At 39.1% G+C, this 115,507-nt stretch overlaps 8 protein-coding genes, 1 non-coding gene and 1 pseudogene across 20 annotated transcripts; 5 read left to right on the top strand and 5 right to left on the bottom strand.

The window, feature by feature from the left end:
* Nucleotides 1-27,178: 27,178 nt before the first annotated feature.
* On the bottom strand, nucleotides 27,179-27,285 carry LOC130741514 (small nucleolar RNA R71). Its single transcript, XR_009020409.1, has one exon. It is a non-coding gene; the product is annotated as a small nucleolar RNA R71 (small nucleolar RNA).
* A 6,098-nt stretch (nucleotides 27,286-33,383) lies between these two features.
* Nucleotides 33,384-33,716, bottom strand: LOC130736526 (uncharacterized). Its single transcript, XM_057588348.1, has one exon. It carries the CDS (start codon nucleotides 33,714-33,716, stop codon nucleotides 33,384-33,386), a length of 333 nt encoding a protein of 110 aa, XP_057444331.1.
* Nucleotides 33,717-50,418: 16,702 nt separating this feature from the next.
* On the top strand, nucleotides 50,419-52,064 carry LOC130738148 (uncharacterized). Its single transcript, XM_057590065.1, has 3 exons — nucleotides 50,419-50,768; nucleotides 50,900-51,032; nucleotides 51,945-52,064. Exons 1-3 carry the CDS (start codon nucleotides 50,668-50,670, stop codon nucleotides 52,041-52,043), a joined length of 333 nt encoding a protein of 110 aa, XP_057446048.1. The 5' UTR covers nucleotides 50,419-50,667; the 3' UTR covers nucleotides 52,044-52,064.
* Nucleotides 52,065-52,141: 77 nt separating this feature from the next.
* Nucleotides 52,142-53,141, bottom strand: LOC130738147 (chlorophyll a-b binding protein of LHCII type 1-like). Its single transcript, XM_057590064.1, has one exon. The coding sequence runs from the start codon at nucleotides 53,047-53,049 to the stop codon at nucleotides 52,255-52,257; it is 795 nt and encodes a 264-aa protein (XP_057446047.1). The 5' UTR covers nucleotides 53,050-53,141; the 3' UTR covers nucleotides 52,142-52,254.
* Nucleotides 53,142-55,486: 2,345 nt separating this feature from the next.
* On the top strand, nucleotides 55,487-61,835 carry LOC130738146 (uncharacterized). The gene is made up of 10 exons (XM_057590063.1): nucleotides 55,487-55,681; nucleotides 55,849-55,999; nucleotides 56,118-56,780; nucleotides 56,899-57,231; nucleotides 57,353-58,024; nucleotides 58,167-58,670; nucleotides 58,821-59,504; nucleotides 59,626-60,360; nucleotides 60,682-61,173; nucleotides 61,404-61,835. The coding sequence occupies exons 1-10, from the start codon at nucleotides 55,559-55,561 to the stop codon at nucleotides 61,631-61,633; spliced, it is 4,587 nt and encodes a 1,528-aa protein (XP_057446046.1). The 5' UTR covers nucleotides 55,487-55,558; the 3' UTR covers nucleotides 61,634-61,835.
* Nucleotides 61,836-63,515: 1,680 nt separating this feature from the next.
* LOC130738145 (chlorophyll a-b binding protein of LHCII type 1-like) lies at nucleotides 63,516-64,524 on the top strand. Its single transcript, XM_057590062.1, has one exon. It carries the CDS (start codon nucleotides 63,606-63,608, stop codon nucleotides 64,398-64,400), a length of 795 nt encoding a protein of 264 aa, XP_057446045.1. The 5' UTR covers nucleotides 63,516-63,605; the 3' UTR covers nucleotides 64,401-64,524.
* A 7,411-nt stretch (nucleotides 64,525-71,935) lies between these two features.
* LOC130736525 (abscisic acid 8'-hydroxylase 1-like) lies at nucleotides 71,936-74,735 on the bottom strand (annotated as a pseudogene).
* A 10,185-nt stretch (nucleotides 74,736-84,920) lies between these two features.
* On the top strand, nucleotides 84,921-113,517 carry LOC130738142 (polypyrimidine tract-binding protein homolog 3). Its single transcript, XM_057590054.1, has 15 exons — nucleotides 84,921-85,097; nucleotides 85,417-85,483; nucleotides 87,134-87,205; nucleotides 87,311-87,387; nucleotides 87,556-87,634; nucleotides 87,866-87,989; nucleotides 88,377-88,441; nucleotides 88,537-88,586; nucleotides 88,700-88,741; nucleotides 88,857-88,908; nucleotides 88,998-89,019; nucleotides 89,142-89,155; nucleotides 89,731-89,838; nucleotides 89,935-90,076; nucleotides 113,126-113,517. The coding sequence occupies exons 2-15, from the start codon at nucleotides 85,427-85,429 to the stop codon at nucleotides 113,515-113,517; spliced, it is 1,296 nt and encodes a 431-aa protein (XP_057446037.1). The 5' UTR covers nucleotides 84,921-85,097; nucleotides 85,417-85,426.
* Nucleotides 90,111-103,976, top strand: LOC130738144 (transcription factor SPATULA-like). 12 transcript variants are annotated; one of them, XR_009019234.1, is made up of 10 exons: nucleotides 90,111-90,930; nucleotides 91,128-91,267; nucleotides 91,364-91,429; nucleotides 91,521-91,586; nucleotides 97,213-97,259; nucleotides 97,986-100,208; nucleotides 100,973-101,076; nucleotides 101,927-102,010; nucleotides 102,239-102,311; nucleotides 103,457-103,976. XR_009019234.1 is itself a non-coding variant. In XM_057590061.1 (7 exons), exons 1-6 carry the CDS (start codon nucleotides 91,154-91,156, stop codon nucleotides 97,250-97,252), a joined length of 432 nt encoding a protein of 143 aa, XP_057446044.1. In that variant the 5' UTR covers nucleotides 90,111-91,153; the 3' UTR covers nucleotides 97,253-97,259; nucleotides 97,986-98,126. The 12 variants fall into 12 exon arrangements, 5 of the variants coding, with proteins under 5 accessions (XP_057446044.1, XP_057446042.1, XP_057446040.1 ...); XR_009019237.1 differs by having other exon boundaries at nucleotides 90,111-91,267; nucleotides 97,986-98,413; nucleotides 99,873-100,208; XR_009019236.1 differs by adding an exon at nucleotides 101,261-101,340 and having other exon boundaries at nucleotides 90,111-91,267.
* LOC130738143 (protein ALP1-like) lies at nucleotides 108,996-110,056 on the bottom strand. The gene is made up of 3 exons (XM_057590055.1): nucleotides 109,488-110,056; nucleotides 109,183-109,408; nucleotides 108,996-109,098 (listed from the first exon to the last, which is right to left on the bottom strand). Exons 1-3 carry the CDS (start codon nucleotides 110,028-110,030, stop codon nucleotides 109,037-109,039), a joined length of 831 nt encoding a protein of 276 aa, XP_057446038.1. The 5' UTR covers nucleotides 110,031-110,056; the 3' UTR covers nucleotides 108,996-109,036.
* Nucleotides 113,518-115,507: the final 1,990 nt, after the last annotated feature.

Genomic DNA, 115,507 nt, shown 5'->3' with positions numbered 1-115,507 from the left:
TCAATGTCTTTAAGTAAAACTTAGAGGAAAAAAACTTTCACACGCGACTTTGGGCGTTCGCCCAGCCCATATATATATATATATATATATATATATATATATATATATATATATATATATATATATATATATATACTACCTATAGAATTTTATTGACAATTGGTTGCAATTGCTGAAAGAATTTTTCAAAATTAAAAATTCTACAATCATATCTAAGGCCAACAATGTTACAAGATACTAATAGATTGAATGAATTAGCAATTTCATCTGCTGGAAGTGAAATGTTAGAATTGTTTGACTATAAAACTCGGAAAAATGATTTTGCGGCTCAAAAAGCTAGAAGATTACTGTAAACAATTAAAAATTTATATTTTATATAATATATTAAGTTTTTTTTAGGCCCTCAAATGTCTATACACGGCCCTGCTAGATGAACAAATAAAACAAACCAGTCCAAGTGAGGTAATCAAACAGATCCCACACCCACACAAAACCAGTAGACTCAATTCCCTCTGAATAATCTTCCAACCCCCATCGCCTCAATCCCAATATACCTGCATATCAAATATGGGAGAGGCAAGCACACCGATATTCCTTGGCAGCAATCCAGCACCACGACCTCCATTGGACAAGTTCCATAGCCTGCTCCAAGTCACTACTACCTTCCCTAAATACAATGTTGTTTCGAGTTAACCATATGGTCCAAGCCATAGTGCCCCATATCGACCTCCAACAGCGTTTCTCTTTCTTATTCCATGGACCATGAAAATGCTCATAAAGTGCATACAACTATTGATGGGTAGCACTGACTCATACCCCAACCAGCTATAACATCTACTCCAAAGAGAGGAAGCAAATTTACAAGAAAAAAAATTAAATGAGCACCTGATTCCTCTGATTCCCTACATAATGGGCCCAAACTATCCTCTTCATCCAGCAAGACTCTCCTCTTGAATAAATTCACCTTACCGTCCCTTGAGTCATTTGCTTCCTTTTTCACCGTGTGAGAATGTGGCTAGAAGAAGTATTGTGGAAGTCAATTGATTTTCTTCTTCAATAAGGCCAATTGGGGCCATTAGTGAAAAGGTTGTTGGAACAACATAAAAGAAAGTTGGAAAGGGGGATGGGAGCACAAATCCCAATCCACCTACCCCCTAGTGGGATCTCCACCCCTAAAAAGTAAGTAAATCCTTCTCTTGAACCCACCGCCCATGCGATGGCCAAGCAAGGCTTTCGCTTCAAGCAAGGTGTTAGTTTTCTAGAGACTAAGCTCTGATGCCAATTGAGATGCAAATAAGTATCACAAGAAAGGGGGTGTTTGAATTGTGTACTTGAAATTTACGTTTTAAAACTTTGTTTTATGAAAAGAATATAAGTTCTTTTGTGAAAACGTTTAAGTATGAATTTTCGTAAACTGTTCAGTGCAGCGGAAGTAAAACAGTAAATGAGACAGAACGATCAGCACACAGAGATTTATACCGGTTCACCCTAAACGATTGGGCTACGTCCAGTACTGGGCCACCACCAAGATTTTCACTAGCAAGTATCAAGGACTTCTCCAATACAAGTATTTGACAGGACTTCTCCAAGTATTATCACATACTTCTCCAAGTATTCTACAGGACTCCTCCTATAAGTATTGTTCAGGACTTCTCCAAAATCTTACAAAGATTTGAATCACTCTACAGGACTTCTCTTCTTTCAAGAGTAGTGGTAGAGAATTTATGGCACTGGAACTCTAAGTGTTTTGGGTTCAGATTTGACTTTGGATCACTTATGAGTTCTAACAAAAGTGTAAAGAGAATAAAGAGATATGACTCTTTTAAGGTACGAGGTTTTCTCTTTCACTTGCAGAATTTAATTGCTTGTGTTTGACACTTAGGAATTTCTGCTTGAGCTTTAAATGTTGTTGAGAAGTTTTGAATGAATGTTGAATGCTTGTTTTTCTTTGAAATTGATTCTCTTATCTTCAGATCTTCAAGAGTGTCTTAAATACTTGCTTGCTAGTGTTGTAGCCGTTGTGAGACAATATCCAACCGTTGAGACAGCCGTTGTAAAATGAGATTGAGTCGTTGATTCAAAATGCTTGGTTGGTAGCTTCATTAAATGTTGCTTCAGAAGCAAGTCTATCCTTTAGCTAAAAAGATAACATTTGCCAGCTAGTAGGTGGTGATAGACTTTGGGCTACTTTTCAGACATGAGACAATTTGGCAATTTGATGTTGACGGCTTGTACTTTTCCTTGTTGGTCAGCGTGCCTTTTGCTGAAGCAAACTTGTCTTCATGTGATCTAGTTTGAATGCAAAACAAATAGTTGTCATTTGATTTGAATGTGGGACAACTGGTTGTAATCAAACTAAAACATTGGCGCTCAAAAATTGTCTTTGATAAATCTAACTGACGACGTGTCATTGGACGGTCAGAGACTTGATGCTGGATAAAAGTTAGTTCTCCTTTGCAGAACTGTTTTGTAAAAACAAGACTCTTCTTCTATCTGATATCTCTTTCCTTTTTGAAGTGATAGAACGTTGAAACGTATAACATTCTTTTGAGTTTCTCCTGAAATCAGAAACGTTAACAAGAGTTTAATTTCCAGCGAAACTTATGGTATAAAATTGTTATGATCAAAATAAGATTTTAAAACGTTATGATGCGTTTGAACTTAACAGTTTCTTCCTCATCAAACGGTTCCTTAGCTTGGACAGCCTTGGAACTTTTGGCCTTGAACGCAACGTTCTTCAGCTTTTTTACTCCTTCATCCCGAGCAAGTTCTATTTCATGAACTTTCAGAGATCCAAGGAGATCTTCAATCTTCAAGGTGCTAAGTGTAACACCCCGGTTTCTCAACTGAGGAGTCACATTAGTTACCTAACAAAATCTAAGGACTATTTCGTAATCCTAAGAAAACACAATATATTTTTTCCCTTTTCGAAACAACTGAACATAATTGAATATATAACATAGACTTTATTCAACAACTCATTCCCGACATAATAATAATAGTGTCTTACATCATCATGAACAAGTTTCCAAAATAAGTACGCACACTTTAACAGTGGCGAAATAAGGTTTAAACAACAGAGTTTTCATAAGGAAAAAGAAACTCAAACATAGTCCACCAAAAAGGGAGAAGCAACTGCTTCATCCACCTCTACTCGACCGCCCACGATCACGGTCTCCGACTCGAACAGCTAAGCTTCAGCGGAAGGCTCACCATCGCCTAATAGCGTTAAGCGCCCAAACAACAAATAGCAAATAGAAAAGGGTTAACTCCATACAATTATCATGTATGAAAGAGAAAATCATGCTATTCAAATTTAACTACCTATCATGGTAAATAAACCAGCAACATAACTAAACTCATATATCAACAACCTAATCATATAACATCAATTCGGATATCGACAACCTAACATATAACATCAATTCAAATATCAAAAACTTCAACAGTATAATATCAATTCAGATATCAATAAACCAATAACTAAAATCCAACAACATAGGGTCAGGTGTTAGTTCCCTATAATGCAACTATATGCTTCTACCAAAATGGATCGATCAGCAACGTCTCTCAAGACGGGACAATCACGCGGGACCACACCCACCTCATTGCCACTTTACGCCACTCCGGACGGGACAATCGCATGGGACCACACCCACCTCATCGCCACTTTAGAGCATCTCGAAAGATGGGACAATCCCGCGGGACCACACCCACCTCATTGCCACTTTATAACGCCTCGAAAGATGGGACAATCACGTGGGACCACACCCACCTCATCGCCACTTAAGAACCAAAGCCTATATGCCAAGTCAGTCAACAACAATCCCCAAACCAATGATTAATTCGGAGTAACCACATGTTATTCCTATTATCAACGAACATAACTCAATTCAATTGCATACCAACTCAGTTCAATGACAGAAACCAGTAAACGGCCGAAGCCTCTCAGAAAACGGAGACACACGTCTCAATAAGTTTACTCGGCCGAAGCCTTCAGAAAACATTTGGCACAAGCCTCAGAAACAGTCAATATAAGCAAACATACAACATTGCAAGCATAATAATCATAATCCAATGCCAATCAATATAAACATCTTCATCTCAAACGCAGGCAGTGCGATAAAAGCAGGCAAGACTCAAAGACACTCTAAAACCGAGTTACCCTTACCTTCGTGAGTAGAAGTTGGGCATGGAAGTTGTGAACCTAGAACAAGGAAACACAATCATCAACACAAGCCCTACTAGAAGTAACACTATCTAATAACGCTAATCGAAACCGGAAAGAAAGCTTTTAAAGCTTCAGAGTTCCTCTTAAGGCACGAATTGACAACGGAACTTCGTTCGCTAAAACGAGCATAACTCGAGCTACAGAACTCGGAATGACATGAAACCAGCGCCAAAATTTCGACAATCAAAAGAGCTACGCAATGGCTCAGGTCATAGAGACTCAAAAATTATTTTTGGACACGGTACCCTAAGCAATAGGTTTCGGCCACTATGTAAAATAGGGTTTCCGAACTTTTTCTTCGGTCTAAATCGATTCCTAGGTATTCCTAGGCGATATCTAGGCCAGGGAAACTCTCAGAAAAATTATCGGGTCGAAAACTGTCGCAGGGGTATTTTGGTCAATATTTTTAGCTCAGAAATTCAAAACTGAAATTTCGAAAAACAAATTAGATGGGGTCGACACCAACGACGATTATGACGACTAATCCTACTAACGCTAAGCTCAGTCGAGAGTTTTAAGCCCAAAGGACGGAACTTTAGCCAAAAAATGGGTATTTCCTACATAAATGAATTCCGGCGGCATTTCGGCGACATTCGGCAAAATGTAATCCGCTAAACATGCTCAGGGGCACGCAGGGAATAAGTTTAGACACTAAAATCAAGTTATTTGGACAGTTTTACAAAAAGCTCAAAACTTTGAGCACAGAAAGACATAGAGAAAAGCGACAAAATTTAAGATCTGAAGAAAGAAATAACATCAATACCTTGAGGCCTACGCGTAGCAACGAACAGAGCGACGATCAGGCAAGAACCGGAAAAAATCAAATCTCTTCCTTTCCTCCAAGAAGTTCACGGCCGTGTGTGTGTGTGTTGTGTGATTTTTTTTTTATTTTTTTCATTTTTTGAAGTCCTATTTATAGGAAATTGAAAACGTGAGAAAATGATTATTTCGCGATTCCGATTTTTCCTACTGATTCCAACGTATTTTAGACACGATATTCTTCCCGCTGAATCTTCTAATTCTTCAAAGAAATATCAGTATGATTTTTGGTTTTCGAGGCTTGTTTTTTAATGTTTACCGGCTTAAAATGCACTTTATGCACTTTTTGATTTTGACCTCGGATGCAGAAACTTCCTTCTGAAGAAAGATTTGGAACGTCGATTAGAGTGGGCGTACGCGTGTGGAATCTTCGTTTGAAGCTCCGAATAGAAAAAGTCTACATCGTAGGTTAATTTAATAGCTCTAGAAAAACCAGGGATTCAGTTTCGGCAAACCTCCCGGTATCGGAAATGAGTGTTCGTAAATTCCAGGGTTTCGTATCGAAACGCTTATTATGGAAGGATTAAGAGAAGTTCTAACATTTCTCTGAAGATTTTTGGAATTAGTTTCCCATCGTGTCTTTAAGTGCAAATTAGTCGTTTACTAACGGTTTTGCCGTAAGGCAGAAATGAATGAAACTCGTGCCGTAGGCTATAACGACTATGTTACTATTCTTAGTCATTTCCTGAACTTTCCTCTTCTTAATATTAATCCAAACATTAAACACGAGTCAAGTTCCTCTCACGCTTACACAGAATCCTATGCGTGAGCTGGAAATCATTTATCTATTTAATTCTAAAATTTTGGGTCTTACAATACTACCCCCCAAAAAGAAAGTTTCGTCCTCGAAATTTAAGGCTCAGTGAAGAGTTCCGGATACTGTTCCTTCATCTTCTCTTCTAGTTCCCAAGTAGCATCGCCCGTGACTTGGTTCCAAATCACTTTTACCAGAGGAACCTGCTTGTTCCTCAACTGCTTGATCCTACGTTCCTCAATCCTCATTGGTGCCACTTCAAAAGACAAGTTGTCTCTAAGTTGGATGTCATCTTCCTTGATGATGTGAGAGGGATCAGGAATATATTTCCTTAATTGTGACACGTGTAGCACATCATGAATCTTGGACAGAAATGGTGGCAACGCAATCCGATACGCTACTTTACCGACTCGCTCGATAATCTGATACGGTCCAATGAACTTCGGTGTCAGCTTCCTCGACTTTATCGCCCTTCCCACTCCGGTAGTTGGTGTCACGCGAAGAAACACATGGTCTCCCGCCTCGAACTCCAGTTCTCTCCGACGTGTGTCAGCATAACTCTTTTGTCGACTCTGTGACATCCTCATCTTCTCTTGTATTTGTTTTACTTTCTCAGTAGTCTGTTGTACTAATTCATATCCAACGAGAAGATGTTCGCCATCTTGAAACCAACATAAAGGAGTTCTACATCTCCTCCCATACAAAGCCTCATAAGGTGCCATTCCAATACTAGCATGAAAACTGTTGTTATAAGTAAATTCGATCAACGGCAACAGCTCATCCCAGCTTTCTTGACTATCCAGTACACAGGCTCGCAGCAAGTCTTCCAATGACTGTATCGTCCTCTCTGTCTGCCCATCCGTCTGAGGGTGATAGGCAGAGCTCAACCTCAACTTCATGCCAAGCGCCTCGTGCAAGGCCTTCCAGAAATGCGAAGTAAACTTCGGATCTCTGTCAGAAACAATACTCGAGGGTACTCCATGAAGTCGTACAATCTCAGCGACATACACTTTTGCAAGTGCCTCCACATTGAACGTGGTCTTCACCGGTATGAAATGTGCTGACTTCGTCAGACGGTCCACAATGACCCAAATGGAATCAAATCTCTTCCTCGTAGCTGGCAAAGCTACCACGAAATCCATAGAGATACTGTCCCACTTCCACTCCGGCACATCAAGTGACTGTAACATACCCGCAGGCTTTTGATGTTCTATCTTCGCCTTCTGACATGTCAGACATGCTGCCACATACTCTGCTACATTCTTCTTCATTCCTGGCCACCAGAAATTCAACTTTAGATCTTGGTACATCTTTGTCGATCCCGGATGAATACTCAATCTACTCTTGTGACCTTCGTCAAGGATCATCCTTCTCAACTCCATGTCCAATGGCACGCAGACACGTCCTTTGCAACGCAGAATGTTGTCGGTTCCTACCTCGAAATCCGGCGCTTTTCCCAAAATGATCAAGTTCCGTTTCTCGATCAGCTCCTCATCTAACAGTTGCTTCACCTTGATCTCGTTCAGAAAATCACTAGTGATCGTCACCATCCCAAAGCTCAATTTTCCAGGTGTCACTTGCATACCCAAACTGAGGTCGCGAAAAGTCTCGATAAGTTCCAATTCCTTAATCATCAGCGATGAAACATGAATTGTCTGGCGACTCAGTGCGTCTGCTACAACATTTGCTTTTCCTGGGTGGTACAACAAAGTGAAATCATAGTCCTTGATAAATTCCATCCAACGCCTTTGTCTCATATTCAGATCCTTCTGATCGAACAGGTACTTCAGGCTCTTGTGATCACTAAAAACAGTGAAAGTGCTCCCATAAAGATAGTGCCTCCAAATCTTGAGTGCAAATACCACAGCCGCTAACTCCAAATCATGCGTAGGATAGTTCCGCTCATGTATCTTCAACTGCCTTGAAGAATAAGCCACAGCCTTTCGGTGTTACATCAACACACAACCCAAACCTTCGTACGAAGCATCGCAGTAAACCTCGTAGGGTTCCTCCTCTTGTGGTAAAGTCAGAACTGGCGCGGTCGTCAAGCGCTCCTTCATATCCTGGAAACTCTGTTCACAATCCTCTGTCCAAGCGAAAGGTTGGTTCTTCCGAGTAAGCTTCGTTAATGGTCCTGCAATCTTAGCGAAACCTTCGATGAATCGTCGGTAATATCCAGCTAAACCGATGAAACTCCTAATATCCGTCACAGTCTTAGGACGGTCCCATGCAAGTACCGCTTCTACTTTACTAGGATCCACAGCAATGCCCTCCTTTGAGATGACATGTCCTAGAAACTTTACTTCTTCCAACCAAAATTCACACTTTGCCGCGTTAGCATACAGTACCTTCTCCCGAAGAACTTGCAATACTTGACGCAGATGTTCCTCGTGTTCTTCAAGATTTCTCGAGTAGATCAAGATGTCGTCGATGAAAACCACAACGAAGCGATCCAAGAATGGATGAAAGATCCTATTCATGTAATCTATGAATACAGCTGGTGCATTCGTAACTCCAAACGGCATCACTAAGTACTCGTAGTGCCCATAGCGTGTCCTAAACGCCGTCTTTTGGATATCCTCGTCTTTGACTCTAATCTGGTGATATCCCGATCTCAGGTCAATCTTCGAGAAAATAGCAGCACCCTTCAATTGATCCATCAAGTCGTCAATCCTCGGCAACGGATAACAGTTCTTTATCGTGACTTTGTTCAACTGTCGATAGTCCACGCAAAGTCGTGATCTTCCGTCTTTCTTCTTCACAAGTAGCACTGGCGCTCCCCATGGAGAAACGCTAGGTCGGATAAACCCCTTCTTGGTTAAATCCTCAAGTTGACTCTTCAGCTCCGTCAGTTCTGCCGGTGCCATACGATAAGGTGCGATCGATATAGGTCCAGTGCCTGGGACTATATCAATGGTGAACTCCATATCTCTAACTGGAGGTATTCCGGGTACGTCTTCGGGGAACACATCCTCGAACTCTTGCACAACAGCTATTCCTTGTATTCCATTCTCCTTAGCTTCCATTACGGTTGTAGACATGAGAGAACTCAAAGCTCCTTTCCTCAAAGAGAGCTTCGAAAAGTACGAGTTCAGAAACTCGGCGAGTCCAGCATCGGGAAAGATAACTACCTTATTGGCGCAATCAAGAAGAACATGATGGTGGGACAACCAATCCATGCCTATGATCACATCCAATCCCTTGAGAGGTAAACAGATTAAGTTTGCTATAAACTTCTTATCTAGGTACATCCAAGGACATTCCAAACATGCAGTGTTAGTTACTAAGCTCTTAGATGCAGGGGTAGACACTGTTAAGTCAAACGGTAACTTCGACACTTCTAGCTTTAACCTTGTCGCACAAGCTATATCTATAAATGAATGCGTAGCACCAGAATCAAATAGCGCGATAAGGGAATTACCCGCAATCTCGCAGGTACTGCGGATTAGACCATCGTCTTCCTCAGCTTCAGTTCCACTGATTGAGTAGACCCTTCCACCAGCAGTAGGCCTCCTAGCCCCAACAACATTTGCAGCATCCTCAACCTTAGGAATCCTGCAATCCCTAGCGAGATGGCCTGGCTTGTTGCAGTTCCAACACATCAGAGGACCCTCGGGACAGTGACTGGCGTAATGTCCCTTTTGGTTACACTTGAAGCAAGTCACACCGTCCAAACTCACTCCTAGAGGTCTCGGTGCAATAGCATTCCCACCCGTGGGATAAAAAGAACCAGAAGCTGTCCCCCTACCCTGGGGACGAACATACGGCTTCTTCTGGAAATACCTACCCTTGTCACCTCTTCCTTGGTTAGTCCTAGCCGGACCTCCACTTCCTTGGTTAAGCTTGTTCTGACCTTGGAATTTGCCCCTTGCATTATCAATGGCCTCAATTCCCTTGGTCTTTTCCACCAGCACTTGGTAGCGATTCAATCCTAGGGGTTGCACCGCCCTCTGTAGCTCATAACTCAGCCCATCAATGAAGCGCTCGCACATATAGCCTTCATCTATCTGTCCTCGAAAGTAGCGGAAATGTTTCGCCAACGACTCCAACTTAGAAGCATACTCAGCTACGGTCATGCCTCCTTGACGGAGTCTCAGAAATTGTGCTTCCTTGGCGGCTCTAGCACTCTTAGGAAAGTACTTGTCCAGGAAAGCTCCCCGGAAGCACTCCCAAGTGATAGCTTGATGGTCGGCTTCCATCATAGCTCTAGCCCCGCGCCACCAATACTCAGCTTCACCAGTCAGCAGGTAAGTCGCATAATCCACTTTCATCTCTGCAGTGGTACGCAGAAAGGTGAAGATCTTCTCCAACTCCTGGAGCCATAAGTCAGCTTCCTCCGGATCGAAGCCCCCAGAGAACTTCGGCGGATCCTGACGCTTGAAATCGTTCAGACCTCTGGTCTGAGCAGCAGCTTGTTCACGCTCCTCACGCTGAACACGGCGAGCATTTTCTTCAGCATGGTTTTGTGCAGCCACCAAAACAGCAGTAGCAGCACGTTGAGCTTCAGCTTCCTCCCTTGCAGCGGAGTTGGTAACTTGTTGTGCCATAAGGGCAGTCAGGTTAGCAATAGCTTGCTCCATCGGATTCATGTTGTCTGAACCTTGAGTCTCGTCCAGCTGTGGAAACCTCCTGTTCCTGTTTTCATGAACAGTCAAAGACCACAACAGAAACTCAGGTCAGAACAACACAAAGTTCTATAATAACTAACTATGTATATACTTATATCAAATGTATAATTAACGATAACTAGCATAAGGTTATTCACCTATAAACAACCTTCAAGAATAATTTATATGAACAGTAATCAAGCACACTCTTCCTCCGATTGACACCCCATCAATCGGTCTCAGAGTTCAAACATCTTAAGAAGACACTCTACCCAAAAGCTCTGGTTTTCTCAACCAAAGCTCTGATACCACAATTGTAACACCCCGGTTTCTCAACTGAGGAGTCACATTAGTTACCTAACAAAATCTAAGGACTATTTCGTAATCCTAAGAAAACACAATATATTTTTTCCCTTTTCAAAACAACTGAACATAATTGAATATATAACATAGACTTTATTCAACAACCCGTTCCCGACATAATAATAATAGTGTCTTACATCATCATGAACAAGTTTCCAAAATAAGTACGCACACTTTAACAGTGGCGAAATAAGGTTTAAACAACAGAGTTTTCATAAGGAAAAAGAAACTCAAACATAGTCCACCAAAAAGGGAGAAGCAACTGCTTCATCCACCTCTACTCGACCGCCCACGATCACGGTCTCCGACTCGAACAGCTAAGCTTCAGCGGAAGGCTCACCATCACCTAATAGCGTTAAGCGCCCAAACAACAAATAGCAAATAGAAAAGGGTTAACTCCATACAATTATCATGTATGAAAGAGAAAATCATGCTATTCAAATTTAACTACCTATCATGGTAAATAAACCAGCAACATAACTAAACTCATATATCAACAACCTAATCATATAACATCAATTCGGATATCGACAACCTAACATATAACATCAATTCAAATATCAAAAACTTCAACAGTATAATATCAATTCAGATATCAATAAACCAATAACTAAAATCCAACAACATAGGGTCAGGTGTTAGTTCCCTATAATGCAACTATATGCTTCTACCAAAATGGATCGATCAGCAACGTCTCTCAAGACGGGACAATCACGCGGGACCACACCCACCTCATTGCCACTTTACGCCACTCCGGACGGGACAATCGCGTGGGACCACACCCACCTCATCGCCACTTTAGAACATCTCGAAAGATGGGACAATCCCGCGGGACCACACCCACCTCATTGCCACTTTATAACGCCTCGAAAGACGGGACAATCACGTGGGACCACACCCACCTCATCGCCACTTAAGAACCAAAGCCTATATGCCAAGTCAGTCAACAACAATCCCCAAACCAATGATTAATTCGGAGTAACCACATGTTATTCCTATTATCAACGAACATAACTCAATTCAATTGCATACCAACTCAGTTCAATGACAGAAACCAGTAAACGGCCGAAGCCTCTCAGAAAACGGAGACACACGTCTCAATAAGTTTACTCGGCCGAAGCCTTCAGAAAACATTTGGCACAAGCCTCAGAAACAGTCAATATAAGCAAACATACAACATTGCAAGCATAATAATCATAATCCAATGCCAATCAATATAAACATCTTCATCTCAAACGCAGGCAGTGCGATAAAAGCAGGCAAGACTCAAAGACACTCTAAAACCGAGTTACCCTTACCTTCGTGAGTAGAAGTTGGGCATGGAAGTTGTGAACCTAGAACAAGGAAACACAATCATCAACACAAGCCCTACTAGAAGTAACACTATCTAATAACGCTAATCGAAACCGGAAAGAAAGCTTTTAAAGCTTCAGAGTTCCTCTTAAGGCACGAATTGACAACGGAACTTCGTTCGCTAAAACGAGCATAACTCGAGCTACAGAACTCGGAATGACATGAAACCAGCGCCAAAATTTCGACAATCAAAAGAGCTACGCAATGGCTCAGGTCATAGAGACTCAAAAATTATTTTTGGACACGGTACCCTAAGCAATAGGTTTCGGCCACTATGTAAAATAGGGTTTCCGAACTTTTTCTTCGGTCTAAATCGATTCCTAGGTATTCCTAGGCGATATCTAGGCCAGGGAAACTCTCAGAAAAATTATCGGGTCGAAAACTGTCGCAGGGGTATTTTGGTCAATATTTTTAGCTCAGAAATTCAAAACTGAAATTTCGAAAAACAAATTAGATGGGGTCGACACCAACGACGATTATGACGACTAATCCTACTAACGCTAAGCTCAGTCGAGAGTTTTAAGCCCAAAGGACGGAACTTTAGCCAAAAAATGGGTATTTCCTACATAAATGAATTCCGGCGGCATTTCGGCGACATTCGGCAAAATGTAATCCGCTAAACATGCTCAGGGGCACGCAGGGAATAAGTTTAGACACTAAAATCAAGTTATTTGGACAGTTTTACAAAAAGCTCAAAACTTTGAGCACAGAAAGACATAGAGAAAAGCGACAAAATTTAAGATCTGAAGAAAGAAATAACATCAGTACCTTGAGGCCTACGCGTAGCAACGAACAGAGCGACGATTAGGCAAGAACCGGAAAAAATCAAATCTCTTCCTTTCCTCCAAGAAGTTCACGGCCGTGTGTGTGTGTGTTGTGTGATTTTTTTTTGATTTTTTTCATTTTTTGAAGTCCTATTTATAGGAAATTGAAAACGTGAGAAAATGATTATTTCGCGATTCCGATTTTTCCTACTGATTCCAACGTATTTTAGACACGATATTCTTCCCGCTGAATCTTCTAATTCTTCAAAGAAATATCAGTATGATTTTTGGTTTTCGAGGCTTGTTTTTTAATGTTTACCGGCTTAAAATGCACTTTATGCACTTTTTGATTTTGACCTCGGATGCAGAAACTTCCTTCTGAAGAAAGATTTGGAACGACGATTAGAGTGGGCGTACGCGTGTGGAATCTTCGTTTGAAGCTCCGAATAGAAAAAGTCTTCATCGTAGGTTAATTTAATAGCTCTTGAAAAACCAGGGATTCAGTTTCGGCAAACCTCCCGGTATCGGAAATGAGTGTTCGTAAATTCCAGGGTTTCGTATCGAAACGCTTATTATGGAAGGATTAAGAGAAGTTCTAACATTTCTCTGAAGATTTTTGGAATTAGTTTCCCATCGTGTCTTTAAGTGCAAATTAGTCGTTTACTAACGGTTTTTCCCTAAGGCAGAAATGAATGAAACTCGTGCCGTAGCCTATAACGACTATGTTACTATTCTTAGTCATTTCCTGAACTTTCCTCTTCTTAATATTAATCCAAACATTAAACACGAGTCAAGTTCCTCTCACGCTTACACAGAATCCTATGCGTGAGCTGGAAATCATTTATCTATTTAATTCTAAAATTTTGGGTCTTACACTAAGATCCTTAGCCTCTTGAATAGCAGTGACTTTGGGTCTCCATTTCTTGGGAAGGCATCTTAGAATCTTTGTGATCTGATCAATATTTTCATATTTGCGATCGTGATTCCTAAGACCATTTACAACGATTTGGAACCTTCCAAACATGTCATCTGTAACGCCTCAATTTCTCAACTGATGAGTCACATTAGTTACCTAACAAAATCTAAGGACTATTTCGTAATCCTAAGAAAACACGATATATTTTTTTTTTCGAAACAACTAAACATAGTTGAATACATAACATAGTCTTAATTAAACAACCCGTTCCCGACATATAATAATAGTTAACATAACATAGAGTAGTTCACAACACCATAAATGGGGTTCCAAAATAAGTACGCTCACTTAGACAAGTGGCGAAGATAAGGTTTAAACAACAGAGTTTTCAGATGGAGAAAGAAACTCAGACATAGTCCACCAAAAAGGGAGAAGCAACTGCTTCATCCACCTTTACTCGACCGCCCACGGTCACGGTCTCCAACTCGAACAGCTAAGCTTCAGCGGAAGGCTCTCCATCGCCTAATAGCGTTAAGCGCCCAAACAACAAGTAGCAAATAGAAAGGGTTAACTCCATGCAATTACCATGTATAAAAGAGAAAATCATGCTATTCAAATTTAATTACCTAGCATGGTAAATAAACTAGCAACATAACTCAACTCATATATCAACAACTTCACATAGATTAACTCAGATAATAATAACCTCAACAATGTAACATCAAATCAGATATCAATAAACCAATAATTAAAATCCAACAACATAGGGTCAGGTGTTAGTTCCCTATAATGCAACTATATGCTACTACCAAAATGGATCGATCAGCAACGTCTCTCAAGACGGGACGATCACGTGGGACAATCACCACCACACCGCCACTTAACGCCACTATGGACGGGACAATCACGTGGGACAATCACCACCACAGTGCCACTTTAGGCCATCTCGAAAGATGGGACGATCACGTGGGACAATCACCACCACACCGCCACTTTATAACGCCTTAAAAGACGGGACAATCACGTGGGACAATCACCACCACATTGTCACTTCAAGACCAAGCCCTATATGCCAAGTCAATCAACAACAATGCCCAAACCAATGTTTTATTCGGAGTAACCACATGTTATTCCTATTATCCACGAACATAACTCAATTCAATTGCATACCAACTCAGTTCAATGACAGAAACTAGTAAACGGCCGAAGCCTCTCAGAAAATGGAGACACACATCTCAATAAGTTTACTCGGCCGAAGCCTTCAGAAAACATTTGGCACAAGCCTCAGAAACAGACAACATTGCAAGCATAATAATCCTAATCCAATGCCAATCAATATAAACATCTTCATCTCAAACGCAGGCAGTGCGATAAAAACATGCAAGACTCAAAGACACTCTAAAACTAAGTTACCCTTACCTTCGGGAGTAGAAGTTGGGCATGGAAGTTGTGAACCTAGAACAAGGAAACACAATCATCAACACAAGCCCCACTAGAAACAACAATATCTAATAACAATGATCGAAACTGGAAAGAAAGCTTTTAAAGCTTCAGAGTTCCTATTTAAGCACAAATTGACAACGGAGACTTCGTTCGCTAAAACGAGCATAACTCGAGCAACAGAACTTGGAATGACACGAAACCAAAGCCAAAATTTCGGCAATCGAAAGAGCTACGCTATAGCTCAGGTCATAGAGACTCAAAAATTATTCTTGGACACGGTACCCTAACAAATAGGTTTCGGCCACTCTCAAAAATAGGGTTTCCGAACTTTTTCTTCGATCTAATTCAATTCCTAGGTATTCTTAGGCGATATCTAGGCCAGGGAAACTCTCAGAAAAATTATCGGATCGAAAACTAGAACAGGGGTATTTTGGTCAAGATTTTTAGCTCGGAAACTCAAAATCAGAATTTCGAAAAACAAATTAGATGGGGTCGACACCAACGACGATTATGACGACTAATCCTACTAACGCTAAGCTCAGTCGAGAGTTTTAAGTCTAAAGGGCGAAGCTTTGGCCAAAAATGGGTTTTTCAAGCAGAATTGAAACTCCGCGGCAATTCGGCGAGATTCGGCGAAATGTAATCCGCTATACATGCTCTTGGGCACTCAGGGAAGAAGTTTAGATAGAAAGATGAAGTTATTTGGACAGTTTTACGAAAAGCTCAAAACTTTGAGCACAGAAAGACAAAGAGAAAAGCGACAGAATTTACGATCAGAGGTAAGGAAAAGCATCAGTACCTTGAGGCCTACGAGTAGCAACGAACTGTGCGACGATCAGGCAAGAATCGGCGAAAAGCTCTCCTCCTCCTTCTCCTCTCCAAGCCGCGGGTTGTGTGTGTGTTGGTGGTGATGTTTTCTTTTGATTTTTTTCAAGCTATTTATAGGAAATGGAAAATGCGGAAAAATGAAAATTCCGCGATTCCGATTTTTCCTGTACATTCCTCCGTGAATCTTAAAATAGGTTATGGCGACCAAATTCCAGAACTCAAAACAGGTTTCTCAGAATTAAAGCAAACGATCTATAGTCGGTGTAAATCTATTTTACCCGAAAACTACTTTTTGCAGTTGATGTCGGATGAGAAAACTTCTTTCTGAAGAAAGATTAGAAACATCGAAGGAAATGGGAGTACGCGTGTGGAATCTTCGTTTGAAGCTCTGAATAGAAAAAGTCTTCATCAACCGTTTATTTTAGGTTTCTTGAGCTATCAGGGTTTTAGTTTCGGCAAACCTCCGAGAACTAGAATCAGACGTTTGTACATTCCAGGGTTTTGTATCAAAACGCTTGTCATGGAAGGATTAAGAGAAGTTATAACATTTCTCTGAAGATTTTTGGAATTAGTTTCCATCGTGTCTTTAAGTGCAAATTAGTCGTTTGCTGACGCTCTCGTCCTAGGTATAAGCGAATACTACTTGTGCTATAACTATAGCGACTACATACTATTCTTAGTCATTTCCTGAACTTTCCTCTTCATAATATTAATCCAACCATCAAACGAAAGTCAAGTTCCTCTCACGCTTACACAGAATCCTATGCGTGAGCTGGAAATTATTTATTTTTTTAATTCTAAAATCTTGGGTCTTACAATACTACCCCCCAAAAAGAAAGTTTCGTCCTCGAAACTTAAGGCTCAGTGAAGAGTTCCGGATACTGTTCCTTCATCCTCTCTTCTAGTTCCAAAGTAGCATCGCCCGTGACTTGGTTCCAAATCACTTTTACCGGAGGAACCTGCTTGTTCCTCAACTGCTTGATCCTACGTTCCTCAATCCTCATTTGTGCCACTTCAAAAGACAAGTTGTCTCTAAGTTGGATGTCATCTTCCTTGATGATGTGAGAGGGATCAGGAATATACTTCCTCAATTGTGACACGTGTAGCACATCATGAATCTTGGACAGAAATGGTGGCAACGCAATCCGATAAGCTACTTTACCGACTCGCTCGATAATCTGATACGGTCCAATGAACTTCGGTGTCAGCTTCCTCGACTTTATCGCCCTTCCCACTCCGGTAGTTGGTGTCACGCGAAGAAACACATGGTCTCCCGCCTCGAACTCCAGTTCTCTCCGGCGTGTGTCAGCATAACTCTTCTGCCTACTCTGTGACGTCCTCATCTTCTCTTGTATTTGTTTCACCTTCTCAGTAGTTTGTTGCACTAATTCAGGTCCAACAAGAAGATGTTCGCCATCTTGAAACCAACATAGAGGAGTTCTACATCTTCTCCCATACAAAGCCTCATAAGGTGTCATTCCAATACTAGCATGAAAAATGTTGTTATAAGTAAACTCGATCAATGGCAACAGCTCATCCCAGCTTTCTTGACTATCCATAACGCAGGCTCGCAGCAAGTCTTCCAATGACTGTATTGTCCTCTCGGTCTGTCCATCCGTCTGAGGGTGATAGGCAGACCTCAACCTCAACTTCGTCCCAAGCGCCTCGTGCAAGGCCTTCCAGAAATGTGAAGTAAACTTCGGATCTCTGTCAGAAACAATACTCGAAGGTACTCCATGAAGTCGTACAATCTCAGTGACATACACTTTTGCAAGTGCCTCCACATTGAACGTGGTCTTCACCGGTATGAAATGTGCTGATTTCGTCAAACAGTCCACAATGACCGAAATGGAATCAAATCTCTTCCTTGTAGCTGGTAAAGCTACCACGAAATCCATAGAGATACTTTCCCACTTCCACTCCGGCACATCAAATGACTGTAACATACCCGCGGGCTTTTGATGTTCTATCTTCGCCTTCTGACATGTCAGACATGCCGCCACAAACTCTGCTACATTCTTCTTCATTCCTGGCCACCAGAAATTCAACTTTAGATCTTGGTACATTTTTGTCGATCCCGGATGGATACTCAATCTGCTCTTGTGACCTTCGTCAAGAATCATCCTTCTCAACTCCATGTCACATGGCACGCAGACACGTCATTTGCAACGTAGAATGCCATCGGTTCCTACTTCGAAATCCGGCGCTTTTCCCAAAATGATCAAGTTCCGTTTTTCGATCAGCTCCTCATCTAACAGTTGCTTCACCTTGATCTCGTTCAGAAAATCACTAGTGATCGTCACCATCCCAAAGCTCAATTTTCCAGGTGTCACTTGCATACCCAAACTGAGGTCGCGAAAAGTCTCGATAAGTTCCAATTCCTTAATCATCAGCGATGAAACATGAATTGTCTGGCGACTCAGTGCGTCTGCTACAACATTTGCTTTTCCTGGGTGGTACAGCAAATTGAAATCATAGTCCTTGATAAATTCCATCCAACGCCTTTGTCCCATATTCAGATCCTTCTGCTCGAACAGATACTTCAGGCTCTTGTGATCACTAAAAACAGTGAAAGTGCTCCCATAAAGATAGTGCCTCCAAATCTTGAGCGCAAATACCACAACCGCTAACTCCAAATCATTCGTAGGATAGTTCCGTTCATGTATCTTCAATTGCCTTGAAGAATAAGCCACAGCCTTTCGGTGTTGCATCAACACACAACCCAACTCGTTGTACGAAGCATCGCAGTAAACCTCGTAAGGTTCATCCTCTTGTGGTAATGTCAGAACTGGTGCGGTCGTCAAACGCTCCTTCATATCTTGGAAACTCTGTTCACAATCCTCTGTCCATGCGAAAGGTTGGTTCTTTCGAGTGAGTTTCGTCAATGGTCCTGCAATCTTAGCAAAACCTTCGATGAATCATCGGTAATATCCAGCTAAACCGACGAAACTCATTATATCTGTCACAGTCTTAGGACGCTCCCATGCAAGTACCGCTTCCACTTTACTAGGATCCACAACAATGCCCTCCTTTGAGATGACATGTCCTAGAAACTTTACTTCTTCCAACCAAAATTCACACTTCGCCACGTTAGCATACAATACCTTCTCCCAAAGAACTTGCAATACTTGACGTAGATGTTCCTCGTGTTCTTCATGATTCCTCGAGTAGATCAAGATGTCGTCGATGAACACCACAACGAAGCGATCCAAGAATGGATGAAAGAACCTATTCATGTAGTCCATGAATACAACCGGTGCATTCGTAACTCCAAACGGCATCACTAAGTACTCGTAGTGCCCATAGCGTGTCCTAAACGCAGTCTTCTGGATATCCTCGTCTTTGACTCTAATCTGGTGATATCCCGATCTCAGGTCAATCTTCGGGAAAATAGCAGCACCCTTCAATTTTCAAATCGTCAATCATCGGCAACGGATAACGGTTCTTTATCGTGACTTTGTTCAAATGTCGATAGTCCAAGCAAAGTCGCGATCTTCCGTGTTTCTTCTTCACAAGCAGCACTGGCGCTCCCCACGGAGAGACGCTAGGTCGAATAAACCCCTTCTTGGTTAAATCCTCAAGTTGACTCTTCAGCTCCGTCAGTTCTGTCGGTGCCATACGATAAGGCGCGATCGATATAGGTCAAGTGCCTGGGACTATATCAATGGTGAACTCCATATCTCTGACTGGAGGTATTCTAGGTACGTTTTCGGGAAATACATCCTCGAATTCTTGCACAACAGTTATTCCTTGTATTCCATTCTCATTAGCTCCCATCACGGTTGTAGACATGAGAGAACTCAAAGCTCCTTTCCTCAGAGAGAGCTTCGAAAAGTACGAGTTCAGAAACTCGGCGAGTCCAGCATCGGGAAAGATAACTACCTTATTGGCGCAATCAAGAAGAACATGATGGTGAGACAACCAATACATGCCTATGATCACATCCAATCCCTTGAGAGGTAAACAGATTAAGTTTGCTACAAACTTCTTATCTAGGTACATCCAAGGACATTCCAAACATGCTGTGTTAGTTACTAGACTCTTAGATGCAGGGGTAGACACTGTCAAGTCAAACGGTAACTTTGACACTTCTAGCTTTAACCTCGTCGCCCAAGCTAAGTCTATGAATGAATGTGTAGCACCAGAATCAAATAGCGCGATAAGGGAATTACCCGCAATCCCACAGGTACTGCGGATTAAACCATCGTCTTCATCAGCTTCAGTTCCAGTAATCGAGTAGACTCTTCCACCAGCAGTAAGCCTCCTCGCCCCAGCAACATTCACAGCAGCCTCAACTTTAGGAGTCCTACACTCTACAGCAGTGTGACCAGGCTTCTTGCAGTTCCAACAGGTCTTCATGCTCTCAGGACAACGATTTGCAAAATGCCCCGCTTTGTTGCACTTGAAGCAAGTCACATCCTCTAAACTCACTGCTAGAGGTCTCGGTGCAATAGCATTCCCACCCGTAGGATAAAAGGAACCAGAAGCTGTTCCCCTACCCTGGGAACGAACATACAGCTTCTTCTGGAAATGCCTACCCTTGTCACCTCTTCCTTGGTTAGTCCTAGCTGGACCTCCACTTCCTTGGTGAGGCTTGTTCAGACCTTGGAATTTGCCCCTTGCATTATCAATGGCCTCAATCCCCTTGGTCTTCTCCACCAGCACTTGGTAACGATTCAGTCCTAGCGGTTGCACCGCCCTCTGTAGCTTATAACTCAGCCCATCAATGAAGCGCTCGCACATATAGCCTTCATCTATCTGTCCTCGAAAGTAGCGGAAATGTTTCGCCAACGACTCCAACTTAGAAGCATACTCAGCTACGGTCATGCCTCCTTGACGGAGTCTCAGAAATTGTGCTTCCTTAGCGGCTCTAGCACTAGCAGGAAAGTACTTGTCCAGGAAAGCTCCCCAGAAACACTCCCAAGTGATAGCTTGATGGTCGGCTTCCATCATAGCTCTAGCCCTGCGCCACCAATACTCAGCTTCACCAGTTAGCAGATAGGTCGCATAATCCACTTTCATCTCTGCAGTGGTATGCAGAAAGGTGAAGATCTTCTCCAACTCCTAGAGCCATAAGTCAGCTTCTTCCGGGTCGAAGCCTCCAGAGAACTTCGGTGGGTCCTGACGCTTGAAATCATTCAGACCCCTGGTCTGAGCAGCAGCTAGTTCACGCTCATCACGCTGAACACGACGAGCATTCTCTTCAGCATGGTTTTGTGCAGCCACCAAAGCAGCAGTAGCAACACGTTGAGCTTCAGCTTCTTCCCTTGTGACAGTGTTAGTAACTTGTTGTGCCATAAGGGCAGTTAGATTAGCAATAGCTTGCTCCATCGGATTCATGTTGTCCGAACCTTGAGTCTCGCTCAGTTGTGGAAACCTCCTGTTCCTGTTTACATGAACAGTCAAAGACCACAACAGATACTCAGGTCAGAACAACACAAAGTTCTATACTAACTAACTATGTATATACTTATATCAAATTTATAATTAACAATAACTAGCATAAGGTTATTCACCTACGAACAACCTTCAAGAATAATTTATATAAACAGTAATCAAGCACATTCTTCCTCCGATTGACACCCCATCAATCGGTCTCAGAGTTCAAACATATTAAGCAGACACTCTACCCAAAAGCTCTGGTTTTCTAGACCAAAGCTCTGATACCACAATTGTAACGCCCCAATTTCTCAACTGAGGAATAACATTAGTTACCTAACAAAATCTAAGGACTATTTCGTAATCCTAAGAAAACACGATATATTTTTTTTTCTTTTCGAAACAACTAAACATAGTTGAATACATAACATAGTCTTAATTAAACAACTCGTTCCCGACATATAATAATAGTGTACATAACATATAGTAGTTCACAACACCATAAACGGGGTTCCAAAATAAGTATGCTCACTTAGACAAGTGGCGAAGATAAGGTTTAAACAACAGAGTTTTCAGATGGAGAAAGAAACTCAGACATAGTCCACCAAAAAGGGAGAAGCAACTGCTTCATCCACCTTTACTCGACCGCCCACGGTCACGGTCTCCAACTCGAACAGCTAAGCTTCAGCGGAAGGCTCTCCATCGCCTAATAGCGTTAAGCGCCCAAACAACAAGTAGCAAATAGAAAGGGTTAACTCCATGCAATTACCATGTATAAAAGAGAAAATCATGCTATTCAAATTTAATTACCTAGCATGGTAAATAAACTAGCAACATAACTCAACTCATATATCAACAACTTAACATAGATTAACTCAGATAATAATAACCTCAACAATGTAACATCAAATCAGATATCAATAAACCAATAATTAAAATCCAACAACATAGGGTCAGGTGTTAGTTCCCTATAATGCAACTATATGCTACTACCAAAATGGATCGATCAGCAACGTCTCTCAAGACGGGACGATTACGTGGGACAATCACCACCACATCGCCACTTAACGCCACTATGGACGGGACAATCACGTGGGACAATCACCACCACATTGCCACTTTAGGCCATCTCGAAAGATGGGACGATCACGTGGGACAATCACCACCACACCGGCACTTTATAACGCCTTAAAAGACGGGACAATCACGTGGGACAATCACCACCACATTGCCACTTCAAGACCAAGCCCTATATGCCAAGTCAATCAACAACAATGCCCAAACCAATGTTTTATTCGGAGTAACCACATGTATTCCTATTATCCACGAACATAACTCAATTCATTTGCATACCAACTCAGTTCAATGACAGAAACCAGTAAACGGCCGAAGCCTCTCAGAAAACGGAGACACACGTCTCAATAAGTTTACTCGGCCGAAGCCTTCAGACAACATTTGGCACAAGCCTCAGAAACAGTCAACATAAGCAAGCATACAACATTGCAAGCATAATAATCCTAATCCAATGCCAATCAATATAAACATCTTCATCTCAAACGCAGGCAGTGCAATAAAAACATGCAAGACTCAAAGACACTCTAAAACTGAGTTACCCTTACCTTCGGGAGTAGAAGTTGGGCATGGAAGTTGTGAACCTAGAACAAGGAAACACAATCATCAACACAAGCCCCACTAGAAACAACAATATCTAATAACAATGATCGAAACTGGAAAGAAAGCTTTTAAAGCTTCAGAGTTCCTATTTAAGCACAAATTGACAACGGAGACTTCGTTCGCTAAAACGAGCATAACTCGAGCAACAGAACTTGGAATGACACGAAACCAAAGCCAAAATTTCGGCAATCGAAAGAGCTACGCTATAGCTCAGGTCATAGAGACTCAAAAATTATTCTTGGACACGGTACCCTAACAAATAGGTTTCGGCCACTCTCAAAAATAGGGTTTCCGAACTTTTTCTTCGATCTAATTCAATTCCTAGGTATTCTTAGGCGATATCTAGGCCAGGGAAACTCTCAGAAAAATTATCGGATCGAAAACTAGAACAGGGGTATTTTGGTCAAGATTTTTAGCTCGGAAACTCAAAATCAGAATTTCGAAAAACAAATTAGATGGGGTCGACACCAACGACGATTATGACGACTAATCCTACTAACGCTAAGCTCAGTCGAGAGTTTTAAGTCTAAAGGGCGAAGCTTTGGCCAAAAATGGGTTTTTCAAGCAGAATTGAAACTCCGCGGCAATTCGGCGAGATTCGGCGAAATGTAATCCGCTAAACATGCTCTTGGGCACGCAGGGAAGAAGTTTAGATAGAAAGATGAAGTTATTTGGACAGTTTTACAAAAAGCTCAAAACTTTGAGCACAGAAAGACATTGAGAAAAGCGACAGAATTTACGATCAGAGGTAAGGAAAAGCATCAGTACCTTGAGGCCTACGCGTAGCAACGAACTGTGCGACGATCAGGCAAGAATCGGCGAAAAGCTCTCCTCCTCCTTCTCCTCTCCAAGCCGCGGGTTGTGTGTGTGTGTTGGTGGTGATGTCTTCTTTTGATTTTTTTCAAGCTATTTATAGGAAATGGAAAATGTGGAAAAATGAAAATTCTGCGATTCCGATTTTTCCCGCACATTCCTCCGTGAATCTTAAAATAGGTTCTGGCGACAGAATTCCAGAACTCAAAACAGGTTTCTCAGAATTAAAGCAAACGATCTAAAGTCGGTGTAAATCTATTTTACCCAAAAACTACTTTTTGCAGTTGATGTCGGATGAGCAAACTTCTTTCTGAAGAAAGATTAGAAACATCGAAGGAAATGGGAGTATGCGTGTGGAATCTTCGTTTGAAGCTCCGAATAGAAAAAGTCTTCATCAACCGTTTATTTTAGGTTTCTTGAGCTATCAGGGTTTTAGTTTCGACAAACCTACGAGAACTAGAATCGGACGTTTGTACATTCCAGGGTTTCGTATCGAAACGCTTGTCATGGAAGGATTAAGAGAAGTTCTAACATTTCTCTGAAGATTTTTGGAATTAGTTTCCATCGTGTCTTTAAGTGCAAATTAGTCGTTTACTGACGCTCTCGTCCTAGGTATAAGCGAATACTACTTGTGCTATAACTATAGCGACTATATACTATTCTTAGTCATTTCCTGAACTTTCCTCTTCATAATATTAATCCAACCATCAAACGAAAGTCAAGTTCCTCTCACGCTTACACAGAATCCTATGTGTGAGCTGGAAATTATTTATTTATTTAATTCTAAAATCTTGGGTCTTACATCATCAATGCTTTCATTCTCTTTCATCTTGAAAGTTTCATACTCAGCCACAAGCAGACTAACTTTGGCTTGTCTTACATTTGTTGTGTCATCATATGCAACTCCTAGAACATCTCATTCTTATTTAACTGTATTAAGCCCATCAACTTTGTCTAGTGGAGCTTTACTCAATGCACATAGAAGAAATAGTTTTGCTTTGACATTGAGTTGGTAGTCTTTGCGTTGTGCTTTCGTTAGCCGATCTTTCTTGATAGGTTCTCCAGCATAGTCTCTGTTGACAATACTGTCTATTTCAATGATGTCCCACAACTTATAGTTTGAGGACTCAATGAATAGTTGCATATGAGTTTTCCAGTAAGGACACTCAGTTCCATCAAAGAAGGGAGGTTTATTGGTGGATGAACCCGTAGCGATAGTGATGACCCTAGTTTAGTAGTGTTTTTAGGGTCATTTCTTAGTTTGTTTTGAGTCTTTTTGTTGAGTCTCATGTAGTGTTTCATGCATTCTCATGCATTTTTATCTTTATTTGTGTTTCTACTTTGTTTTGGTAATTTCATAGTTTTATAGGGACCTTTCTTGCATTTTAAGTAAGTTTAGGACTTGCATATCTTTTCTACTTGAATTGAGGGTCTTTTGTGCTAATAAACTCTTGGAAATCCTAGATATTTTCCTTACTTTGTTCCCAAGCAGCTAGGTCTGAAAACTGATGAAGAAAGAAGGTCAAAAGGCTTGGAAAATTGAAGGGAGGCTTAAAGGGGAGTTAAGAAGAAGGTCAAGAGGCTTCCTAGCATGTAGAGAGCGCTCAGGCGCTCGTGTTGAACGCCTGAGCGCCAATTGGATCGATGTTTACATGATGCTAGAAAGGAATTGGCGCCTGAGCGCTCCTGTTGAGCGCTTGAGTGCCAATTGCCTTCCAGAGAGCATGTTTTCAGCTTGGAATTGGCGCTCAGGCGTGCTTAATTGGCGCCTGAGCGCCCAGACTCGACCTGTTTGCCTATAAATAGGCTTTTTGTCATTTCTTTTGAACCTTTTGTCATTTTATCATATTTTCATAAGTTAGAAGAGAGGATTTGAGTTATGGAGCTTGAGGAGCTTTCTCTAAGCCCTATGTTTCAGGTTTCATCTTTTTCTTCTTGTATGGGTTTCATAGCCATGTTTGGCTAAACCCCTTTTGCTTTGGGTTCTTTGTAAGACTTATGATGTTTTAATCTTAATTCCTATTTCTATTCATGAATCCTCTGAGTAAACCCTTGAATCCCATATCCATGCTTTATGTTTCAAGTTAGAACATGTGCTAGCTTTATGCTTTTCTATAATAGAACGGAAGTTTGTTATAGATTAGGGACTTGTTGTGGGATTACCTCTTCTATACTTGCTACTAGGAATAGAGGAAGGGTTGGGGTTTGTTGGCCTGAATTGCATGCTTAATGCCTTTAGCAAATGTTTAGGTTATCAAGGAATTGTGCCTATCTTTTGGCTTGAGAGGATTGTCTATGCGAGGCATCAATAGATGATTGATTAGGCTAGAACATCAAGGAGAGACTCAGAGTTTTGTGGATAGAATAGGTTGATTAGAACTGAATTAGTCAAGCAAGAACCCAAGGCATTCTCACCATTGATTATCACACACTTTTCTTTGTTAGCTTTCTAATTAAGTATCACAACAATCAATCAACATTTAAAACTGAATTTTACTCGCTTTTTAACCTTGAACTTGACTCTTAAACTGAATTGCCACACAAATTCCCTGTGGTTCGATAATTTAAAACCCGGAGATATCTGTGCACTTGCAGATTGACCAACAAGTTTTTGGCGCCGTTGCCGGGGAATTGTTTGTGGATTTTGGTTTAAGTTTTTAGTTTCTGGTTTTATTTTTTGTTTTTATCTTTGTCTAGAATTGGTGCTACTAATCTTTCTTTGTTTTAGTGTCACACTTTCAGGTTGCTCTCGAGAGAGACACCGTCATGGGTGGCCATATGACGGAGGAGGAGATGCAAGCCCATATCGAGGCAAGAATTCAAGAGGGGATCACCCTCCGATTATGTGAACAAGAAGTTGAGAATGCCAACCGGTCTCTTCGGGAACTCACTTCGGCTACCATGAGTTATGACTATCCCGGGAGCATTGTTTTTCCCGAGGGAGTGGGAAGCTTTAAGTTGAGACCGGCATTCATCAACTTGGTGAGCCAAAACCAATATGGTGGAGGTACTTTGGAAGATCCACATGCTCACATGGAGAGGTTCATCCGGAATTGCAACACTTATCGGGTGAACAATGTTCCGGCGGATGCAATTCGGTTGAGCTTGTTTCCATTTTCTTTGAAGGACACCGCTGAGGAATGGCTGAATTCTCAACCTCAAGGGAGCTTCACTACTTGGGAAGACTTAGCGGAAAAGTTCACAACAAGGTTCTTCCCAAGAGCCCTTTTGAGGAAATTGAAAAAAGACATCATGAATTTTGTGCAACCCACTGAAGAAAATCTCTATGAAGCTTGGGAGCGCTTCAAGAAGCTCTTGAGGAAATGTCCTCAACACAATCTCACCCAAGCTGAATTGGTTGCAACATTTTATGATGGTCTACAATACTCTTGGAGGTTTGGCCTAGATGCGGCTTCAAATGGCGAGTTCGATGCTCTTCCCCCACGAGCGGGGTATGACTTGATAGAAAAGATGGCAGCGAGAGCCATGAACTCTGAAAATGATCGCCAAACCCGAAGGAGTAAGTTTGAAGTGGAAGCTTATGACAAGCTCTTGGCCTCCAACAAGCAACTCACCGAACAAGTGGCAGAGATTCGAATGCATATTAAGGAGACCAAGGCTGTTGGTGCAAGAATGACTTGTGTGGAGTGCAAGTCTTGTGGTGGACCTCATGTTAGTAACTTGTGTACTGTCAATGCTGAGAGCAATGAAGCCAAAGCTATAGCTCAAGGAAGCATAGTTCCATCCTCAAATCATGAACCTCTTGTCCAAACACAAGTTGTTGGAGAGGTGAATTGCAAGAGGAGTTTAGAGGAGCTATTGGAGAGTTGCATCAACCGCATGAACAACAACCATAAGAACCAAGAGGCGGCTATCAAGAACTTGGAGAACCAACTTGGCCAGCTAGCCAAGCAAATTGCCGAAAGGCCTCAAGGTAAATTTCCTTCCGATACTATCCCCAATCCCGAACAAGAAAATTCTGCTGTTGTTACCACTAGGAGTGGGAGAGTGTTACATGAGTTAAAAAAGAAAGTAGAGGGAGAAAAAAGTGAGAAGATAGTTGAGAAGGAAAGGAGTGTTCCTATTAAAACTAGATTGATGAATGATCCTATTCCTGAGCTTAGCAAAGTTCCATTTCCTAAAGCATTGGCTAAAAAGAATTTGGATAAAAAGTTTTCAAAATTTATGGATGTTTTTAAGAAACTCCATATTGATATCCCTTTTTCCGATGCTTTAGAACAAATGCCTATCTATGCTAAGTTCATGAAGGACATTTTAAATAAGAGAAGGAAGTTGAGTGAGGTTGATGAAACTATCATGATGACCGAGGAATGTAGTGCCATTTTGCAAAGAAAAATGCCTAAGAAGAGAAGGGATCCCGGGAGTTTTACTATCCCAGTGGAGATTGAGGGGTTGACTGTTGTTGAAGCCTTGTGTGATTTGGGAGCGAGCATCAACTTGATGCCGCTTAGCATGTTTAGAAGGTTGAATTTAGGAGAGGTCACCCCGACCATGCTCTCCTTACAAATGGCGGACCGATCCCTAAAAACACCTTATGGGATCATTGAAGATGTGATGGTTAAGGTTGATAAGTATGTGTTCCCAGTTGATTTTGTGGTGCTGGACATGGAAGAGGATGCAAAGATTCCTCTCATTCTAGGCCGACCCTTCTTAGCCACTGGTAGGGCTAAAATTGATGTTGATAAGGGTCAGCTCATTCTCAGAGTTGGTGAGGACAAGGTAAGATTTTCGGTTTTCAATCCTAATTTGCAAACTAACATTAATGATGGTTTTGTTTGTGATATGATCAAAAGCTTGTCCAGGTCTTCAAAGGAGACCCCCAAGGTAAGTGAAAAAGATGTTGAGCTTAATAAAGCTCTCATCAAGCTTGTTAGTGAAAACAAGTATGGGGGGTCTAAAGATGAGAATTTTCAAGCCCACATCGCCCGGTTCACACAAGCTAGTCACCTTGTTAAGATGGAAGGTGTGACTAGTGATGAGCTCAAGATTAAGCTCTTCCCTCACTCCTTGAAGGGGGGGGAGCAAGGATTTGGTACGATGGTTTAGATGAAACCCTCTATTGGGAGGAATTGTTCCAAAGGTTTTGTGCAAGGTTCCTACCTTGCACATGTGGAAGAAAGATTGATGGTAAGGAATTTCCTTCCTAACACCAAAGGAAGGAGAGTCCACCTAGGACTATAACTTAGGGCTGCTTGGGAGACAACCCAAGTCTTGTTTTCTTTTGCTTGTTTGTTTGTTGCATTTTGCAGGGAATGAAAGCATGGATTTTGGAGTCAGAGGTGTGTCTAAGGCCTCCATGGTAATTTGTAAAAGAAGGTCGACTCTTTCCCTTAGTTAAGCTCATGCATTTTTGCATATTTTTCCTTTGTAGTACTTTTTTTTTCTTTTATTCATGCATTGTTTTGTTAGAGTCATTTTTTGGTCGTTACTTCCCTATACTCACATGTTTTTGCCCGTAGTTTTGCTCTCTAACATGTTGCTAGTTTTGAAAATGTTTTTGTGAATACTTGTGTTGTCTTTTGGGGATGAGTGATTGCATGCTTTGGGGAAGAGAGGAGGAGACTTCGGTCTTCCAAGTGTTTCTTGAGGATAGAGTTGGTGTGAGTCCATAAGGGTCCATCTTTGACCCTTCACCATAAAATTTCCCTGGAGGATCCTGACTCACTTGTACTTCTAGGTTCTGTATTGATTTCACTCTTTGCATGCTTTGTGATACTTGCACAATTTTTTAGACTTGTAGGTTTTTGAGCTTCAGAGTTGTTGGTTTGAACATTTGTCCCTAGTTGTCCCATTTGAGCCTATTGAAGATTTCTTTGTTAGCTAAATGATTGGGATGGATGATAAGTTGGATTTTGGGGAGTGATGGTCTTTAAATTGTTTTGGAGCAAAATAAAGTTTGAAATGTCTCTTGCCCCAAGTTTAAAAAAAAAGAAAAAGAAAAAGAAAAAAGAACTCCTTATCAAAGTTGGAGTGTCAAAAAAAAGAGAAAAGAAGAAGAAAAGAAACTTGAAAAAGGGGTCAAGAGATTTGTGCTAATGATGTTTGATGTTGAAGCTCCGGGGTTACTAATTTGACCACACTCAATGTGCTTTAAAGCCTTAGTTTTCTTTAGGGACCAACCACCTTGTACTTCACCAAGCCAACATTTCAATCCTTTGAAGTCTCATTGAATTTGTGCATGTTTGATCTTTGTTGCTCTTGAGTGAATGATATCCAGAACCTATGAACTACTTGTGTGCTCAGTGCACTAAATATGTATCTCGTCCTAGGAATTTTAGATCTATATGCTTCTCATGATGGACTCTACACTCTCCTTTATCTAAAAGTTGCATGAAGTGGATTGTTGTGTCTTTCTTTTGGAACCAGTTGTGGTTGCTAAATCCCCCGGTTTTGTGATAAGTAGTCCCTGTTGAGCACTTGTGTTGGGAGCATTTCTTGCGCTTGAGGGCAGGCGAGTGTTTTTTACGCTCGAGGGCGAGCTGTCGTTGAGTATAGTGGTGTGATGACCCTAGTTTAGTAGTGTTTTTAGGGTCATTTCTTAGTTTGTTTTGAGTATTTTTGTTGAGTCTCATGTAGTGTTTCATGCATTCTCATGCATTTTTATCTTTATTTGTGTTTCTACTTTGTTTTGGTAATTTCATAGTTTTATAGGGACCTTTCTTGCATTTTAAGTAAGTTTAGGACTTGCATATCTTTTCTACTTGAATTGAGGGTCTTTTGTGCTAATAAACTCTTGGAAATCCTAGATATTTTCCTTACTTTGTTCCCAAGCAGCTAGGTCTGAAAATTGATGAAGAAAGAAGGTCAAAAGGCTTGGAAAATTGAAGGGAGGCTTAAAGGGGAGTTAAGAAGAAGGTCAAGAGGCTTCCTAGCATGTAGAGAGCGCTCAGGCGCTCGTGTTGAGCGCCTGAGCGCCAATTGGATCGATGTTTACATGATGCTAGAAAGGAATTGGCGCCTGAGCGCTCCTGTTGAGCGCTTGAGCGCCAATTGCCTTCCAGAGAGCATGTTTTCAGCTTGGAATTGGCGCTCAGGCGTGCTTAATTGGCGCCTGAGCGCCCAGACTCGACCTGTTTGCCTATAAATAGGCTTTTTGTCATTTCTTTTGAACCTTTTGTCATTTTATCATATTTTCATAAGTTAGAAGAGAGGGTTTGAGTTCTGGAGCTTGAGGAGCTTTCTCTAAGCCCTATGTTTCAGGTTTCATCTTTTTCTTCTTGTATGGGTTTCATAGCCATGTTTGGCTAAACCCCTTTTGCTTTGGGTTCTTTGTAAGCCTTATGATGTTTTAATCTTAATTCCTATTTCTATTCATGAATCCTCTGAGTAAACCCTTGAATCTCATATCCATGCTTTATGTTTCAAGTTAGAACATGTGCTAGCTTTATGCTTTTCTATAATAGAACGAAAGTTTGTTATAGATTAGGGACTTGTTGTGGGATTACCTCTTCTATACTTGCTACTAGGAATAGAGGAAGGGTTGGGGTTTGTTGGCCTGAATTTCATGCTTAATGCCTTTAGCAAATGTTTAGGTTATCAAGGAATTGTGCCTATCTTTTGGCTTGAGAGGATTGTCTATGCGAGGCATCGATAGATGATTGATTAGGCTAGAACATCAAGGAGAGACTCAGAGTTTTGTGGATAGAATAGGTTGATTAGAACTGAATTAGTCAAGCAAGAACCCAAGGCATTCTCACCATTGATTATCACACACTTTTCTTTGTTAGCTTTCTAATTAAGTATCACAACAATCAATCAACATTTAAAACTGAATTTTACTCGCTTTTTAACCTTGAACTTGACTCTTAAACTGAATTGCCACACCAATTCCCTGTGGTTCGATGATTTAAAACCTGGAGATATCTGTGCACTTGCAGATTGACCAACAGATAGCTAGATCTTCTGCCATGGATCTTTACTCTACACATGTTAAGATGTTAGTTCTAGAGACTAAGCTCTGATGTCAATTGAGATGCAAGTAAATAACACAAGAAAGGGAGGGTTTGAATTGTGTACTTTTAAATCACTTTTAAAACTTTGGTTTTCGAAAAGAATATTAGTTCTTAAAAGTTTTTCGTAAACGGTTTAGTGTAGCGGAATAATAAACAGAGTTTAGCAGACGATCAGCACACACAGATTTATACTGGTTCACCCTACACGATTGGGCTACGTTCAGTACTTGGTCACTCCCAAGATTTCCACTAGCAAGTTTCAAGGACTTCTCCAATACAAGTATTCTCAAGGACTTCTCCCACAAGTATTCTCACGGACTTCTCCAAGTATTGTACAGGACTCCTCCTACAAGTATTGTACAGGACTTCTCCTACAATCTTTTCAAGATCGATTAACTCTACAAGGTTTCTCTTCGTACAAGAGTAATGGTAGAGAATTTATGGCACTGGAACTCTAAGTGTTTTGAAACAGATTTGACTTTGGATCACTCAAGAGTTCTAAAACTAAGAGAGAATTTAATGAAGAGATTCAACTCTTTAAGGTTGTTGGTTCTCTCTTTTACTTTGCGGAAATGGTAAGTAAGTTTGACACTTGAGTAAGTTTCTGCCTTGAGCTTTTGAAGCTTTAAATGCTTTGAAGAATGTAGTACTTAATGCTTTGAACTCTTGTTCTTTCAATGTTGATTCTCTTATTCATCAATCTTCAGCTTTTGCCTTATATACTCTCTTGCTAGGGTTGTAGCCGTTGTGAGATAAATCCAACCGTTGTTCTAGCCGTTGAGAGATGAAATATGTTCATTGATTCAAATGGCTTTGGTTGGTAGATGCATTAAATGCATGCTACTGTACAAGTCTATCTTTTAGCTGAAAAGGAGATGTTTGTCAGCTAATAGGTGGCAATAGACTTGAGCTACACTTCAGAAAAGAGACAATAAGGAAATTTGATGTTGACGCTTGTCCTTTTCCTCCATTGGTCAACACACCTTAAGGAGAGAGAAGATCTTCACGTGATCTCTTTTTGAATCCTTAACAAATGGTTGCGTTCTGATTAGGTCTTTTGGCGCCTAGAATTTTGTCTTCAATCTTTCTGAAGGATGAGCTGGCATTGGACGGCCAGGAGCAAATGTGCCTTGACTTGTAATATAAGCGTGCTAGACGGTCTTACGAAATGTGAATCTTTTTCCTTTATAAATGATTTTTCGTTGAAGTACTTTGTTCAAATAGATATACCCCGGAGTTCAGATTAAATAAGAAGCTTAATTTTCATTAAAGAGCTTCTAGATAATAATTGTTATTCATCAAAATTAGATTTTAAAATGATTTGATGCATTTGAACTTAACAATATTTTCGTTGTAAAAAAAATTAAAAAGATAACTAATATAATCACATTATTTCTTCAAAATTAACTAATATTTAATTCTAACTCATTTGCAACTTCATCCAAATATTAAAGGACATCATCTAATCAAGCACCTCTCAACTTATTTGATATGACAAGAATAATTGAGATAACATCCTCCATAACTCCACCATATTTTGGAAGCGGGGAGGGATCAGGAAAACGCTCACCCAGATTCTCTCCTGAAATACAATCATCAACTTTATGTAAAAAAGCACTCGCAGCGAAACTCATACTAGCGTAATCTCCCTTCTTCAAATCTTGTTGAGTGTCATCAATATCACCGATAGCACCGTCTTCATAATCAAAATTTTCCAAGCAATCATTGTAATGGGCTTTTGCCTTTGGATCACCACTTTTTGCAATCAAAGGTTTGACTAAAGTAATTGTGTTGGTCATGTTGGCACGAACCACGTTAATTGTGTACTGACCAAGGCTAACAAGGTTGAACAAAATGAAGGATTTCTAGTTGTCTTGCAAAGCTCACTGATATCCACCACGTTGTTGGCAGCTTCGAAAGATGCAACAAATAGAATAAAAGCTACCACAAAGGATGAGAGGATCTTAGACATTGTATTCGATTTTTTGGTTTCGCTTCTTGGTTAATTTGATAATTTCAAGTTCAACAAGAGTGAATTTATAGTAGTTCTCAATCAGAATAAAGGTAACAGCTCGATTCTTAAGGCATTTACTTTTAGATATTTTTTATATTAATTTTGATCAAACTTTCCAAATCCCATGTCACTAAAAAACTTACCAAATCCTTGAGATAAGAATTCAAACTTTTAACTAATGAATTTGATCACATTTAATATTAGTTTATTTAAAGTAATGAGTAAATAGAATTAGATCAAAATAATTTTCTGATGCACAAAAAAAGAATTAAATCAAAATAATTTTGTTATCTAATATTATCAAAGATCATTAAATGAATGAATTCTATTTAACTTTATTGATTCAATCATTAACCCCTAATGGATGTTTGGATGCATGTGTAAATTAATTATTTTATAAATCTATGTTTTAATTTTATAATTTTTTGGTCACAATAATAAGTGCAATATTATATTTTTAATTAATTCCATTTAATCATTAAAATAAATAAATTATTTGGTCGTATCCATATAAATTTTAATATATTCAATCTCATATGATATAATTAAATGAGTTAATATTTTTACCTTATCTCATAACTAATTCTATGACCAATTAAATTGATAATATTTTTCGAAAAAGCAAAATATAAATTGATTGATAAGGAAATGTCAAGGATATACAACCTCCTCAAAAGGGACCAAAAAATAGTCAAGCCCGCAACAACCCCACCCGCCCAAAGCACCAACCAAACCTGTAAAAGCAACCAAGACCAACAAAAAAGCCTAAAAACCAGGGACAACCAAAAAACCAAAACCAACTCCCAAAAGCTCTCCATGTACAGACCTAAGAAGGCTAACGCGCGCGCGCACGGATCCGAGCTGCAATCTGGTACTCGGCAACACCATCCGTGCAATCGAACGTCATACCTAGGCGCTTACCCATCAAGACTGCGCTCCGCGCCCTAGTCAAGATGCCGTAAGGCTCTGACAGCTCTGGCGGCAACACCATAAGCTCCTTCCCAAACGGTTCTGCAACTTCAGCCGCATCTTCTGCTCTCGTAGTCCCGCTTGTCCAATTCTTCAGCTGCATCTTCTCCTTCTTCTTGATTCCTCCTTTCTCAACTTTCCTAGGTCTTCCCCTGGGCTTAGGAAATTTCACTTGATCCTGGGCTAAAGGAAAGCAACCAGAACCGTGGGAAACCCCCATATCAGAAGAATCAACACAGATACGGCTTGAGGCTCTCAAATCTTCATGGCTTGGATCGTCGCAAGACAGCGCCATACCCTCTTCAAGCTCCAGAACATCATCAACCCTGCAAGAAGAAATTTCAGGGAAGAGCACAAAGGGATGGAAGCAACAAGACGGTGAGCCATCCCTAGGTAGCCCAACAAGCATGTTGTCTTCATCCTCAGAGAAAGTTCTGCAATCCTTGGCTTCCCTGGTGGTCTTAGAGATCCCATCGAGCACTGCCGCTCCCTGAACTCTCTTCGCATCCTCACCCAAACCAGAAGCAGCAACCCGCGGAAATTTCGCCACCGCCACCAACAGAGTTGACCCACCCAAACGGAAACCATTGAGAAAGGTAATCGCCTGAGTCGCAACTTCCATCGAGGTAAACCTCACAAACCCAAACCGGAAAAATCTCCTAAGCTTCCTTTGCCTCTGAACGAAAACGTTGAGCACCCTTCCAAATTGAGTGAAGAGCCCTCGGATTTGGTGATAATCCACAGAGTCAAAGATTCCATTAAATTGATAATATATATATATATATATATATATATATATATATATTTAGAACAAATAGTCTATATTAATGAAAAAGAAAAATCATGAAAACAATCATCTCATGTAGATTAGATGACAAAAGGTACAACAAGAAATTACAGTCATCCCAAGCCCAGGCAAAAAGCAATAAGCCTTGCCAACCCTTAAATTGATAATATATATAATCAGGTATGTTTCAAATATATAAATATATTTAACCCAAATATATATATATAGGTTAAATATATTTGTTTCGTAACTTATACATCTGAATCTAAAATAGTCTCTGAAACAAAAAACACATATTTTTTGGTTGCTGAAAATTTTAATTTGATTTAAATCAAACAAATTTTCTAAGGGACCAAAATCTATGCGTTGTTTTAGAGATCATTTTAAATTCAAGTGTATAAATCAATAACCAAAAGCATTTTTATTGTTTTCCGATGTAATAAAAAAGTTTTTTTTTAAATACTTTTATAAAAATAAAAAATGGCTCCAATGATGTTACCTAAATAATATAGAAAAATTAATCTCCTTAGAAAGCAATATGTTTTTTTAAAATATAAATATATCACCTTTAATTATTCAATATATTATATTTTATAAAAATTTAATCTTAATAGTAATTTAATTAATAAAAATTATGACCATAATACTATATACTTACAATAATGATTTGACCACAATATTTTATAATCACTATTGTTGTCTTTATGGAAACACAAGAGGAAATCCCATAATGACTCATCGCTCCTTTGCTTCACGTGATGAGTTGTGTTTCTTCTGGTTTTGACTAGTGTAAGACCTGAATTTTCAGAACAAGCTAGTTTCCGACTCACGCGTAGGATCAGTGTAAGCGTGACAGGAGTTTGATATTTGAGGAAGATTAATGAAGAAGAAAGTTCAGGAATTGCTTGAGGGATGTTGCGTAGTTGTTTTCGGAGTTAGTGCGAGTCGTCTGCACACCTGCCTTATGGCGAGCGTGTCCAGAATAGGCTATTTCGCTCTTAAAGCAACGTTTTGAGTGAGATTTCGAACTCTCGGAAAATTTAAAGATTCTCTTTATTTTTCCATCGACCAGCGTTTCATTTCGGAACTCTGGACTGTACGCACGATAGGTTTCACTTTTCGGATGTCCGCCGATGCTAATTTCCTTGCTTCGAAACCCTATTTTCGAGCAATGGATGAAGACTTTTTCTATTCGGGACTTCTAACGAAGATTCCGTCCGCGTTGCCAGACTTGTTTCGACATTTCCAATCTTTCTTCTGTTGGAAGTTTTGTCGTCTGAGCATCACAGCAAAAAGTAGTTTTTCGGGGCAGATTAACCGACACCGCTTTTGAGTTTTTCGATATCGTTTTTCCCAAATCTTAGATGTTTGTTTTGAGTTCTGGATTTCTGACGCCAGAATCTCTCTTAGAATTTCTCGGTGATCGTGCTGCAAAAATCGGAATCGCGAAATTTTCATTTTCCCGCGATTTCGCCCGCCTATAAATAGGCGAAAAAGCTAATATCCTCTTCATTTTCACCATTTTGGCCGAGATTGTGGAGAGCTTGGGGGGAGAAGGAGATTTCGCGAAACCTTGACCAATCTTCGTGCAGTTCGTCCCTACTTATAGGTATCGAGGTAACTATCATGAATCCTGCCTCTGATTGTTGTTTCTGTTGCGTTTCTGAAGCCGTTTCTGTGCTCTAAGTTTTGAGCTTTTTCTAAAATTGTCCGATTTCTCTGATTTCTCGCTTGGGTTATGTTCCTTATGTTTCCCTGAGTCTAAAACCTCTGTCAGTAAACTCTGATTGCGATTCATTTGTCCAGGATCTGAAAAATTGACTCAAAACTCTTTTTGTCTCACATTTCGAAACTTTATTGTCGTAAAGACTTAATCTGACTTCGTGCCTTTAGGATTTGTTGTCACGGATGTCATGAGGATCGTTGCTGTCAAATTTGTTTTCAGAACTGATAACTTTGAAGTTTTGAGCCTTTATTTTGGACCAAAATGCCCCTGCGTAGTCGTATTTCGGCCCGATTGTCCGAAAATTGTTCTGACAGTTTCTTTGCTTTAGTTTTACTCTAAAACTACCTTGTAAACTGATTTGATCGAAGAAAAAGAGCCGAAGCCCTTTTCTCCTTATGGCCGTGGGTTTTCCTAAGGGGAGGGGAGTTTTTCGTTTTCGAAAACTTGTCTTTTCGTACACGTTTGTCGTATTCTGAAGCTTTGATGCTTTGTCTATCGTTTATGTATTGTTTTGCGATCGAACTAATCGATTTTGTTTGAATTCTGCTTTGTTTTTCTCCGAGGTTCAGTTGAAGGAACTTTGGAATATTCAGAGCAACTGTTTGAGGACAACCTTGATTTCGAAGCTGGAACAGCTCGAGGTTAGGGCAACTTACATATATATTAGCTATGAATGCATGATAGGCGTCGATCAATTCGACTTATGCTTTACTTTGATGTTGATTATGTTGATGAACTGATGTTGTGATGTTGTGCTTTGTTGGATTGAGCGTTTTGACGCAATTTCGGAGTGGAGATTCATTGATCTGGTGATCTTTGATATTTCGGGTTGGATGAACAACCCTAGGCAAGTCCAAATGTGGGGTTTGAGACTTAGCCATATGTTGGAATTCTTAGACTTTCCCCGGGAGATGTATTTTGGGTGATTGATCTTTGAAAACTTAGAATGATAGAGCTTTGAAAAACTAAAGACTTGGGAAACCTAGATTTTGAGAAATAAACTCATAACCTGACTAATCTGAATTGAAATCATTTTTATTAATGTTTAAGTATAGGAAAACTGAAGGGGAAAATATTTACGAAAGACGGGGAAAAGTCGACCTTTGCTGAGAGTTATCGGAATTGGGGAAAGCCACTAAGGTGAGCTATGGTGATGATTGAAGTCACCGAGTACTTTAGTACTCTTGGGGAGTGTTGTGGAGCCGTGTTGTATTGACCGACACCTAGTGCTCTTGTTGTTTGGGCTGTGTTGTATTGACCGACACTAGACCCTTGTGTTTTCTTGTTGAAGTTGTGTTGTATTGACCGACACTTACTCCGAGTTGTGTTGTATTGACCGACACTAACTCATTGGGTTTGGTTGAGATTGGGTTGTGAGCTAGACACTTTCGTGGTAAGGGCGATTCGTTGTTTGGCTAACCACGTTGCATTCAATCGGGTGAATAACGGGAATGGTTCACCTGTGCATATCATGGTGAATAACGGGAATGGTTCACCTTGCATTAATGATGAATAACGGGAATGGTTCATCATTCGGTGAATAACGGGAATGGTTCACCAAGGATGAATAACGGGAATGGTTCATCCAGGATGGATTTCATCCAGGATGGATAACGGGAATGGTCCATCCATAGTGAAAATGCTTCACTTGTGGCGAACGGGAACGCGTCACAAATCCGGATTCATATTGTGCATTTCACGCATACATTCATGCTGACTGAGACTGTGTGCTGTTTGTTTATTGAAGCAATGTTAGAGCCATAACATGCTAGGATTACTTATATGCTTATATAACAACTTATATATATATATATATATACCCTGTCACATGTTGTGTGTATATGTACTTATTGCTGTGAGTTGACCCTAGCGCCTTGGCTTTGTTTGTATGTTTGTCTTTGGGCGGTCGGCCTGCTGCCAGATGTCGATGGCCGACTGGTTCTCGACGGTCTCTCCCTCGGGGGGGATCAGATATGAGTTGCTGGATAGGGATGCCCCCACCGCTTGGGTGATCGATGTGGCTGGTCACCGGGCGACGTATAGGGGAAGGGTCATGGAGGACCGGACGGATGAGCGAGGACGCCTGACGAGCGGAGTGTTACGGCGTATGGAGCTGAGTTTTGACTTGCCGCCCTCAGTTCATTGTGGACCAGGCACTGGACATGCACCACCTGCACCACCTCCGACTTCACCTTCTGTTGAGGAGGACCCAGAGGAGATCGAGCCTGCTGCTGCTTCTACACCTGTTGTGCCACCTCCGGCTACTGCCATCGCTTCTACCGACGTGGCGTCGTCCTCTAGGCTCGTACAGCCGAGGAGGGAGTCTGTTGTCCCATCTGTCTCACGTCTCTTATCTTTCTCTTCACCGCACGGCTACCGTGTGGACCCCTTGATGAGGGTGGAGGAGGAGGATGTTCTCACAGGAGAGGTGGATGTGGAGACCGGCTCGACTAGGGCGGTGCGCAGGACAGTGAGGAGGGAGGTTATGGATTTGGACACCGAGATGATTACGGTGGATTCCGACTCTGACTCCGAGAGCAGTGGGGAGAGCTACTCGCCGAGCAGCGATGAGGAGGAGGATGATTGGTGAGCTGAGCTGGGAGGGTAGGTTAGGATTAGCGACATTTTTGTGTAGAGCTCTGATCGTCAGTTTCTTTTTGGGACAGGGTAGGTTCCGATGTGTGGCTTTTTGTGTGGTTCTTTTGAGGAGGATCACAGAGAGTCTGTCGGAGTATAGGGGTCTTCCTTTCAGGCCATTTTTGAGTGCCGACTTTCTCTTGGATAACTGTATTTTTGATACTTTTTCTCACAGTTCTGGTTTGTATATTTGCCTGCGGGCGTACTACTTTGGAGTCACTGCGGCTTCGCGTGACATGGAGTGCAGCCGAGGCTGTACAGATGTATATATATTTGTATATCGGTTAGTTTAGTTGTTGGGTATTGTCTCTACTTCTTTATCGCTTTGATTTAAAGGAAAGAAAAAAAAAATTAAAATTACCTGTTTTTCCGCGTAAAGTTTATTTTTGGTTACTAAAGTGACACCTGGAAATCGGGGTGTTACATTGTGGTATCAGAGCTTAGTCGAGTCTTTTGGGAGTCTTTGGGGAATAGGTCTTCTGTGCTAGGTTGTGTGACTCTGCAAAGAGTGAAAATTGATTGTCTGCAGGACGATTTTTCGTTCTAATTGATTGCATGGTTGTTTAACCATATGTTATAGTTTGGTGCTATTCTACGAGTAGGACTAATAGTTTTCTTGGGGGTAACAGACGATGGTGAACACGAATCAGCTAGCAGAGATGATGGCCACTATGGCCCAGGCAATGACTAACCAAGCGAATGACAATGCTTTGAGACGTGCTGCGGAGGAAGCGCGTGATCAACACCAGCGTCAGAGGGAGGCGACCCTGGATCAGAACAGAGGGTTGAATGACTTCAGGAGACAGGATCCGCCTAAGTTTTCGGGAGGTACTGACCCGGACAAAGCGGAACTCTGGATAGAGGAGATTGAGAAGATCTTTGGAGTGTTACAGACTGCTGAGGGAGCCAAGGTGGGGCTGGCAACCTATCTGTTGATTGGAGATGCTGAATACTGGTGGAGAGGCGCCAGAGGAATGATGGAGGCCAATCATGTGGAGGTGAACTGGAATTCTTTTCGAACTGCTTTTCTCGAGAAGTATTTCCCAGACAGTGCTCGTGACGAGCGTGAATCACAGTTTCTGACTCTGAAACAAGGAAGCATGACCATTCCGGAGTATGCTGCCAAGTTAGAGTCTCTGGCAAAGTACTTTCGGTTTTTCCGTGATCAAGTTGATGAACCCTACATGTGCAAGAGATTTGTGAGGGGATTGAGGCCCGATATTGAAGATTCGGTGAGACCGTTGGGGATCATGAGATTCCAGGCATTGGTTGAGAAGGCAACTGAGGTGGAATTGATGAAGAATCGGAGATACAACAGGGCTGGAACAGGAGGACCGGTGAGGTCGACACCACAGAGTTTTCAGGGAAAAGGGAGGTTTCAGGCGAGGAAGCCATATCAACGTCCTGCGGGGAGAGGGTTTACCCCGGGATCTTACAAGCCGATGACTGGTGCTGCTACTTCTGGAGGGTCGGGAAGCCGTCCCCAAAATCGTGAAGTGACTTGTTTCCGTTGTGGAGGAACGGGACACTATGCAAACAATTGCACGAGGCCACCAAGATGCTACAATTGCAACAAATCTGGGCATCTGGCTACGGAATGCAAGGCACCGAAGGTTGAACCGTCTGTGAATGCTGTTAGTGGGAAGCGCCCAGTGGCTAAGGGAAGAGTGTATACAATGGATGGAGAAGAAGCTGAAGGAGCTGATGGGTTGATCAGAGGGGAATGTGAAATTGACGGTAATCTTCTAACTGTACTCTTTGATTCTGGTGCAACTCATTCATTTATCTCTAAGGATTGCGTATCAAGACTACATCTGCCTATTACTACTTTGAGTTTTGATCTTATGGTAACTACACCTGCTAGGACTCTAATTGCTAATGCCGCATGCATGCACTGTTCAGTAGTATATAAAGATAGAACTTTTCATGCCAACCTAGTATGTCTACCCCTTAAAAACCTAGATGTAATCCTAGGGATGGATTGGTTATCCCACTACCATTGTCTTTTGGACTGTAGTCGAAAGAAAGTGGTGTTCCCAGACTCGGATCTTTTCGAGTACCTTTCTATTAACCACATTAGTGCGTCGTTGAGCGAGGGCACTCAGAAGTACTTTTCATTGCTAAGTCGGGAGGGGAAGAAGGAATCGGATATTCAAGGTATTCCGGTGGTTCGAGATTTTGCGGATGTTTTTCCTGGAGATGTACCTGGACTGACGCCTGTACGCGATGTGGAGTTTGTGATCGACATTGTACCCGGAACTGGACCGATTTCGATTGCACCTTACCGTATGGCACCTGCGGAGTTAGCGGAGTTGAAATCTCAGTTGGAGGATCTTTCGGCAAAAGGATTCATTCGACCAAGTGTTTCACCGTGGGGAGCGCCGGTGTTGTTAGTTAAGAAGAAAGACGGAAGGTCGAGGTTGTGTGTGGACTATCGACAACTGAACAAGGCGACGATCAAGAACAGATACCCGTTGCCGAGGATAGATGATTTGATGGATCAATTACGAGGGGCTGCTGTATTTTCGAAGATAGATTTGAAATCAGGCTATCATCAGATCAGAGTGAAGACTGAGGATATACCGAAGACTGCATTCAGAACACGCTACGGACACTACGAGTACCTAGTGATGCCGTTTGGAGTGACAAATGCACCTGCTGTCTTCATGGATTACATGAACCGCATCTTTCATGAATTCCTAGATCGGTTTGTGGTGGTGTTTATTGATGATATACTGATATACTCGAAGGATGCAACGGAACATGAAGGACATTTGCGCCAAGTTCTACAAGTGTTGAGAGAAAAGAAGCTGTATGCGAACCCTTCCAAGTGTGAATTCTGGCTGAAGGAAGTCAATTTCTTAGGCCACGTTATCTCAAAGGAAGGCATAGCTGTGGATCCGGCGAAAGTAGAGACTGTTTTGGCTTGGGAGCAACCGAAGACAGTGACGGAGATCAGAAGTTTTGTGGGTTTGGCTGGATACTATAGACGCTTCATTGAGGGATTTGCTAAGATTGTTGGACCTTTGACTCAACTGACGAGGAAGGATCAACCTTTTGCATGGACAGAGGCGTGTGAAGCAAGTTTTCAGACTCTGAAGGAATGTTTGACGACGGCACCTGTGCTTATTTTGCCGCAACCGGAGGAACCTTATGAGGTTTATTGTGATGCTTCGTATCAAGGCTTGGGATGTGTGTTGATGCAACATCGAAAAGTGGTGGCTTATGCTTCGAGACAGTTGAAGACTCATGAGAAGAACTATCCGACTCATGATTTGGAGTTAGCTGCCATTGTGTTTTCGCTGAAAATCTGGAGACATTACCTCTATGGTTGTACTTTCACGATATTTAGCGATCACAAGAGCCTTAAATACTTGTTTGATCAGAAGGAGTTGAACATGAGGCAACGAAGATGGATGGAGTTCATCAAAGACTATGAGTTTACGTTGCAATATCATCCTGGGAAGGCGAATGTAGTTGCTGATGCTTTGAGCAGAAAGATGCATGTTTCGTCAATGATGGTTAAAGAGCTGGAGTTACTGGAACAATTTCGAGATATGAGTTTAGGGGTGACACCGTCTGAGGGAAAGTTGAAGTTCGGTATGATCAGAATTGCCAGTGGACTGATGGAAGAGATTAGAGAGCAACAACTGCAAGATGAGTTTCTGCTGGAGAAGAGGAACTTAGTGATTCAAGGGAAAGACCCGGAATTCAAGATCGGAACGGATGATATTTTAAGATGCAAAGACAGAGTTTGTGTACCCAACAATCCAGAATTGAGAAGGCTGATCATGGATGAAGGGCACAAGAGCAAATGGAGTATTCATCCGGGAATGACCAAGATGTATCAAGATTTGAAGCTGAATTTCTGGTGGCCAGGAATGAAGAAACAAGTGGCCGAGTATGTAGCTGCATGTTTGACTTGTCAGAAGGCCAAGGTAGAGCATCAAAGACCTGCTGGTATGCTACAGAGCTTAGACGTGCCAGAATGGAAATGGGATAGTATATCCATGGATTTTGTGGTGGCTTTGCCAAGAACACAGAAGAGACACGATTCGATTTGGGTGATTGTGGATCGTTTGACCAAGTCAGCGCATTTTCTACCAGTGAGAACTACCTACAATGTGGAGAAGTTGGCTGAGATCTATGTGGCGGAGATTGTGAGACTACATGGAGTTCCGACAAGTATTGTGTCTGATCGGGATCCAAAGTTTACTTCGCACTTTTGGGGAGCTCTTCATGATGCGTTAGGAACCAAGCTGAGGTTGAGTTCGGCGTATCATCCACAAACGGATGGGCAAACAGAGAGAACTATTCAGTCGCTAGAGGATCTACTACGGGCTTGTGTGCTAGATAACAGAGGAAGCTGGGATGATCTTCTGCCATTGGTTGAATTCACCTACAACAATAGTTTCCATGCGAGCATTGGGATGGCACCGTATGAAGCTTTGTATGGTCGGAAGTGTAGGACACCTTTGTGTTGGTATCAAGATGGGGAGAGTTTGTTGATTGGGCCAGAAATGCTGCAACAGACGACTGAGAAGGTTAAGCAGATCAGAGAACAGATGAGAGCTTCACAGAGCAGACAGAAGAGCTATGCTGATCAGAGACGTAGAACCCTAGAGTTTGAGGAAGGTGACCATGTGTTTCTACGAGTTACTCAGACTACGGGAGTTGGACGAGCTATTAAGTCAAGGAAGCTTGCGCCAAAGTTTATTGGGCCTTATCAAATCACTCGACGTGTTGGACCAGTTGCATATCAGATTGCACTACCGCCATTTCTTTCCAACATTCATGATGTATTTCATGTGTCACAGTTGAGGAAGTACATTCCAGACCCGACTCATGTGATCGTGCCAGACAACGTTGAACTGAAGGATGATTTGACCTTTGAGGCACCGCCAGTGAGTATTGGGGATAGGAGAGTGAAACAGCTGAGGGGAAAGCAGATTTCGTTGGTAAAAGTGATATGGAACAAGGATACGGGAGATGCTACATGGGAATTGGAAGATAAGATTAAGGAATTGTACCCCGGACTTTTTGCTGAACTCTGAGTTTCGAGGTCGAAACTTTCTTTTTGGAGGGGAGTATTGTAAGACCTGAATTTTCAGAACAAGCTAGTTTCCGACTCACGCGTAGGATCAGTGTAAGCGTGACAGGAGTTTGATATTTGAGGAAGATTAATGAAGAAGAAAGTTCAGGAATTGCTTGAGGGATGTTGCGTAGTTGTTTTCGGAGTTAGTGCGAGTCGTCTGCACACCTGCCTTATGGCGAGCGTGTCCAGAATAGGCTATTTCGCTCTTAAAGCAACGTTTTGAGTGAGATTTCGAACTCTCGGAAAATTTAAAGATTCTCTTTATTTTTCCATCGACCAGCGTTTCATTTCGGAACTCTGGACTGTACGCACGATAGGTTTCACTTTTCGGATGTCCGCCGATGCTAATTTCCTTGCTTCGAAACCCTATTTTCGAGCAATGGATGAAGACTTTTTCTATTCGGGACTTCTAACGAAGATTCCGTCCGCGTTGCCAGACTTGTTTCGACATTTCCAATCTTTCTTCTGTTGGAAGTTTTGTCGTCTGAGCATCACAGCAAAAAGTAGTTTTTCGGGGCAGATTAACCGACACCGCTTTTGAGTTTTTCGATATCGTTTTTCCCAAATCTTAGATGTTTGTTTTGAGTTCTGGATTTCTGACGCCAGAATCTCTCTTAGAATTTCTCGGTGATCGTGCTGCAAAAATCGGAATCGCGAAATTTTCATTTTCCCGCGATTTCGCCCGCCTATAAATAGGCGAAAAAGCTAATATCCTCTTCATTTTCACCATTTTGGCCGAGATTGTGGAGAGCTTGGGGGGAGAAGGAGATTTCGCGAAACCTTGACCAATCTTCGTGCAGTTCGTCCCTACTTATAGGTATCGAGGTAACTATCATGAATCCTGCCTCTGATTGTTGTTTCTGTTGCGTTTCTGAAGCCGTTTCTGTGCTCTAAGTTTTGAGCTTTTTCTAAAATTGTCCGATTTCTCTGATTTCTCGCTTGGGTTATGTTCCTTATGTTTCCCTGAGTCTAAAACCTCTGTCAGTAAACTCTGATTGCGATTCATTTGTCCAGGATCTGAAAAATTGACTCAAAACTCTTTTTGTCTCACATTTCGAAACTTTATTGTCGTAAAGACTTAATCTGACTTCGTGCCTTTAGGATTTGTTGTCACGGATGTCATGAGGATCGTTGCTGTCAAATTTGTTTTCAGAACTGATAACTTTGAAGTTTTGAGCCTTTATTTTGGACCAAAATGCCCCTGCGTAGTCGTATTTCGGCCCGATTGTCCGAAAATTGTTCTGACAGTTTCTTTGCTTTAGTTTTACTCTAAAACTACCTTGTAAACTGATTTGATCGAAGAAAAAGAGCCGAAGCCCTTTTCTCCTTATGGCCGTGGGTTTTCCTAAGGGGAGGGGAGTTTTTCGTTTTCGAAAACTTGTCTTTTCGTACACGTTTGTCGTATTCTGAAGCTTTGATGCTTTGTCTATCGTTTATGTATTGTTTTGCGATCGAACTAATCGATTTTGTTTGAATTCTGCTTTGTTTTTCTCCGAGGTTCAGTTGAAGGAACTTTGGAATATTCAGAGCAACTGTTTGAGGACAACCTTGATTTCGAAGCTGGAACAGCTCGAGGTTAGGGCAACTTACATATATATTAGCTATGAATGCATGATAGGCGTCGATCAATTCGACTTATGCTTTACTTTGATGTTGATTATGTTGATGAACTGATGTTGTGATGTTGTGCTTTGTTGGATTGAGCGTTTTGACGCAATTTCGGAGTGGAGATTCATTGATCTGGTGATCTTTGATATTTCGGGTTGGATGAACAACCCTAGGCAAGTCCAAATGTGGGGTTTGAGACTTAGCCATATGTTGGAATTCTTAGACTTTCCCCGGGAGATGTATTTTGGGTGATTGATCTTTGAAAACTTAGAATGATAGAGCTTTGAAAAACTAAAGACTTGGGAAACCTAGATTTTGAGAAATAAACTCATAACCTGACTAATCTGAATTGAAATCATTTTTATTAATGTTTAAGTATAGGAAAACTGAAGGGGAAAATATTTACGAAAGACGGGGAAAAGTCGACCTTTGCTGAGAGTTATCGGAATTGGGGAAAGCCACTAAGGTGAGCTATGGTGATGATTGAAGTCACCGAGTACTTTAGTACTCTTGGGGAGTGTTGTGGAGCCGTGTTGTATTGACCGACACCTAGTGCTCTTGTTGTTTGGGCTGTGTTGTATTGACCGACACTAGACCCTTGTGTTTTCTTGTTGAAGTTGTGTTGTATTGACCGACACTTACTCCGAGTTGTGTTGTATTGACCGACACTAACTCATTGGGTTTGGTTGAGATTGGGTTGTGAGCTAGACACTTTCGTGGTAAGGGCGATTCGTTGTTTGGCTAACCACGTTGCATTCAATCGGGTGAATAACGGGAATGGTTCACCTGTGCATATCATGGTGAATAACGGGAATGGTTCACCTTGCATTAATGATGAATAACGGGAATGGTTCATCATTCGGTGAATAACGGGAATGGTTCACCAAGGATGAATAACGGGAATGGTTCATCCAGGATGGATTTCATCCAGGATGGATAACGGGAATGGTCCATCCATAGTGAAAATGCTTCACTTGTGGCGAACGGGAACGCGTCACAAATCCGGATTCATATTGTGCATTTCACGCATACATTCATGCTGACTGAGACTGTGTGCTGTTTGTTTATTGAAGCAATGTTAGAGCCATAACATGCTAGGATTACTTATATGCTTATATAACAACTTATATATATATATATATATACCCTGTCACATGTTGTGTGTATATGTACTTATTGCTGTGAGTTGACCCTAGCGCCTTGGCTTTGTTTGTATGTTTGTCTTTGGGCGGTCGGCCTGCTGCCAGATGTCGATGGCCGACTGGTTCTCGACGGTCTCTCCCTCGGGGGGGATCAGATATGAGTTGCTGGATAGGGATGCCCCCACCGCTTGGGTGATCGATGTGGCTGGTCACCGGGCGACGTATAGGGGAAGGGTCATGGAGGACCGGACGGATGAGCGAGGACGCCTGACGAGCGGAGTGTTACGGCGTATGGAGCTGAGTTTTGACTTGCCGCCCTCAGTTCATTGTGGACCAGGCACTGGACATGCACCACCTGCACCACCTCCGACTTCACCTTCTGTTGAGGAGGACCCAGAGGAGATCGAGCCTGCTGCTGCTTCTACACCTGTTGTGCCACCTCCGGCTACTGCCATCGCTTCTACCGACGTGGCGTCGTCCTCTAGGCTCGTACAGCCGAGGAGGGAGTCTGTTGTCCCATCTGTCTCACGTCTCTTATCTTTCTCTTCACCGCACGGCTACCGTGTGGACCCCTTGATGAGGGTGGAGGAGGAGGATGTTCTCACAGGAGAGGTGGATGTGGAGACCGGCTCGACTAGGGCGGTGCGCAGGACAGTGAGGAGGGAGGTTATGGATTTGGACACCGAGATGATTACGGTGGATTCCGACTCTGACTCCGAGAGCAGTGGGGAGAGCTACTCGCCGAGCAGCGATGAGGAGGAGGATGATTGGTGAGCTGAGCTGGGAGGGTAGGTTAGGATTAGCGACATTTTTGTGTAGAGCTCTGATCGTCAGTTTCTTTTTGGGACAGGGTAGGTTCCGATGTGTGGCTTTTTGTGTGGTTCTTTTGAGGAGGATCACAGAGAGTCTGTCGGAGTATAGGGGTCTTCCTTTCAGGCCATTTTTGAGTGCCGACTTTCTCTTGGATAACTGTATTTTTGATACTTTTTCTCACAGTTCTGGTTTGTATATTTGCCTGCGGGCGTACTACTTTGGAGTCACTGCGGCTTCGCGTGACATGGAGTGCAGCCGAGGCTGTACAGATGTATATATATTTGTATATCGGTTAGTTTAGTTGTTGGGTATTGTCTCTACTTCTTTATCGCTTTGATTTAAAGGAAAGAAAAAAAAAATTAAAATTACCTGTTTTTCCGCGTAAAGTTTATTTTTGGTTACTAAAGTGACACCTGGAAATCGGGGTGTTACAACTAGATCCTAATTTTCTTTCCTTTGCACAACTTTTAGAACTAATCTAGAAAAAGTTTTATGAAATTAGTCAATTCTCAATTATTAAATCTAGAAGAGATTTGAACCACTGTTGTGCTTCTCCCTTCAGGGTCGAGAGAAAGAACCAACGAGTTATCGTGTCTGCTTCTTCTGCTAAAGGCCTAAAGTTATTTGCATTGAGTCTATATGTTACTCAAATTTTTGTAGATGCTTCTTTAGAGTCGCCTTCTCTATGAAAGACTTGAGGTCAAATTGTTCTAAGACTCCTCTTGGAATTCCTAGAGATTGAATTCTCCTGGTGAAGGGCTTGTAACTTCAGCTGAGCCTTTCAATGGAAAATGCCTTCGAGCTTTCCTCTCTTTAGGCTCGGTTTGGAAGTTGTACTTCTCCTTTTGAATTGTGTCCTTGGATTCATCTTTGTACGTTGAGGAATACACATATGAATGTGTAACGTCCTATTGTTTTCGATTTCCCCATAGACCGCGCCTAAATGTTCTTCATGGATTCTAGACTGTTCCTCTTAGTGATGCTATTAGTGGAGCTTGACCTTGGATAAGTTGCGAAAGTGGTGGTGATGGCCTCTCAAGTCACTCTGATGTTTAAGTCAGTGTATGAGTAAAGAGAGAATCCATGAGTTAAGAAGAACTCAGGAAATGCTAAGTAATGAATAGTATGTTATGCAAATGAATGATAAAACATATATTTATAGGCTTGTGAATTGAACCAATGTCTCTACAAGTAATGAATAGTATGTTATGTAAATGAATGATAAAACATATATTTATAGGCTTGTGAATTGAACCAATGTCTCTACAAGTATGAGGGATGCCCTTAAGTGGATCTTCTTATCGCACGGTCGGCTAAGTGTTGTGGTGCTTTAGTGTTTCTGCTCATCACGTGACTCTTAAAGGCTCAAATGGTCATCTCCCTCCTCCATCGTCTTCTTCACCATGGAACCCTTTAGAGTCACGTGAGAAGCATGTGACTTGTCCAGTCACAAACTCTCTGAAGAAAGTCGCGTGAGACACGCGTGAGGGAGCCACATCAGCTTCTCACGGAATGCAAACAACAGACCAAAAGTGCAACGACATGTATAGTTGGATTACGTTTTTTGCTAATTTTTAAGTTTGGGGACGATTTTCGCAGGAAGGCAATAGTTGGGGGACTAAAAGTGCAATTTAGCCTAAATATTTTATTTGCCAAATCTCCATCGCAACCCTTAATTGCGGTTCTTATATGCATTGTCGTGCATTTTGACGGAGTCTTCAATTGAATCACCGAGTGCCCTTTTTCTCGAAGCAAAGGTTAGGTCCAGGCATCTTAATTCTACATCCTATGTCCCATAAACCCATATACTGATTTATTGTAGCTGCGGGATTTTGCTTCGACTAACATTGCTTCAATTCACCAGCGTACTAGTTAATCTCTCCTTTTGATAATCTTGATTTAGGATCTTCAATCATTCCCTATTTTGTTGTTGTTGCTAACTATAGTGGCTTACATGTAATGTCCACTTATTCTTCTTCCTGTCTTCCTTTATATTATTCTTTTCTCCTTTTGATTTTTCTTCATCTTCTAAAGAGCTTGCTATTAATATACTTATCCTGGTAATTAATTATGTCTTCTGTCTCAGTTTAAGAGCTTTCTAAGAATTTGTTATGTGGGTTCCTTTTGCTTAGTGTTGTAATGTAACAGTGGCTGAAACATGCTGGACTATTGTTCCTTTTTCTTTGAGCAGTTCACTTCAATCTGCCTGTGACTCAATTTTGCAAGAAGAGAGAGAATGTTTAGTTCAAAGAAATCTCCTTTGGAAGTTGCTAAGCCTAGCTAGTGCTGACAGGAACCGGTATAAGAATGATTTCGATGAAGTAGTATGTATTCTTGACTAAATTTTTACTCTTATAAGAATAATGTTGTTGTTGTTTAAAGGCAGCAAGACATGACAAACCGGTAGCTTCATACTAATTTTTATGTGATTAATATGTGTTGGTGGCTTTCTACTAGAGTTTTAGCTCTAATGACTAGATCACTTCATACTATTTTCATTTGTGATTTTCCTCTTTGCCTTGCTGGAAATTGTATTTATTGTTATTATTGAATTGAGGCATTAAAGAAAAATGTCCTGAAAACAGTTTGAAAAGGGGAAGCAAGGTGATGCACTTTTTCAGATTATGTGTTTAGATTTTGATGTGGAATTGGAATGTCATAATGTGTGTGACAGATTTTAAGTTGGGAAAGAGAGAGCATGTCCAATTGTTTTGGCAGAGGGCTTCAAGATAAGTCTTGCATTTCTCCCATTTGGTCTACTTGTCACTTAGTAATTGTGCTAAAGGGAACAATTATATTGGTTTCTACTATTTATTCTATCTCGGTTGTATGTTAAAAACTTATCAACAAAAAATTATTACACTTTCTAGTCACTTGGGAGTTTGCAATACATAGGAAAAGGAAGAGACTTTATGGACTCTCTCAAGAATCAAGATGTTAGCTTGAACTATGCTAAATTCTGGTAACATGCTTGTCTATAGCAGAAAATAGTATCTACTATAGGTCATATCTTGTTCTATATTTCTTTGTTCACTTCTTACTGATCCTCCCCACTAATTAGAGCTATTGTATAGAGACTCGTAGCGAAAGCCTATAGGATGAGGAAATCTTTGATAGCTTCCAACTTATGTAATAAAGTTGATTGAGGCTTTGGAATTTTATGAATCAAGAATGTGGTAGTTATATAGCGCTGAATCTAATTTCCTAATAATTGTTTTTGTTCATAATTTGTTCAGTCATTCATAACTTCTTTACTTGGATTAGCTGAACGCATTATAGTCTTGGTTGGGATGCAAGGAAAATGTTGGGAGGCCAAAATTAAGGTATGTGTGTAGTAGTCTATCTTTAAATTCTCAGCTCTCTCTATGTGTAGAGTAGGCCAAAATTATTGTGCTTGGTGAATGAGGTTCATACACAATACAAACCAGAAAAGGAAATCTAAATAGACCAAACATATATTTATAATTCACATTCTTTGCAAAGGCACAATTAAGACATACATTTTACCAAATGACAAATGAGATTCTGTTTTGGTGTATCTTTTCCTTACTTTCCAGGGACAAAGTTTGTGGCAAAGGCCCAAGCATTGTTGTTGACTGGGTCAGCAAGGTGGTCTGCAAGGTTCTCCAAAGGTCCCTTTCCAGTAACAATAGCTTGAACAAAGAAACCAAACATGGAGAACATGGCTAACCTACCATTTTTTAGTTCTTTCACCTTCAATTCTGCAAAAGCTTCTGGGTCGTCAGCAAGGCCCAATGGGTCAAAGCTGCCACCTGGGTACAGTGGGTCAGTCACCTCACCAAGTGGCCCACCAGCAATACGGTAACCTTCAACGGCACCCATCAAGATAACTTGGGTGGCCCAGATTGCGAGAATGCTTTGTGCATGGACTAGGCTCGGGTTACCCAAGTAGTCAAGTCCACCTTCACTGAAAATTTGGGACCCGGCCTTGAACCACACAGCCTCACCAAACTTCACACCGTTGCGGGCCAAGAGCTCGGGGAAGACACAGCCTAGGGCTCCCAACATGGCCCATCTACTGTGAATGACCTCAAGTTCACGGTTTTTCGCAAATGTCTCTGGGTCAGCAGAAAGTCCGGCAGTGTCCCAACCATAGTCGCCTGGGAATTCACCAGTGAGGTAGGATGGGGACTCACCTGAGAATGGGCCCAAGTATTTGACACGGTCTGGGCCGTACCATGGACTTCCAGAAGAAACGGGTTTGGATTTGGTGGTTGTTTTTCTCATGGTGATCCTTCCAGTGTCCTGAATGGAGGGGGCAAGCTTGATTGCCTGACCAGCCAATGATGGAGAAGAGACAGCCATTGTTGAAGTAGCCATTGTATAATGCTAGTGCCAATTAACTTAGCTGAAAACTATATATATAATTGAATGTGAAGAGAATGGTTATTGTTGATGCTGGATAGTTGAGTTATGGGTATTATATATGGCTTCACTGATGAAAAATGTCCTTATCTTATGAAATCTATATCCAAATTTCTATTGGTTTGAAGCATTGCTTTTGTCCTCTTGTTTAATTATCAGTTATCATTTTAGATTTGCTTTCCTTTATCAACAGGTCAAATATCCATAAAATATCATTGAATATTTCTTCAATCCAATAAGAAATTGCCACTTATGATTCTGGATAGTAAAGTCTAACGTGTAGATGTATGAAGTCAGACATTATGGTAAAATTGTCTGGGATACAGAAGAAGGACCCCCGGTGCATTGTTTCCATTGCTAATTTACTTAAATCACACCATCAAATTACAGTCTCTGAATCATTCACCATACATCAATCACAAACCAAGACCTTATAGCTCCTGCATAATTCAATTATATATTTCTATGTGTTGCATCAAGTTAACTAATAAAGCTAACTAGTTAAATATTTGCACTTTATTATATTGTTGCTCTTGGTTGTCATTAAAGATATTTGGTTAAGTTGAAAAGGGGGTCAATATGAAAATCTTTCCAAATCCAATGTTTCGGGAAAGCTGGTTTAAATTTTCATATAATCCCACTGTTTAGTAAACTACAAAAGTAGAACTGACCAAAGAAACAGTTGTGCAGAAAATTGTAGCAAGGTGTTTTTATTAAAATGGAAGATTAGACAAATGATAAGTTTTAACTTGCTGTCTATAATTGCAATTGTAGTGGCAATTTTATGAGGAGGGAAACTCTGCCCTAATTAGGATTAATTTTATATTAAAGAGAGATGACTCAACCCAAAAGTTAGCTCAAGAGTTGAAGGTTGTTCTACCATTTATAAACACTTGTTTGACCATATCTCTAGCCAATGTGAGACTTCTAACACACTCCCTCACACTCAGGGTTGGACATTTGGAGCGTAGAATGAACATCAACGGGTGGCCCAACAAATATTTGATTCCAATCTCTAATCCCATGTTCTAACACACTCCCTCACATCCTACTCCGCGTGTTCTACGGAACCATGCAGTTTGCAAGCACGACAGGTCCAGTCATATGTACGGGCTTGCCTCTCAGCCTTAAGAAAGCACCCCTCTGATGGTTCCAATCTCTAACCCCATGGTCTATACATTGTTGGAACGACATAGCCCCACGATTCGTCCGATAGTTTGCATCTAGCAAAGATTTGCCTCGATCGTTCATGACATTATCCCGAATCAAGCAAGAGAGGAACGAGTCACTTAGAAACTTCCTAAAGAGATTCAATCATGAGACTGGGTAGATCCATGACTTGCTGCTCGAGGTCAAGCTCGTCCTCCTCCTAGAGGCTTTGTAGCTCGGCCCACTCATTCGATCCCTAGCCAAAAACTCTAGACGAGTTTGAAATGTAGGCGGAGAAGCAAGATTAAACAAGTTAAAAGCCAACATTTCACTTATTATTATTATTTTTAGAATAATAATAATAATAATAATAATAATATTAGGGTCTTACAGTTATTTTTCAAAATCTCTTGTGTTGTTTTTGCTTACTGTTTGTCTTTATCGGTTAAAATCGTTTAAGACAATCCACTGCACAAAAATCTTTCAAAACGATTTGAGAACTTATATTTTTATAAGCAAAACTTTTGAAAAGATCGTTTTCTTTAAGACACAATTCAAATCCTCTTTTTTGTGTCACTCCTATTTTTTTAAATTTATAATACAATCCATATGTGATAAAATTAATTTACAGAGAAATCCTAATATCAAATGTGAATGTTACGTCTAATCAGCCGTTGTTTCTAGTGCTACATACTTAATTCACCTTAAGTAAGCAGTTTTGAATCTTGTGAATGAAAAAGACTACACCAAAAGTGTTAACCGGCCATAATGTGAATATTATCGGCTAAAAAATATTATATTTCGTAGAAGATACATGTAAAGTGGAAAAAAAAAATTACCGGTCAAATTTGAAACTCAAACAAGTGAATAGTTTTATTTTGATGGGAGTTAGGAAGCTTCTAGAATTTAGGGAAATAACTTTTTTGAAACTGGAAAAGGCTAATTGAGATTTTGGATTGGATTTTGAGCCGGAAAATTCACCCATTTAATTAACACACTGAAATCTGAATTGATTTGAGAAATTTTGGAAAGACACGAGGGAGAGGAGAAACCGCATTGAAAATTGAAAAAGAAACAGATAAAGATGAAAATTTTGGATAAAAAAGAAGAAGATTGACACGTGGAGTAATTATTTAATTTAATATTTATAGAAGCGGGAAAAACCTTCCCCATTTTTAAACTTAGAAACCAATCACCAAATCCCAATTTTTCATATATAAATGCTGTTGATACTACATTGCAATTATTTTCCATTGAAAACTCTTGTGCTTCCAAATTTTCACAACTCATTGGTGTTTGTTTTGTTCAAAAACTGATGGAAAACATGGATTTTTATGCCATGAAGAGGAAGAAACTGCAGTCTCTGTGCAAGAAACATGGCATCCCTGCTAATTTGAAGAATGTAGTGATGGCGGAGAAGCTTTCCTTGATTTTTAAGGTTACCCTTTTCTTCAAGTTTGTTTCTTTTCTTGGTTTTGATTTCAGAAACAGAAATCTCAGTGGAAAAAAATGGAACTTTTGGTTTTACTGATTTATTTATATTTTTTTTTTGACTTTTTGAAGAAGAATGTTATGAACTGTTTTGGTTTCTAACTTTGCATTCAGGGAAAAGAAAATTCTGGGTTAGGTTCTGATAATGCTGGAACACCAAAAGGTGGAACCTTTGGTGGTGTTAGTGGTAAAGACATTCAAAATGTGATAATTTTGGACTCAGGCTCCAGCATTGATACTAGTAATATTAAAATGGTTGCTTCAGGTATGGTAAAGTTTTGTGCTTTCTATTTAAGGGTTTTCTTTTTTCTGTTTGTTTTGTTCTATGTTTGATTTGATTTTATATGTATTATATTGTAATTTAAAAATTATGATATTTCTAGACATTGTTGCTGCTGGGGATGTAGTAGGTTCAGGGGAAGAAATGTTTGTTTCGTCGGGGAAGATTAGTCCAGGACCAGATTTAGGGCAGAAAAGTTTAGAAGAGATTGGAAGGTTTGAAGAGTCTGAAACGATTCTGTTTCAAGAAAGAGTTATTGAAAATGGACTCAGTAAGGAGGAGCAAGTTGTTGATAGTACTACTCAGGAATATTTGCATTCAGAACCTGATGTCGTTGTCATGGATGATGCTGAAAAACAAGCTGATGCTGCTTACAGTCATCAAGGATTGAATATTTTACAAGTTCACAATACGGATGGCAGTGCTTGTGTTGATGATGCTCTCAACAGTGGTAGAAATGAAAGATCTGAATCTGATGCCACGTGTTTTGATACTTCCGTAGGTGTCGAGGATACTGGTGGATTCTTTTATGTGGAGGAAAACATGCAAACATGTGCCAATAAGGAGCAAGGTGACATTATGGAATTGCATCCTGCAGCACCAAGTGTTGCTTTAGAGGAATATGGTGACGGTTTGATGGAGGAAATAGTTGAGAAGATGGGTGAAAAAACTGATGTGAATGAAGATGTTAATGGAACTAGAGAGGTTGCAGCTGAAGCTGAAAATCAGGATCTTGATACTAGTTATATTCAAATGGTTACTTCAGGTATGGTAAAGTTTTGTGCTTTCTATTTAAGGGTTTTCTTTTCTATTTAAGTTTTGTTCTATGTTTGATTTGATTTTATATGGATTATATTGTAATTTAAAAACCTTGATATTTCTAGACATTGTTGCTGCTGGGGATGTAGTAGATTCAGGGGAAGAAATGTTTGTTTCGTCGGGGACGATTAATCCAGGACCAGATTTAGGGCAGAAAAATTTAGAGATTGGAAGCCTTGAAGAGTCTGATGACATTATGAAATTGCATCCTGCAGCATCAAGTGTTGCTTTAGAGGAATATGGGGACTGTTTGATGGAGGAAATAGTTGAGAAGCTGGATGAAAAAACTGATGTGAATGAAGATGTTAATGGAACTAGAAAGGTTGCAGCTGAAGCTGAAAAGCAGGATCTGATCAACATCAGTCAAGAATCAAACAATATATGTGAATCTGTTATAGGTATATTTTTCTTTTAAGTATTGATAATTATAGTTTAAACACATATTCGCAAGATTTCTTAATCTTCCAACTGTTGATTTTAAAGGAATGCGTTTGTAATCTCTCTATCTTGATCTTTTAGGCACTGCAGTCAGAACTGAAGATACATGTGAAGCAAAGTTTGTATCTTCACAGAAGTTAATTATAAGCCCAGCTGAAGTGAAGATGATTGAGTTTTCTCCCAAGCAGATGCATGATTTAGAGCCACCAATAGAAGATGATATTGCAATGTTTGATGTGGAGGAAAACATGCCGGTTGGTGTCAATACGGAACTAGTGGATAACAGCCAAGAGGTTTTTCATGCAGAACCTTGTGCAGTGGTCATGAACGAAAAGGATCTTATCCAGGTTACTCCAGAGGAATTTGGCAAACATTTGGAGGAGGGAGAAGTTGAGAAATTGGGTGATAAATTTGATCTTCTTGATGATGTTTGTGGAACCGGAGAGGGTGGAGATGAAGCTGTAGAACAAGGCCGCATCAATAGCCCTCAAGGATCAAACATAAATGATATGAATCTGTTCCATGTTTCTCCAGAGGAATCTGAACAAGTTCATAAATCAGGTGACAATATGCGCATTATAGGTGCCAAGAATACTGATGGGAACACCAATGTGACAGCTGACAAATTTCTAGAGGAAGTTCATTCATTTAGTTTAAAATACTCAGATGGGACACCAAATCAATTTTTGCTGACAAGTCCATCGAGTGAAGTGAAGTCCTGTGATCTTAATGTTCATAAAATAGTTGCTTCAGGTATACTGAAGTTTCTCAATATTTTAACTTGTTAGCTTGAACACATACATATACTTGTTAACTTTAACACTTTGATATGAGTAAGTCATGTGATTGATTTTATAGGATTGAATTCATAATATGTCAAACCTTGATATTTCAGGCACTGCTGCTAGAAATGCGGATGTCTGTGAAGCGAAGTCTGTATCTTCGCAAAAGATAAGTTCAAGCCAAGAAGAAAGGATTGATTCCTCTTCCATTCTTTTGGACAACTCACAGATTAAAAGGTTGGATTCTAAAGAAAATTTGTCCCCAGAAAATAGAAATGAACTTGGACTCTTTCATGTGGAGGAACATATGCAAACAAATGTCAATAAGGAGCAAGGTGGAGACATTAAGGAATTTCATCCTGCAGCACCAAGTGTTACTTCAGAGGAATTTGGAGACTGTTTGGTGGCGGAAAAAGTTGAAAAGTTGGATAACAAACCTGATGTTCATGGAGATGTTTGTGTGCCTAGAATGGTTGCAGCTGAAACTGAAAATCAAGATCTGCCCTATAACCCTCAAGGATCAAACATAAATCATGAGAATCTTTTACAGGTTTCTCCAGAAAAATTCAGTGGGAGTTTGCTTGAAGAAGGAGAAGTTCATAAAATAGTTGCTTCTGGTATACCGAAGTTTCTCGAAATTTCTTGATATTAACTTGTTCGCTTGAACACATACATATACTTGTTTACTTTAACACTTTGATATGAGTAACCTATGTGGTTGATTTTATAGGAATGAATTCATAATATCTCAAACCTTGATATTTCAGGCACTGCTGCTGGAAATGCGGATGCCTGTGAAGCGAAGTTTGTATCTTCGCAAAAGATAAGTTCAAGCCAAGAAGAAAGGATTGATTCCTCTCCCATTCTTTTGGACAACCTACAGATTAAAAGGTTGGATTCTAAAGAAAATTTGTCCCCAGAAAATAGAAATGAACTTGGACTCTTTCATGTGGAGGAACATATGCAAACAAATGTCAATAAGGAGCAAGGTGGAGACATTACGGAATTGCATCCTGCATCACCAAGTGTTACTTCAGAGGAATTTGGAGACTGTTTGGCAGAGGAAAAAGTTGAAAAGTTGGATAACAAAACTCATGTTCATGGAGATGTTTGTGGAACTGGAATGGGTGCAGCTGAAGCTGAAAAGCAAGATCTGGCCTATATCCCTCAAGGATCAAACTTAAATCATGGGAATCTTTTACATTTTACTCCAGAAAAATCCAGTGGGAGTTTGGTTGAAGAAGAATTACACAAATTGGACGACAATATTTGTGTTCATGTTGCTGTCTCCAATGATAAAAACAATATATCTGAAGCTGTTACTATGTGCCTTGATGCATTCATAGGTGCCAAGGATAATGTGTCTGTCGAACAAATTCTAGAGGAGGCTCATTCATCTAGTTTACAAGATTCAGAAGGGACACCAGTTCAGTTTCCGCCAACTTATCCGGGTATATTTTTTCAAGTATTGATAATTATAGTTTAAACACATACATTAGCATGTTTTCTTAATCTTTTAACTGTTGATTTTATAGCAATGAGTTTGTAATCTCTCTGACCTTGATATTTTAGGCACTGCTATTAGAACTGAAGATACTTGTGAATCAAAGCTTGTATCTTCACAGAAGATGATCAAAAGCCCAGCTTCAGGGAAAATGATTGGTTTTTGTCCCAAGCAGATACATAATTTAGAGACACCAATAGAAGATGATATTGCAATGCTTGATTTGGAGGAAAACATGGCAGTTGGTGTCAATAAGGATCTAGTGGATAACTGCCAAGAGGTTTTGCATGCAGAACCTAGTGTAGTGGTCATGAATGAAAAGGATCTTGTCCAGGTTACTCCAGAAGAATTTGGGAAACATTTGGAGGAGGGAGAAATTGAGGAATTGAATGATAATATTGATCTTCTTGATGCTGTTTGTGGAACTGGGCAGGGTGGAGACGAAGCTGTAGAACAAGGTTGCGTCAATGGCCCTCAAGGATCAAACATAAATGCTATGAATCTGTTCCATGTTTCTCCAGAGGAATCTGGTCACCCTTTGGTAGAGCAAGTTCAGAAATCAGATGACAATGATGTTCATGGTGGTTTCTACAATCTTGGAAACACTCAATCTGAAGTGGATATATTGCGCCTCCTTGATGCAACCTTTGCTACTATTGATACTGATGGGAAGACCAATGTGACTGCAGAACGTTTTCCAGATGAGGTACATTCAGATGGCACAACAGATCAATTTTTGAAAACTCATCCACAAGGTGAAGTGATGTCTAATGATCTCAATATTCATCAAATGGTTAGTTCAGGTAAAATGCAGTAATGTCTTGTTTTTTTTTTTAAATTACATTGGTGGCCACATTTATATATACAAGTAAGATTCTAGAATTCTTATAGAAGGATTTGGCTCCTAAAAATTGAGGAAGTCACTTTAGAAGATAAAGTAAGTCAACATCAAGAAATCAGCAGTTATGATTATGATCATATGGTTGAACATGTCTAAAAGTCTATGGTGTTCTTTAAACCTCAATTGTTAATTTCTCAATCAACGGCTGTGAGTGATAACTTACTTTACTCTTTAAAGTTACTCTTACTAGAATGCTTTCTGAGCCTTTCATCTTAACATGCAGATACTTGTGAAGAAATGATGAAATCGTCACAAATGAAAGCTATAATTGCAGATCTAGAGGAATGCGTTTGGTTTTCTCCTAATAATGTTGAAGCTTCAGCTACTAAAGGCTTTGAGGCTGAAACACATTTTGAGCCAAGTACACTTGGAGGTGTTGTGGGAGCTTGTAACATGGAAGAAAGCATGCAGAGTGACAACATGGAGAAAGAAAGTTGTCAAAAGGAATGCAGTTTGGTTCAGGGAGAATTTACCAGGATGTTTGACAACTCTGATGTTCATGATGATAATGGTGGAACTGGAAAAGAGGAATGTCAACCTTATACGCTTAGTCGAAAAAGGAAAAGGAGTGACATGAATTCGAATGAGTCTCAACCTGTTGATAATGCTAGTGGTCAAAATTCAAATGAGAAACCTGATGAGTTTGTTCCAACTAAGTCCCAACCTGGTGAAATGAAGTTACACACTTCTAACACTCATCAATCTTTTGCTTCAGGTAAAGTCCAAGTTTTGGCTAAGCAATGCAATGCCTATTCAAGAGTTTATTTATACATCTTCCTGTTTATATATATAGGAAATAGTGCATGTTTGAAATTTCTTTTATATTTGATTCTAAAGCCAGAATCAATTATGCGAAGAAGCTTGTGTTACAAAATTTATTATAAGGAAAGAAAAGCCAATTCAAATTTGTAATTAATTGATAATCTTCTTAATTTTGATTTCTAGACACTGCTTCTGGAGATGAAGTTACTTATCAAGAGAAGATGGAATCACCACCAAAGGTTACACCAATTGCGAGGTCAGCAGAAAGAACCTTTTTTTCTCCTAAGCTCCTTGAATCATCAATGATGAATAAAGAAAACATTAACATAGACAAGAAAGAGGAAGTTGGCACGATCACATCAAAAAACAAATTTCTGAAGAGGCAACCTCTACAGGATCTTCAACAGAACTGAACTCTCTACTGAGCCTGAAGTGTTTGTATCTGTTTGCAATTTGGTAAATGAACCTGTAGTGTTTATTTGATGATTACTTTTATAAACAGATATATTAACATGCTTTGCAGTATTCATGTTTAAGAGACATGATATTTTGTGATAACTATTAGTGTTAACCGTGCTTTTTAAATGCTTGATTGCCTTTTATTTGCGCAAGAATATTATGTTTACCAAAACCCTTTGTCTATCAGGTTGAAATTTTAAATGGCGCTTGTGGAATTGTCATTTTGAAATTTACATGACTGTTTTGACCTGTAATGCAAACTAGGAAGGTCAATGTCTTTAGAAAAAAAAAATCTTAAATGTTATATTTCTTGACTTCTAGTTTCTTATTCAACCAAACCTTGGTCATTCAACTATTTTAAAGCTGTTTCAAAACTTGGTATACTTTCACTGACCTATACTCCTAGTAGAATAAGTGTATATTTAAAAATCCTTTTACAATTTATTCTAAAAGCCCATTTATTTTCTTTGATTGCACTTGTTCTGAGGCGCAACAACTGAAAAGCACGTCTCACCCGATTTCGAAAACTTCAGTTTAGGGGCAGTTTCACTGAAAAACAAACAGGCAAAAACAAACTAGAATCAATTATGAGGAGAATTGGAGAAGCTTTTTAGTTTCTAACTTTCATAATTGATTCTGAAAAGAGATAAATTGATCCAAATATGCTTTAAGTGTGTGCTTGACTACATGGTGCACCTAATGTTTAGTTCAATCCACACAATCAGTTGCTTGTGCATAACTGCTGCTATGTTGGACCTTGAAAGATGATTATAATTATTTTGAAACTGGAAACCTTGTTCGATGTGCTCAATAAACGTCCAATGGAAATTATTTGTCGTGATCATTATTTGCAGGATCTAATAATTTAGAAGTCATATAGTCACTGTTGCTTAAAATACTTGGCAGGCAAGAATGTCTGTTACTTTGTATGAATTTACAGTGTCATTAGCAACTAATTGAGAGAAAACTCTCCATATTGTTTACCAATTCACAATCAAATAAATCAATTTTCTCATTATGCAATTACTATGAAACACAAAAAGAGGCTTACAGCAGAGATTAGAGATTTCACATATACTGCTTCATGCAACTTCATAAATCAAATATAAAATTGAATAGTGTTCTGTCATGTGACTATATCTGTGAAAATTTGATTGTCCTCGCTAAGATTAACATTTAGGACCGTTTGTTGTGGACCCAAAAATTGGGGTCAGTTTAATGCAGAAACAAGTACAACCACGTAACAAAATGTGTGGATGTTGTGTAACCAATGCTCATTGGTCTGAGCTGCCTTTGGTAATTTAAAAGAAAATTGTGACTACTATTGTATTTATTTTTCTTGTTCAGCTATACTTTTGTACTTTGCAAACAGTGGCATTATGTTAAAATTTATCAATTTCAGTTCTCACCAGACAATAGACCAAATTTATTAATTTCAGTTTTCACTTTGAATGATAAAGAAACAGTAATTTGATGGTAACTTATTTTAATGAACTAGCAATGGGTCCAATGCAGTGTACTGTGGTCCCTCTTCTGTAACACTACTTGGTATTTTTATCAAAGTGCCGGAAATGGCAATTTCTATATTCATTATACATAGCCTATCCAGAATCATAAATGGAAACTTTTTATTGGATAGAACTTAGAAGAGCTGTGGCTGTGGATATTTGATCTGTGGGTAAAGGAAGGAAAACAATTCCACGGTGTTAAGTGATTAGAGAAAGAAGCAAGTGGACAAAAGCAATGCTCCGAACCAATAGAAGTTTAGTTTTAGATTTCATAAGATGAAGACATTTTTCCTCATGAAGGCAATATATAATGACCCTAACCCAACCACAGATTCATCAATATTCAGTACCCGTTCTCTGCACCTTTTGTACAAAGCTTTTCATTTGGTTTTAAGTTAATTGCAACTACCATTCTACCATGGCTGCTTCGACAATGGCTCTCTCTTCACCATCAGTGGCCGGGAAGGCAATCAAGCTTTCCCCCTCCACCCAGGATAGTGGAAGGATCACCATGAGGAAAACAGGCGCCAAATCCAAACCTGTTTCTTCTGGAAGCCCATGGTACGGTCCAGACCGTGTCAAGTACTTGGGCCCATTCTCTGGTGAGTCTCCATCCTACCTTACTGGTGAGTTCCCAGGTGACTATGGCTGGGACACTGCTGGGCTTTCTGCTGACCCAGAGACATTTGCCAAGAACCGTGAACTTGAGGTCATCCACAGTAGATGGGCCATGTTGGGAGCCTTGGGCTGTGTTTTCCCTGAGCTCTTGGCCCGTAACGGTGTCAAATTCGGTGAGGCTGTGTGGTTCAAGGTCGGGTCTCAAATATTCAGCGAGGGCGGACTTGACTACTTGGGCAACCCAAGTCTAGTCCATGCACAAAGCATTCTCGCAATCTGGGCCACCCAAGTTATCTTGATGGGTGCTGTTGAAGGTTACCGTATTGCAGGTGGGCCACTTGGTGAGGTGACTGACCCACTCTACCCAGGAGGAAGCTTTGATCCATTGGGCCTTGCTGATGACCCAGAGGCTTTTGCAGAGTTGAAGGTGAAAGAGCTCAAGAATGGTAGATTAGCGATGTTCTCTATGTTTGGATTCTTTGTTCAAGCTATTGTAACCGGAAAGGGGCCTTTAGAGAACCTTGCTGACCACCTTGTTGACCCAGTCAACAACAATGCTTGGGCCTATGCCACCAACTTTGTCCCTGTAAAGTGAGAAATATACACCAAAACAAATTTCATTTATTGACCAAAAAAAAAAAATTTCATTTCTCATTTGGTAAAACATGTTGGATTGAGCTTTTGCAAAGAATGTGAATTATGAATATTTGTTTGGTCTATTTAGATTTTTTTTCTTGTTTGTATTGTTTATGAACGTCATTTACCAAGCTAAAGAAGCACATAATAAATCTAGTAAAAAGAGGAACGTGTTAACTATAAGAATCCCAGGGTCATATGCAAGCATTTAAGAGTAACTGGAAAGCAATTAAATAAAAGAAATAGTGCACTCAAAGGGAATAAAGTCTACTCACTTATATAATTTTGATGCAGAAATTAAAATGAGAGGAAAGAATAAGAGAGGCAAGAATATAAAAAAGGAGGTAAATTTCAAATTGTTTTGATCCGGAGGGTGCATCCTTACCTTAGTGCAAGGTGGGATGCTCCGCTAGATGGTGCCTCTTCTATCTTAAGAGCGGATTCGTTTGGGGCCCATTTCTTAAGGTGTTAGTCCTTTGTTGTTTTTTCTTTTCTTTCGCCTTTGATATTAAAAAGAAAGCAACTGATTTGCTACAGTAAAAATGAGCAAATCATCAAAAAGACCAAGACAAAAAAACATCAAAAGCCAAAAGAAAACAACTAGAAAGCCCATATATAACCCACCCTAACATACAACAAAGCCCAAGAAGAAAGAAAAAACCTAGGTCAAAAACCAAAAACCACAAATATGATTGAACCAATGAACCAATCACCGAAGACCTGCATTGAAGCCACTATGAACCTCCATATCAACAAAAGGACCCTGGGAAGAAACCAAGATAGGCACCGACTCCTTAAAAAGAGGATTAAGATGTGATCGGATCACCCCGTTAGGAGACTAACCAGAAAAAGGAATGATCTCTGAACTAAAAGACCACCCGCAACATCATCCCTAGAGGCATCAAGAGGTTGTAAGGAGAAGTTCTCGCCATCAACCGAAGAAACCCCATCCTTTCCATCTGCTTCCCTAGTACCCCCCCCCCCTCCCCAAACCACAACTTGATGACAATATTTCCGGAACAGAGCAGCAACAGAGACCCATCCGCCATCGAAGCAGGAACCGATGAAGAAGCCAAGACTATCCTCGCCTCATCCTCTAAGAAGGGTACTGGTTGAAGATCCTTCCTCATCCCCATAATACTCACATAATTATAATTATTGATGGGGCATTAGTTTTAATACCCCCTCAATTAATCCCCCACCCTCCTTTATGCACCAAAATGTCTCAAATATCCTTAAAATTTAATTTCATTCTAAACATATCCCTTTTCCTACCTTATCACTACCATCATCTTTGTTTCTCACACCACCATTCACTTTTACTCTCATCTCATAGTTTTCTTCGTTGCCAAATTTCACACTTAATATATGTGAAAACATTTCATACTTTGTAAGTGTGAACCGAGGTATGTTGATTCTCTCTTCACCTTCTTTCTTTCGTATTAAGTGTTTCACATGTAAGATCAAGTTTTGATCATGTAGTACAACTCTATGTTTTGATGATTACATGTTAACTATTGTGTATGAACAATTATGGTACTCTAACGTTGTTTTCTGAGTGTTTTAATGACAGGCTCTGACTCTAATCTAATTACACATAAATCAGAAGCACTATGCTCAAAGAGTAACCTACGCAACGCTTTTGCACTCACTATGTTCAATCTGAACAGTAGAATAAGCTTCAGAAGATCTGAAGATAGTAAATCTCTGATATGGATTCAGTTCACTTGAAGTTCTGAAGACCAGAAGCTCTGAAGGATCAGAAGCTCTGAAGGTCCAGAAGCTCTGAAGGTCCAGAAGCTGAGTAGTGAAGATTCTGAAGTCCAAGAGTAAGCTGGCTCTGAAGACCAAGTACTTCTCCTCTGAGTCCAGAAGCAGAAGGTACAAAGGTCAAAGGATCCAAGTGTCCCTCTGACTCTGATCACCAAGCTTCACAAGTTTCAACATGAAGCGTCGCTCTGATCAGAAGTCAACTAGGATAAATGTCATGTCACTATCCAAAGTACAAAAAGCAATTGTACTATTCCTAACGACCTTACCTAACTTATTCAGCCACAGCAGAACCTGGAAAACCCAGATCTGCCCTCCAACGGTAGCATTCCATGCAAACTTCCAAACCCTAATCCTTGGAGTATATAAAGAGGCTGAAGATGAAAGATACCGCCTAAGAAACTTTGTTCAAGCTCACACGATATTAAAATATTCTCTTAAGCAATATTTCTTCAATTTGTACTTATTGTGTTTACTATTAGCTTTCTGAGAAGCAATTCTTTGTAAACCCAAACTTTCAAACAATTGTTTGTTTTTCCTTAGGGAGACCAAGGTTGGTCGGATCCTTGAGAAGACTAAGAGAGTGAATCTTAGTGATAGCTAAGTCATTGTATTGTTAGTCACTTTGCAGGTTGCAAGTGCAGTTGTAACAAACTCTGATTAGTGGATTGCCTTCATTCTAAGAAGGAAGAAATCACCTTAACGGGTGGACTGGATTAGCTTGAGGGATTTATCAAGTGAATCAGGATAAAATCATTGTGTGCTTTCCTCAACTCTTATCTTAGCACTTTTATCTTCTGTGTTTGAAGAGATTAGTTAAAATCTCAAGTGGGAAAAGTTTTAGATTGAAAACGCTATTCAAACCCCCCTTCTATCGTTTTTCATACCTTCATCACACTCAGTTAGTAAGTGTGAAAATTGTATTTTATCACTGTTGTTCGTATTTCACACTTTAGAGTGTGAATTTGGTTTGTAGTTTACACTTTGGAGTGGGAAATAGTTGTTCCGTTCACACTCAAAAGTGTGAAATTTACTTGTTTGCGAATTTTTCTTTTTGATTCTTACTCTTTTCCATTTTAGGATAGCTAATTGTAACATCCCACACTCTAACCAAACAGGCGATGACCGTTAGATGACGAATTAACCCTAGAACTAGGAATGGAGGAATGGACTAGGATTAGGACTCTAACAAAGCTTGAGGTAGTATGAATATATATATATATATATATATATATATATATATGATACGTGTATGTGTGTGCTTGTGTGTATATATATATGCCTATTTTATACACGATTTACGATGCGATGATAGAACGTCAGTGTGACGATTAGATCAAACCGACAATCAAAGGTACCAAAGATATGGTCGTCATAACTCCCATTTATATGAATGACTCGAGTAGATGAGGATAGGAAGCTATTCTAATCGAATATCTTGACGGTAGTAACACACTGTCTCAGATCGATCGATAGTCGAACCGACGAGCCAAACCCTAGCATACATTATGTGTTAGTATTAGGCATTCAGAGGGGAAATACACTACTAGAAAACCCTTAGTATTCACAAATGACGAAGCATAGTAGCCAATTTGTCTCGACTTGAAGGCAGAATAAAATAATTGACCAACCGGTGCCCAAAGTTACTATTCACCCATGATGACACACTACTATTCATCAATAGTAAGCACCATGATGGCTTCTAGTTCCCATAAACCCCTCCTGAATGATGCCTGGACGAGTACAGACCTGCAACAGCACCTAGAACCTTGTGATAATCAGCTTGCATGCAATTCCATAGGTGGTGCAACTTGGATTAGAGCTTAAGCTTGGTTGGCCTTAATTACTAGACTTCAGCCTATAAAACGAGCCATTCTGAAGTCCCTGAGTCCCCAACAATTCATTCCAAGTCCCAGAGCGAGCTGGGAGTGAAGAGAGAGCCATGAGAGTGAGAGAGATCGAGAAGAGCTTCACAAGCTTCTTCTCTTTGATTCTCATAATTGGTTGAGTGTTAGAGTGTAATTTTCATTCCATTAAGTTCTTGAGAGAGTAAGGATTCGATCTGGGTCAATTTCATGAAGCTTTGAGCCCAGAAAACCCAAACCCGCGAGCACCCTGCAACTCCGGCGAGCATTTTCCAGAATCCGGTGAGTGCTCCGACCTGTAACTCGACTTTTCTCACGTTCCAGACCTCCATAGCAACACCCATTAGCACCAAATTCATCCCCATAACCTGTAGATCAAGTCCCAGTGCCTAGAACAGCACGACGGTGACAATTTCAGCACCTCCGATCATCTTCTCCAGCAAACCTCGTCTTCTCCGGCGAGTGAGTTTCTGCAACTCTCTCATTTTCGCGTTGTTTTCGATCCAAAACTTACCCTTAAGCATGTTAGGACATTTTTAGGAAGCTTTAGACTAGTTTTGAGCCTCGAATCACCACAAATTAGCAGAACCAATATTTGAATTTTCAAGCTCGAATGAGCTATCGGGTTGAGCTTCTGGCCTCGAGTTAGAGTGCCAAATCAATCATTTTATGCTTCTGGAACATGGTAGAGCCTTTTAGGATAGATAGAATCGATGATAAATCTCTGAGGTGAAAAACCCCAATTTCACCTCACGGCCGATTCAAAAACTGGTAAATTGAGGTAGTTACAGTGCTTAAATGCTTCTAATAATGGTTTAGATGAACTCAGAAGGTTGGAAACTGTAGGAAAAGAGTATCAGAAGTTAGTTTTAGCCTAGTTTGTGAATTTCTTAATTTGCAAGTAAACTTAGGATTAATTTGAACTTAAGCTAGATTAATCAGCTTAATTAAGTGATTCTGAACTTGATTATGAGTTAGGAATACTAGGAATAGAGTAATGAAAGACCAGAAGTCAGAAGTCAGTAGGCTAGCATGATGAATTAGGAAGTTAAGTTAGTAAGCTAATGAATAAGTGATTTTGACAAAATGGCTTAAGGAATAAGTTAAATAATCTAGAAGTGATTATGAGCTTAAGGACTGAGTTTAGTAACAGAATCAGGTCAGTAAAGAAAATTGGTTAAGTCTAAGAGTAGAAGGGTAATAAAAAGAAAATAAAATTAGTACCACATGAAGTAGTTTATATTTTTAGCTTCATAGATCTATAACCCAACCATAATCCATGATGCAGTGCGTGAAGGATCAGGCTCTCGAGTTTCAAAAGAAATCATTGAGTCACAGGTTAGGGGAGTTAGACAAGACCTTGTCTTGGTACATGACAATTAAGTAATCGTTAAAGCGGTAGTAGACATATTATTATTTACTCGCTTGTTTACAATAACTGTGGATTTTATGAAGTGATGCTGAATGTTTGCTTGTGATTCATATGTGAATTGCTTGTGGATGTTGTATTGCTGCATTGTTAGAAAGAAGGTAAAGTATACCATGGGATATGGTGATACTTAGGAAATCGGCTTAAAAGCCCGGATAAAAGAATTTGTCTTATGACAATATATAAATCTAAAAACATCTGAGGTAGGAGGGTACAGGGAAATAATTCACCGGCTTAATGTGTTATTGATACTTGGATTCGAAAACTTGACCTACCTGTCACATGTTAGGAATCACCTTAGGAAGATAGATAATAATAATTATAAAATGGAATGAGTGAACGAATAGGTGATACCCTTTTATTTAAATCAATTAAGGAAAGTACATAACCATTACCGGGACGAATAACTATTTCCTGCCCTAAAACCCGACTACTTGATCCCTTCGGATCTCGCCTTCAAATACAATGAGGCGTACTTACTTGAAGAGTAAGGTACGAAAGTTTGTTTCTAGTTCGCTAGAAATTCTAGAGAAGAATAAGGGGGCGATGGATGATGTTTGTAAACAACCTTTCGGAGCGATAAGGAGTAGGAAAGTGCTGTCACTACCACTAAAGAGAGTGGGAATACAGAGACGTCAATGGTGGTCTTGTTCAGAGATGAATAGACCCGGGACTTACACAATGACTCTACCTCTGCATCAGCTACCGGAAGGGTCCGAAGTGCCGGCCTGATGCAACGTACCAGGAGTCGCGAAGTTGTGTATTTCTGTCGGAGAGCTTCTAAGCGATCATGTCCGGTAAAGAGTGGACTGTAAGGAGTGTCCATGTTCCCGAGACGACTTTCCGAAGATTAAAAGAAGCTAAGGCTTCGGACCCCATAAAATATACTCATCACATGATAAATACAATTAAAAAGGGTTGGCGATGAACTCACCATTTCGTAAAGAAGTAGTGAGAGAAGTCAATTCGAAGGACGAAGATATAAGGCGGTAAAACCTCATACTCTGTGTGATCTCTATGTGCTTGTTAACATGCTTGTTTTTAATAGTATGTTATCTTGAACTTTATCGTTTATTTTATTTGACATGTGGCTTGTGCAAAGTCGTGTTTGACTCACCCTTGCATTATTTTTACCATAAAGCAGATCACAAGTTAGAAGATGAGCCTCCCTCCAGTACTCACCATTCATGCTGACTTCCCGTCCCGCACTGGCTGGCACCTTGACCCCGCTACCGGTTTCTGTTTTTATTCTGGACTGACCATGTTGTGGTGCAGGGTACCCGGATCAGATGAGCTTGGCTACCCAGTGACCATACCCCTCATGTTCTCATTCTATATGCTGAGGCATACCCGGAGGTTCCGTCCGCCCGTTCCCGATGCGCCACCACAGCCTCAGCCGAAGGTGGATCCAGCGCCCCAGGCCGGATTGTGTCCTGATCCGCAGGTTGGTGTGGACCCTATGCCCCAGGATGAGCCATTCCGACCCGTACCGATCCGAGTCAGGAGCCCACAGGAGCTCTTTGCGCCTACTCAAGCACCTCAGGAGCCATTAGGTTCTCCGCCCCGGAGGACTGCGCCTCGTCTCAGGTCGATAGCAAGGAAGAGGGTGCGGTCACCAAGCTTTTCCAGAGATGCCCGAATCTACAGACAGCGGTTCGTGAAACCCGGTGGATTGGGGAGAGAGTGCCTATGCTAGTGCCGGAGGAGGGGAGCAGTGGTGACATGGAGGAGGATCCGGAAGAGGAGGAGGTTGGGGAGTGAAGTCGTATGGTCCGATGATAGTTCTCACCAATTTTCTTAATTAATTAAGTTTATGTTTGATGATGCCTTGAGGGGATGTGTATACCCTCACTTGAACGCTTTCTTGCTTCTGTCATTCAAACTTTATAGTGGCCTTGGCCACGTATGCTATGTGTTTAATGTTTCATTGTGTGCTAATTTGCTTGCCTTTAGGTGTACGGTCATCCATCTGAAAAGGTTAGAGGGGAACTCTGCGATTGTGAGAAGTCGTAAGTGGTCTCTGAATCGATGCACCATTAGAAAGGTAACGCTAACACTTACACTAATGCGACAACAACAAAAAAACCGGCTCACTCATTCATAAGTGATAGGAGTTGGATGAATATGTCACTTGTGGAAGAGGGACGCCACACTAATCATGTCTCATGTGCTCATTGAGAAAGTCGATAATGTGGCTAAAGGGGATCATATCAAGGTGGATCATGTGAAAGAAGTAGACAATGAAATGGATGATATGAAAGAATGAGGTCACATATTGAAGGAGGGTCCCTATTTGTACAATAATCTCAAGACCCCCTTCGGGTGTCTCTTGGCCAAAAAGTAAAGGGAAGGAGTGATCTTTCCCTATAAGGTTTTTTTTGTTCTACACTTTTTTGAACAAAGTTTAAACAAATTCTTGAAGTTATATATTTAGAAAGTTTCTTCCATGCCATAGTTAGTCTTTTTGTTGAGGCGATATTCATTTGCGGTAAATGCGATTGGCAAGCCACTTTGGGGAAGAGCAAAAGGACCATACTGAATCCCACTTTTTGGACCTATTACAGACCACCTGCAGAATAATTCATAATAACTACATTCAGAATCATTCTAAAGTATAAAAATTACTATACAATTTTGAAATATCCCCACCAAATTGGTTGCAATGAGACTGAATGCATTGTTAGAAACTTATTTAAAAATTGCACTGAAAATGGTGGAGAAAAAAAAAAGTTAAAGAAGCTATTATTACTCATTGTGATTTTAATTTTCACCATGGTTTTCAAATGAGTTTATAAACATTCATTGAAATTGGTAATGATTCAGTTTACCAACCTGTACTTTGTGGTCAGATGATGAATAAGCACCAAAATCTCTAACTTTGCCAATTCATTGCCTGGACATGCATGGATCCCAGTGCCAAATGGCATAAAAGTGTTGGATTTCGGAGCAACCTGGCAAAACAATCGACATAACACGTCAAGACTGGACTCAAAATCACATGAATAGTACTTAGTGCTCAATTGGAAGTGTGTTGGAGGCTTCCGTGTGTTAGCACACTCTGAAATTCCTAGGTGTAATTTAAAAAAAAATATTGGTTCACACTCTTTCACCTACACCTAATAGAAAGATATGAAAATAAGAGAGAGAATGAATGAATAATAAATGATGTGTTAAGAAATGTAAAGAGAAATAAAAAGAGACAATATGTGAAAATGTAACAGAAAAGAAAATGAAATGTGAACATGTTATTGCTTTAATTTCATGTGATTTTGAGATCTAAGGCAATTTTAAACCTGAAACCAAACATGTACAAAACAAACAAAAAGTAAGGTGGGGAATGCACAAGTTCTGTGCAATAATTACCTCAAATCTTGAAGGATCAAATTTCTCAGGATCTGTATAATTATCTGGACTGTGATGTATGTTTTTGAAAAGAGGTAATACTTTCCACCCTTTTGGTATGAGTTTCTGAAAAGAGGTAATACTTTCCACCCTTTTGGTATGAGACACTCTGAAGAAAAATTGACCCCGACACAAAACATGTGAGCAAACAAACAAGGAAAAAGAGAGGAATTCATGGGCTATAAAGGAAAAGATATCACATCAGATTTGGTTAGGACCTTCATATTCAACATCCTCTATTGCTTCTCTGAATGTGAAAGACAAAATAGAGGCAACTCTTAGAGTCTCCTGTATCACCCTTGAAGTCAATGGCATGTTTTTTGTGTCTCCCCAATTCAAACCAATATATTCACCTCTTTCTTCCTTGCCTTTCAATATAGCCTCTTGCTCTTCCTGTAAAATTCACACCAAAAAATGTTCATAAGGTCTAAAATTAAACTCAACTCTAGTACACTCTACAAGTAAAAATCTATTTTTTATCATTATATTGAAAATTTTCAATAGAAGCCAATGATTAGATAAGAATAAAAGGTAACGGCAGTGACGAGAGGATTACTCACTATTGTCGGGATAAAAGGTTGGTCCGAGATACTTACGGTGACGACTTCTAAGACATTGGGATTCTCATCAAGGTACTTGATGATCCATGTAAGAGCGCTGGCAGTGGTGTCACGAGCAGCAAAAATGACACCAATCATGTTATCTGCGATTTGGTCATCGGTGAGGCCTGATTTCTCTTCCATGAAAGATCCCCACAAGTCATTGTAATCTCGGTTCTTGCTCCTCCTTATGGCAATAATATCTGCTACAATCTGCGCGAGCTCTATCCTCTCCTTCATTGCCTTATGGAAAAGTGTGCCTGGAAGATTTATGGGCATTGAATTGTACCCTTTCTCAAGGGTGTAGTAGCATCGTTTCAGATCCTCTCTGTACTGAGTTTCATCATTTCCAAAAATTGAAAGCAGGGCATTATTGAAGGTATACTGCAAAAGATAAGAATAACAGAAGAAAAACCCATCAATTATTTGGTCAATGCACAATAGAAATTAATGAAAAATTGTAACTTGATGTTTGTTTCTTATTTTCTTTCTTTTTTGAACAGAGAAACAATGGATTGCACTCTGTTTTGCTCTGTTTTTTGTGCTCTGTTGAGTACTTACTGTTTTCATTTCAAGGAAAGTGGTGATTGACTTTCCTTCCCAGGATTTGAGGCTACTTTGGGCAATGGATTCAATGTTTGAGACGATGTTCTTGATGGCCTCAGGCATGACGGTGCGAAGGACAAGCCTCCTCAGGTTAGCATGGTATGCTCCTTGGTGAAAGAAAATTGCTTGCTTCCCCCAACATCCTCTCTTTGCTAGCAGGAAATGTTGGTTTGAAGAGTTGAGCTTTGTTCAGCACAAACTTCGTAGCATCTGGGCTTGAAATCATCACACAAGGACAACCCAGAATGTGAGACTTGAATATCCATCCATACCTATAGAAGAAAAGAAATTAATGATCAATCAATTCAAGTACAAAGTAGTAGCGCACACACTCCAACTCGAAACCTCTGCTTAAGTTAGAACAGAACAATCCTGTGCCAGTTGATCTACTCCCTTGGGGGTACGACCGGTACAAGTACCAAGTAATGTATATGCATATGATAACACAATTGAGAACTAATTTCCATGAACAAGTTTGAAAGGTTTGATGAGAGAGCCAAAATTAAAGAATGGACACAAATGACAAACCTCTTGATTTTTGAGGTAAAGAAGACACTAGGGTCTTGAGAATACGTTTGGAAGGTCTCTCCAATATAAGGCCAACCCATGGAACCATGAGGGAGTGGCAATCCTTTTTTTGGAAGGGAAGAAGAAGGGCTTGGACTAATTTAAGGTTTTTGGACTAATTTAATTCTGGAAGGCAGGAAGGATAGAAACAAGAGAGGAGTGGAAATCATCTGTCCTTGGCCTCTGTCTTTTTCTCTGTCCCTCAAATCACAATTTGACACGTCATTAAAGTTTGACATTCATTATTTCATCTCAATTAAAAGTGACTTTTAAGTCAAAAATAAGTTGGGTCAAACACTACCTAAGCCACCACAAAAATGACTGGATAACCGGAAGAATAGTAATAAAAAATTCGTTATTTAGTGACCAAAATTAACGAAAATATGAAAGAGGACCAAATTCAATATTAGTATTTTGGGGTACCAAAACATATTTACCCCTGAAATCAATGTCCTAAATTTAACGGGTGCATCTAATATGCACAAAAATTATTTCGTGTAACTTTACACAACTAAGGGCTAAGCAGGTACCAAGTATTTTCTATTTTTTAAAAAATCAAATTTTATTTTCTTTTTATTTTCTGAAAAATAATTTTTTTTACCACCTCTCTCTTCTCCACCTCCTCTCTGTAGATCTGGGTGATGATACCATCCAGATCTTCTTCATTCCCTCACATTTTCCATGATTTTGTGTCCACAACAACCTCAATGGTTCTTTCATGTACGAGAATCTATAAGACCTCGTTCCTTCTTGTGTTTGTTCAAACTCCTTGTAGCTATGGTGGTAGCTTTTGAGTGAGAGTGAGTGATTTTGATTGTTTCCCTTTCTAGGTCTCAAAAGAAAAACTTGGTTGGTGAGGGAAAGTTGTTAAAGATGGAAACTTTAAGCAACGAGGATGAAAATTTACAGAAGAAAAGAGATGGGTATCGTTCTCCTCGTTCTGCTGCAAAGGGAGCTATGACGGAGGGAGGAGAGAAGAAGAAGGAGCTTAAGGTAATTGGGGTTTGCGGTGGCAGTGGGCGTGGGTTGCAGTGAGAGAGAGAGAGAGAGTTTTTTGAGTTTTTTTTTTTTAAATTGGGAAATATTATTTTGAGTATTTTGAAATTAAAATAAAAAACCGATAAACCTGCCACAGCAGCAGGTTACACACCCCTTGTGTAAGACCAAGTGCAATGAATGTTGAAATTTTTTGTTGAGAGTTGTTTAAATGGTGCAATGGTTGTTGAAGGATGTTGAGAGTGATGTGGAGGAGAGAGGGAGGGTATAAATGTTGAGGAAGCTCAACATTGTTGAGAGTTGTCCCGGACGCCACGTGGCAGCTCTTGATTGGCCTCCGTCAGGCGCGTAGCATGCACGGCCAGACAAGGCGCGTGACGCGCCTGGGAGGAGAGAGGAAAAGTCATAATCTGCAGGGACCGCCACGTGTCTGACTCTGATTGGCTCGCCGGATTTCTTTTATCCTTATCTTTTGAACTCAATTATTTCATCAAAAAAAATTTTCTGAAAAAAAAAATTATACCAAAATTCATGATTTTTTTTTTCTCTATAAATAGAGACTTGGTTCGTTTGATTTGGACACAGAAAAAAAAAACCAAGTTTTTTCACTCTCTTATTATCTCTCTCACCATCTTACTATCTTTCTATTAGCTTTTCTTTTGAAATGGATCACAACAATCATCATTTCAACACCCAGAATTCATCTAACTACTCATATAACAACCAAAATCCCAACAATTATCCAGATCCAAATCATTTTCCCAACCAACGTCATCAAAATCCCAACAATTATCAAGATCCAAATCAGTATTTCAACCAACGTCCTCAGCATCCCAACAATTATGAAGATCCAAATCAATTTTCCTACCCACGTCCTCAAAATCGCAACAATTATGAAGATCCAAATCAATTTTCCTACCCACGTCCTCAAAATCCCAACAATTATAAAGATTCAAATCAATTTTCCTACCCATGTCCTCAAAATCCCAACAATTTTGCACCAAATTCCAACCAGTCATCCTTTCATCCCTCTATGAGATATCCATCTCAAACACCCCCGTCTAGTGGTCATATGCCAATGGTGAATGAAAATTTTCCAAGTGTTGATGCACCTGAATTTCCCGAATTTTCAACACAAATGACTCTTGGTGGCATGACAGCTGCAAATCAATTCACTCCAAATCTAGAGGATACAACTCCTAAGAGCAAGAAAACCCAGTCACCAGCATGGAACACTGCACAAAATTTGGTGCTAATTAGTGGGTGGATTAACTGTGGAACAAGTAGTGTTGTGGGGAAAAACCAGAGAGGAGAAACATTTTGGAGAGATATTGCTGAGTATTGTAATGAGCATTGCTCATTCGATCCTCCGCGTGATGGAAATGCATGCCGAAACCGCTGGAATTATATGAACAAAATACTGGGTAAATCGATTGGCGCTTATGATGCCGCTAAGCGTCAGCAAGCAAGCGGTTGGTCGGATAATTGTAAGACCCAAGTTTTAAGCTTATGTTAAGTGAATAAATTTCTTATTCACGGTTAGGGTTGATGTATTGAGAAGGGAAGCCTGAATAAGAGTTTATTTAATGAAATAAATTTATGAAGGAGAAAGTTCAGGAAAAGACTAATCTTCCACCCTTGGAACACTATAGGAATAAAATTTCCAAAAATCTTCCACCCTTGGAACACTGTAGGAATTTAGTCCAAAAATCTTCAGAGAAATGTTAGAACTTCTCTTATTCCATATATAACAATCTTTTCGAGGCGAAACTCTAGGATCTACGATCGTCCGATTCCAATCATCGGAAGTTTGCCGAAACCGAAACCCTGGTATTTCAAAACCCTAGAATCAACCGACAATGAAGACTTTTTCTATTCGGAGCTTCAAATGAAGATTCTACACGAGTACACCCATTTCTCTTGATGATTTCAATCTTTCTTCAGAAGGAAGTTTTCTATTCCGACATTCGATGCAAAAAGTAACTTATCGGGTAAAATAGTTTTACACCGACTTTGCATTAGTCACTTAAAATACTGGGGAACCTCTTTTGAGTTTTGGATTTATGTCGCCAAAACCTATCTTAGAATTCACGGAGAATGAAGCCGGAAAAATCAGATTCGCGAAACTTTCATTTTCCCGCGTTTTGCCAACCTCTATATATAGCCAAGAAAATGAGAAAATATCACAATTCTCCACCATTTTCTCTCCAAAACCCGCGAGCACACCAAGAGGAAGAGGAAAAAGAATTTTCTTCATTTCTTGCTTGATGATCGATTAAACAGTTGCTACTTCAAGGTTTCGAGGTATAGTCGCTAATCCTTACCTCTGATCGCTTTTTCCATAGCTTTTCTCTATGTCTTTCTGTGCTCATAGTTTTGAGGTTTTTGCAAAATTATCCTGAATATCTCATTTTTGATTCTAAACATCTTCCCTACGTTCTCCTGAGTATGTTTAGCTAATAATACTGCGCCGATTCTCGAAAAACTACCGTCGAGTTTCAATTCTGGTGAAAATACCCATTTTGGGGCAAAGCTTCGTCCTTTGGGCTGAAAACTATCGCCTTAGCTTAGTGCTAGTAGGATTAGTTGTCATAAACGTCGTTGGTGACGTCCCCATCCAATTTGTTTTTCGAAATTTCAGTTTTGAAATTCTGAGCTAAAAATATTGACCAAAATACCCCTGCGACAGTTTTCGATCCGATAATTTTTCCGAGTTTAGAATACCCTTAGTTACGGCTAATGATAGCATAGGAACCAAGTTTGATCGAAGAAAAATCGAACCCCACAATTACCAATAGTGGCCGAGCACTCTAAGGGGGGAGGAGGAAAATCCCTTTTTCGAAAACTTGTCCTTTCGCGCTAGATTATCGTACCTCGGAGTATATACTACTTCGTGTAACCTTAGTGAGTATTGATATCTTAGTTTCCGATAGATTTTGATTGATTTTTGTGGTTTTGCTCTAAAGGTGCTTTTGAGGAATTTCCAGAGGAGCAAGGTCTTGATTGTGAAGGAACGCTAGACGGGAACCCTGGAGAATCTTCAGGTGAGGGCTACTCACTGAATCTTTAGTTAATGCTTAGGGTCGATGCTTTCGACATTGATTTACTGTTTATGCACTTGTTTGTGGTTGATTGGAAAAATGTTTTCTGAGGCTTCGGCTGACAATGTAGATGATTTATCTACTGACTGTTTTTGAGATTGACTTACATGCTATGTGCTATGTGGTTAATCTAGGATGTGTGGTGCATGCTTTATATGCTAAGTGCTACGTGTTTATTCTGAGGTGTATTGATATATGACATGTTTGTGGACTGTGATGATTTAATTATGTCTTTCGCTGATATCTGTGTTTCTGAGTAGTGAGAATAGCGGGCAGGTCATGCCGATTTTATTTTGAGAGTTTTGAGAAAGTTTGATAGGACGAATGAGATTCGGGCCTTGTTATGGTGTTTCATGGATCGAGACATTCTCTGGTGTCATTTGGGGATTAGGAGATCCCGAGAACTTATAGGATTTGCGATAAGACTAAAAGGATATTATTTTGTAAAGAAAACTCATAAGACATTAAACAACCTCTAAATCTTCAAATAATGATAATAAACTCGAAAGGAAGCTTAGGATGCAAATCTTAGTTTTGGAAAGCGAGAAGTGTCGTCGGATCCCAAGTTATGAGAATGTTGAGAAGTTTTGAGTATGTTGTTACTCTTGTGCTGTTGGAGCAGTTATGTTGTTGGGCTATCTGAGGGATAAGCCGGGAAATTGATAGTTTCCGAGTATGTTGATACTCCACTGAGGCGTGAGACCTTGTGGAAAGCATGGATCTTCACTGAGGCGTGAGACCTCGTGAACAGCATGAAGCTTCACTGAGGCGTGAGACCTTGTGAATGCGGGATACTCCATTGAGGCGTGAGACCTTGTGGAAAGCATGGATCTTTACTGAGGCGTGAGACCTCGTGAATAGCATGGAACTTCACTGAAGCGTGAGACTTCGTGCAAGTGTGTAAATTCACTATGGCGTGAGACCCCGTGAAAGCATAAAACTTCACCGAAGCGTGAGACTCTGTGAATGTGTGAGACTCCACTGAAGCGTGAGACTTCGTGAGAGTATGGGTGACTCGAAGAGTTATCGTGAGTGTTTGCACTCATTTTATGATTATTGTATTTTGTCGCAGAATCGAGATTTACCTTAGGGTATGCTTTTTAGAGACATTAAGTTAGCTAGAACACGTGGCGACGTGTCGAGTGAGGTCGGAGACGTTGTTTGGCTAATCGCATTGCATTCATGCATACATAGGAGGTTAATACACGGCGTGATACCGGACCTCGGTGGATTCCAAAATGTCGTCGGATTCCAAAATGGTCATAAGACCCGGATTTCCGTGTAAGAGCGTTTGTAGACGACTCTTGTAGCAGACCGAAATGGCAGACCTACGGGTTACGGCTGATCTGACTACCATTGTTGTTGGAGTAAGAGGCACGCCGGCAGAAATGGTCCCACCGTTGTTGGTGCTAGGATTGATCCGTTTGATGCCCATCCGTTTCCGGAATGCATTTGGTTAACTGGGTTAACCGTCATATCATTTCATGCAACATGCATACTGACTTAGTTGCTGAGTGTGATTGATAATTGATAATCCTATTTGATGCATGCTATTTGTTATTGCTGTTGTTTACATTCATTGTGGAATATGCAACCCTAGGATGTTATCCCTAGCTATAAGCCTAAGTGGCTATTCTATTATCTGTACCTATTGGGTTTAATATTTACATAATTTTTTGGAGTTGACCCTCGCGTCTTCTGTGTGTGCTTTGGCGGACTACGCCCTTTGTCAGATGTCTTTGGCGGGCTGGTTCACGACGGTTCACCCTTCGGGGGGAACTAGGGATGGGATGCTGGAACAGGAGCGCATCGCGGTCGCGAGAGGAGGACAGATGGTGTACATAGACTAGGTCGTTCTGGATTTCGAATTCGGACGACGATCATGCTAGCATGTAGGTTTTAGTGCTGGTGTGAGCTCCTCGAGATGGGATTAGTGTAGGAGTAAAGTCTTAGCTCTGACCGTCATTGTTTTCTTTGGGGACATGGTAGTTTCCCGCCGATAGCTTTTTGTGTGATTTCTCTACGGAAATCACAGAGAGTTGGTTGGACTAGGGGGTCTTGTTTTAGGCCGTTTGGGCTGACTTATTCTTATTTTGAGGGACAGTGTTGCAGACACTTGACCTTTCTTTTGGATTGTACCTTTTGCTTTCGGGGTGTTACATTGTGGTATCAGAGCACGGTCGAGTCTTTCGGGAGTTGTTGGGGAATAGGTCTTCTGTGCTAGGTTGTGTGACTCTGCAAAGAGTGAGAATTGATTGTCTGCAAGCGATTTTTCGCTTAGAATTGATTGAAGTTATTGCTTAATCATATTGTATAGTTATACTAGATGCTATCTTATGATGAGTACTAACTGTTTGTTTAACTTAACAGAACATGGTGAACACTAACCAGTTAGCTGAGATGATGGCCACTATGGCCCAAGCTGTGACGGCACAAGCGAATGATAATGCTATGAGGCGTGTTGTTGAAGAAGCACGTGAACAGCATCAGCGTCAGAGAGAGGTAACTCTCGACCAAAACAAAGGCCTGAATGATTTCAGGAGGCAAAATCCACCAAAGTTCTCTGGTGGTACTGACCCAGACAAAGCGGATCTCTGGATCCAGGAAGTTGAGAAGATATTCGGCGTTTTACAAACTGTTGATGGTGCCAAGTTGGGTATGGCAACTTATCTGCTGCTCGGTGATGCTGAGTACTGGTGGAAGGGCACCAGGGGGATTATGGAAGACAACCACGAGGAGATCAACTGGAACTCCTTTCGAATTGCGTTCTTGGAAAAGTATTTTCCAACAAGTGCTCGGGATGAGCGGGAGACACAGTTTCTGACACTCCGACAAGGAGGTATGTCTGTACCAGAATTTGCTTCCAAGTTGGAATCTCTAGCGAAGCATTTTCAGTTTTTCAACGATCATGTGGATGAGCGCTACATGTGTAAGCGTTTTGTTAATGGACTGAGGCCTGATATTGAGGACTCAGTGAGGCCGCTAGGAATCATGCGTTTCCAGTCGTTGGTGGAGAAAGCCACAGAAGTGGAGCTGATGAAGAATAGGAGGTTGAACCGTGCTGGAACTGGAGGGCCGATGAGATCAGGTTCTCAAAATTTTCAAGACAAAGGGAAATTTCAGAGCGGGAGGCCATATCAGCGTCCTGCTGAAAAAGGGTTTACTTTAGGATCTTACAGACCCATGACGGGTACTGCTGGTGGTTCTGGAGATCGGACTTTGAACAGGGAGATGACCTGTTTCAGATGTGGGAAGCCGGGGCACTATGCTAACGCTTGTCCCGACACGAGGCCCAAATGCTTTAATTGTAACAAAATGGGGCATAATGCCGGTCAGTGCAGAGCACCCAAGACGGAGCCAACCGTGAACAAGTATGTAGTGTTTGGCTTTAATGTATGGATTATTGTGTTTGAATATGTTCCACTCAATTCGAATCTTGTCCTTTTCCGATTATTAACTCTAGTTGATAACTTATTTCGAATCCGCCAGTGGTGTCAAGTCTGTAGCGCTTGGCTTTAATGTATGAGTTATTGTGTTTGAATATGTTCCACTCAATTCGAATCTTGTCATTTTCCGATTATTAACTCTAGTTGATAACTTATTTCGAATCCGCCAGTGGTATCAAGTCTGTAGTGCTTGGCTTTAATGTATGGGTTATTGTGTTTGAATATGTTCCACTCAATTCGAATCTTGTCCTTTTCCGATTATTAACTCTAGTTGATAACTTATTTCGAATCCGCCAGTGGTGTCAAGTCTGTAGTGCTTGGCTTTATGTATGGGTTATTGTGTTTGAATATGTTCCACTCAATTCGAATCTTGTCCTTTTCCGATTATTAACTCTAGTTGATAACTTATTTCGATTCCGCCAGTGTTCACCATTCAATGTACTTATATATATGGATTCATAGATCTATTGATGTACCAATATCCCAAATCTCTTCCAGTCTACTTCGAATTCTTGTGAAAATCACAACAATCAATATCCCAAATCTCTTCCAATTTCAAAACAAATGGATCCTTTTGAAAATCCAGTTCAAAATCCTTTTGATATGGCAACATACCTTCAAAATTCTGAACTTGAAGAAGCTTTTATACTCAACCAAGTTAGGGAGCGTCGAAACAAAATATTGGAAGATAGGGCACCTCGTAGCAGAAAATATGTCAGTAGAGATCATGCAGTGGCAAACCGAAGGCTAATTGAGGACTACTTTGCCAATGAGCCTACATATGACGATGCAATGTTTCGTCGTCGGTATTGGATGCAAAAACATGTTTTCCTTCGAATCGTTGCGGACCTTTCAAGTAGTGATAACTACTTCACCCAGCGAGTTGATGCAGCCTATAAAGAAGGAATATCACCCTTGTCAAAATGTACCACAACAATGCGAATGTTAGCATATGGTGTGGCAGCAGATGCAGTCGATGGGTACATCAAAATCGGAGGTACTACAACACTGGAGTGTTTACGTAGATTCTGTAAAGGAATCATACGATTGTATGAGCACGAGTACCTTAGAGCACCAACCGAAGATGACATGCAAAAAATACTACATGTTAGTGAAATGCGGGGGTTCCCAGGCATGATCGGGAGTATTGACTGCATGCACTGGGAGTGGAAAAATTGTCCTAAAGCATGAGAATGTCAATTTACTAGAGGGGATAAGGGAACCACAACGGTTATTTTTGAAGCAGTTGCATCTCATGATCTATGGATCTGGCATGTCTTTTTTGGTTGTCCGGGAACGTTGAACGACATAAACGTTCTAGATCGGTCACCAGTGTTTGATGACGTGCAACAGGGAAATGCTCCAAATGTGAATTTCTTTGTGAATCAACATCCCTATAATATGACATACTATCTAACTGATGGTATCTACCCTTCTTATCCAACTTTCGTCAAATCGATTAGACTTCCTCAAAGTGAACCCGATAAGTTGTTTGCACAAGTTCAGGAGGGATGTCGGAAGGACATCGAACGTGCATTTGGAGTGCTTCAAGCTCGTTTTAAAATCATCCGTGAACCAGCTCGTTTGTGGGACATAGCTGATTTGGGTATCATTATGAGGTCATGCATCATATTATATAATATGATTGTTGAGGATGAACGAGATTCATATGCTCAACGTTGGACCGATTTTGAGCAATCTGGGGAAGGTAGATCTAGTACACCGCAACCATACTCGACCGAGGTGTTACCCGCTTTTACAAATCATGTGCGTGTTAGATCCGAGTTGCGTGATTCGAACGTTCATTACGAACTGCAAGCAGATCTAGTGAAGCACATATGGACAAAGTTTGCAAATGCTTTGTGATGGAAGATGATTTGTATCGTACTAATTACGTTATTTGTGTGTTGTGTGCTTAGTTTGTTGTCTTGCATTTTAAGTTAAGAAAATAAAATAAATTATTGTGTGCTTAGTTTGTCATCTTTCATTTTTAAGTTAAGGAAATAAAATAAATTATTGTCTATATTAAAAAAAAATTAATTTGTTAAGTGTTTATTGTTTAATTTAATTTAAAACAATAATTGTAATTTTATGTAAATAATAAAAACAAAAATATAAAATTAAATAAAAATATGAAATAAAAAAGTGGTGGGGTAGGGTGTTGAGAGAGAAAACCATTGGAGTGAGTAATTGTTGAGAGTGTGTTAAATTGGAGAGAGAAGATGATGTGTAGTGTTGAGAAGAGAAAAAATGAGGTTGAGAAAAGGTAAACAATATTTTTTCAACAACCATTGCTCATGGTCTAAGGTTACACAAAGAATATTTTGTGCATATTAGATTAGATTTTCCCAAATTTAACTCCTAAACTGAAGTGTATCTCGATTACTTTTTGGCCATGTCAGCAGTTTTGGGCTTCAAGATCACATTATTCACATCACATAGGGCAACAAATTCACATGAAGCGAGGCCTCAATGGAGATCTCTTTGGTAGCTGGGCCTTCAATTCCCCACAGGAGCTTCAAAGAGCTTTAAATCATGATAAATTCGTCCAGCAACCTTGATTGTAGGGGTACTTATATTTATTGCGTTTTATTATTAGGAAACCGCCCCACACTCCAAGGCTCTGACAAGCTTCACGTGCTTTCGGTGTTTTTTTCTTCCTAGCTTAGTCAGTGCTTGTGTTGTCTTGTCCTAGGCTTGGTTTTTTTCTCCCATAGCTTTAATATTGATGAGTAGGGCCATATGTCTTCTGTTTTTGACCTTGACCGGTCTATCTTTCCCTGCAGTGTCATCAATTGTACTTTCTGGCCTCTGGCCTTCATGAATGAAATTGCATTCTCTCTCTGCGCGTCCCTCACTTGCTCTCTTCAGCCAGGTTCTCTCTTTCTCTCTTCATATCTGCTTCTCAGTGTTAGCATCTCATTGGCAATTGTTTTTTCACCTCTTTGTTTGAGAACGCCCCACGATTTATCTCGAATGCTGATATATTGTGAACTGGGTTTTGTAAAGAAATTGGAATGGGTGCATATTGTATAGCTATCCTTTTTTGTATTAATTTTTTTAGGGTTGTTGTTGAGTTTCAGAGTGAGCATTTTCATGCATATGCCTAAACGTGACTAGGGAACTGTTGGAGTTTGATCATTGAAGCTACCCTATATGTTGACTATTGAGTGTTTTGTGTTCTGTTGCTATAGGTAATTTGCGATGGCTGAACCTTCTAAGGTCATTCACGTTCGAAATGTGGGGCATGAGATATCTGAAGTAAACTCTCTCTCTCTCTCTCTCTCTCTCTCTGCTTTGCTCTATGATCATGTCGTTTATACTTGTTATTTGATTTTGCAATAAGATGCTGCCATGGCTTTACCTTTTTACCATCGGCTTGTATGCATTTTCTCTAGCTCTGTTATGACTAGAATGGTGATTTTTGTGATATTTAATTATTCACTCTTGTCGGGGAAAGTAGCTGTTCTGGACTTATGGAATCAGTTCTGTATTTCGTATTTCTTATATTGATTGTAACTGTTTTTGTAGCTCTAATGTGGATCCCTAAATATCAGTGTTGTAAAGTATAGGCTATGGCGGAATCCCAGCAAGCCGCCATGGCGCATATATCGTCATAATCAGCCATCATTATTTGTCAATCATGGCGCGTTTATGGTTTTCCGCCATCCGCCTTTAGCAACACTGTAAATGTGGACTTTTCATCACCACCCCCCGTTTCTGAATTTGCCTTACCTCCCTTCGAACTGTAAACTGAGACACATCCCAGTTGGCAGTGCTGTTTGTTGTGGAAACACTGGTCTAAGCCATCGTTGAGTAATCCAAGGGAAAAGGGGAAGGGGAGAGGCTATGCCATAAGGAATAGTGGAAAGGGTGGAGAAGAATGTAAGGGGAAGAGGGAGAGATCTGTGATACCTAAAGAAGGGAAATTAAGGGGGGAGGTTTTATGAGATAGTAGGAGAGAAAACATCTAAAAATGTTTGGTTAGTATAGGAAGATGCAGTTTTTAGTTTCTCGGCCTATTGGGAGAAGAAAGATAAATTGCCAGTAAATGTGAACATGTAATTAATATATAAAAAGGTATATCTTGTGCAGTTTTTAAAAATAATTTATCTTAAAGTGTACTGATTAATATTATAAAATATATTACAAACTTAAATACGGTAGAAACAAGTAAACCCCACTTACCCTAGCTTTGGCTCGGTAACGTACCACATGTCTCCACCTGTCAGGGGCAGAGCTTCTCCATGACTAGGCTACCCCCAATTTTTTGAAAAAATTTACATACACCGCACACATTATTATAACTAATCTATTTAAATATTTATCTTGTATTTATCTTGTAGTTAAAGTCATTGTGAAACATTGCTTAATCCACTTTACAGTTACATTCCTACTTTGATATGTTAATTGTCTCCCCTTAATAGCACCATTTTTCTTGTTAATTAATGATATCATCAATTAACTACTAGTCTATAGTTATCTTGTTTAATTGTTTTTTTGTTAACTTATTTCCTTTTCACATATACTAAGACTACAAAAATGATAAATATTGAACACAATGTATAAGAATTTAAGTATCATAGTCCAAATGAAGCAGGTATCAACAATTACTGCACATGTGCAAATCACTTCTATCTCTCATAATAAGAAAAATCCATGAAGGATGGAAAAACATGATAGAGGATGGGTAATTTTGTGAAGCAATGAAAGAAAACTTGCAAAAAATAAAGCTTTCATGGAATTCTACAGCATTAGAAAATCTAACTAAGAGATCTTAATGGGGTGCTTGCTTAAGTCAAAGAAGACATTGGCTGAACACCAAAGATGAGCTGGATCGGCTTTCCTGTTCCGACTTTAAGTTGAGTTTTTATCTTCAATGGTTTATGAGTTGTAGTTATCTGGTTGCAGAATGATTTGCTTCAGCTATTTCAGCCTTTTGGAGTCATAACAAAGCTTGTAATGTTGCGTGCCAAAAATCAGGTTTTCTTCATGCCTTCATGCGAAACATTGCGTTCCTAATATTCTTAGAATTTGAGAATGAATCATTTTATCATTTATTTCCTGTACACTCTGTCATCCTTGCAGGCACTTCTCCAAATGCAAGATGTTCCTTCCGCAGTTAGTGCTTTACAATTTTATGCAAATGTTCAGCCAAGCATAAGGTATATATATTGTATATTTTTCTTTTAAATCCGTATGTGAGTCCCTTGAATGTACTGTTTCTGAAACTTGATCCCGTCATATTTTTGAAATTTGGAAAGCACTATTCATTCCTATTGATGTTAAGAAATCACCATTGTTTACATAATCATCATTTTGTTTTGCTATAGGGGGAGAAATGTTTATGTCCAGTTTTCCTCACATCAAGAACTAACTACAATGGATCAGACTCAAGCACGAGAAGATGAGGTTGGCATTTTTTGTTTTTTAGTTGAAAAATATATACCTGAACTCCGTTGGTTATGTTTTTGCCGTATATTATCTTAGACTTTTCAATATGATGAGTTTAATTAAAATGTTAGGTTTTGTAGTCTTCTCTTACTCTTTATCATGAGCTTCTCTATTGGTCTATTTATTCTCCGCTCTCTCTCTCTTCTCCTTCTAATGCTGTCTACTGTTGGCAACTCTCTGGATGCATAGCCAAATCGAATTCTCTTGGTTACAGTTCATCACATGCTGTATCCTATAACAGTGGATGTACTACATCAAGTGTTTTCTCCCAATGGATATGTGGAAAAGATTGTAACGTTTCAGAAGTCAGCTGGTCAGATTCTCTCAAATTTCTTCCTTTCTCTTTCTTTCTTTTTCCTATGAAGCGTTTTTTGTCTTGAGGCTATATGGGATGAATTGCGGACATATTTGGTTCATGCAAATATTTACTTTGAAATATATCAATTTTTTATATAAATAGGAAATGATAGAAAAAGTTTCTTTGGTTTTAATGGAATTATATTTCTGGTTTTTCTAATGAGTCATGGAATGGATGCTTTTATTCAACGCAATATACATATGCCCTGTAATTAGATATGAGGAGTGAGGACTGTCACTGCATTTATTGTTGCGGATGAAGATTATCTTTATATTTGGTTTTTGCATGTTTTGTGTATGTGTTCTACTATTTGTTTCATTCTGTGTTTGAAATGTTGTGTAGGCTTTCAGGCTCTCATCCAATTTCAATCCTGTCAAAGTGCTATTACTGCCAGAAGTACACTTCAGGTTTTTAACATTCACATTGAGCTTGGTGCTCTCCTTGGGTTGTTAATTATGATATCTTTCTTCTGAATGATTAATGTACTTCTGGCAATTTCTAGGGACGCAATATTTATGATGGTTGCTGTCAGCTGGACATTCAATTCTCAAAGTAGGTTAAATTTATCACAGCAATTTCATGTATATTGGTTTCAGGGTTTAGAAAATTATGCTATGGTCCTGTTTCCCTTACTTTGTTGGCCATTAAATTGTTGTTTATTGCAGCCTTGATGAGTTACAAGTGAACTTCAATAATGATCGGTCAAGGTGATTTAGTCAGTTCTTTTGTTTTGTTTTTTGCTTTTTTCAAACAAATTGTACTTCCTAATCTCTTATTTAACATTGTATTTATTGTTACCGAGTTTATTCCTCATTTCGACAGGGACTTCACAAACCCAAATCTGCCTACAGAGCAGAAAGGCCGATCTTCACAAGTATGTTCTGCGATATTCTTTTCTTTATTTTCTTGTTGATCTTTGTTAAGTTCATTCTAACATTTTTTCCTACATGTTCTGGTAAATAGCCTGGATATGGTGATGCAGGAGGCATGTACGGGGCTGGACCCAGGGGAGGTGCTAAATATTTTAAATTGCTTTGGTTGGTTTGCTTTCATTTTCTTCTTATGCTATTTTCAAAAGTACTAATATTTATCTTTTTTTTTTTACAGTTGGATTCTCACAGGTAGGTGGTACTTTCAGACCAAGTTGAAGGTCTCATTTGCGACTATTGATGCACAGTTGAATATTTAAGCAAGTTATTATCAGGTTGCATCTTATGAAAAGTAGCATTAGAAATGTGTTATTGATGCACAGTTGAATAGGTTGGAAGTTATTATCAATTTGCATCTCATGAAAACTAGCATCAGAAATGTATGACGGTTGATGTCTCTTAAAAAAAGGGGCAACTTGGTGATTGAAAGATCCCGCCTCGCTGGGCACAGCGCCATTATGCATCTATTGCTAGCAATCTTTGACCTTCATTTACCCATAGATATATTAATAATTAATAAATCTGAATATGCTAAAGAACTTGTTTGCCCGAGTGTGACAACTAATTTGGAATTTGGAGTTTGAGTTTATTGAATTTGGTTGTAAGTTGACTGTAGACATGTATGTAAATAAACTTTGAAAAATATATACTTAATGCATGTTTGGTTTAGCATAATTTTGGATTTTTTTTTTCAAAACCTCTTTTTGATTATTAGTTGTTTGGAATACAATAACCCTCCACATATGTATTTTGGTTTTGAATTATAGATGACAAATGCTGCTGCAATTGCAACTGCCTTTGGAGGAGGTTTGCCTCCTGGAATAACTGGAACAAATGACAGATGCAGAGTTCTTGTGGCAAATCTCAACCCTGATGTAAGTACATTGTCTTTAAGGGAGGTTTGCCTCTTTGGCTTTTTTTTTTTTCCTAAACATTTCTTTCATATTTGACTTGAAATTCGTTTATTTCAGAGAATTGACGAGGACAAACTGTTCAACTTGTTCTCCATTTATGGGAACATTGTCAGAATTAAACTTCTCCGAAATAAACCAGATCATGCACTTGTCCAGATGGGGGATGGTTTCCAAGCTGAGTTGGCAGTACACTTGATAAGAACCTTTGGAGAACCACACCACAAAAGCTAGCTGTTGTAGTTGGAGAGCCCAATGCCTTATAAACCCCACATTAGAATCCCATACTTCCAATGTGGGACTCAAGTCCCATACCTTGGCAATGGGGTCCTAACAACACTTTTTGAAGGTTTGTTTTGTTTATGGCGAACACTTAGGGGCCACACCCGTTTTAGGAGGCAGCAATGCCACCCGTATGTGGCACCATAGGAAACTGACCTGTGTCATCTCATGCCTTGTCAGCGTTTGACCAGGGAAGATTTTCACTTCTCACACTTTAGTCCCTGTACTTTGCTTTATTTATAAAATTGTATTTAATTATTTATCGAAAATAATTATGAAATTCTAATAAACGTAAAATCAATCTGAAATACATCTTTTCTTTGTCCTTCGTCTTCTTCCTTCATCCACCGCACCCAACCGGTGGTGGTTCCAACACGGTCCTCAACCACAAATCTATTCTAAACCCTAACTCGTCATGCATCTTCTGTTTTGATAAAATCCTTTTTTTCTCTTTTTACATTCAGATTTAATTTATAATGGGTTCTTGTACATAAACCCTAACACACACAACAATCTTCAGCAATGGCCGAGGAAGATAGCTACAACCTCTCTTCTTCCTCACAAGACGAAATCTCCCTTTTCCTCCGTCAGATTCTTCTCTGTTCATCCTCTTCTTCCAACCCCAATATGCCTCCATCCTCCAACTCACCCCTTCATTCCACCGCCGGAGCCTTTCTCTCCGCTCCGCCTCACCCACTGCTTGCTGCAAATGTGTCCTCCTCCTCTCTAGGTATCAGTGAGAACGAGGCTGATGAATATGACTGTGAAAGTGAGGTATTGCTTCCTTCTCTTCAAACTTTCCTTTCCCTTTCCTCTGCATCTTTGTGAAACTGGTGGCCTAAAAAATTGTTACTTGGATTCTGGGTATGTTACTGGTTGGGATCTTTGTGAAATTGGTGCTAAGAAGGGAGGATTTTGTTGCTTTTTTTTTGGGATTTGATTTTAAGTGAAAAACTATGTTCATTTTTTAGGTACATTTGTTTGATGATTTCTCTGAATGAAGGAGGGCATTGAAGCATTGGGTGAAGAGGTTAGGACAAAGTCTGTTCCTTCTTCTAGGAGCTCATCTAAAAGGACTAGAGCAGCAGAGGTTCTTAATTTGTCTGGAAAGGTTTGTGATTTTTTTGTTGATGGCTATTTGTTGACTTGTGTTTGGTTTTACACATGCTGATGTGATTTTCCTTGTGTGCCTGGGCTTGTTTGGCAGAGGAGAAGGAGCAGGATCAATGAGAATATGAAGGCTTTGCAAAATCTAATTCCAAACTCTAACAAGGTACATGAGTTTCTTCAACCTTGGTGAGAATGGGTGTGTTTTGTGATTCATAGTTAGTCTTATTGTGGTGTGTTGTGTTTTTGTGTGGCAGACTGATAAGGCTTTCATGCTTGATGAAGCTATTGATTACCTTAAACAGCTTCAGCTCCAAGTACAGGTCTGGATTTCTTTTCTATGCTACATTTTTGTCCTGTTTGGGGGAGGCTGTGAGATTCATTTTCTCCTGTTCATCCCAAATTAAATTGAAATCTCCATGAAGTTCCTAGTTCATGAGTTTTGATGTTCTGACTTGTATCCTTCTTGTCTCCTATTATTTTTCTGTGAGCAGTGTATGTATGGGAAACTGAACAATATAGGAAAATTTGAGAAAAAGCCTTTTTGGAACTGTTTGTCTTCAGGCAAAACATAACTGATATTCTTTTTTTTTTTGTATAATCTGCTACCATTTATGCTGAAGCCTGTAGCACAATAATCAATGTCGATTCTGCTCATAGCTGCAAGTTTTAGTTTCCAAAGCATTACAAACATTTGAAGTGCCATTGTTTATCTTTGCTGATTTACATACCCAGATAATTCTCTAGTAGTTTCTTTTTATTGCTATTTGCTTATATATGTAAGCCTCAAGTGCTGTTGGAATTGACTTCTATGTTGAATTTTGATGAAGATATCTTGAATGAACTATAAGTAGCAACGGACATGGAAAGTTTGTGCGATAAAAACCATGTGTGAAGATTAATTTTTGTTACTCAAAGTAAAAGGAAACCTTCACTGAAGGTAGCACTACAACTAATTAGTTCTCTTTTAAAGAATTAACCTAAATCTTGTGATAAATATTTCAGATGCTGTCATTGAGAAATGGATTGAGTTTGCATCCTATTTGCCTCAAGTTCTTATATAAATTCGATGGAAAGTACTTAAAAGATGTTTTGGAAAGGAATATACGTATTTAGTATTTACATTATCTTTTCTCGTCATATGAGTTCATTGCTATGGGATTTTCATCCGCATTTGCTTTCAATTGTTTGTCTGCATCTGGGCTTCAACATTGATCATTGTTGTGCTTGTGTGTTGAATTTATATGGAAATTATTAAGGCTTTAAACCTGGAATATGATGAATATTTTAAAATATTAGAAGTGAAGATATGATTAGTCATGACTCACGTATTTAGGAACACTAACTTTATTTTTCTGGACTAGTGCTAATAAGTATGCTTAATTTATGCCAGTCTAAATGATTTTATCATAACCCTAATGGCAGGTCTACTCTCTAGTTAACACATTGTGTATTTTTGTGTGTTTGAGTGATAGAAGCTCATATCTATAGTTGGAATCTCATTGAAAGTTATGTAATCAAAATCCTATATCTGTTACTCCACAACTAAAATAAACCACGCATCCATGTAAAAAATGACCATTCAAACATTTATGTACTCATGATAATGTCAACACAAACAACTCATAAACACAATACACATAACACACATAGCATATATATATAGATAATGTCAACACAAACGACTCATGATAACAACATAGTACAAATGACATCACAATCATAAAATTAATAGTAATTAGAGTAAAATCATCAAACTGTAATAGTACAATCCTTCACCTTCTTCTCATGCTCTCGGGTCTTGCTGGGTCTACAATTGCTTGTCCCTGCAAATATGGTACAAATAAAACAATGACATGTATAATATAATATATTTACAAAAGCATATAAAACCTGCAGAATTAACAATAATAAAATAAAAAGTATAGTCCATAATGCAGAATGATAGAATCATACAAAAAAGATCTGGCATATTCAAGCCGCCGGCCATGGTCTTTCACAGAGAGAAAGCTTCTCATTTCTTTGTTGGTAAGGACACCAATGACCTGAGATACACGGAGACTAGACATCCCGATCTCCATCAAAGTATCCCGACAAGCTCTTTGAAGGTTTAAACTCACCTTACCACGGGCATGACCAGAACTTCTACTATTGTCAATTTCACTGCTACTGATTTCATGGGCGAATATGAGAATAACCAGGCCATGGTCCAACAATCGCCTTATTAGATCATGCTGAGGCCATTCCTCAACGTTGCCCCTAGCGTTTCTAGCCTGTAAGAATAAAACAAAAAATACTATATCACCTCTAGAATGTACTAAAAGTAAAGAAATAGAAACCGACATTCACAAGTCGGTGGAACAAAGCCTATAAATAGGCATGTAATTCAAAATTTAGAAGTGTGGAGAACACTAATCACCTCTCCACAATGTACTACTAGCTAGCCTTGTATACCATTGGAACTATACGTTTCCAACCAGTGCTACACTTTTCAAGTGTTTATAAACATTTTCTATATATTTTAAATTCTAACAAATTTCAATCTCAAATGTTTCAGTCGGTTCCCCAAGGCTTGACAAGTTTTCCCTTCATTTCGATGAATGTCATCGTTGAAGAGTGTGACCATTACTTCCCAGACCCCTATGTTTTTCAATGGGTCAGACTCTCTCATTTCTATTCCTCGGAACTCTCTATCTTCTTTTTGGCCTTAAGTGCCAGCTTCAAGAGTTTATTGTCCAATCTATCGTTCTATCCTTGTTGTCTGATTGTGCTCGGAAACCCATTCTGCAAATGATCATGTAGTAAGTTAGATTTTATTCACATAAATATTACAAATTTTCTAAAAATAAGATATTAACCCTACCAGATTGTGATTCATTCTTTGAAATATTGGAATGGAGTAAGGGAAGAAGAGTGAGGAGGTGATGTGGGCTAAGAGAGTGAGTGAGGCGGGTGTTAGTGTGTGAGGTAGTTAGAGTGAAACAGAGAGTGAGTATGTGTTTGTTTGGATTAAATGGTTTTAGTAATAAGAAGAGGTTTTTAGATTCACAACCGTAGGGTGCTTATGTATTCTAAGGATAGTAATAAAGAGAATAACCAGAACTTCTACTATTGTCAATTTCACTGCTACTGATTTCATGGGCGAATATGAGAATAACCAGGCCATGGTCCAACAATCGCCTTATTAGATCATGCTGAGGCCATTCCTCAACGTTGCCCCTAGCGTTTCTAGCCTGTAAGAATAAAACAAAAAATACTATATCACCTCTAGAATGTACTAAAAGTAAAGAAATAGAAACCGACATTCACAAGTCGGTGGAACAAAGCCTATAAATAGGCATGTAATTCAAAATTTAGAGGTGTGGAGAACACTAATCACCTCTCCACAATGTACTACTAGCTAGCCTTGTATACCATTGGAACTATACGTTTCCAACCGAGAGTGTTAGTGTGTGAGGTAGTTAGAGTGAAACAGAGAGTGAGTATGTGTTTGTTTGGATTAAATGGTTTTAGTAATAAGAAGAGGTTTTTAGATTCACAACCGTAGGGTGCTTATGTATTCTAAGGATAGTAATAAAGATTATTAAAAAGTGACTTCCCAAGTGTACCTTATCGAAGGTACACTTGGAAGTCACTTTTTAATAATCTTTATTACTATCCTTAGAATACATAAACACCCTACGGTTGTGAATCTAAAAACCTCTTCTTATCACCAAAATCATTCATTCCAAACAAACACATACTCACTCTCTGTCTCACTATCTCTCACTACATCACACACTCTTTGTCTCACTCTCTCACTACCTCACACACTAACACCCGCCTCACTCACTCTCTTAACCCACATCACCGCCTCACTCTTCTTCCCTTACTCCATTCCAATATTTCAAAGAATGAATCACAATCTGGTAGGGTTAATATCTTATTTTTGGAAAATTTGTAATATTTATGTGAATAAAATCTAACTTACTACATGATCATTTGCAGAATGGGTTTCCGAGTACAATCAGACAACAAGGATGGAACGATAGATTGGACAATAAACTCTTGAAGCTGGCACTTAGGGCCAAAAAGAAGATAGGAGAGTTCCGTGGAATAGAAATGAGAGAGTCTGACCCATTGAAAAACATAGGGGTCTGGGAAGTAATGGTCACACTCTTCAACGATGACATTCATCGAAATGAAGGGAAAACTTGTCAAGCCTTGGGGAACCGACTGAAACATTTGAGATTGAAATTTGTTAGAATTTAAAATATATAGAAAATGTTTATAAACACTTGAAAAGTGTAGCACTGGTTGGAAACGTATAGTTCCAATGGTATACAAGGCTAGCTAGTAGTACATTGTGGAGAGGTGATTAGTGTTCTCCACACCTCTAAATTTTGAATTACATGCCTATTTATAGGCTTTGTTCCACCGACTTGTGAATGTCGGTTTTTATTTCATTAATTTTAGTACATTCTAGAGGTGATATAGTATTTTTTGTTTTATTCTTACAGGCTAGAAACGCTAGGGGCAATGTTGAGGAATGGCCTCAGCATGATCTAATAAGGCGATTGTTGGACCATGGCCTGGTTATTCCCATATTCGCCCATGAAATCAGTAGCAGTGAAATTGACAATAGTAGAAGTTCTGGTCATGCCCGTGGTAAGGTGAGTTTAAACCTTCAAAGAGCTTGTCGGGATACTTTGATGGAGATCGGGATGTCTAGTTTCCGTGTATCTCAGGTCATTGGTGTCCTTACCAACAAAGAAATGAGAAGCTTTCTCTCTGTGAAAGACCATGGCCGGCGGCTTGAATATGCCAGATCTTTTTTGTATGATTTTATCATTCTGCATTATGGACTATACTTTTTATTTTATTATTGTTAATTCTGCAGGTTTTATATGCTTTTGTAAATATATTATATTATACATGTCATTGTTTTATTTGTACCATATTTGCAGGGACAAGCAATTGTAGACCCAGCAAGACCCGAGAGCATGAGAAGAAGGTGAAGGATTGTACTATTACAGTTTGATGATTTTACTTTAATTACTATTATTTTTATGATTGTGATGTCATTTGTACTATGTTGTTATCATGAGTCGTTTGTGTTGACATTATCTATATATATGCTATGTGTATTGTGTTTATGAGTTGTTTGTGTTGACATTATCCTGAGTACATAAATGTTTGAATGGTCATTTTTTACATGGATGCGTGGTTTATTTTAGTTGTGGAGTAACAGATATAGGATTTTGATTACATAACTTTCAATGAGATTCCAACTATAGATATGAGCTTCTATCACTCAAACACACAAAAATTCACAATGTGTTAACTAGAGAGTAGACCCTGCCATTAGGGTTATGATAAAATCATTTAGACTTTAGACCGATAAAGGAAACATAAATAAAAATGCAAATGAATGAAAATTGTTGAACAGAGTATGGAAAAGGCTACTCTGAAATGAGCTTGTTTATCTACTTTTAAATTTGTATGGGTTAAGATTACATTGTATTTTAAATCAAATTAACCGTGGATATCCACATCATAATGAATCTAACATAAATCAGTAAGGAAATCATTATTGCTTTAAAAGAGGGAGGGGAGTTAGCTATTATTCTTGTATTGATTTAGAAATAGGAAATGTAAACAAAATGAGAATTTAAGCAAAAAAATCAGAATAGAGTTTCTATTATGATGGGTCTAGCAATTAGCATGTGAAAAATATAATTTTTGCTTCGACGGGGAATCCAATAACTATAATGATGTTGTTGAAAAAAAATCTGGTAAAAGTTGCTTGTGCATCATGCAGTGTTCCATTGGTGACATATTAACATGCAGTTATGAACATGGAGTTTTTCTTTGCAAAAAGCTCTTGTATTCGTTTGATAAGTATATAATGGAAATCTCCTGCTTGAACTTAAAGAAAAGTGTGTTATCCATCCACAATTTGTTTTGCAGGATGCAGGAGACCCGGAATCAGCAAATTTGCTTCAATTAGACATGATGTAAATTAACCACTTTAACCACTATTAGCTAGTAGTACTTGTTATTTAAGCTTTTCGTAGTTCTATCCTATCCTATTCGTGGACCTATAACCCAAAGTTGGACTTGGTTGGTCCCATCCTCTATCTAGGTACTGAATTAGCTAGCTTATGGTGTTTGGCAACTGTGTGGCCAGAAAAACAGAATCATGAGTGTATTATAGTGGTTATTATTATCATTTATGTTGAATGAGTATGTTATATTAACTTTTGGTGTTGTGCACACATTTCATCTACATTAATGTAGAAGCTACAACTTGAACCTTCAACAAAATATATATATATATATATATATATATATATATATAATGGATGGATTACATTGAAATGAGCAGATAAAATATGTTCTAGTGACATTGAGTTAAGCTTAACTTTTAAATTTGATCTATTATTGTGAAGCTAGTGCTGGTTTTAGAGTGAATTGAACCTGGAAAGAGGGATAAACTTTCTAAATGGTGTTCAGATGGAAGTAGGGTCAGGGGAGTATCCAGGATTTTTCCGTTGGAGGGGCGAAATAAAATCTGAAGTGAGAGAAGTGGTCCTAATTGCAATTTATTGCATTAATAGGGGCCATCCCATGGATGTGGCGATGATCATTTCTGAGAAGATTTACCCACACTACAATGTGGGTAAGGAGAAGCCACGTCCTATCTTTCCTCACTTGATTACTGCTTTGATTCATGATGTTAGGGAGAAGGCTAGGAGACCTGCATTTCCTGTGCAGCAGAGGTTGTTGGTTTCCCCCATGCTGAGCAAGGGTCGGGTGAACCAACTCTTTCAAGATTGGATGTCTAGGATGCCTCAAGAGGATGAGGAAGAGGAGGATCCGACAGAGCCAGCGGAAGAAGAAGAGGAGGTTAATGAAGTGGTTGATCCTTCACCGGCTTGGATGGTGGTCGCTTTCATGCGGATGTTTTTGAGGCAAGATCGCCTTCACCGGGATCTTGATCTCCACTGGAGGGGAGGAAGCACCTCAGATCCTGGATACCAAGGCCCAATGGATTTCAATTCATTGGAGCAGGGGATGATTGATTTGAGCATAATGAATGACGCCGGAGTTCATCCGGATTATGGTGATGGAGTGGGTGACCATGGCCCCATGGAGTGATTGTGATGAGGTAATTCTATCTTAGTTTAGGTCATGCATCTTTAGCATATATTTTTCATTTGTGGATTTTGTTTTCTTTTTATCATGCATCGTTTAGTTAATTGTTTTTATTTGTTTTGGGTCTTTTACTCCCTATACTCACATGTTTTTGGCTGCTAAGTTGTGCTTCCCTACTTGTGTCGGTTTTGGAAAATTTGTTTCTTGTGGTTACTCATGTTGTTTTGGGGATGAGTGATTGTATGTTGGGGAAGAGAGGAGGAGACTTCGGTCTTCCGAGTGTTTCTTTAGAAATGAGTTGATTTGAGTCCATTAAGGGTTTATCTTTGACCCTTCACTATAAAATTTTCCTGGAGGATCCTAACTCACTGACAATTCTTGGTTCTGTATTGATTTCACACTTTGCATGCTTTGTGAGACTTGCACTATTCATGAGACTTATAGGTTTTTGAACCTCAGAGTTTTTCTTGGCTTAAATATTTGTCCCTAGTTGTCCCTTTTGAGCCTATTGAAGATTTCTTTGTTAGCTAAATGATTGGGATGGATGATAGGTTGGATTATGGGGAGTGTTGGTCCTTACATTATGTTGGAGCTAATAATTAAAGTTTGAAAATGTCTCTTGTCCCAAGGAAAAAATGGAAAAGAAAAAAGAAAGAGAACTCCTAATCAAAGTTGGAGTGGGAAAAAGAAAAAAGAAAAAAAAAAGATCTTGAAAAGGGGTCAAGAGACTTGTGCTAAAAGGTTTGTTGTTGAGAGCTCTGGGGGTTACTATTTGGATCACACTCAATGTGCTTTAAAGCCTTAGTTTTCCTTAAGGACCAACCACCTTGTACTTCACCAAGCCACACATTTCAACCTTTGTGAAGTCTCTTTGAATTTGTGCATGTTTGATCTTTGTTGCTATTATGTGAATGACATCCAGAACCTATGAACTTGCTTGTGTGCTTAGTGCACTAAATTATATCTCATCCTAGGATTTTAGATCTATATGTTTCTCATGATGGACTCTATACTCTTCTCTTTTCAAAAAGTTGCATGAGGTGGGTTATTGGATCTTTTCTTTTGGAACCAGCTGTAGTTACTCTTTCCCCTAGTTTTTTGGGTAGTATCCTTTGTGAAGGCACTTGTTTGGGAGCATTTCTTGCGCTTGAGGGCAAGCAAGTGTTTTCTACGCTCGAGGGCGAGCTGTCGTTGAGTATAGTGGTGTGATGACCCTATGTTAGTAGTTGTTTTAGGGTCATTTCTTTGAGTGTTTTGAGTCTTTTTCTTTGTCTCATGTAGTGTTTCTCATGCATTTTTGTGTTTATTTGAGTTTGAGTCAAGTTTTAATAATTTTATGGTTTTATGAGGGTTGTTTTTGCATTTTTTATAGAGTTTAGGACTTGCATGAGTTTTGGCATGATTTTGTGAGGACTAAGGTGGTTAAAATCCCATTGAATTTCTTGATTTTACTCCTTGTCTTGGTCCTTTAGTGCTGCAGCAGGTAACTTATGGAAAAGCAAGGTCAAGATGCAAAGGAATTGAAGAAAGCATTCAAAGGGGGTTACAAAAAGCTGAAAAGCCACCAAGAGCGTGCAGCTGGCGCTCAAGTGCCAGCACTCCAGAAGCTGGAGTTTTGCTTCTGCCTCATGGGCGCTCAAGCGCCCCAGGGCAGCGCTTGAGCGCCCCAGCTCGACTTTTTTGCCTATAAATAAGGCTTTAGGCCATTTTGTTCAGAACTTCTGATTTTTACTTAGATTTTTACCAAGTATTGAAGCTTAGGAAGTGCTTTTAGGGCTTGTGAGAGGCTTCCTCCTTGTATTTTCCAGGTTTTCTTTACATCTCTTTGTATGGATTCACTAGCCATGAGTGGCTAGACTCTTCTTTTGCTTTGGGTTCAATGTGATTTCATGAATTTCTAGACTTAATTCCTATCTCTATGCTCTTGTTCTTGAATCTATCTTACATTTCAATTCTTTTATGCATGATAAGCTTGGGTGCACCTTTGCTTAAAACTAAATTGCAATCATATTGGAAGATTGTTGTAATTTGGGGACTTGGGTTAGAATTGACCTCTCTTTGCTTGCTTCTAGGAATAGAGTGAGGGATTGGTTTTGTTGGCCTGAAAATTGCATGCTTATAAACCTCATATAAATGACTAAGTACACAAGGAATTGAGCTTAGCTTTTAGTATGGGAGAATTGCTCATGTGAGGAATCAATGAGTGAATATCTAGGCTATAACAATAATGGAATGATTCTTCTTGTACCTTAAGAACTGTTAAGAAAGCTTTGCTTAATTTTTTTTTTCCAGAGGCTTCTCTCTTTGGATGAAGTACATTGTAGGTATAAGCTTTAGAAGATTTTAGTCATCCTTATACTTGAAGACCATTGATTCTCAATTTCTCCTCTCATTCTCGGCCACTGTTTCAGTTTTGTTCACCTCAAATCTCTGAATGTCGATCTCTTGCCGTTTTTAGGTTATTGTGTTTGTATGTTTTCAAGCAATCAACATTTCATTTCGTCTCCGTTGCCATCGCCGATTTCTACCGCCGGTGAGTTGTCTCCCCTCTCATTTTCCTCCACTATTCCAGGTCTATGCTCTGTCTCGATGTTAGGAGGGATACATATACGATGATGTTGATGTTATATTAAAGATCTTAGCTGGCTTCGTACCTCGCAGGGCGCTTTGGCACGGGTGAGAACTTGTTAAGTGCAGTATTCACAATATTTGATGAAGTCATGCTTTTATCATTTATAACTGTTAATGTCAATCCATGATGCTTTCTAAAATGTTCTCGACAACCACCATTTATAACTAGTCGATTGTGAGTAATAGTCTAAAATGTAATCTGATGCTTTCTCTTCCTTTTGGGTGTTAGAATTGGATATTAGAGTGTCACACCCAGAGGAAGCTGGTTGAAATTGAAAGTTACCTTATGCATGCTGGAAAACCAAGAAGGTGATATAATTGTGTACATACTAGTAAATAGATGGGACCTTAGCTTAAATCACTTTCTGGCATCTTATGAGTGCTATACTGATTGCCACATGCATCTTGTTCGTAACTTTTTACATGAAATTTGAGCTTTTGAAGAAACCAAAAAGATTATGTGTTCTGGTGACTTGCAGTCTTGCATCTTAAATTGACATTTCAAACTATTCTCTTTACTCTTATTTTTCCTGGAAAATATGGTTTTGGAATCTAATTGCAATTCAAAAATAGATATCTCTATGATCTACTGACTATTTAATTATAGTCTTTTTTACTCAAGTATATTGAGATTATCTATTTTTAATTATTTCTGGAAAATAATCCATACTTCTTTTAGGTGTTTTAAAAAAGCCTTCTTCGCATTCATCTTCTTCACTCTTCACTGAAATGTATATAAAGAGGTATTACAATAAATTAGCTAATAGCCTACATATGTTATATCAGATGTCATTATGAGGTGGTTGTTGCTGACCTCCAATCCCCACTCCCACACCATTATCTCAGTCTAATTTTACATCTGATCAATCCTTGTGAATTCTATGGGTGAATGCAGAACAATGTGAGACAACAAAAATAGCTGCATAAGGGATTCTGACTTATTTGCAAGATATAATATGTTCTCTTGAGGAGGAAAAAGGTAATGTGCATATCGAAAACTGATTGTCACTCTTATTAGTTAGCAAGCAACTTCTCTGGAATTTGCTGTCAATGAGGAAGCTAGTACAAGTCAAACTTCCGCTGCATATGGATTTTAATTTTGTATACAGACATTTCTTTAAGTTCTTTCAGAAAAAAACTGTGTTTGAAACTACATTATTATTTAACTATTCAATTGAATTTCCTTAGAGGGTGAATTTTTTTGCAGATGTTTAAGTATGTCAATTATCATTTGAGTGCTCTGTAACGATTATGTCAATTGCAACCTATCTGGATATGAGGTCAGCTAACTGGATAACCTTTGACCCATCCTTGCATCCTCTTAACTCTGTCTCTTCTCTTCTCATTTTAGAAATATTGTAAATGATACATAACATAATATGGCTGATCTTAGCTTCTCTATTTTGTTTATTTGCTCCTGTGTACTTGGGAAGATAGTGAAATCTGGGTGTCAAGCTTGGGTAAAAAACTAGTATGAAAAATTCACAGTGGATAATTAATTTATGCTAATTGAAAATTTGCGAACTCCCTAATTTTTTAATGGATGGTTGTGAGTTGTATGATCGGAGATGTGTGAATCGAAACGAACCCCTTTAGGTTGCATTGACTTGTAAGTGTACACATTCCAAACTTATATTCACGATATGATGTTGGCTTCAAAATGCATATTAAATATGGGCTTTGGACCTTGTGAAGTTTGTTAAGAGAACATGAAGCAGCCAACTAAAAAGGAGCATCAATGACTATATGTTTGGATAGTTTAAAATCTGTTGTGTTGCTGAAAATGAATTTGATACCCTGGCTAATATGCAGGCTTATCTGAAGCGACACACTTCATATATCCATGGTCTGAGAGACCGGTATCTAAGATTTCTGACCAAGACCCCACCTAGTAGAGTTTACGGAGTCTTATGCATCTAGATGCAAGCATCTTATATTGTAAATGTTTATGTTTCTTTTGAGTGTAGATTTGTAACATCTTTTTATGCAGTAAAACCTGATGGTGAAAGTTGAGTTTTAATACCCTTATAAAGTAGCAGGAATGATTCTCATATTATGGTCTAATTTCACAATGATCCATTCATTAGTTTGATAAAGTTTAATTCATATACAGTTCTTGTGGTTCTGGAAGCATTTTTTGTCATGCACCTTTTGGGAATTGGTCTAATGATTATAATATGAAACTTGGCAGTTTGAGAAGTTTTGTTGCTTCCTTGTTATTTTTATTTTATTTTGTGTCTTTTATATTTTTTGTTTAGGATGGTGAGGGATTGTACCCAATTTATCTTCCTTCTTAAAGCATGTTTATCAGAAATAGATCAATTTCTTTTTCTGGGGTTATGAAATTTCATGGTATTTTTATGCCTTTACGTGAAGTGCAGGTGAATCTTTGTTATAACAGATTGTTGTATGCTTGGTATGATAGGCTATGATTTGCTTAAGGAAATCAAGGAATCTTCATCCTTGAGATACATACCAGTGGTGATTAGGTCATTTGAGAATGTGCTTTCAAGGATTAACAAATGCTTGGAGGAAGGAGTAGAGGAATTTTTTCTTGAAGCCTGTGTACATCCTATTATAGATCAACAGAAACAACACTACAAGCCAATAATAACAGGAGGAAGGCCATGGAAGAGGAGACTTCACCTGTGAGTCTGTGACTGACAGATCAAGGACCAAGATACATGGGGTCTAAAATTGTATTATGATAACTTTTTTTTTTGAAAATAAAAAAGTTAACTTCAACCGTGGTTGGTGGCTCTATAGTGTGATAGAGATTTGTCCCTTTTACACATTTTGTGGAAATATTTACTTCTAATTTTGTTTTTTTTAAAAGAAATATTCACAAGGAATTGGACTTCGAATATTATTTTATTGCAATGAATTTTCTTGTTACATCAAAGTATAATTGTTGAAATTTAAAAATGCATTATTATCTTTGTAAATTAGTGCTATTCTAGGCCTTAGCTGCTTTAGAAACTATTGTAACTCGAAACTGTCCTGCTTATAATACCTTGCAACTTGAAGTTGTTTTCAGACCCAAGAGGATTCTCACTGGATTAATCATTTCCAATTTCATCTTGCAATCCCTGCTTTGAAAGCAAAAGCTCTATGAAATCGTTTCTTCTCTTCAAGTGACAAATTATCAAAACTAATTTCTTGTCCTGTAGGAAAAAAAATCAAACCAATTGAGACACATGTTGATTGGTACGCGATGAAATGGTGCTCATAGGACTGTATGTAAACTATATGCCTATTAATAAGCATTCTCTTCAATTCTAAAATTCTTCTTTTGTATAGAGTAATTAAATTGATTGTTTGTAAATTGCTTGTTCCTGAAGCGTTTATTGCCGGTGATAAACAACTTTTGGAGGTTAAACCGCCACAAGTTTCTGCCTTTCTAATAAAAAAGAATCCAATGGTCGTAGACCACTAGAAACAGTGAACAATATATTTGAGGAGTCGAGAGTAGGTCCCATAACTATTGTGAATAGATACAAACTTTAATTTTACAAACCAAGACAAAAAGAAGACACATCTCAGAAATAACTCAAATCAATAAAACTACTTAAAATAAAATGCTAAGACTAAATCTAAATTTTGACAGCATATACGCGACAAATTAACATCTTTAAAGTCTATTTCCTTTCTTCTAATTTTTAAAACTTCAATATCATTAAGACAATAATTTTCAGCTTCTAATAGATTAATGGAATCAATAACACAACATATGACGGAGTTGCAGACTTCATAGGCTGTTTCAGAACATCTAATAACTAAAATTAATATAACATAACTTCAGCTCTCAACAACATTCTAAAGTCTTCAAAACCATTATCTGCAAATCATCCACTTCGCTTCAACATGCCAAGTGGCGAAACCATGCCTCGCTTCTGCATTCAGAACAGCCATAGCCAGCACCATAGCAGGATATGTCACCATTGATGACCCTACCTTCTTTCATGACCAACTCATAAAAAACATGAAAAAGATTTGCATAAAGGAGGATAAAAGAGTATGGGTGAAGAGACTTACAGTTAAATGAGTGATGGAAAAAAACCCTCTTTTATTCAAGCACACACAGAATTCCCAAAAATATGTTAATTTGTTAAGTTAAACAGTCATAGTCAATCCTACCACTCTGTAAAATCAACAAAAAAGTTACTTCACCATTATGTACTAAATTGAAGCAGAAATCAGCTTTTACCTTTAAAGATATATTATCAAACAAAACCAAAGAAAGAAATTGCTTCAGCTCCCTTCTGATTCAAGAAGCTGTATCAAAAGAAAAATGCTTCAGCTCATTTCTGATTCAAGTTAGCTCTCAGAATTAAATTCCTTCAGCTCATTTCTTATAACATCCACAAAGGCAATAAATTGAAAAGCCTTCTTAGATAATCAAAGCAAACTCTATCTTTGTTGCCTCTAACAATTAAATTGTAGTATGTAACATTGTAGAGATTCATTTTCTCACCTGAAACATCTATCCAGCTGCTTCATGCTCTCATCAAAGAAAATCTTGTGGACAAACTTCCATTAATTCGGTTTTGATATCCTATAATTCTTTAAGGCTTTAGTAGTAACACATTTAAAAGAAAATCTTGTTGACAAACTTCCGTTAATTCCCCACTGCTGTTCCACTGTCGTATTTACATGTTAGATTTCCTCTCCGACCAATCTTTGTGTGCTGGATTCCCTCTCCCACCTCTCTTTTGTGTGAAGACTGCAGGTTAATAACATATCAAAATAATTAAACTGCTAAAAAAAAGAGTTTTTATAAGAACCAAAAACGTACTGAACCAAGAACCAAAATAAACTATTAAAGATGCACCAACTGAGAAAGTTGTTAATTACTCTACACAGGAGAGACTTTCGTAAATTAGTTGCGTGCTACAAAATCATATCCCACTTAGCTCTTTCACAAAGTTCGTACACAAATTGTCTTTCCAAAACAAGCTAATAGAAGTCACAATACACGAGCTTTAAGAGAACTCTTCCACCAAAATTCTACCACTGATATTCCATGTAAGTGAAACAAAATATCCAGTACAGTTTGAATTTAGCAGAAATAGACATATAAAGGATATTCCTACTATTCTCTTAATTGAAGCTTTTTTACAAAAACCATAGAGGTTCACTTTCTAGGCATACTTAAAGGGGGCCATTTACGTTCAAACAACTAGCAACCATCGGTAAAAGCAAAATCAAGGAGTTCCCAAAATTTCAAATAACACGAGTAATTACCAACTGAATTTTTCCAACTGTATTTTTTTTTATCCAAGCTCTACTTGCGGACTTCCCCATCTTGCCCAAGGTTCTGTATTGGTTTTAATAGAAAATCAAAATCAAAATCAAAAGGAAATATAGAGAACTGCAAATTTATAATAAACTTCATAAACTGCATGATAGCAAAACAACTAAAAACCAGATATAGTGAAAGTGAAAACATAAAGGCAAAGATGCTTCAATCTTTATGAGGGAGTAAACTTCAAACAATGTAACATAGGATACAAAACCCATTTTTCCCCTTTATATTTCACCGCAAAAGGTGAGCATGGTTTAACTCAAAGGTTCTCAAGATAAACCAATCCTCAAGCTAATCAACCATACCATCATCAAGCAAACACATAAACTGAAGCAAACAGTGCAACCCAGTTAATTCTATCATCTAAAGCAAACAATACAATGCAAGGTGCATACAATGTCAACCCCATCATCAAGCATGTTACGGTGGCAAGCAGTGAGCACCTACAACTAAAACAATACAAAAACATAACATGAAAAAGAAACTCAAGACAAAGCTGGCTGAATGGAAGGGGTGAGAAACAGAGAAACCCTCAAACTCGTTCTCCGGCAAATGCCACGATTATTGAGACTTGGTAGAAAGGCCCTCGAAGAACACCAACAAACACCCAGCGAGTGGAAGTGTCCCCCGTAGGCTGCAAGCAGAAACTCGCCTGCGACATGGGTCTCATGAACCTCTTACATTGTGTTTGGACGGAGGATTGTAGAAATCCAAGAGATTTTAAATTCTAGGGAATTTAATTGATTCAATTGAATTCCCTTGATTTTCAAATTCCCTTGTTTGGATAAGGTGATTAAATTCCATCAATTTTAAAATTCTTTGTTTGGGTAATGCTAGGGAATTCAATTGAATCAATTGAATTTCCTTTATCTTATTTTTTTAATGTAATTAATATTATTTGGATAATTATAATAAAAAAACTTAACTTAAAATTAACCCAGAATTTTATAATCGGCCCAAACCCCCTGAATTGACTCAAAAATCTGAAATTAGTTGGATCACAAATTTCTAATACATTCATGGAGATATCACATTTCCTATTACTTTAAATTTAAAACTGTGTTTTTAACAAGTGCTAACATCAATCCAAATGAAAATTAAATAAAAGAAAGTCTCAACAGTAACAAGTGCTAACATCAATCCAAATGAAAGTTAAATAAAAAAAAGTCTCAACAGTAACAAGTGCTAACATCAATCCAAATGAAAATTAAATAAAAGAAAGTCTCAACAGTGGCATAGTGGAAAGTTGGAAACACTACAAATGGGTCCATAAACTATAGCAAATCACGAATCAGTGCATAAAAGCTAAGATGTAATCTTTCTTTCTCTCAATGGGAAGAGCTTTCAAAATCTCCAACTTATTTGGATTTTCTGAAAGCCAATCCACTACTTTTAGCCATTGAGTGCCATTAAGGTCCGGAATGTTCTTTAGCTCATCCATCACATCATGAACCACTTCTTGGACATTTTTCACCCCTTTTCTAGTTGCTTGTACAAATTCACTCAATGACTCAGCCACTTTATTCATTGAAGTAATTATCCCATTCTTTTCTCCACTTTTTCCCTTTTTGAATTCCATTGGTTGTTTGCTTTTCCTTGTTGTAGAGCTTTGTTCATCAGCATCAATATCCACAATATAAGCTCCATCCTCATTTGCTTCTTTGCTCATGATGTCATCTGCATCCAAGGATGTCTCTGCTCCAATTCCCGTTGCTCTATCTTTAGCACACAAGTCTACAATGTCATCCCAATTAGCAATCACCTTAAATCGGAACCTCTTAGCGTCATTATGTGACTACAAAGAAAATAGACAGCATATTAATACTAACACAAACAATAATTTAATTAAATAGTAATAACATTAAAAATCACAAACAATAATTTCAAACAAGGGAATTTGAAAATCAAGGGAATTCAATTGAATCAATTAAATTCCCTAGAATTTAAAATCCCTTGGATTTCTACAATCCTCCGTCCAAACACAATGTTTCTGAAAATAAACAGAATATACTTATACAAGACAACATACTAAGCATTTAACTAATAATTGGATGAATCAAGCCACAGTTAGTTCTGATCAATCTTTCAATTAATATTAATAGGATAAAAAACTTGGAAACAAGGCTCTTCCAAGTGAGCCAACACACACAACAGAACAAAGCAACTACAGAAATAAACAAGAAACAACATAAGAAATGGAAAAACAGATAACAGACACAACAAACAAGGTAGAAAGCAAAGACAACTGATAACATGTTGTCCCTAAACTAAGTTTCTCCTATGTTGATATTCAACAAACATATCCATTGCTAAAGTGTCCCGAAACGTTGTCCATGCCTCAGATACTTGAATAGTTGTGACCTCATTTGCAACATTACTTGTAATTGTTTCCCCATGTTGACTGGTTAACTCTTCATCAACAACCGATAAAAGCTCCAAGTCTTGGACCTCTAAAATTGGGTCATATTGTTGCTCATCTCTTATAAAATTGTGCAGTACGAAACAAGCGTTAATCATTCTTATTTGTGTTTTTATATCAAAAAAAGATGGAGTTCTTAATATACTTCATCGTTTTTTCAATATCCCAAATGATCTTTCAATTACATTCCTTGCACTTGCACTTGCATGACGGAGATTGAACAACTCCTTGTAGTTTTGAGGGGTGTTTCCAATCCACTCATTGAGATGATATCTTGTCCCTCAATAAGGTGCTAAAAATCCCGGGCCATTTGTATATCCTGCGTCGACCAGAAAGTATTTACCTGCGATGGTTTTTTTCCAAGAAAACAAAAATCATATAATTGTATTTAATATAGTAAAAAAAGTATCAAGGTTGAGAATATTACCATTCGGAATTTGAAGGTGATTTTGACGACGTAAAGCATCTCGCAATACTCGTGAATCTCCTGCCGAGCCTTCCCAACCAGGTAACACGTAAATAAACTTTAAATCTGGACCACAAACCCCTAACACATTCGTAGAGATGTCACCCTTTCTATTACGGTATCTAGGTTTATCTTCTGCTGCCACTGTTACTGGAATATGTGTCCCATCAAGTGCTCCAATCGAATTCTAAAAAAGTTTAAAAATCATAAATAAGTTGTAATTACTAGAAATCTCATATAATTACTCAAGCTTGTGATAAGTTTACCTGAAACCATCTCCATTTGTATGCCTCAGAGCCCTCTAGATTATTATGGTCTTGAAACTTCAAATATTCCCCACTCACTTTCATCACAGCTCGTAGGACATTGTTGAATTGCCTACTTATTGTTTCTTTGGATCTATAATAGGTAAAGTGCACTACTCTGTACTTTAGGTTGTGAGCAAGGATGTGCAAAAACATTGCCACTGCTTCAATCGTTGGGACATTTCTTGTTCTTACCAACTGTCCTTTATCTTGTAAAATTCCACAAAGTTTAAAAAATGCCCTTTTACTGACTCTTAATTGTTCAATGCAATCACTTTCAGTTCCTCTATATAGACGATTAAGGAAATTGCGTCTTTCCAATTCCCAATTTCGGGACGGTTCCTTAACAAAATGCATCTCATGATACCAAGCTACTACACCTAAAAGCATAGCAACGACACTAGCAACAATGAATGTTATTTGCTCCTGCAATTTTGCCTCTTCTTCTTCATTTCTTTTACGTTTTCGTAAAAGAACTGAAGTGTCAACTACTCTAAGATCCATTTGTTAACTATAAAAAAAACATATAATAAAACATCAATATCGCATGACACTATAAAGAAAATAGGAAGTAAGAGAAGCTAACTCAATCAGATTCAGAATCAGCTAGTTTAAACATAAAATGGATAAGATGTGATTAAAAAGGACAAGGGATGTGTACAAGCTCACTAAGAAAATGTGAAGAGTTAAGTTAAAACATTCTCTAAATAATAGCGTGGAGCTTAAGAAATATGCTTAAAAATGACAACTGAATGAATTGGTATGGAACAAACTCCAATAAAAATATAACCAATGCATAATCAATTAAATCAACAGAAGTTAAGTATACTGTTGTAATAAAAGACAATAGGCAAAGAGATTTTTTCAGCACAAAAATAAAATATAGATACCCCTGTGTAGCAAATTATTGACCTTCAGAAAAATAGATTGCAAGCACAGTCCATAAAAAACACTCATTATGGTTTGCTCATCTTTCAAACAAACATGCTTCTAGGACTCAGAAACCTTCAACATCATTTATAAAGTGAAGTGCTCAATATTTAGGCTCAGCATAAGATGTTTACCAAATCTATTTCTCTTTCATTAAATCAAATTTAAAAAATGTAATGATTATGATACAGACCTACCAGAAGATGCCAACAATATTTTTAAAAGAGAAAGAGAAAGCAACAAGTCCCTTATAGTTCATATTAGTTGCAGTAACTAAGAATATTATTTATCTGTTATGAAAATATATTAGACAAACCAGCAGTATGTAGAAACTGTAAAAAAACACTGCAAGTCAGCGTGAAGACAAATATGATTATTTAGGAAGTGACTGAGGACTGTAGTTATATTCCGAACATGCCTAATTGCCTATTTCAATGGTATGACAAGAAGCTGCAACATAATTTTGGTAGTCATCCTTAGAAGATATAGTGAAGTTTTCAATAACTAAAATATGCAGACAGAAGAAATGCTAAATATTGAGAATTCATACCATTGATGTCATCCAGAGAGACAAATGATGGGTGTAATTGCACAACAGCTTGGATTAGTCTGGATTTCGCAAGTTCAACCACAACCTTAGCTGAAGGAAAGAAGAGAAAGACTACACTCTGTGAGTTTGATTGCTTAGTTGTGTTCATAATTTCAAACCAAACCAGAAACTACACCTAAGAGAAGCTGAAAGTGCTATATAGTATATCAATATGCAAACAAGAGGAGGGGAAAATTTAAGCATATTTCTTAAACATTTTTAGAGCACTCCTCCTACTTTTGTTCTATGCTTGAGGAATGCAATGCACCTTATTATATATATCTATCATGCTATTGCTACTTGCTATAAAATTACTCTTTCATCAAACTCCTTCTCTGCGTATTGGGTTTTTGTCCCTTTGTTTATCCCCAAAACCATCCTAATCTAGAAATACACCTACAAAAGCAGACCATCACCATGGAAGCAGATCCAGTTTGAGCAATTCTTATGTAACTCTAATTATTGTTTTGGTAAAAAAATAGAAACTATTGTCTTCCTCACCTATGTTCATCTGCTTCTGAACCAGGCACAAAATGGGGAAAAAACATGACAAACCCAGTACACCTATGTTCATCTGCTTCTGAACCAGGCACAAAATGGAGCAAAAAACATGACAAACCCAGTACACCTATGTTCACACCTATGTTCATCTGCTTCTGAACCAGGCACAAAATGGAGCAAAAAACATGACAAACCCAGTACTGGCATCAACAAACAAAACTCAAGACAAGAACAAAACAGATATTTCAACTCCAAAAACAAAATCAAATTCGAAAAAACAACAACAATAATGCAAAATTGGTGAAAGAATCAAGAGATTGTACCTGAATCAAGGGGGAAGAAACTCCATGAATCGGGAGAGCAAGAACGAGAGAGCGAGATGGCAGAGAGAGTGAGATCGGGAGAGCGAGATTGCAGAGAGGGTGAGATCGGGATTTGCAGAGAACGAGATTGCAGAGAACGAGATCGCGAGCGAGAGCAAGAGAGCGAGAGTGAGATCGGGAGCGAGAGCGAGAGCGAGATCGGGTGGATTTTCCAATTACTTCCTATTCTGAGGGTATTCTGATTACCCCATAATCCCTTAATTAAATTACCTCTTTTAATTACCAGTATTTTCAGAATTCCACAAATAAATATCCAAACAAGGTATTTCAATTTAAGGGATTTAAAATACCCTCTAGAATTACATTCCCCCCAAAAATCACCCCATCCAAACACAACCTTAGGGTCATGCTCGCAAACACAATTGGAGCCATCAACGACATCACAGAGTTTGTCGTAGCCGAACGGCATATTCCCGGTGCCGGCGAATAGGGCGAGGGCGTCGCGATTGGGAGGGTGAAAGCAGTTAGGTTGTAGAATTGGGGCGTTGGAAAGAATGGATGCACAGCGGCGGCGGTCGTGAATGAACAACGGCGAGGTGGAGGTGATGATTGAAATAAACACAACAGGGAGAGATTAGGGTTTACATGGAAAAGTTTTCAAAATGTAATTTTGATTTGATTTTCAGTTATAATTTAATTGTTTTACAGTAAATACTTAATTACCTAATGACAATTACATGAAAGTATAGGGACTGAAATTGGGATTTTAGAAAACTTGTTGGTTTGACTCATGGCACACGCTTAAACGGATTTCTATTGGGCCACGTAGCAGTGGCATCACTGCCTCCTCTTTTAGGGTGGCATCTTATAATTCGCCTTTGTTTATATGTTAGTGATTATATATCTTATCAAAGATGTGTATTATCTATACTAATTAAAAATTTAGTGTTGTCTGTTATAGTTGTGCCTGTAGAAATGCATACTTATTTCATTAATACTGGATTAGAAAGTGCACATTAGCTGGATTTGGAATTAGATTCTTTAGTGCATGTTTAGTTTTGAGTATCTTGAAAATCATTGTTTTGTATAACACTAAGTTATAGCCTTTGCCAAAGCTATGTGTTTGGAAGATCTTCAATACAAAATCAAACACATTATAAGTCATCTACAAATCATGTGTTAATATCTATTATAGCCTGCAAATTATTATGTATGTCTTCTGCTCTTGTCATGCTTGTCATGAAAATTTGAAATATAGGGAGCCATGTTGTTTGGGAAGCGATTGGAAGTTAACTTCTCGAAGCATGCAAACATAACCCAAGGTGATGATACACATGAGTATGTGAATTCAAATCTCAACCGATTCAATCGCAATGCTGCTAAAAACTATCGGTACTGCTGCTCACCGACAAAGATGATCCACTTGTCCACCCTCCCGCAAGACATTGCCGAAGAAGAGATTGTTAGCCTTTTGGAGGAGCATGGAACCATTGTCAACAGCAAGTTATTTGAGATGAATGGTAAAAAGCAGGCTCTTGTTCAGTTTGAGACTGAGGAGCAAGCTACTGAGGCCCTTGTGTGCAAGCATGCAAGCCCCCTTTCTGGCTCGATAGTCCGCATCTCCTTTTCCCAGTTGCAGAATATATGAAATTTTGGTGAAGGGAACACTCCTACCACTGATAAGCATATTAGAAGAACAAGGAATTCTGAATTTGAGAAGGATAATATTTATGCAGGATTGTGGGTAATACCGCCTTCACTGTCTTGTAATGGTCTCTTTGTTTGCTAATTTATTACTGATAAAACCTGCTCTTGACATTTTCTCTTTCAATCATTTGTCTTCTCATCTCCATTGCCTCTACTAGATCTTTAGGATGCTGACATAATGTAGTGGGACAAGATTTTGATTGCAGATAAATGAAGTCTTGAAGAATGGAAAGGGGAAATCTTCTACCTTATTCAGGGAGTTGAGGGATTGCCTTCTGGTTTTGTTGTACATGTTATGTAATTCAGGCGAAGTAGTCCTTTCTGTTGTATTCTCAATCCATATCAAAATTTTCATGTCCAACTAAATCCAAGCTACATTACTATTTTTGGTGTGTTTATTCCTCTCTGTACTTGCAGCTACATATTTCTCACTTTCTCTTCTTCACTCTCATCACCATCTACTACCCTTTTCTTTCTTTCATGCATGTGGATTGAGAACATGTTCATTATTTCTCCTCCTTCAGATGCCCATTTTCCCTTCTTCCTCCATAAACTGACAGCTCAACCTCCAATTGAAGAATGAAAAATAAGAACATTAAGAAAGGGACAATGTATTATGTTGCCTTGTTTCCCTTTTTTTTTTATTCTACCTTTAAATTCTTACATATGTACGTGCAAGGTTGTCAGACTCGAGAGTCTATGCAAACTCGTTTTGGGGAGGTAAACTCGTTTCGTCGAGTTAACTCGTAGACTCGTAAGAGTCTACTAAAGTAAAAACCTTAATAAAATCTATCATAGTGTATAAGGAATACATACTACAACCACGAAGGAGACATTAACCAAATAAATCCAACTTCCAACTTCATGATAATGCAAAGTTCAATAAAATACATAAACTATCAAAGTACCAAGAATGCATAATTCATAATAAAGTCTTAGATAAAGCTCAAAATTTGAAGTGGCAACGACGACTTACAGCGGTGATGTCTCATCTTCTCCTAGGGTTCGAATGTGTATGAGAATGTTGGATTGAAATGAGAAACCCTATCTTTCTCTCAGTCTTTGTTGAAAGCTTTTTATGAAAACCCAAAATTACCCCATTTAATTTGAGGAATTTCATTTTCTCCGTGACTCGTAGACTCGGTGTAGAATCGCGAGTCTATGCGAGTTCACGAGTCAGCAAGAGTTTGCTCGAATCTTGAAATTTTAGAGTTTATTTATGTTAGAATTAGAGAAGCAATGAGAGAGAGAAAGAGAAATGTAACAGAAAATGTATTATTGATGATCTGAGAGATTACATAAGATGTGATATCCTTGTATAGAAGAATAGGAGAATACCAACAGTTGTAACATACATTTGACTTAAATATATGAATACCAACAGCTGACATAAATAGGAGAATACAAACAGCTGCATATGTCAGCTGTCATAACTACTCAAAGGCTGATGCAACAACATAGTAATTACAAACACAATATACTCTAACATACCCCCCTCAAACTCAAGGTGGTTTGATAAATGAAAATTTGTCAACCACATTGAGTTTGTCCTTAAGCTCATGAAACCTTTATGAAGAGAGGGCTTTAGTAAAGATATCCGCTTTCTGCAGAAGAGAACGAACATGCTGAACAATAAGAGTCTTATTGAGAACCTTCTCTCTCACAAAGAAAAAATTCATTTCCATATGCTTAGTTCTAGTGTGAAAGACCGGATTAAGAGTCAAGGCTACGGTGCTCAGGTTATCATAGAAAATTGTTGGTGTTTGGAAGGGAATATGCAGCTTAGTCAACAAGGATTGAATCCAAAGAATCTCAGCTGCAATGTTGGCCAGACTCCTATATTCTGCTTCTGTGCTTGAGCGAGCAACCAAAGTTTGCATCTTAGCTGACCAAGACACTAAATTGGGGCCAAATAACACACATGAGCCAGA

Source organism: Lotus japonicus, chromosome 2 (genome assembly GCF_012489685.1).
Source record: "Lotus japonicus ecotype B-129 chromosome 2, LjGifu_v1.2".
NCBI lineage: Eukaryota > Viridiplantae > Streptophyta > Magnoliopsida > Fabales > Fabaceae > Lotus > Lotus japonicus.
The sequence above is the reverse complement of the archived record's forward strand: the minus strand, read 5'-3'. Positions and strand labels throughout refer to the sequence as shown.

Excerpts from the sequence above, each read along its gene's own strand:
- LOC130736526 (XM_057588348.1), bottom strand. The coding sequence starts at position 33,716 with ATGACCAACACAATTACTTTAGTCAAACCTTTGATTGCAAAAAGTGGT.
- LOC130738148 (XM_057590065.1), top strand. The coding sequence starts at position 50,668 with ATGTCCACTTATTCTTCTTCCTGTCTTCCTTTATATTATTCTTTTCTC. Across the intron at positions 50,769-50,899 it reads CTATTAATATACTTATCCTG|TTCACTTCAATCTGCCTGTG; the intron begins GTAATTAATTAT and ends TTCTTTGAGCAG. Across the intron at positions 51,033-51,944 it reads AGAATGATTTCGATGAAGTA|TCATTCATAACTTCTTTACT; the intron begins GTATGTATTCTT and ends TAATTTGTTCAG.
- LOC130738147 (XM_057590064.1), bottom strand. The coding sequence starts at position 53,049 with ATGGCTACTTCAACAATGGCTGTCTCTTCTCCATCATTGGCTGGTCAG.
- LOC130738146 (XM_057590063.1), top strand. The coding sequence starts at position 55,559 with ATGGAAAACATGGATTTTTATGCCATGAAGAGGAAGAAACTGCAGTCT. Across the intron at positions 56,781-56,898 it reads TATTCAAATGGTTACTTCAG|ACATTGTTGCTGCTGGGGAT; the intron begins GTATGGTAAAGT and ends TGATATTTCTAG. Across the intron at positions 59,505-59,625 it reads GTTTCCGCCAACTTATCCGG|GCACTGCTATTAGAACTGAA; the intron begins GTATATTTTTTC and ends TTGATATTTTAG.
- LOC130738145 (XM_057590062.1), top strand. The coding sequence starts at position 63,606 with ATGGCTGCTTCGACAATGGCTCTCTCTTCACCATCAGTGGCCGGGAAG.
- LOC130738142 (XM_057590054.1), top strand. The coding sequence starts at position 85,427 with ATGGCTGAACCTTCTAAGGTCATTCACGTTCGAAATGTGGGGCATGAG. Across the intron at positions 87,635-87,865 it reads CTCAAGCACGAGAAGATGAG|CCAAATCGAATTCTCTTGGT; the intron begins GTTGGCATTTTT and ends CTGGATGCATAG. Across the intron at positions 88,742-88,856 it reads TTCAATAATGATCGGTCAAG|GGACTTCACAAACCCAAATC; the intron begins GTGATTTAGTCA and ends TCATTTCGACAG.
- LOC130738144 (XM_057590057.1), top strand. The coding sequence starts at position 91,154 with ATGAAGGAGGGCATTGAAGCATTGGGTGAAGAGGTTAGGACAAAGTCT. Across the intron at positions 91,268-91,363 it reads TTCTTAATTTGTCTGGAAAG|AGGAGAAGGAGCAGGATCAA; the intron begins GTTTGTGATTTT and ends CTTGTTTGGCAG. Across the intron at positions 91,430-91,520 it reads TAATTCCAAACTCTAACAAG|ACTGATAAGGCTTTCATGCT; the intron begins GTACATGAGTTT and ends TTTGTGTGGCAG.
- LOC130738143 (XM_057590055.1), bottom strand. The coding sequence starts at position 110,030 with ATGGATCTTAGAGTAGTTGACACTTCAGTTCTTTTACGAAAACGTAAA. Across the intron at positions 109,409-109,487 it reads ACAAATGGAGATGGTTTCAG|AATTCGATTGGAGCACTTGA; the intron begins GTAAACTTATCA and ends AAACTTTTTTAG. Across the intron at positions 109,099-109,182 it reads TCACCTTCAAATTCCGAATG|GTAAATACTTTCTGGTCGAC; the intron begins GTAATATTCTCA and ends AAACCATCGCAG.